Genomic DNA, 139,264 nt, shown 5'->3' with positions numbered 1-139,264 from the left:
TGTAAAGAATTTGGGAACCTCCGGTCCAACAGGAACATCACCCTCTCCCAGGAGTTAGTTAGGAGTTTATTCAGCAGCATCACTGTGGTTAGATGGAAGTAGATCCACACATTGTTCTCTATCATGCAGAATTGTCCGCTCATTATAACTCATAAAGCTCATTGTAAAATACAGATGTGGGTGATTTCTGTCCCAGGGTACTGCACTGTGTACACGTGTTCTTTCCTGCCCCGGGGGTTGGTGATAGAGGGGAGGTACGTGCCGTGACGTTGGCTCCCTCTGCTGGGAGAACCCGGAATGGAGACGCTGATGGCAGCAATTAGGGGAGAGTACCAACCAGCCATGCAGGCCGCCTAAATGGAGCGCTGCGGGGGAGGAAAAGAGAGGAGGGCGAGAAGCTCCCGGGGAACGGAACCGAATACGAGGATGCGGCCCTGAAGAAGGATCGAGCCGACCCTAAGTTATGTTGTCATGTTTATTTTATGATGCCAAGTAAAGGTGTTTTCTGATAGGGAGGTTCTGTCTCTGAGCACACAAACACAACACGGTTTTACCACATAATGTATTAATTTAATACATATTCCTGTTTGATATGCATGCATATCATTAATTTGGACATGTTCTCCTTTATAATATGCCAGGGTTTGTTTCGTATCCAACACATTTATCTTACATTGTGATGAAGCAGTGTTGTAGGACTCCTGTTCCGTCTCCAGACCACATCATGAGTGTCTTGGTGTCGGATACATTTGCTTCCATCTGTCCAAGAGTGTTTCTCATCCATTCTCGTCTAATTCTACTCATTCGTGATGTTGTTTGAATATTTTGGGAGGTGATGATTGACAGTCGACTCCTGATACTTTGTATAAGTGAAAACTCTCTGAAGTGAACTAAATTTGTTTTTCTAGTCACAATTCAATAACATTCTCCTGATAACTGCATTTTCTAGTTTAGTGCAAGCCAGTGTTGTAGTACTCGGAGTTGTAACGGTCCTGACCTGTTTTATGTTGTTTTTTGTATGTGTTTAGGTCAGGGCATGTGTTTTGGGTGGGCAGTCTATGTTATCTGTTTCTATGTTGGTTTTGGTTGCCTGGTATGGCTCTTAATTAGAGGCAGGTGTTTTGCGTTCTCCTCTAATTAAGAGTCATATTTAGGTAGGGTGTTCTCACTGTTTGTTTGTGGGTGATTGTCTCCTGTGTCGTCGATGTATGTACCATACGGGACTGTTTGGCTGTTCGTTTATTTTGATGTCGTCTGTTTCCTGTCCGTGAGTTTACGTTTAGTGATGTAAGTTTATGTTCAGGTTTCGTCAACGTCGTTTTCTTGTTTTGTATATTTGAAAGTGTTTTTGTTTCGTGTTGCCGTCGTTAATAATAAAAAGATGGCTTATTTCCCGAATGCTGCATTTTGGTCTGATGATCCTTCTCTCCTCTCCTCGTCCGAGGATGAGGAGAGAGACAGCCCTTACAGGAGTCCAGTATCGAGCCCACAATTTGAGTGTCTCGGTCTTGACTCGACGTCGGACAGTGAGGACTCATAATTTTAAAACTCCTAATTATCATCTTCCATCTGTCAGCGCATAAAACCGCTTTGTCAAATATAGACACTCCTTTTTGAAACACATCTTAAGTCTGGATTGTGAAATTGTGACTTTTTGTGTGAGTTAAACGTATGAACTTTTAAAAAAGTTTTAATGTCTGACTGATGTTTCTGCAGCTTGAAGATATAAATGCCCAACGTGACATGGAGGTAGATTATAAAGGTGTAAGAGTCAACGTGACATGGAGGTAGATTATAAAGGTGTAAGAGTCAATGTGACATGGAGGTAGATTATAAAGGTGTAAGAGTCAACGTGACATGGAGGTAGATTATAAAGGTGTAAGAGTCAACGTGGCATGGAGGTAGATTATAAAGGTGTAAGAGTCAACGTGACATGGAGGTAGATTATAAAGGTGTAAGAGTCAACGTGACATGGAGGTAGATTATAAAGGTGTAAGAGTCAACGTGACATGGAGGTAGATTATAAAGGTGTAAGAGTCGACCACCAGGCAGCGGATGCAGACTACAATAAAACAACATGGATATGGACAGAGGTCACCTTTTCCCATGTTAGTACATGATGATGATACCAAGAGGTCCACGTTCACCCTGACAAACGCCGTTCCCCACAGGAAAGATCCTTCAACCGAGGCAGATGGTGTAAAATGGAGAATCAGAGAAGCTCTTGTGAAGAACTGTAAGGATGCTAACGACCAGACAACAGTCTATGGTGACTGGAGCAGTTCTCAACAACATCAACAACGATCTGAACAACAGAGTCCCAGATCTCCTGTGGACAGCCTGAATAACATGCTGAACCATCATTATGGTGGGGGTGTCCAGTCCACCCCTAACCCTACCACGAACCCCTAACCCTACCACTAACCCCTAACCCTACCATTACCCCCTACCACTACCCCCTAACCCTACCACTAACCCCTACTCCCTACCACTAACCCTACCACTAACCCCTAACCCTACCACTACCCCCTACTCCCTACCACTACCCCCTAACCCTACCACTAACCCCTACTCCCTACCACTAACCCCTAACCCTACCACTAACCCCTAACCCTACCACTAACCCCTAACCCTACCACTACCCCCTAACCCTACCACTACCCCCTAACCCTACCACTAACCCCTAACTCTACCACTACCCCCTAACCCTACCACTAACCCCTAACCCTACCACTACCCCCTAACCCTACCACTAACCCCTAACCCTACTCCCTACCCCTACCCCCTAACCCTACCACTAACCCCTAACCCTACCCCTACTCCCTACCCCTACCCCCTAACCCTACCCCTACTCCCTACCCCTACCCCCTAACCCTACCCCTACCCCTACCCCCTAACCCTACCACTAGCCCATAACCCCCCAGATCAGTGTCTAAAAGGGGATATTCCGAGAGCGCTTCTCCTCAAGGATCGGGATGTACGTGATCATTGTGTCTATGATGATGACTGTGTCTCTGTTGGGGTCAAAGGTTATTACCTACCTGTTGTATTTGTTTCTGTGCTGGTGATGATGATGTAGTGACATAACCACCAGGAACCTGTGACATCATCAGGTCAAGCAGGTAATAATGGACCTGGTTTAGTCTGACCTGAGTTTCACGCTGTGATCAACATTCACTATTAATGACAATACTTTCTGAACTATTAGCACAGTAGACTACTGACCTGACCTGCTTTAGTAGACTACTGACCTGACCTGCTTTAGTAGACTACTGTACTGACCTGCTTCAGTAGACTACTGACCTGACCTGCTTTAGTAGACTACTGACCTGCTTTAGTAGACTACTGGCCTGACCTGCTTTAGTAGACTACTGACCTGACCTGCTTTAGTAAACTACTGTACTGACCTGCTTCAGTAGACTACTGACCTGACCTGCTTTAGTAGACTACTGACCTGACCTGCTTTAGAAGACTACTGACCTGACCTGCTTTAGAAGACTACTGACCTGACCTGCTTTAGTAGACTACTGACCTGACCTGCTGTAGTAGACTACTGACCTGCTTTAGTAGACTACTGACCTGACCTGCTGTAGTAGACTTCAGACCTGCTTTAGTAGACTACTGACCTGACCTGCTGTAGTAGACTACTGACCTGACCTGCTGTAGTAGACAGCTGTATTAGTTGTAAACAAACATTGTATACCCTCAAAACATGGTTAAAACTATAATTTTGATATCATGGATTGTCAGTCATTGCATCAGAAGCTCTGTCTATGAATTTGAGAGTGTTTACATTTCTCCAGCCCTTATCCCTCAGATGTTATCTCAAACAGTGATGGGGTGAGACAATGTGTTATTGTTTGAGCTGCATATTGCCCCTGTATACTGTAGGTAGTCTAGAGGTTAGAACGTTGTGACAGTAACTGATAGGTTGCTTGTTCTAGTCCCTGAGAAGGCAAGGTGGAAACATCTGCCGTTCTGCCCTTGAGCAAGGCATTTAACCCCCAACAACAGTTACTGTTCCCTGGGTGCCTTGGATGTTGAGTAAGGCTGTCCCCCCCACCTCTCTGATTCAGAGGGCTTGGGTTTGATGTGGAAGACACATCTAGGTTTCCCTTGTTCCCCTTATCGGTATGTCAGGTTCTGTTTGTTTTATCACTGTAACCATAGAGATCCTACTTTATTTTCTAAATGTGATCAATCTTCTTCTTGGAAGGAATAAAATATCTGTAATGAAGCATTTGAAAGTCTGGTGTTTGGTACGTATGGCTTGTAAATGTAGCCAAGTGATTCCCATATGAGACAATTCAACATTGGAGAAATGTATTTGAGCTAAAAATAGTGATTATTGAAAGCCCTCTTTTAGTTGTCAGTTATTCCAAAGATGGTTTAGTAATGTTTTGTACGGTGTTTATTCTATATAAGAGCAAGGTAATGTTGATTAGTTAGTCTCTACTTCAGCATAACTCTGTAGTACGCATACAGCTCCATTCAGCGCGTAGTAAGTCATGCCTAACTTGGCTCACTAGTACTACACTGCTCAAAAAAATAAAGGGAACACTTAAACAACACAATGTAACTCCAAGTCAATCACACTTCTGTGAAATCAAACTGTCCACTTAGGAAGCAACACTGATTGACAATAAATTTCACATGCTGTTGTGCAAATGGAATAGACAAAAGGTGGAAATTATAGGCAATTAGCAAGACACCCCCAAAAAAGGAGTGATTCTGCAGGTGGTGACCACAGACCACTTCTCAGTTCCTATGCTTCCTGGCTGATGTTTTGGTCACTTTTGAATGCTGGCGGTGCTCTCACTTTAGTGGTAGCATGAGACGGAGTCTACAACCCACACAAGTGGCTCAGGTAGTGCAGTTCATCCAGGATGGCACATCAATGCGAGCTGTGGCAAAAAGGTTTGCTGTGTCTGTCAGCGTAGTGTCCAGAGCATGGAGGCGCTACCAGGAGACAGGCCAGTACATCAGGAGACTTGGAGGAGGCCGTAGGAGGGCAACAACCCAGCAGCAGGACCGCTACCTCCGCCTTTCTGCAAGGAGGTGCACTGCCAGCGCCCTGCAAAATGACCTCCAGCAGGCCACAAATGTGCATGTGTCTGCTCAAACGGTCAGAAACAGACTCCATGAGGGTGGTATGAGGGCCCGACGTCCACAAGTGGGGGTTGTGCTTACAGCCCAACACCGTGCAGGACGTTTGGCATTTATCAGAGAACACCAAGATTGGCAAATTCCCCACTGGCGCCCTGTGCTCTTCACAGATGAAAGCAGGTTCACACTGAGAACATGAGCACATGTGACAGACGTGACAGAGTCTGGAGACGCCGTGGAGAACGTTCTGCTGCCTGCAACATCCTCTAGCATGACCGGTTTGGCGATGGGTCAGTCATGGCGTGGGGTGGCATTTCTTTGCTTTTCCAATAGGTACCGAGATGAGATCCTCAGACCCCTTGTGAGACCATATGCTGACACATGCACATTTGTGGCCTGCTGGAGGTCATTTTGCAGGGCGCTGGCAGTGCACCTCCATGTGAAGGCTATCAAATCAAAGGCAAAGGCACAAATTAAATGTATTTACCTTCATTTAATTAAAATAATTAAAGAGCAGCAGTAAATAACAAGAGCAGCATAGAAGGGGGACAATGCAAATAGTCTGGGTAGCTATTTGATTAGATGTTCAGGAGTCTTATTGCTTGGGGGTAAGAAGCTGTTTAGACACCTCTTGGACCTAAACTTGGTGCTCCGGTTCCGCTTGCCATGTGGTAGCAGAACGAACAGTCTATGACTGGGGTGGCTGGAGTCTTTGACAATTTGTAGGGCCTTCCTCTGACACTGTCTGGCATAGAGGTCCTGGATGGCAGGAAACCTGGGCCGTACACACATCCCTCTGTTGTGCCTTGCGGTCGGAGGCCAAGTAGTTGCCATACCAGGCAGTGATGCAACCCGTCAGGATGCTCTCGATGATGCAGCTGTAGAACATTTTGAGGACCTGGGGACCCATGCCAAATATGTTCAGTCTCTTGAGAGGGAATAGGCTTTTTCTTGCCCTCTTCACGACTGTCTTGGTGTGTTTGGACCATGATAGTTTGTTGGTGATGTGAACATCCAGGAACTTGAAGCTCTCAACCTGCTCCACTACAGCCCTGTCGATGAGAATGGGGGCGTGCTCGGTGCTCCTTTTCCTGTAGTCCACAATCATCTCCTTTGTCTTGATCATGTTGGGGGAGAGGTTGTTATCCTGGCACCACCCGGCCAGGTCTCTGACCTCCTCCCTATAGGCTGTCTCGTCGTTGTCAGGTCTCTGACCTCCTCCCTATAGGCTGTCTCATCGTTGCCAGGTCTCTGACCTCCTCCCTATAGGCTGTCTCATCGTTGTCAGGTCTCTGACCTCCTCCCTATAGGCTGTCTCATCGTTGTCAGGTCTCTGACCTCCTCCCTATAGGCTGTCTCATCGTTGTCGGTGATCAGGCCTACCACTGTTGTGTCATCAGCAAACGTAATGATGGGGTTGGAGTCGTGCCTGGCCGTGCAGTCATGAGTGAACAGGAGGTGACTGAGCACACACCCCTGAGGCGCCCCGTGTTGAGGATCAGCGTGGCGGATGTGTTGTTACCTACCCTTACCACCAGGGGGCAGCCCGTCAGGAAGTCCAGGATCCAGTTGCGGTGGGAGGTGTTTAGTCCCAGGGTCCTAAGCTTATTGATGATCTTTGAGGGCCCTATGGAGTTGAACGCAGAGCTGTAGTCAACAAACAGCATTATCACACAGGTGTTCATTTTGTCCAGGTGGGAAATGGCATAAATAATACAATGGTCATAAACTGTACAACACAAGCAGAGAAGAAGTCTAAGAACATTGGAATCATTGTGAATGCAGCTGAACGTTTTGGGGGTCTTCCTGATTTCCTCGGTGCCAGAAATGCTGTCTGTGAATGTAGCCCCATCACAGGCCCCTGAGCCGGTGTAGGGATGTATTTTGGACTGGACTGTGATTGAAGGCTTATGATGTTTTTTTTAGTTGACGTGTTTTATTTTGTATGATATCGTTTTACCTCTTATCCGGAATATTTTGTTTACGTTTCTTTTTTAATACCTCGTCCAGCTGGTGGCGGTAATGCACCTAAACATTGGATGTCAACCGCCGTTAAACTCCATCGAAGAAGAAGACACTTTCCCTTCATCGGATCATTGTTTACATCAAACGGAGAGTTACAGAGGAAGTATCTTTTATAAGGTTGAATGAAATGGATTGTAATCTTATTGCTACATCTGTGAAGTTGTAAGAAGAACGGAAAAGCGAATTGAAAACATTATACAGTTCTATCTCTGCAGTCATCTACCTATGATACCCGTAGCATTGGTTTGGTATCGGTAACTACCGGTACAATCAGCGGCCACTTGTCTGCATGTTCAATAGTATTTTTACAATCGTAGTTATTTTAATGCATACTATCGCTTATATTCGTGCTTTGTTGTATGGTGTAAGACGTCTGTGAAATTGTGAAATAGTGTGTACGTGATGCAGACTACAGTTCAGTAACTTTAGCCAGCTACTGTACAGTAGTTTATTTTCGGTTCCAGTGTATAACAGTTTTATTCAACATGTATCAGTCATGGATTAGCTAATACATGTATTATGTTATCTACTTTAATGGTGTGGTAATCGGGATATTTGCCTTACATTTCAATCTACACATGAATATGGTTCTACAATGTATTGCAATGTTAGGTAGGCTATTCAATTCCCTTGGCATTCTGCAAGCATGAATACTTTACAATAATGGAAGATATGCATTGTGTTAATCTTACTATTTGTCCATGTATTGAATGATACACAACTTTCCATAAATGCAGTGTGGACTTTTTACAGATGAAACCCCTTCCATTATGACACTCCCTTCCTGTATCTGTCATAAAGGCCTATGCATTCTTTGTCCTTTAGTTACACAACTAAATCTAGTATCTGTCACTTACCTTTCATGCTGTAGATCTGCTGTCATGGTGCTGAGAATGCTTAGTACTGTATCTGTCACTTATGTATTCTCTGTATGTATTAGGTATGAACCCTTGGACATACAGGTACCTCCAGCTCTCCCTCCTGCCTCACGTTTGGCCGCTGTCCCTGGTGATCTACCCCAGGCCCCCTTGTATCCACCCCAGGCTTCTGAACTTGCCCCAGTGGGGTGAAGACCAGAAGAGGGTGATGTCCTTCCTGCCTCTCTCTCTCTCTCCCTTAAATGCAGCTGGTGATTCCAGAGAGCCGGCGGGCATCTCTCAACAAGAAGCAGCAGTGGATTGACCGGATGCTGTTTACCAGGAGCCTCCTACAGAGCTCACAGTTCATCACTGTCCTTTCCCTGGTGGGGTGAAGACCAGAAGAGGGTGATGTCCTTCCTGTCTCCAAGGCCTGCCTCAGAATGTGCTAGGGTGAGTTTTTACATAACAAATGAGCAGCTTAGAAATGGTCATTTAATATTTTCTTCTCTCATGATCTATCAATACCTCAGGATGCCACTGGGTAAACAGTATCTAACTGATTAACTTTTCTGTGATGATATGTGGAAGAAGATGTGTCTGAAGTAAACAGAGGAACTGGCCTAGAGTTAGTCCTGTCTGGTATAATTAGTGGTCAAGACTGGACAAGGAGGGTTGGATAAACTCCTCTCTATGAAGATGAGTCCTGTCTGGTATAATTAGTGGTCAAGACTGGACAAGGAGGGTTGGATAAACTCCTCTGTATGAAGATGAGTCCTGTCTGGTATAATTAGTGGTCAAGACTGGACAAGGAGGGTTGGATAAACTCCTCTGTATGTGGAACAGGTGTGACTATTTATCATGTGTAACAATCAAACCTCCCTATTGGCTGTGTGTTCCACATTCTAAAGTAGAACCATCATTCTACTTGCTGAAATATTGTCCAGAAATGACCTCATTGGACAGAAAGGGGAACTCCTCCCCACACGCATGTTGAACAAATATAATGTTTCCCTGAAACAAAGGATTCCTGTAGTTTCATGAAATAAGAAATGTATTCATAGTGTCCTTTGTCTGGGGTGATGTGAGTTTCCTTCAACAATCAGTCTTCCAGATAGATGACACAGGAACCTTAGTATAAAACTCTTTAGTAATAAAATGTCATTGCAGACAGAGATTCACATCCAGAATACCTCAGTAGTCTATAGTAAAGATCTGTGTGGTAAAACAGGAGACAACACTCTTTATACCAGGTGGTGTGGACAACCTATGTCAAATGCATACGTCAATCACTGTCAAGTTTTGACCTCTTTCTTGTGCAATTCCCCACTTGAAAAGGACAGTCGCTCCACATGAAGATTTTAACTGGATTTCACTCAATAAACAGCCATGGAATCAGTTGTTTGTCTTTTATTTACCATTCTTTGGTTGGCAGTAAACAGGTGAAAAACCTCAAAAAAGAGATGACAAATACAAGTTATTATTTGAGTTGACAGCCTAATTAAATACACAAAATGATCCACATTCACCTCAGATAAACGCATTTCTGCCATTATAAAATACAAGGTTTCCCAAAATAGAAACCCACCATTTTTAATCAAATGAGCAGAATCAGTATATTTTTATCTAAATTTGCATTTTAGCCAAATACATTCAAAATATTTTTTGTAGTAAAAAATTACATTTATTTTCTAATCAGTAGTGTTAAGCAGACAAATCTTACATTTTTTAGCCAAAGATTTTTTAGACTATACATTTGTTACTGAATTAAGAACTTGGTTTACTAAGATTTCTACAAAGTTTAAATTACTTTTAACCATTTCAAACAAGTTCTTTGTCAACAATGAATTTAGCTCTTCTTACTTTTCCTTTATACCCCACAAACAACATTTGAAGTTATAAATACCACTGCAAAAGTCCTATCAAAGTTAAGAGTTAAGAGTCTGTGTTTTCCAGAGTATCATTAGCAGTGCACTGCTTAAAACCTGTTTGGGCTGCAAGGGGCAGTATTGAGTAGCCAGATAAAAGGTGCCCATTTCAAACGGCCTCGTACTCAATTCTTGCTCGTACAATATGCATATTATTATTACTATTGGATAGAAAACACTCTCTAGTTTCTAAAACCGTTTGAATTATTTTTCTGAGTGAAACAGAAGTCATTCTGCAGCACACTTCCTGACCAGGAAGTGGAAAGTCTGAAACGGAGGCTATCTTCTACTTCCTGCCTATAAATGGGCATGAGATCTATTAGTATACATGCACGTCATACACCTTCCCCTGGATGTCAAGAGGCTGTGAGAGAAGAAATTAGGTGATTATCTTGGTCTGAGATGGAACACATCATCTTGGAATGACGTGTCCCCCATTTTCGGTACTCTGAAGAGCGCGACGTGGACAGTGGGATTGCCTTCTCTTTAGCTGCCGTAATAGGCGACTATTATCTCCGGCTTTGATTTTATTTGATACATGTCACCATATCATCGTAAAGTATGTTTTTTCAATATAGTTTCATAAGATTATTGAAACATTTTCGGGAGTTTTGCCGTGTTCCGTTCTCTTCCGTTTGTTGACATGGAGAGATTCGCGCCACTTGGCTAGTGTGCATGCTAATTGAAGAGGGAAAGTTGACGTTCTAAATCCAAACAACGACTGTTCTGGACAAAGGACACCTTGTCCAACATTCTGATGGAAGATCAGCAAAAGTAAGAAACATTTTATGATGCTATTTCATATATCTGTCGTGCATGTGAACTGGTCGTCGGCGCCCAAGTGTTTCTGGCTATTGTGGCTACGCTAATATAACGCTACATTTTGTTTTCGCTGTAAAAAAATTAATAAATCGGAAATATTGTCTGGAATCACAAGATGCCTGTCTTTCATTTGCTGTACACTATGCATTTTTCAGAAATGTTTTATGATGAGTAATTAGGTATTTGACGTTGGTGTCTGTAAATATTATGGCTGCTTTCGGTGCAATTTCTGATTGTAGCTGCAATGTAAACTATGATTTATACCTGAAATATGCACATTTTTCTAACAAAACATATGCTATACAATAAATATGTTATCAGACTGTCATCTGATGAAGTTGTTTCTTGGTTAGTGGCTGTTTATATCTTTATTTGGTCGAATTTGTGATAGCTACTGATGGAGTAAAAAACTGGTGGAGTAAAAAAAGTGGTCTTTTGCTAACGTGGTTAGCTAATAGATTTACATATTGTGTCTTCCCTGTAAAACATTTAAAAAATCGGACATGTTGGCTGGATTCACAAGATGTGTACCTTTCATATGCTGTATTGGACTTGTTAATGTGTGAAAGTTAAATATTTAAAAAAATATATATTTTGAATTTCGCGCCCTGCACTTTGAGCTGGCTGTTGTCATAAGTGTACCGACGTCGGGCTTGCAGCCAGAAGAAGTTTTTAAACATCTGGAAACTTTACTGGTTCTCTAAAGGTAGTGACTATTTAAATGTAATGGGACAGTTCAGCGAAATAATGTATTCAGATTTGTTTCCTAAACTTCTTTAACTTGTATCTTTTGTGAGGGTGGAGACTTTGCGAACCGGAACTCCCAGTTTCTGACACGTATGGAACCAGAACTTAATCACACAAGATTATAGTTCTGGGTGAATGAGATTAGACTGCTCTAAATAGTGACTGCATCCACACTTTGGTTCTGGTAGAAAAACGTTTTAGGATAAAACATGACTTTACTCAGCATAGAGTCTGTCATAAGTTACACATCACACTATTACAACAGTGGGACTGTTCTGGAATTACGGTTGCTGAGATCACATTCATTAATATCCCACAAGGCTTAGCGTCTCTGAATCAGCAAATAAAACAAGTAACACTTGCATTTCCCTTGACCAGCAAGTCAAAATATTTAGTATGAGTTCTCAAAGAATTAACATACATTACAGATATGTATACAACTGAATGAAACGGAGGAAGATGTGTCCAACTGAATGAAACGGAGGAAGATGTGTCCAACTGAATGAAACGGAGGAAGATGTGTCCAACTGAATGAAACGGAGGAAGATGTGTCCAACTGAATGAAACGGAGGAAGATGTGTCCAACTGAATGAAACGGAGGAAGATGTGTCCAACTGAATGAAACGGAGGAAGACGTGTCCAACTGAATGAAACGGAGGAAGACGTGTCCAACTGAATGAAACGGAGGAAGATGTGTCCAACTGAATGAAACGGAGGAAGACGTGTCCAACTGAATGAAACGGAGGAAGATGTGTCCAACTGAATGAAACGGAGGAAGATGTGTCCAACTGAATGAAACGGAGGAAGAGGTGTACAACTTGATGTATTCTGTGGTCTTAACACTGCTGAGTTTATTTCCAGTAACTGAAGTAGTTCACAGTAAGAGTTGACACAAGGCTGTGTATGTAGAGTTAGAAAATGTGGTTCCTAACAACACTGTGGTCAGAGCCGCACTGGACTGTTTAACACCTCAGACTCAGCAGCTGTAGATTCTTCAGTTGAGGCCTTTTCTCAGTAAGAGTAGAGGAGAATGGGGAACAGACTAACACTTTTAGACTTTAGTTTACTGTGAAAATATTATTTAAGTTAGATTAATAATAATATTTTTATGTAAATAACATAAAGTATCATGGCTACCATAACACACTAAGTATGTTCCTAGGACATACCTGTCAATTACAATTCAACCGAGTGGCAGGAATTAAATGTTACAATTGACCCAGTCGATGAATGTTCCACAGGTCAATAATTTAACAAAGGAGAGGTGGAGGGAATATTTACTTTAGGGTCTCAAAACCTTTTTTCTTCTTCAATAAAACTAAAAGTCATCAATGGATTTAAACAAAACCTCTTGGTCATGTAGAGACACTAACCAACCATTATCACATTGAATAAGAGCTTTCTACCTGGTTTCTAATTGGACTTATTTATCTGTTACAACTGACCCTGTGTTACTTTGTTCCCCAGTCTACCCTACCTTTATGTATAACATTTAAAATGACTGCTTTGCTTAAGTAAAACATTTTTAACTTCTTCAATTACCAGCTGAAGCAGGTCACATAATTATACTTCATGTAAAATTTGTGTTGGCTTTCTTTCTGCTTTACCAATTGAGGAGAGTTACAAACTTCACACACCAGTCAGAGATATACTTAAACTACATATTTAATAATCAGAGCTTTGCAATAGCCTTTTGACTTTCAATGATGCGCTATCTCTAATGAACCATTGAAAGTGACTACAGAAAATTACAAAGATCTTTTATAGCCAAGATACACCCCTCTCAACCTACATGACGAACCACAGATCTTAGGAACAGTTCACAAAGAAAGACTTTTACTTAACTTCTCTAGGGTAGGGGGCAGTATTTTCCGGATGAAAAGCGTGCCCATAGTAAACTGCCTGCTACTCAGGCCCAGATGCTAGGATATGCATATTATTAGTAGATGTATTAGGAGATTTTGATAGACAACACTCTAAAGTTTCTAAAACTGTTTGAATGACGTCTGTGAGTATAACATAACTCATTTGGCAGGCATAAACCTGAGACAAAATCCAACCAGGAAGTGGGAAATCTGAGGTTTGTAGTTTTTCAACTCTTTGCTTATCCAAGATACAGTGGAAATGGGGTCATATTGCACTTCCTAAGGCTTCCACTAGATGTCAACAGTCTTTAGAACCTTGTTTGAGCCTTCTACTGTGAAGTTGGGGTGAATGAGAGGTGATTGAGTCAGAGGTCTGCCAGAGAGCATCGAGCTGACCATGCACATTCACGTGATAGTTAGCTTGCTTTCCATTGCATTTCTGAAGACAAGGGAATTCTCCGGTTGGAACATTGTTGAAGATTTATGTTAAAAACATCCTGTGGCTGGATTTATAACAGGTGTATCTTTAAAATGGTGTAAAATACATGTATGTTTGAGGAATTTTAATTATGAGATTTCTGTTGTTTTGAATTTGGCGCCCTGCAGTTTCACTGGCTGTTGATGAGGTGAGACGTTACCGTCTCACATACCCTAGAGAGGTTAAGAGAGAGGAGTATCCCATAGCCAGATAGCATTCACTATAAACTATCATTCAGTTTGGTCCCTAAGACGAGGTTCTAATCTCATTCTTGGTACTTCATAGCACAGAACCATTACCTCATCCAATGGCATAACTCAATTGTCAACTCTAGATACTCCCATCTCAAGTAAACCCCCTCTTGACCCCACTCCTGGACAAGCTCACTGAGGGGAGTGACTTGCGCACAGACATTGTGAAGACAAGTAATTGGTTCCCCCTTAATCACCCCATCCCTTCACATGGTTTAACAGATACATTCACATATGAAGACAATGTTCCATCCTGTCCTCTTCTCTTTCTGATATTCTGCATAGCAACAGAGACATGTAAAAGACAAGCCTGACCTCTCCCCTCTCTGGGCCCCCAGGTGACTGAGCCCCAGCTGAGGGAAGAAATGCAACTGCCAACACCAGAGTCTATTAGAAATACATTCTAATAACAAGTATATCACATAAGAATATTATGCAGATATGACATCTTAATTACTTATGTTACCCAACTAATTCTGATTCATCCTCCACAAATTACCTTTGTAATTGTGATTTAAAAGGTGTGGACATTTATTTGTTAATTGTTTACATCAAATTCTCCTTGAATGTTGGCTTGTATGACCTATGCAGTGGTTCCCAAACTTTTTATTGTCCCGTACCCCTTCAAACATTCAACCTCCATCTGTGTACCCCCTCTAGCACCAGGGTCAGCTGTGTACCCCCTCTAGCACCAGGGTCAGCTGTGTACCCCCTCTAGCACCAGGGTCAGCTGTGTACCCCCTCTAGCACCAGGATCAGCTGTGTACCCCCTCTAGCACCAGGGTCAGCGCACTCTCAACGGTTGTTATTTGCCATCATTGTAAGCCTGCCACACACACACTATACGATACATTTATTAAATATAAGAATGAGTGTGAGTTTTTGTCACAACCCGGCTATTATGGCGGTTTAGGAGCAGTGGCTTCTTCCTTGCTGAGCGATATAGGTATAGGACTCGTTTAACTGTGGATATAGATACTTTTGTACCTGTCTCCTCCAGCATCTTCACAAGGTCCTTTGCTGTTGTTCTGGGATTGATTTGCACTTTTCGCACCAAAGTACGTTCATCTCTAGGAGACAGAACGCGTCTCCTTCCTGAGCGGTATGATGGCTGCAGCGTGTTCCCATGGTGTTTATACTTGCGTACTATTGTTTGTACAGATGAACGTGGTACCTTCAGGCGTTTGGAAATTGCTCCCAAGGATGAACTAGACTTGTGGAGGCCCACATTTTTTTTCTGGGGTCTTGGCTGATTTCTTTTGATTTTCCCATGATGTCAAGCAAAGAGGCACTGAGTTTGAAGGTAGGCCTTGAAATACATCCACAGGTACACCTCCAATTGACTCATTGATGTCAATTAGCCTATCAGAAGCTTCTAAAGCCATGACATAATTTTCTGGAATTCTCCAAGCTGTTTAAAGGCACAGTCAACCTAGTGTATGTAAACTTCTTACCCACTGGAAGTGTGATACAGAGAGTTATAAGTGAAATAATCTGTCTGTAAACAATTGTTGGATAAATGACTTGTGTCATGCACAAAGTAGATGTCCTAACAGACTTGCCAAAACTATAGTTTGTTAACAAGACATTTGTGGAGTGGTTGAAAAACGAGTTTTAATGACAACAACCTAAGTGTATGTAAACTTCTGACTTCAACTGTTTACCAGGAGCTGTGCCAGACCAGCCACGTCTGTTGACTCATCCAGCTGTCACGCATATCATTCACTGGCTTGTATGCAAAGCAGCCATTGTTTCAGAACATCTCCTGACATGTCACTGATGCATCGTGTTGTTTGATGAAGGCATTGTCTGTGTATTATTTTTTGACTTTTCCCCCAGCATTGTCCCAGCCATATCCACGGCAGCAGGAAGAATGAAGTCCTCCACAATAGCATGGGGCTTGCCTGTCCTAGCCACTCGGTAGCTCGCCATATAAGACGCTTCTAGCCCCTTCTTATGAATGATATCTGTTGCATTCATAAATGTCTTGCTACTTGAAAGTTGTTCGTAATTCTCACTCAAAATACTCCTGTGGCTTATTTTAAAAGTGGCATGTTTTGTTTCTAAATGTTTTGTCAGGTTGTGAGATGGTACTTTTGCACATATAATACACTGTGGCTGAGGAAAGGTTGCTAGATCGAATCCCTGAGCTGACAAGGTAAAACTCTGTCGTTCTGCCCCTGAACAAGGCAGTTAACCCACTGTTCCCCGGTAGGCCGTCATTGAAAATAAGAATTTGTTCTGAACTGACGTGCCCAGTTAAATAAATAAAATAATATTAATTGGACATTGTGTTTTTATTTTGCTGAACACTAGATGGTTTCATTTTATTTTTGGCAGTGAAACCAGGCTACTCAGGCGAGGAAAAAAACTCACCCAAATGTATATCCCTGTTCCTGCTGTAGGCTATACAATTCATTACATTTACATTTAAGTCATTTAGCAGACGCTCTTATCCAGAGCGACTTACAAATTGGTGCATTCACCTTATGACATCCAGTGGAACAGCCACTTTACAACAGTGCATCTAAATCTTTTAAGGGGGGGGGGGGTCAGAAGGATTACTTTATCCTATCCTAGGTATTCCTTAAAGAGGTGGGGTTTCAGGTGTCTCCGGAAGGTGGTGATTGACTCCGCTGTCCTGGCGTCGTGAGGGAGTTTGTTCCACCATTGGGGGGCCAGAGCAGCGAACAGTTTTGACTGGGCTGAGCGGGAACTGTACTTCCTCAGTGGTAGGGAGGCGAGCAGGCCAGAGGTGGATGAACGCAGTGCCCTTGTTTGGGTGTAGGGCCTGATCAGAGCCTGGAGGTACTGAGGTGCCGTTCCCCTCACAGCTCCGTAGGCAAGCACCATGGTCTTGTAGCGGATGCGAGCTTCAACTGGAAGCCAGTGGAGAGAGCGGAGGAGCGGGGTGACGTGAGAGAACTTGGGATGGTTGAACACCAGACGGGCTGCGGCGTTCTGGATGAGTTGTAGGGGTTTAATGGCACAGGCAGGGAGCCCAGCCAACAGCGAGTTGAAGTAATCCAGACGGGAGATGACAAGTGCCTGGATTAGGACCTGCGCCGCTTCCTGTGTGAGGCAGGATCGTACTCTGCGGATGTTGTAGAGCATGAACCTACAGGAACGGGCCACCGCCTTGATGTTAGTTGAGAACGACAGGGTGTTGTCCAGGATCACGCCAAGGTTCTTAGCGCTCTGGGAGGAGGACACAATGGAGTTGTCAACCGTGATGGCGAGATCATGGAACGGGCAGTCCTTCCCCGGGAGGAAGAGCAGCTCCGTCTTGCCGAGGTTCAGCTTGAGGTGGTGATCCGTCATCCACACTGATATGTCTGCCAGACATGCAGAGATGCGATTCGCCACCTGGTCATCAGAAGGGGGAAAGGAGAAGATTAATTGTGTGTCGTCTGCATAGCAATGATAGGAGAGACCATGTGAGGTTATGACAGAGCCAATTGACTTGGTGTATAGCGAGAATAGGAGAGGGCCTAGAACAGAGCCCTGGGGGACACCAGTGGTGAGAGCGCGTGGTGAGGAGACAGATTCTCGCCACGCCACCTGGTAGGAGCGACCTGTCAGGTAGGACGCAATCCAAGCGTGGGCCGCGCCGGAGATGCCCAACTCGGAGAGGGTGGAGAGGAGGATCTGATGGTTCACAGTGTCGAAGGCAGCCGATAGGTCTAGAAGGATGAGAGCAGAGGAGAGAGAGTTAGCTTTAGCAGTGCGGAGCGCCTCCGTGATACAGAGAAGAGCAGTCTCAGTTGAATGACTAGTCTTGAAATTCCTGCTGTAGGCTATCCAGTTCCTGCTGTAGGCTATCAAATTCCTGCTGTAGGCTATCCAAATCCTGCTGTAGGCTGTTCAATTCCTGCTGTAGGCTATCCAAATCCTGCTGTAGGCTATCCAGTTCCTGCTGTAGTGTATCCAATTCCTGCTGTATGCTATTCAATTCCTGCTGTAGGCTATTCAATTCCTGCTCTAGGCTATCAAATTCCTGCTGTAGGCTATCAAATTCCTGCTGTAGGCTATCAAATTCCTGCTGTAGGCTATCCAATTCCTGCTGTAGGCTATTCAATTCCTGCTGTAGGCTATCAAATTCCTGCTGTAGGCTATCCAATTCCTGCTGTAGGCTATTCAATTCCTGCTGTAGGCTATTCAATTCCTGCTGTAGGCTATCCAATTCCTGCTGTAGGCTATCCAATTCCTGCTGTAGGCTATCCAATTCCTGCTGTAGGCTATTCAATTCCTGCTGTAGGCTATTCAATTCCTGCTGTAGGCTATTCAATTCCTGCTGTAGGCTATCAAATCCTGCTGTAGGCTATCCAAATCCTGCTGTAGCCTATTCAATTCCTGCTGTAGGCTATCAAATCCTCCTGTAGGCTATTCAATTCCTGCTGTAGGTTATTCAATTCATGCTGTAGGCTATCCAATTCCTGCTGTAGGCTATACAAATCATGCTGTAGGTTATCCAATTCCTGCTGTAGGCTATCCAATTCCTGCTGTAGGCTATTCAATTCCTGCTGTAGGCTATCCAATTCCTGCTGTAGGCTATCCAATTCCTGCTGTAGGCTATTCAATTCCTGCTGTAGACTATTCAATTCCTGCTGTAGGCTATTCAATTCCTGCTGTAGGCTATCCAATTCCTGCTGTAGGCTATTCAATTCCTGCTGTAGGCTATTCAATTCCTGCTGTAGGCTATTCAATTCCTGCTGTAGGCTATTCAATTCCTGCTGTAGGCTATCCAATTCCTGCTGTAGGCTATTCAATTCCTGCTGTAGGCTATCCAATTCCTGCTGTAGGCTATTCAATTCCTGCTGTAGGCTATCCAATTCCTGCTGTAGGCTATTCAATTCCTGCTGTAGGTAATCCAATTCCTGCTGTAGGCTATTCAATTCCTGCTGTAGGCTATTCAATTCCTGCTGTAGGCTATCCAATTCCTGCTGTAGGCTATCCAATTCCTGCTGTAGGCTATTCAATTCCTGCTGTAGGCTATCCAATTCCTGCTGTAGGCTATTCAATTCATGTTGCTGCAGCATTCAAATGTAGGCTAACCAACTCTTACTTGAAGGCGATCCAATTGCTGCTAATATACTGGTCCAACAGTATGTTTCAGGTGATTATAGGTAAACCAATCCCTACTATAGGAGACACCACTGTGCTCCCATTGATTAATGTTAACCGGTTAGATTCATTGTTATCAGGAATAAATAGTTCTGCCAAACTGAACACCAATATTTTGTGGCTGAGGAGGACAAGAGGTCCTTCACCATTAAGGCTCGGCTGGACAACAGACAGTCCTTCACAGAGATGTTTTAATAAGGTCTCTTACCTTCTTTAAGATGTGGCCAGAGGGATGTCTGAGTCCATCTGGGTCACGGCACCAAATGTTGTAGAAGATTAGATCCAAAGATGAAGGCAGAGACTTTTTAATTGAATAGAAAGATCTTTAATCAAGCAGCTGCAGAAGAGATTATTGTGATTTCACAGGGAAGAACCCCCTGAGTAAATGGTTCCATGTCCCTTATATAGTGGGAGGTGATAATACCATCAGATTGTTACAGTTATTTATACCAGCAACAGTTCCAGAACACAATGGCCTTGTGTTTAAGGTCCAGACACACCAGGACTCTATGAAAGGCATGACATCACAGTCCAACACAGAACATGTCCCTTGAGAAGTTACAACAGTTCAACACAAATTCTGCCACCACACTAGTTTTCACTCACATGTGAGGGGCTGATGCTCATTGGCTAAGACTCAATTTGCTAGGGGGGGTGAAATGTAGGGAAACAGTAATTCTGCTCATAGATTCTATATGTATGAACAACACATTGATACATCAAGCACAAAGTGGGAGGTTTAAAATATACTTTCTTAGTCGCCAAAGTAACAGAGCTTGTCTTTAATGTTTATAACCCTTAAACTTGTTTAATTATAACCATTATAACCCTTATTATAACCATTATAACCCTTATTATAACCATTTTAACCATGGCTTATAACACTTATTACTAACCCCTTATAACCATTATAACTTAACCCTTATAACCATTAAACCCTTAAAACCCTTGTAACTTAGGGAATGTGTACTCAATAGTTGTGGGAATTACCACTGGACAAAACTCATCACTTTTCATCACAGTCACAATCACATCCATCCTCCTCATCACATTCCTTTAACTCATCCCTTGTTCTTCTCGCCATCTTCATGCTCCTCTCTCTGCTCCCTTTCCCGCTCCTCTTTTGCCCCGCCCCACCCTCTAATACTCTCTCTCTGTTCCTCCCTGTCTCATCCTGTTCTACACTTTGAATAGCTTTTCTTGGGCAATAATATGGGAATACCTTGAAGTCCTTGTAGAAACTCGTCAATTCTTTTTCGAGAACTCCCAAGGTATTTGAATTCACTGTTTCCCCCTTTACGTTCTTCCCCCAGTATGCTCCGGCCACCCACTGTCCCAGGTTGTTTTTACAGCAGTAGGCTGTCCACAGAAGATCCGGGATGTTCACTCGTTTGTTCAGTTTGTTGTTGCTGGGCACTGCTCCAGTCACCACATAGGCTTTAATCTGGTCTTCAGCTTCCTTACAGTTCTTCACAAGATATTCTCTGACTTTGCACTCAATTTTACTCCATCTGCCTCGGTTGAAGCCTCTTTCCTGTGGAACGGCGTTTGTCAGGGTGAAAGTGGACCTCATGGTATCATCATCAGCATACGAACATGGGAATAGGTGACCTCTGTCCAGATGCATGCCCTTTATCTTTACCTTGTAGTCTGCGTTCGTAGCCTGGTGCTCGACTCTTAGACGTCTACCTGCCACCATCATGTCACGTGTGTAATGTTTATCTTCAAGCTGCAGAAACATCAGTCCGACATTAAAACTATTAGAAAAATTCATACATTTAAAAAAAAATCACTATTTCACAATCCAGACTTAAGCTGAAAGTGGTTGCAACAAAGATACATATATACATGACATATACCAGTAATCAAATACACATGTTGAATAGAGATTAGAACTACCTGGGGCTCTATCATCCAGGACTGACTAGGTAACATAACTGTCTGTGATATATACCAGTAAATAAATACACATGTTATGTTATATGACAAACATTAGTCCTACCTGGGGCTCTATCATCCAGGACTGACTAGGTAACATAACTGTCTGTGATATATACCAGTAAATAAATACACATGTTATGTTATATGACAAACATTAGTCCTACCTGGGGCTCCATCATCCAGGACTGACTAGGTAACACAACTGTCTGTGATATATACCAGTAAACAAATACACATGTTATGTTATATGACAAACATTAGTCCTACCTGGGGCTCGATCATCCAACGTTGATTTGGTCTGCGGTCTGTAGGAGGACCAGTGAAGGTGTAGGCTGAGAACACAGGGATCCTGTTGGTCGTGTCGTAGAGAGTTGCAAACCTGTAGATGTTTTTAACTTCCGTTTTCTTCTTGTATTTAAACAACTGGCAGATCGGCTTGTAGCGGTTCTGGTCCTGGACTTTCCCATCAACCAAAATACCTGGGAGATTTGGAGTTGTCCCCTTCAGGAAGAAACTCTTGCACTGTGGAACATCACTGAACTTCTTCACTACATGAGAGAGAGCAGGAGGAAGGAGAGAGAGAAGGAGGAGAGTAGAGAGATGATTCAATATCCCCATCATCACCTGAAGACTGTACACCACAGAGACCAGCTGGTAGACTGGAGAATGCTGATCTGAGTCAGGACAGACTGCTTTAAATAGTTATTTCAGAGACCAGTTGGTAGACTGGAGACTGTTGAGCTGAGTCAGGACAGACTGCTTTAAATAGTTATTTCAGAGACCAGTTGGTAGACTGGAGACTGTTGATCTGAGTCAGGACAGACTGATTTAAATAGGTTTTCAGAGACTCCTCCTTCAGATGTCAAGACAGAAAGGGTTGATTTGCATAAACTCCTCTGTTTCCATGGACACTGCTGTAACAAATAACATGTGTCTCACCTACTGTAGTTTCTAACACGTATGGACCCAGAACTTAATCACACAAGTCTATAGTTCTGGGAACACTTTGGTTCTGGTAGAAAAAAGTTTTAGGATAAAAACATGACTTTACTCAGCATAGAGTCTGTCAGAAGTTACACATCACACTATTACAACAGTGGGACTGTTCTGGAATTACGGTTGCTGAGTTCACATTCATTAATATCTCACAAGGCTTAGCGCCTCTGAATCAGCAACTCAAAGAAGTAAACTTGCATTTCCCTTGACCAGCAAGTCAACATATTTAGTATGAGGTCTTAAAGGCCTCACATACATTACAGATATGATTACAACTGAATGAAACGGAGGAAGATGTGTCCAACTGAATGAAACGGAGGAAGATGTGTCCAACTGAATGAAACGGAGGAAGATGTGTCCAACTGAATGAAACGGAGGAAGCTATCAAATGTCAATCACATTTCCACCTCTGATTTGGCCTCTAACACATTTAATGGAAACCAGAAGATGGCAATAATGGATGTTTCATTTATTGGTGTTTATGTTGGTGTAGGTTTGGTTTCTGAGCTGTAATTATTAGGAATCATTAGGTATAATGGAGGCATGAGGGGAGCCATAATGAAGCTTGGGAGGGGCTGAATGCAGGGAAACATGGTCACATGAGGCAGTACTGATAAGGGGAGGAACCGTTTAAGGCTCATATCACTCAGATCCCTGCCTAGAAATAATGATGTAATGTTTAGTGATGAGGAGGAGACTCCACCCAGAATGGGGTATACAGTCGTGGCCAAAGGTTTTGAGAATGACACAAATATTAATTGTCACAAAGTCTGCTGCCTCAGCTTGTATGATGGCAATTTGCATATACTCCAGAATGTTATGAAGAGTGATCAGATGAATTGCAATTATTTGCAAAGTCCCTCTTTGCCATTCAAACGAACTGATTCCTCCAAAAACATTTACACTGCATTTCAGCCCTGTCACAAAAGGACCAGCTGACATCATGTCAGTGATTCTCTCATTAACATAGGTGTGAGTGTTGACGAGGACAAGGCTGGAGATCACTCTGTCATGCTGATTGAGTTCGAATAACAGACGAAGATTCAAAAGGAGGGTGGTGCTTGGAATCATTGTTCTTCCTCTGTCAACCATGGTTACCTGCAAGGAAACACGTGCCGTCATCATTGCTTTGCACAAAAAGGGCTTCACAGGCAAGGATATTGTCACGCCCTGACCATAGTTTGCTTTGTATGTTTCTATGTTTTGTTTGGTCATGGTGTGATCTGAGTGGGCATTCTATGTTGTATGTCTAGTTTGTCTGTTTCTGTGTTTGGCCTGATATGGTTCTCAATCAGAGGCAGGTGTTAGTCGTTGTCTCTGATTGGGAACCATATTTAGGTAGCCTGTTTTGTATTGTGGGTTGTGGGTGATTGTTCCTGTTTCTGTGTCTTTGTGTATGTCACCATACGGGACTGTTGCGTTTTCGTTCGTTTGTCCGTTTATTGTTTTGTATGGTTATTCAGTGTTATTCGTTAATAAAAGTAACGATGTATTCATATCACGCTGCGCATTGGTCCTCCGATCCTTCTTACTACTCATCCTCAGATGAGGAGGACGACGAACGTGACAGATATTGCTGCCAGTAAGATTGCACCTAAATCAACCATTTATCGGATCATCAAGAACTTCAAGGAGAGCGGTTCAATTTTTGTGAAATAGGCTTCAGGGCGCCCAAGAAAGTCCAGCAAGCGCCAGGACCATCTTCTAAAGTTGATTCAGCTGCGGGATCGGGGCACCACCAGTACAGAGCTTGCTCAGGAATGGCAGCAGGCAGGTGTGAGTGCATCTGCACGCGCAGTGAAGTGAAGACTTTTGGAGGATGGCCTGGTGTCAAGAAGGGCAGCAAAGAAGCCACTTCTCTCCTGGAAAAACATCGGGGACAGACTGATATTCTGCAAAAGGTACAGGGATTGGACTGCTGAGGACTGGGGTAAAGTAATTTTCTCTGATGAATCCCCTTTCCGATTGTTTGGGGAATCCGGACAAAAGCTTGTCTGGAGAAGACAAGGTGAGCGCTACCATCAGTCCTGTGTCATGCCAACAGTAAAGCATCCTGAGACCATTCATGTGTGGGGTTGCTTCTCAGCCAAGGGAGAGGACTCACTCACAATTTTGCCTAAGAACACAGCCATGAATAAAGAATGGTACCAACACATCCTCCGATAGCAACTTCTCCCAACCATCCAGGAACAGTTTGGTGATGAACAATGCCTTTTCCAGCATGATGGAGCACCTTGCCATAAGGCAAAAGTGATAACTGAGTGGCTCGGGGAACAAAACATCGATATTTTGGGTCCATGGCCAGGAAACTCCCCAGACCTTAATCCCACTAAGAATTTGTGGTCAATCCTCAAGAGGCGGGTGGACAAACAAAAACCCACAAATTCTGACAAACTCCAAGCATTGATTATGCAATAATGGGATGCCATCAGTCAGGATGTGGCCCAGAAGTTAACTGACAGCATGCCAGGGCAGATTGCAGAGGTCTTGAAAAAAAGGGTCAAATATTGCAAATATTGACTCTTTGCATCAACTTCATGTAATTGTCAATAAAAGCCTTTGACACTTATGAAATGCTTGTAATTATTCTTCAGTATTCCATAGTAACATCTGACAAAAATATCTAAAGAGACTGAAGCAGCAAACCTTGTGGAAATTAATATTTGTGTCATTCCCAAAACATTTGGCCAAGACTGTATACTACCACAGGAGAAACCATGTCTGTGTCTAATGCAGCTGGTTTGACACTCTGGGAAGAATAAACTTGGTTTGGTTCAAGTTCTCACTCTAGTAATAGAACCTAACAACATATTCTGTGGTCTGACCACTGCTGAGTTTATTTCCAGTAACTGAAGTAGGTCACAGTAAGAGTTGACACAAGGCTGTGTATGTAGAGTTAGAAAATGTGGTTCCTAACAACACTGTGGTCAGAGCAGTACTGGACTGTTTAACACCTCAGACTCAGCAGCTGTAGATTCTTCAGTTGAGGCCTTTTCTCAGTAAGAGTAGAGGAGACTGGGGAACAAACTAACACTTTTAGACTTTAGTTTATTAGGAAAATATTATTTAAGTTAGATTAATAATATTTGTATACAAACAACATATCTCAGCTACCATTACACACTAAGTATGTTCTTGGAAGTACCAGTCATTTACAATTCAACCAAGTGGTGGGAATTAAATGTTACAATTGACCCAGTCAGTGAATGTTCGACAGGTCAATAATTTAACAAAAAGAGAAGCAGCAAGTATATTTACTTTAGGGTCTCAAAACCCTTTTTCTTCTTCAATAAAACTAAAAGTCATCAATGGATTTAAACAAAACCTCTTGGTCATGTAGAGACACTAACCAACCATTATCACATTGAATAAGAGCTTTCTACCTGGTTTCTAATTGGACTTATTTATCTGTTACAACTGACCCTGTGTTACTTTGTTCCCCAGTCTACCCTACCTTCATGGATAATATTTAAAATGACTGCTTCACTTCTTGTCAATATGGGGGCGCTGTTTTCACTTAGTAAAAATTCGTTCCCAAATTAAACTGCCTCGTACTCAATTCTTGCTCGTAAAATATGCATATTATTATTACTATTGGATAGAAAACACTCTCTAGTTTCTAAAACCGTTTGAATTATATCTGTGAGTGAAACAGAACTCAAGTTGCAGCAAACTTCCTGTCAGGAAGTGAGAAATCTGAAATCGGGCACTCTGTTCCAGGGTCAGTTTATTAATTTGCATGTAATCTATGAGTCGACATGCACTGCATACGATTTCCCCTAGATGTCAGTAAGCAGTGAGAATTGGAATGGGGTTGCTAGGTAGATCTGAGGCCGTATAAAGGCTCTTGGAACGGGGGGTGCACTCTTTTCAACGTTCGTCATGACGCGAGACAGACCTCAGGATGGCATTCTGAAAAGCTCTCGTTATAGGCCTTAGATTTATCCGGCTCTGATTTTATTCGATATAGGTGTTAAAAACATCATAATGTAGTTATTTTAAACCGAGTTATATCAGTTTATATCAGTATATTGCGATTTTCGGGAATTTTCTTTGTGCTGCGTTATGAAGAGTTGGACACGTCTGGGCCACATAGGAATTAGCAGCAAACATTAGCTAAGTTGAAGACGACAATCTACAACCGAGCAACGATGATTCTGGACAAAGGACAACTTGCACAAGATTCTGATGGAAGCTCATCAAATAGTAAGAACTATTTATGCTGTTAATTCGTATTTCTGTTGAAAAATGTTAAACTATAATTCCGCCATTAATTTCGGCACGGTCTCGCTGTAACGCACGCTGTATGTCGTAGTAACGTTAATTTTAAAAATCTAACACAGCGGTTGCATTAAGAACTAATGTATCTTTCATTTGCTGTCCAACCTGTATTTTTTTAGTCAAGTTTATGACTAGTTACTGATTAGATTAGGTGCCTCTCCCAAGATTTCTCCCGACATTTTGTTTGAAGTTTGGCTACTATTCACATTGTATAACCACGATTTGTGCCGCTAAATATGCACATTTTCGAACAAACTCTATATGTATTGTGTAATATGATGTTATAGGACTGTCATCTGAAGAAGTTTGAGAAGGTTAGTGAAAAAATGAATATCTTTTGCTGGTTTATTTGCTATCGCTAACGTTATGTTGAATGAATGGGGCTGTGTGGTAGGCTATTGTAGTAAGCTAATATAATGCTATATTGTGTTTTCGCTGTAAAACACTTAAAAAATCTGAAATATTGGCTGGATTCACAAGATATTTGTCTTTAATTTGCTGTACACCGTGTATTTTTCATAAATGTTTTATGATGAGTATTTAGGTATTTCATGTTGGTTTCTGTAGTTATTCTAGCTGCTTTGGTGAGAGTTGTGATGGTGGCTGCAATGTAAAACTATGATTTATACCTGAAATATGCACATTTTTCTAACAAAACATGCTATACAATAAATCTGTTATAGGACTGTCATCTGATGAAGTTGTTTCTTGGTTAGTGACTATTTATATCTTTATTTGGTCGAATTTGTGATAGCTACCTATGCAGGAAAAAAATGGTGGGAAAAAAAAGTTGTGTCTTTTGCTATGGTGGTTAGCTAATAGAAATACATATTGTGTCTTCCCTGTAAAACATTTTAAAAATCAGAAATGATGGCTGGATTCACAAGATGTGTATCTTTCATTTGGTGTCTTGGACTTGTGATTTCATGAACATTTTATTATATAATATCCCTGTCGCTTTAGGCTAGGCTATGCTAGTCTGCTTTTTTGATGGGGGGATCCCGGATCCAGGTTTGTGACTCGTTAGAGGTTAAGTAAAACATTTTTAACTTCTTCAATCACCATAAAAATGTTAAACAGCTGAAGCAGGTCACACAATTTTACTTAATTACTATTTACTTCATGTAAAATGACCTTTGTAGTTGTGATTTAAAGGTGTGGACGTTTATTTGCTAATTGTTTACATGTAGTGTTGCCTTGAATGTTGGCTTGTATGATGTATGATATTCTATGAATCAGTTTCATATTTCATGAAACTACAGGAATACTTTGTTTCAGGGAAACATTATATTTGTTCAACATGCGTGTGGGGAGGAGTTCCCCTTTCTGTCCAATGAGGTCATTTCTGGACAATATTTCAGCAAGTAAAATGATGGTTCTACTTTAGAATGTGGAACACACAGCCAATAGGGAGGTTTGATTGTTACACATGATAAATAGTTACACCTGTTCCACATACAGAGGAGTTTATCCAACCCTCCTTGTCCAGTCTTGACCACTAATTATACCAGACAGGACTCATCTTCATAGAGAGGAGTTTATCCAACCCTCCTTGTCCAGTCTTGACAACTGAATGAAACGGAGGAAGCAATCAAATTTCAATCAAGTTTCCACCTCTGATTTGGCCTCTAACACATTTAATGGAAACCAGAATATATCAATAATGGTTTAATTTATTGGTGTTTATGTTGGTGTATTCTGTGGTCTGACCACTGCTGAGTTTATTTCCAGTAACTGAAGTAGTTCACAGTAAGAGTTGACACAAGGCTGTGTATGTAGAGTTAGAAAATGTGGTTCCTAACAACACTGTGGTCAGAGCAGCACTGGACTGGTTACCACCTCAGACTCAGCAGCTGTAGATTCTTCAGTTGAGGCCTTTTCTCAGTAAGAGTAGAGGAGACTGGGGAACAGACTAACACTTTAGACTTTAGTTTATTATGAAAATATTATTTAAGTTAGATTAATAATATTTTTTTACAAACATCATATCTCAGCTACCATTACACACTAAGTATGTTCCTAGGACGTACCAGTCATTTACAATTCAACCAAAGGTGGAGGGAATTAAATGTTACAATTGACCCCGTAGGTGAATGTTCCACAGGTCAATAATTTAACAAAAAGAGAAGCAGCAAGTATATTTACTTCAGGGACTCAAAACCCTTTTTCTTCCTCAATAAAACTAAAAGTTTTCAAGGGATTTAAACAAAACCTCTTGGTCATGTTGAGAAACTAAACAAGCAATAGCAGTGTTGCTATTGAACGTTGGCTTGTATGATGTATGATATACTATGAATCAATTTCTTATTTCATGAAACTACAGGAATCCTTTGTTTCAGAGAAACATTATATTTGTTCAACATGCGTGTGGGTAGGAGTGCCCCTTTCTGTCCAATGAGGTCATTTCTGGACAATATTTCAGCCAGTAAAATGATGGTTCTACTTTAGAATGTGGAACACACAGCCAATAGGGAGGTTTGATTGTTACACATGATAAATAGTTACACCTGTTCCACATAGAAAGGAGTTTATCCAACCCTCCTTGTCCAGTCTTGACCACTAATTATACCAGACAGGACTCATCTTCATACAGAGGAGTTAATCCAACCCTCCTTGTCCAGTCTTGACCACTAATTATACCAGACAGGACTCATCTTCATACAGAGGAGTTTATCCAACCCTCCTTGTCCAGTCTTGACCACTAATTATACCAGACAGGACTCATCTTCATACAGAGGAGTTTATCCAACCCTCCTTGTCCAGTCTTGACCACTAATTATACCAGACAGGACTCATCTTCATACAGAGGAGTTTATCCAACCCTCCTTGTCCAGTCTTGACCACTAATTATACCAGACAGGACTCATCTTCATAGAGAGGAGTTTATCCAACCCTCCTTGTCCAGTCTTGACCACTAATTATACCAGACAGGACTCATCTTCATACAGAGGAGTTTATCCAACCCTCCTTGTCCAGTCTTGACCACTAATTATACCAGACAGGACACATCTTCATACAGAGGAGTTTATCCAACCCTCCTTGTCCAGTCTTGACCACTAATTATACCAGACAGGACTCATCTTCATACAGAGGAGTTTATCCAACCCTCCTGGTCCAGTCTTGACCACTAATTATACCAGACAGGACTCATCTTCACACAGAGGAGTTTATCCAACCCTCCTTGTCCAGTCTTGACCACTAATTATACCAGACAGGACTCATCTTCACACAGAGGAGTTTATCCAACCCTCCTGGTCCAGTCTTGACCACTAATTATACCAGACAGGACTCATCTTCACACAGAGGAGTTTATCCAACCCTCCTTGTCCAGTCTTGACCACTAATTATACCAGACAGGACTCATCTTCATAGAGAGGAGTTTATCCAACCCTCCTTGTCCAGTCTTGACCACTAATTATACCAGACAGGACTCATCTTCATAGAGAGGAGTTTATCCAACCCTCCTTGTCCAGTCTTGACCACTAATTATACCAGACAGGACTAACTCTAGACCAGTTCCTCTGTTTACTTCAGACACATCTTCTTCCACATATCATCACAGAAAAGTTAATCAGTTAGATAATGTTTACTCAGTGGCATCCTGAGACATTGATAGATCATGAGAGAAGAAAATATTAAATTACCCTTTCTAAGCTGCTCATTTATTATGGAAAAACTCACCCCAGCACATTCTGAGACAGGAAGGACATCACCCTCTTCTGGTCTTCACCCCACTGGGGAAAGGACAGTGATGAACTGTGAGCTCTGTAGGAGGCTCCTGGTAAACAGCGTCCGGTCAATCCACTGCTGCTTCTTGTTGAGAGATGCCCGCCGGCTCTCTGGAATCACCAGCTGCATTTAAGGGAGAGAGAGAGAGAGGCAGGAAGGACATCACCCTCTCCTGGTCTTCACCCCACTGGGGCAAGTTCAGAAGACTGGGATGGATACAAGAGGGTCTGGGGTAGATCACCAGGGACAGGGGCCGAACGTGAGGCAGGAGGGAACGCTGGAGGTACCTGTATGTCCAAGGGTTCATACCTAATACATACAGAGAATACATAAGTGACAGATACAGTACTAAGCATTCTCAGCACCATGAGAGCAGATCTACAGCATGAAAGGTAAGTGACAGATACTAGATTTAGTTGTGTAACTAAAGGACAAAGAATGCATAGGCCTTTATGACAGATACAGGAAGGGAGTGTCATAATGGAAGGGGTTTCATCTGTAAAAAGTCCACACTGCATTTATGGAAAGCTGTGTATCATTCAATACATGGACAAATAGTAAGATTAACACAATGCATATCTTCCATTATTGTAAAGTATTCATGCTTGCAGAATGCCAAGGGAATTCAATAGCCTACCTAACATTGCAATACATTGCAGAACCATATTCATGTGTAGATTGAAATGCAAGGCAAATGTTACATTCCACAGTTTCTGTGTTGTTGTGGGTTTGTGTGTATTTCAGGAAATGGCGTCCTGTGTTGGCTGTTGGTCTGTAAAAGTTGTTGAAAGTATTGTGTAGCCTCTCCTGCAGAGGTATGTGTATGCCATAGGACTGAGTGTTTTGGGGTTATTGAAATTGTTCACTAAGTTTGAATTATTCTGTTTCATTTGTTCCCAGAGGGGAAGGGCAAGGCACCTTGGGAGTGTTTAGGCAAGAGGCCTGCGGGCATACATAACCCGTAGTATTGAATCCGTCTATGCACACTAGGTAAGACCTGGGCGGATCACCTCCTGTATTTTGGTTAGCCGCCAGTAGGTGCTAAAGGTTAGGTAAGCTGTGGGAAGGCAGGTAAGGTAGGAGAGGGGACTTTTACTTTCTTTGCTTTGGTTCGGCCCAGCCCAGTTAACCCAACTTAACGTGTTTAAGGAAGAATTAGATTCCCTGTAAACGGTATTTTTCCCTGCCGTCCTTCTCCGCACCTACGATCACATACCTTTTTCACTCCACGGGGAGTTGAGTTGTAGCAGGGTGTTGCGTTCCCTCCTCCAAGAGACGTACGTAACAGAAGAATCACGACTTCTACGCCATTAAACTAGATAACATTATACATGTATAAACTAATCCATGACTGATACATGTTGAATAAAACTGTTATACACTGGAACCGAAAATAAACTACTGTACAGTAACATGCTAAAGTTACTGAACTGTAGCCTGCATCACGTAAACACTATTTCACAACTTCACAGACGTCTTACAACATACAACAAAGCACGAATATAAGCGATAGTATGCATTAAAATAGCTACGATTGTAAAAATACTATTGAAAATGCAGACAAGTGGCCGCTGATTGTACCGGTAGTTACCGATACCAAACCAATGCTACGGGTATCATAGGTAGATGACGGCAGAGATAGAACTGTATAATGTTTTCAATTCACTTTTCCGTTCTTCTTACAACTTCACAGATGTAGCAATAATATTACAATCCATTTCATCCAACCTTATTAAAGATACTTCCTCCGTAACTCTCCGTTTGATGTAAACAATGATCCGATGAGGGGAAAGTGTCTTCTTCTTCTGTGGGTTTTATGGCGGACAACACACAAAAAGGTGCTTTGCCGCCACCAACTGGACGGTTTGAAACAAAAAAAAATACAATAAAAAATAAATAACTCCAAACATAATAGTGATACTAACTTAATCCATCCACCCTAATAAAATAGTACATCGCCAAAACAAACAAAACTACCACTTCTTCCTTCTTTTAGTTCTCTACATGTCCCTTCTCGGACTCTAGGATCTGAGAGGGTGGTACGGCTCTAGGACTTGAGAGGGTGATACGGCTCTAGGACTTGAGAGGATGGTACGGCTGTAGGACTTGAGAGGGTGATACGGCTGTAGGACTTGAGAGGGTGATACGGCTCTAGGACTTGAGAGGGTGATACGGCTCTAGGACTTGAGAGGATGGTACGGCTCTTGGACCTGAGAGGTTGGTACGGCTCTAGGACCTGAGAGGGTGGTACGGCTCTAGGACCTGAGAGGGTGGTACGGCTCTAGGACCTGAGAGGGTGGTACGGCTCTAGGACCTGAGAGGTTGGTACGGCTCTAGGACCTGAGAGGTTGGTACGGCTCTAGGACCTGAGAGGGTGGTGAGGCTCTAGGATCTGAGAGGGTAGTGAGGCTCTAGGATCTGAGAGGGTGGTACGGCTCTAGGACCTGAGTGGGTGGTACGGCTCTAGGACCTGAGAGGGTGGTACGGCTCTAGGACCTGAGAGGGTGGTACGGCTCTAGGACCTGAGAAAGTGGTACGGCTCTAGGACCTGAGAGGGTGGTACGGCTCTAGGACCTGAGAGGGTGGTGAGGCTCTAGGACCTGAGAGGGTGGTACGGCTCTAGGACCTGAGAGGGTGGTACGGCTCTAGGACCTGAGAGGGTGGTACGGCTCTAGGACCTGAGAGGTTGGTACGGCTCTAGGATCTGAGAGGGTGGTACGGCTCTAGGACCTGAGAGGGTGGTACGGCTCTAGGACCTGAGAGGGTGGTACGGCTCTAGGACCTGAGAGGTTGGTACGGCTCTAGGACCTGAGAGGGTGGTACGGCTCTAGGACCTGAGAGGGTGGTACGGCTCTAGGGCCTGAGAGGGTGGTACGGCTCTAGGACCTGAGAGGGTGGTACGGCTCTAGGACCTGAGAGGTTGGTACGGCTCTAGGACCTGAGAGGGTGGTGAGGCTCTAGGACTTGAGAGGGTGGTACGGCTCTAGGACCTGAGAGGGTGGTACGGCTCTAGGACCTGAGAGGGTGGTACGGCTCTAGGACCTGAGAGGGTGGTACGGCTCTAGGACCTGAGAGGGTGGTACTGCTCTAGGACCTGAGAGGGTGGTACGGCTCTAGGACCTGAGAGGTTGGTACGGCTCTAGGACCTGAGAGGGTGGTACGGCTCTAGGACTTGAGAGGGTGATACGGCTCTAGGACTTGAGAGGGTGATACGGCTCTAGGACTTGAGAGGATGGTACGGCTGTAGGACTTGAGAGGGTGATACGGCTCTAGGACCTGAGAGGGTGATACGGCTCTAGGACTTGAGAGGTTGGTACGGCTCTAGGACCTGAGAGGGTGGTACGGCTCTAGGACCTGAGAGGGTGGTACGGCTCTAGGACCTGAGAGGGTGGTACGGCTCTAGGACCTGAGAGGGTGGTACGGCTCTAGGACCTGAGAGGGTGGTACGGCGCACACCACATCTGAGTACACCACATCTGTCATTGGCTTCATCAATAAGTGCATCAATGACATCGTCCCCACAGTGACCGTACGTACATACCCCAACCAGAAACCATGAATTACAGGCAACATCCGCACTGAGCTAAAGGCTAGAGCTGTCACTTTCAATGAGCGGGACTCTAACCCGGAAGCTTATAAGAAATCCGGCTATGCCCTCCAACGAACGTTTAATTACTTGTTACTTTTTTTTCTTCTTCTTATCTGTATTTATTTCTTAAACTGCATTGTTGGTTCGGGGCTCGTAAGTTTTTCACTACAGCTGTTGTATTCAGGGCATGTGACTAATAAAATTTGATTTGTTTTGAATTCATATTTTAGCAATGACGTTTACTTTTGATACTTAAGTATATTTAAAACCAAATACTTTTATACTTTTACTCAAGTAGTATTTGACTGGGTGACTTTTACATGAGTCATTTTCTATTAACCTATCTTAACTTTTACTCCAGTTTGACAGTTGGGTCATTTTTCAACCACTGATCAAGACATTTAGCACCCAAGACCCAACATTCACTTGGTGGCTTGAAGTAGGAGTGTTGAACTGGGATCAGTTTAGCATTTCTGAGTAGAATGAATAACATTACTTTGACGGGGAGGTTAACTGATTCCAGTTCAGCATTCTTACCCTGAGACATTTCATAAATGCGTACAGAGGTGTACTGTTCTAGGATCAGCTTTGCCTAGATCATACTGAATCAGTTGTATCTGGAATGAGATTATGTGGACAGGGGTGGATTTGATCGTAGATCAGCACTCCTACTCAACACCAGTTTCTATAACTTTTATAATCTAATTTCTCTTGCTGTCTAACGTCCCTCCGGAACCCACCTCAACATTGTTCTGTCAAGGCAACAAAAGCAAGTTGGTCTTGGAAGGATTTGAACTCACAACCTCTCCTTTGGGAATTCACCACCATAACTACTACTCTTTCTAAACTATCTTAACAGGTGGGTTTCTTCACGGGGACCAGGATTACGAACACCTCTGAGTGGTCTACAAGGTAAAAGTAGGCTTTTGTAGAGAAGGTTTGTATCTACAACATAATATGTTATCACAACTCTATTAAAAGGACATTCGAAACAAGGTGTCACTTCATTCGTGCTATTTGATGGGAACTCGCCCATGTCCTCTTACACGCCTCAAGATGGCTCTTTCAGGCCCCTAAAGGCAACAAGAAAAATGTTACAAATAATTATTCCTCTGGGATTTGAACTCACAAACCTTCAGGGACCAACCACTATAACCACTACCCTACTGGTCAGACAGAGCGGAGCATTTGGAAGTATTGAGACTTCTTCCTTTTTCCACGTGTTATTACTTTACAGCCTTATTCTATAATAGATGACATTTTAATTTTCCCTCAATCTACACACAATACGCCATAATTACAAAGCGAAAAATCACGCTGAATGTCACGCCCTGGCCTTAGTTATTTTTGTTTTCTTTATTATTTTAGTTAGGTCAGGGTGTGACATGGGGGATGTTTGTGTGTTTTTGTCTAGTCGAGGGTGTTTGTATTGTCTAGGGTGTTTTGGTAGAGTTTATGGGGTTGTGTTCAGTGTAGGTGTCTAGGCATGTCTATGGTTGCCTGAGTGGTTCTCAATCAGAGACAGCTGTCTATCGTTGTCTCTGATTGGGAGCCATATTTAAGGCAGCCATAGGCATTAGGCAGGTTGTGGGTAATTGTCTATGTCTAAATGTTAGTAGCTTGTGTCGGCACTTTCGTTTTGTAGCTTCACGGTTGTTTTTTGTTAGTTTGTAAAAGTGTTTTGTTTCGTGTTCATCTTCTCTCAATTAAAAGGAAGATGTATTCGTATCACGCTGCGCCTTGGTCCTCTCTTCCACATAAAGACGATCGTGACACTGAAGCTATGTTGCGCTTGGTGACCTCTGACTGTTTCATCCTAACATCGTTGGTGCCGACGTGGCACAAATGCATTGTTGGTTAAGAAAATATTTACTAAATAAACTAAAGTTTAAAAAATTAAATAAATCCATAAGTAACAAGAAAATTATTTAACAACAATGAGGCTATATACCGTTGAAGTCGGAGGTTTACGTACACTTAGGTTGGAGTCATTAAACTCGTTTTTTAAACACTCCACAAATTTCTTGTTAAAACCTCTTTGAGAACACCTCGACAACATCCGGTGAAATTGCAGAGCGCAAAATAAAGAATCGTAATATTAAACATTAATAAAAATATAAGTGTCATACATAATTTAAAAGCTTAACTTCTTGTTAAGCCAGCCGCTTTGTCAGATTTCAAAAAAGCTTTACGGCGAAAGCATACCATGCAATTATCTGAGGACAGCACCCCGCGTACAAAACAATTAAAAACATTTTCCAAACCAGCAGAGGCGTCACAAAAGTCAGAAATAGCGATAAAATAAAACACTTACCTTTGAATCCCAAGGGTCCCAGCTAACAAATGGTCATTTTGTTCAATAAAGTCAGTTTAGTTGGCGCGCTTGATTCAGTAATCCACCTGTTCCCCTCGTTCAAAATGCAGACAAAGGAATCCCAAAAGTAATAACAATAAACTTTGTCTCAACAAGTCAATCAACGTTTCCAATCAATCCTCAGGTACCCTAACATGTAAATAAACAATACAATTTAAGACGGAGAATAATATGTTCATTACTGGAGAAAAATAACGAAGTGAGCGCCCTATGTTTATCTGTTGTTGTGACTAAGATGAAGATCAGATCAAATTTTATCACCAATTTATGCAGAAATCCAGGTCATTCCAAAGGGTTCATATACTTTTTCTTGCCACTGTAGGTTTTTCTATTGTCCAGGTGGGAAAGGGCAGTGTGGAGTGCAATAGAGACTGAATCATCTGTGGATCTGTTGGGGCGGTATGCAAATTGGAGTGGGTCTAGGGTTTCTGGGATAATGGTATCAATGTGAACCATGACCAGCCTGTCAAAGCACTTCATGGCTACAGACGTGAGTGCTACAGGTCGGTAGTCATTTAGGCAGGTTACCTTATTAATGTTCTTGGGCACACGCACTATGGTGGTCTGCTTAAAACATGTTGTTATTACAGACTCGGACAGGGAGAGGTTGAAAATGTCAGTGAAGCCAGTTGGTCAGCGCATGCTCGCAGTACACGTCCTGGTAATCCATCCGGCTCTGCGGCCTTGTGAATGTTGACCTGTTTAAAGGTCTTACTCACTTCGGTCGGCCGCGGAGAGCGTGATCACACAGTCTTCCGGAACAGCTGATGCTCCCATGCATGTTTCAGTGCCATTTGCCTCGAAGTGAGCATAGACGTAGTTTAGTTCGTCTGGAAGGCTCGTGTCACTGGGCAGCTCTCGGCTGTGCTTCCCTTTGAGTCGTACTACCCCGGCTCTGACACTTGTCGGATGTGGCAGGGCCTGCAAACCATTACAGACTACAATCTTAGTCCTGTATTGACGCTTTGCCTGTTTGATGGTTCGTTGGAGGGACTGGAGGAATATCTTATAAGCTTCCGGGTTCGAGTCCCACTCCTTGAAAGCGGCATCTCTAGCCTTTAGCTCAGTGCGGATGTTGCCTGTAATCCATGGTTTCTGGTTGGGGTATGTACGTACGGTCACTTTGGGGACAATGTCATCGATGCACTTATTGATGAAGCCAATAACAGATGTGGTGTTCTCCTCAATGCCATCGGAAGAATCCTGGAACATATTCCAGTCTGTGATGGCAAAACAGTCCTGTAGTTTAGCATTTGCTTCATCTGACCACTTTTTTATTGATCTAGTCACTGGTGCTTCCTGATTTCATTTTTGCTTGTAAGCAGGAATCAGGAGGATAGAATTATGGTCGGATTTGTCAAATGGAGGGTGAGGGAGAGCTTTGTATGCGTCTCTGTGTGTGGAGTAAAGGTGGTCCAGAGTTATTTTCCCTCTGGTTGCACATTTAACATGTTGATGTAAATGAGGTCAAGCGGATTTAAGTTTCCCTGTAGGAGCGCCGCCTCTGGGTGAGCCTGTTCTTGTTTGCTTATGGCGGAATACAGCTCATTCAACCCTATCTTGGTTCCAGCCTCTGACTGTGGTGGTAGGTAAACAGCTGCAAAGAATATAGATAAAATCTCTCTCAGTAGGTAATGGGGTCTACAGCTTATCATGAGAAACTCTACCTCAGTCGAGCAATGACTCGAGACTTCCTTAGATATCGTGCACCAGCTGTTGTTTTCTCTCCCCTAATCAAACCAAATGTTATGTGTCACATGCGCCGAATACAACAGGTGTAGACTTTACAGTGAAAGGGGAGGGGAGAGATTAGGGGAGAGAAAACATTGGATATTTATATATGGGCCACAGTCAGCATGATTCTGTCAACTGTGCTCTCGTGATATGTATCTATTCAGTAGTGGGGTTTGTAGTTGGACACGCACTTTGCTGTACGAAAGACAGTATGAGTTAAGACGGGTCTCTCGCTCTCTGTCCCTCTCTCCTCCCATAGGCGGCTTGTGAGTTTGATGAAGCTCATTTTCACAGTAAAAATGCACCTTTATAATAAATGCATCATCATCGTATTTTCAGACTTATTTAAATAAGATAGCACATACTTATTTAAATAAGATAGCACAATATTCCTAAAGTGATGTAGATAAGTAGTAGATTATCCAGTAGTAGATTACCATAATTTAGAATAATAACAACTCAAACACTGTCGGCAAAACAGATTGCAGTTTTCAAAGCATGGTTGAGCATATAGTGGTATAGAGTAGGTCTAGGCTAAAGGCTATATCAGATACGTTTCTTAGAGCAGGTCTAGGCTATTGCCTATATCAGATACGTTTCTTAGAGTAGGTCTAGGCTAAAGGCTATATCAGATACGTTTCTTAGAGTAGGTCTAGGCTATAGTCTATATCAGATACGTTTCTTAGAGCAGGTCTAGGCTATAGGCTATATCAGATACGTTTCTTAGAGTAGGTCTAGGCTAAAGGCTATATCAGATACGTTTCTTAGAGTAGGTCTAGGCTATAGTCTATATCAGATACGTTTCTTAGAGTAGGTCTAGGCTAAAGGCTATATCAGATACGTTTCTTAGAGTAGGTCAAGGCTATAGTCTATATCAGATACGTTTCTTAGAGCAGGTCTAGGCTATAGGCTATATCAGATACGTTTCTTAGAGTAGGTCTAGGCTAAAGGCTATATCAGATACGTTTCTTAGAGTAGGTCTAGGCTATAGTCTATATCAGATACGTTTCTTAGAGTAGGTCTAGACTAAAGTCTATATCAGATACGTTTCTTAGGGGAGGTCTAGGCTAAAGGCTATATCAGATACATTTCTTAGAGGAGGCCAAGGCTATAGTCTATATCAGATACGTTTCTTAGAGTAGGTCTAGGCTATAGTCTATATCAGATACGTTTCTTAGAGGAGGTCTAGGCTATAGTCTATATCAGATACGTTTCTTAGAGAAGGTCTAGGCTATAGTCTATATCAGATACGTTTCTTTTTTCTTTTTGTGTTATTTTTTAAATTATTATTATTTTTTATTTCACCTTTATTTAACCAGGTAAGCTAGTTGAGAACAAGTTGTCATTTACAACTGCGACCTGGCCAAGATAAAGCATAGCAGTTTGACACATACAACAGAGTTACACATGGAATTAATAAAACATACAGTCAATAATACAGTAGATTAAAGAAAACAAAAAGTCTATGTACAGTGAGTGCAAATGAGGTAAGATAAGGGAGGTAAGGCAATAAATAGGCCATGGTGGCGAAGTAATTGCAATATAGCAATTAAACACTGGAATGGTAGATGTGCAGAAGATGAATATGCAAGTAGAGATACTGGGGTGAAAAACAGCAAGATAAATAAATAAATACAGTATGGGGATGAGGTAGTTGGATGGGCTGTTTACAGATGGGCTATGTACAGGTGCAGTGATCTGTGAGCTGCTCTGACAGCTGGTGCTTAAAGCTAGTGAGGGAGATATGAGTCTCCAGCTTCAGAGATTTTTGCAGTTCGTTCCAGTCATTGGCAGCAGAGAACTGGAAGGAAAGGCGGCCAAAGGAGGAATTGGCTTTGGGGGTGACCAGAGAGATATACCTGCTGGAGCACGTGCTACGAGTGGGTGCTGCTATGGTGACCAGTGAGCTGAGATAGGGTGGGGCTTTACCGAGCAGAGACTTGTAGATGACCTGGAGCCAGTTGGTAAGGCGACGAGTATGAATCGAGGGCCAGCCAACAAGAGCGTACAGGTCACAGTGGTGGGTAGTGTATGGGGCTTTGGTGACAAAACGGATGGCACTGTGATAGACTGCATCCAATTTGTTGAGTAGTGTTGGAGGCTATTTTATAAATAACATCGCCAAAGTCAAGGATCAGTAGGATAGTCAGTTTTACGAGGGTATGTTTGGCAGCATGAGTGAAGGATGCTTTGTTGCGAAATTGGAAGCCAATTCTAGATTTAATTTGGATTGGAGATGCTTAATGTGAGTCTGGAAGGAGAGTTTAGTCTAACCAGACACCTAGGTATTTGTAGTTGTCCACCTATTCAAAGTCAGAACCGTCCAGAGTAGTGATGCTGGATGGGCGGGCAGTGATCGGTTGAAGAGCATGCATTTAGTTTTACTTGCATTTAAGAGCAGTTGGAGGCCACGGAAGGAGAGTTATGGCATTGAAACTCGTCTGGAGGTTAGTTAACAGTGTCCAAAGAAGGGCCAGAAGTATACAGAATAGTGTCGTCTGCGTAGAGGTGGATCAGAGATTTACCAGCAGCAAGAGCAACATCATTGATGCATACAGAGAAGAGAGCCGGCCCGAGAATTGAACCCTGTGGCACCCCCATAGAGTCTGCCAGAGGTCCGGACAACATGCCCTCCGATTTGACACACTGAACTCTATCAGAGAAGTAGTTGATGAACCAGGCGAGGCAATCATTTGAGAAACCAAGACTGTTGAGTCTGCCAATAAGAATGTGGTGATTGAGAGTCGAAAGCCTTGGCCAGGTCGATGAATACGGCTGCACAGTAATGTCTCTTATCGATGGCGGTTATGATATCGTTTAGGACCTTGAGCGTGGCTGAGGTGCACCCATGACCAGCTCAGAAGCCAGATTGCATAGCGGAGAAGGTACGGTGGGATTCTAAATGGTCGGTGATCTGTTTATTAACTTGGCTTTCGAAGACCTTAGAAAGGCAGGGTAGGATAGATATAGGTCTGTAGCAGTTTGGGTCTAGAGTTTCTGCCCCTTTGAAAAGGGGGATGATCGCGGCAGCTTTCCAATCTTTGGGAATCTCAGACAATACGAAAGAGGTTGAACAGGCTAGTGATGGGGGTTGCAACAATTTCGGCAGATAATTTTAGAAAGAGGGGGTCCAGATTGTCTAGCCCGGCTGATTTGTAGGGGTCCAGATTTTGCAGCTCTTTCAGAACCTCAGCTATCTGGATTTGGGTGAAGGAGAAATGGGGGAGGCCAGGGCGAGTTGCTGTGGGGAGTGCAGGGCTGTTGACCGGGGTAGGGGTAGACAGGTGGAAAGCATGGCCAGCCGTAGAAAAATGCTTATTGAAATTCTATATTATAGTGGATTTATCGGTGGTGAAAGTGTTTCCTAGCCTCAGCTCTTTTTCTCCATGGACTTTGAGTTTGAAAAAAGCTTGCCTTAGCTTTCCTAACTGACTGTGTATATTGGTCCCTAACTTCCCTGAAAAGTTGCATATCACAAGCACTATTTGATGCTAATGCAGAATGCCACAGGATGTTTTTATGCTGGTCAAGGGCAGTCTGGAGAGAACCAAGGGCTGTATCTGTTCCTTGTTAAAAAAAAATGAATGGGGCATGCTTATTTAAGATGGTGAGGAAGGCACTTTTAAAGAATGACCAGGCATCTTCTACTGACGGGATGAGGTCAATATCCTTCCAGGATACCCGGGCCAGGTCGATTAGAAAGGCCTGCTCGCTGAAGTGTTTTAGGGAGCGTTTGATAGTGATGAGGGGTGGTCGTTTGACTGCAGACCTGTTACGGATGCAGGCAATGAGGCAGTGATCGCTGAGATCTTGATTGAAAACAGCAGAGGTGTATATGGAGGGCAAGTTGGTTAGGATGATATCTGAGGGTGCCCATGTTTACAGATTTGGGGGGGTACCTGGTAGGTTCATTGATAATTTGTTAGAGATTGAGGGCATCAAGCTTAGATTGTAGGACGGCCAGGGTGTTAAGCATGTCCCAGTTTAGGTCACCTAGCAGAACGAGCTCTGAAGATAGATGGGGAGCAATCAATTAACATATGGTGTCCAGGGCACAGCTGGGGGCAGAGGGTGGTCTATAGCAAGCGGCAACGGTGAGAGACTTGTTTCTGGAAAGGTGGATTTTTAAGGTGATTTTCTACAACACTTTATGTCTCCAGACATTAGCAGAGTCTTTTTTATTACAACAAAAATCACAGGGTAGTATAGACCTATAGTCTACTGCTGACACAGGGTAGTATAGACCTATAGACTACTGCTGATACAGGGTAGTATAGACCTATAGACTACTGCTGACACAGGGTAGTATAGACTACTGCTGACACAGGGTAGTATAGACCTATAGACTACTGCTGACACAGGGTAGTATAGACCTATAGACTACTGCTGACACAGGGTAGTATAGACCTATAGACTACTGTTGACACAGGGTAGTATAGACCTATAGACTACTGCTGACACAGGGTAGTATAGACCTATAGGCTACTGCTGACACAGGGTAATATAGACCTATAGTCTACTGCTGACACAGGGTAGTATAGACCTATAGTCTACTGCTGACACAGGGTAGTATAGACCTATAGTCTACTGCTGACACAGGGTAGTATAGACCTATAGACTACTGCTGATACAGGGTAGTATAGACCTATAGGCTACTGCTGACACAGGGTAGTATAGACCTATAGACTACTGCTGACACAGGGTAGTATAGACCTATAGACTACTGCTGACACAGGGTAGTATAGACCTATAGACTACTGCTGACACAGGGTAGTATAGACCTATAGACTACTGTTGACACAGGGTAGTATAGACCTATAGACTACTGCTGACACAGGGTAGTATAGACCTATAGGCTACTGCTGACACAGGGTAATATAGACCTATAGTCTACTGCTGACACAGGGTAGTATAGACCTATAGTCTACTGCTGACACAGGGTAGTATAGACCTATAGTCTACTGCTGACACAGGGTAGTATAGACCTATAGACTACTGCTGATACAGGGTAGTATAGACCTATAGGCTACTGCTGACACAGGGTAGTATAGACCTATAGACTACTGCTGACACAGGGTAGTATAGACCTATAGACTACTGCTGACACAGGGTAGTATAGACCTATAGACTACTGCTGATACAGGGTAGTATAGACCTATAGACTACTGCTGATACAGGGTAGTATAGACCTATAGACTACTGCTGACACAGGGTAGTATAGACCTATAGGCTACTGCTGACACAGGGTAATATAGACCTATAGTCTACTGCTGACACAGGGTAGTATAGACCTATAGTCTACTGCTGACACAGGGTAGTATAGACCTATAGGCTTGTGAGAGATTTGCGTCAATTCAAATCTGGTATCAGGACAAAATGTGATTCAGAGTCACCGAATATACTTTAAGTATTTTAATTAAACTCATGCGATAAATGGTAAATGCAATTTTCGTATATACGGGTTCACTGTAACAGGGTAGAACAGAGAACTCTGGAATGTGCGCAAACAACAGTTCTTATACTATGACAGCCATAGTTCCAACCCGTCCGTTGGCCTATCACAGTAGAGGCTGAGCGTGGTTTAAACTTTGCTCAGCCTATCGCTGGCACTCAGACTGGTCCCAGTCTCTTGGTGCTCTCAGGTGTCCGCATCTGGTCTTTGGGTAGATTAGATCTGTCTTGTTCCGCTCCCCAGATGCTACACTCAAACAGTTCCTTTTATGGTTTTGTCCAGTGTTCTACCCTCCCTGGTTGGCCTAGAGATATGCACCCCTCCCCTCTCCAGATTGACCACAGCTTTTATAGCATGTCACTCTATGTTGCTCAGTCTTTACACACATACACACACACACAAACAATGCATTTGTAACAAAACAATATTCATCTTCAGTCTCTTTACACCAACAGCCAGTTGCTTTCCAAACTGTGTTTACCCGTGATTGTATCGTGAAATATTGTGACATTTCTGGGTCTGTCTCAGCTGGTTTCTACTGACAGTCGCTACTCAACAATCATCTATGTTATGTATTTGCTGCACAAACTGAGGACCTTCTAACTGTAGGCTGTGATTTAAAACATTCCACGTCTTATGTTTTATAAATAAGCGAATGATCATCTGTGGCCAAACAATGCTTGCTGGTGTGTTAACCTATTGTCAATGATTTTATTGATTTATGTATCAATACATTTAGTCAATTTAATAAAATTAACTTTGAATTAAATTGCCAGTTGGATGCGGCGCCCTGCCTCTCCTCTACCCCCTCTACCCCCCCTCCCTCTACCCCCTCTACCCCCTCTACCCCCCCTCCCTCTACCCCCTCTACCCCCTCTACCCCCCCTCCCTCTACCCCCTCTACCCCCCCTCCCTCTACCCCCTCTACCCCCCCTACCCCCCCTCCCTCTACCCCCTCTACCCCCCCTCCCTCTACCCCCTCTACCCCCTCTATCCCCTCTACCCCCCCCTCCCTCTACCCCCTCTACCCCCTCTACCCCCCCTCCCTCTACCCTCTCTACCCCCTCTACCCCCCCTCCCTCTACCCCTCTACCCCCTCTACCCCCCCCTCCCTCTACCCTCTCTACCCCCTCTACCCCCCCTCCCTCTACCCCTCTACCCCCTCTACCCCCCCCTCCCTCTACCCTCTCTACCCCCTCTACCCCCCTCCCTCTACCCCTCTACCCCCTCTACCCCTCTACCCCCTCTACCCCCCCTCCCTCTACCCTCTCTACCCCCTCTACCCCCTCTACCCCCCCCCCCCTGCCTCTACCCTCTCTACCCCCTCTACCCCCTCTACCCCCCCCTCCCTCTACCCCCTCTACCCTCTCTACCATCTCTACCCCCTCTACCCTCTCTACCCCCCCCTCTACCCCCTCTACCCCCCCCTCTACCCCCTCTACCCCCTCTACCCTCTCTACCCCCTCTACCCCCCCTCCCTCTACCCCCTCTACCCTCTCTACCCCCTCTACCCCCCCCCCCTCCCTCTACCCCCTCTACCCTCTCTACACTCTCTACCCCCTCTACCCCCTCCCTCTCTCTTCTCCACCTATTCTCTTCTCCACCTATTCTCTTCTCCACCTATTCTCTTCTCCGCCTATTCTCTTCTCCACCTATTCTCTTCTCCACCTATTCTCCTCTCGACCTATTCTCTTCTCCACCTATTCTCTTCTCCACCTATTCTCCTCTCGACCTATTCTCTTCTCCACCTATTCTCTTCTCCACCTATTCTCTTCTCCACCTATTCTCTTCTCCACCTATTCTCTTCTCCGCCTATTCTCTTCTCCGCCTATTCTCTTCTCTGCCTATTCTCTTCTCCGCCTATTCTCTTCTCCGCCTATTCTCTTCTCCGCCTATTCTCTTCTCCGCCTATTTTCTTCTCCGCCTATTCTCTTCTCCACCTATTCTCTTCTCCGCCTATTCTCTTCTCCGCCTATTCTCTTCTCCGCCTATTCTCTTCTCCGCCTATTCTCTTCTCCGCCTATTCTCTTCTCCGCCTATTCTCTTCTCCACCTATTCTCTTCTCCGCCTATTCTCTTCTCCGCCTATTCTCTTCTCCGCCTATTCTCTTCTCGACCTATTCTCCTCTCGACCTATTGTGGTGAATATCAAGTGCTCCAGATGTTGAACTGGCAAATCCGCTTGTAGCGGTTCTGATCCTGGACTGTCCCACTAACCAAAATAATAGATTTGGATTTGTCCCCTCCATGAAGAACTTCACAATCTTCAAAATCACTGAACTTCTCCACTACATGAGAGAGAGCAGGAGGAAGGAGAGAGAGCAGGAGAAGAGTAGAGAGATGATTCAATACATCATCACCTGATGACTGTACACCACAGAGACAAAGGTGAAGTTACAGAGACCAGTTGGTAGACTGGAGACTGTTGATCTGAGTCAGGACAGACTGATTTAAATAGTTATTACAGAGACCAGTTGGTAGACTGGAGACTATTGATCTGAGTCAGGACAGACTGCTTTAAAAAGTTATTTCAGAGACTCCTCCTTCAGATGTCAAAACAGAGGGTTGATTTGCATAAACTCCTCTGTATGTTTCCATGGAAACTGCTGTAACTAATAAAATGTGACTCACCACCTGTAGGTCTATTCCATGGGACTGACTCACCTCCTGTAGGTCTATTCCATGGGACTGACTCACCTCCTGTAGGTCTATTCCATGGGACTGACTCACCTCCTGTAGGTCTATTCCATGGGACTGACTCACCTCCTGTAGGTCTATTCCATGGGAATTATACATTTTCATGGGCCCTAAATCTGCCATTGAGAATGTCATGTCTTGACTTTTCCTAGATAAGTGTCTTAAAGAAATGGGGAGACTTGGGTATTTGTTTTTGGATCGAAGCTGTAGAGATCAGTCAGGAATTGAACTTCTAATTCATCCATTAAATGACCGGGTATGATGGTGCATTGATCAGCTGTACAGTTTCAAGCTGTTATTTATGCGTTTTTCCCTAAAGTCAACCTTAAACACATTGACATTGTTTGACCATGATTTCATAAACTAAATCTTAGCAGGACAAATCATTTAAATGTTTTTAACCCTCTGAACCTTAAACACATTCCCATTGTGTCGTGGAAAATCATCTCAGAAATATAACGCTTTATCAGAACTTGTGAAATCAAAACATGCTTTTATTACAATTGTATAGCCAACTGGAATGTCCCGCGGAACACACATCTTCCCAGAGCACTGGTTCGCTCTTTATACACATCCACACACATGAGATCATTACATACATTAATTAAATTACTTCTCCTATGGTCATCTGCCACCATTATACTTCATTTCAGGCTTCCTGCTTGTCTACGCCCAATAACGCCTGTATCCGCTCTTGATTAGATTATAATGGGGGCAGGACCCCCTTGTCCCCTAAAATTAATATATGTCTATCTTGCCCTAAGCACTTATGGCCTTTACCCTAAGCACTTATGGCCATTCCTGTCAATTTTATCTTCATAATGGTGTCCTGCTTTTTCCATACATGCACTTTAAAGCACGTATGACTTTGGCCATCTGCTAATCTTTGGTTTCCTGTATTTACCAGAATGGCAAATGCACTCACGTCTGCCTTCTTCTCCTATTTTCTAGTGTACACCTGTCTATTGTTTAATAGTGTGATATCTACCTACATATGTATCAATTACTCCTACATAATCCCTCCTCTTTTTTTTTTTTTTTTTTTTTTTTTTACCTTTTATTTAACTAGGCAAGTCAGTTAAGAACAAATTCTTATTTTCAATGACGGCCTAGGAACAGTGGGTTAACTGCCTGTTCAGGGGCAGAACGACAGATTTGTACCTTGAGGGTAATTAGCCTCAAAAACTATACTAAAATGACATATAGAGAGTAGATATCAATACCAACAATTGACTAAAACATTATCAAAATAAAGCTTACAAATCACTTGGACCAAACATCTCCAATACATAAACACAGACAGGAAGAAAAGATACAATTGAAACATAATACAAAACCCAACTAGACCAAACATCTCCAATTAATAACATAAAATAGGAATGAAAGATCTAGTTAAAATAAAAACACTTATAATCAACCATTATATTTTGATGAAGCAATGAGCATGTAGTATGAAGCCTTGCCTGAGGTTACAAAGAACACAAAGCATTAGGCAAAATAGATATGCTAAAACCCCTTTACATAAGAGCACAGTCCTCATCTTTACATATAAGACAATCTCCTCTTTGACACTTTGACAGAAAAAAGGTTCTAGGTGATGATAATGACCATCCTCATGAATTTTTGTACACCACTTGCAATTGTGACGCAAATGACACTTTTTGTGGACATGTATGAGTAAACATTCATCTGAACTGGGTAATTGAACATATACAGGGAAACCATCCTTACGAAAATCGTGACACGCATGACCACCCCCCCCCCAATCACTTCATAGAGACAGTTAGGGTTACCAAAGGGCAGTCAAGAGATCCTCCAACCGCATTACAAGGCTTTCCATACTTATTGGTATAATTGCCTGGGCTTCCCGGTACAGGATCAATCACCACAGGAGAGTCATCTCTCCTTACAGACATCTGTTTAACTGTTGTCTGAACCACAATTGACTTTACCAGGGGTAAAACACAACAAAATACAATACCCAAAGCCAACAACCCTCCTGCCAACATGATGGCCATCCTAGCAAACATGGCTCCCCACTTTCCTAATGCTAGGTCCAACCAATCCCAAACATGAGAGTCTAAACCAGAATTAGCCTTTACTTCTGCTCATAATCCTTTGAGTTTGGCCATAGCAATATTGGGAATAAAGGTGCAACAGTCATCCCCAAACATGACACAAACTCCACCCTTCTCCGCTAAGAGCCAATTAAGTATAGTTAATGAATCCCTGCTGGTTATAGCATATATAATTAATCCACTCTAAGTTCTTATTTGGTGTTATCCACAAAAATATATATTCAAATCCTGATTTAACCTCATCTCTGGCCTTGAAATCCCTGAGGTACACCTCTAGGCTGTCCAATTGCATCAAGGTATACCTCAGGATCCTTCTCATAAGCCCTTTTAACTCTAGGTTTAACATAGTCATCATGGGGTGATTTAATAATAGTATCCTATTTAATTGCTCTAACTAAGGCACAAAGACCAATCCATCCATCAGGCAATACATTCAACAGTTAGTTTTTTCCACACATCCAGAAACTATCAGCAATACCTCTGTCTTGATTTTTCAACATAGTAAGAGATGGCGCAACCTGAGTTATGTGAACACACAACCCTTTTCTATTCATAATCAACCCTTTATCATTACTTTTACGAACTCCCACATTCTCTAACACCCAAATAGTATCACATTCTACAGTGGTGTTTCCTACGTCAATTCCTTCGGTGCGGTGTCTGTAAAAACATTCATATTTTCCTTTAACCATAGTACCTCTGTCTAATTGAGGTCCATTTAATTCAGTTCTAATGTTATAGGCAGCACAATCATTGTCTCCTAGCATGGTCTCATTCAACATATTTTTACCCCTAGTGCTTACCCAGAGCAATCCTACATTCTATGTCACACAAGGGAATAGAATACTTTCTATTGGTACAATGATCATTTTTCCAACTTACACAGTTTTTAAATGATGCCGCTTCAGAGACTATTAAAAGATCAGACAAAGGTGATTTTCTACACAAAATACAATTGTCCGTTCTGTGTTTGTTTGCCATATACTTAGTCCATTCGTACCACTCGTTCTTTACTACTTCTTCTCGTGTGCTGTCCTTGAGTGGTTCTGATTCTGATACATCTAGTTCTGTCGCTTTTACAATGTTCTTATCTTGAGGTAGATCAGTAGAGTTTATCAGAAAGTTCCAAATGTCAGTAAAAAACTCTCCTGACTCTGATGTCTCAGGTTGCTTTATGGGTACGGTGGTCTACTTGGTAAGGGCAGTCGATGTCATCTTAGTGGTAGCTACTGTGGTCGTCACAGCAGCCGCCACCCTTGTTGTTGTCACAGGTTCTTCCTGTTCAGGTGCAGGGGTAGGTCTTCACCTTCCACTGGTTCAATCTTGTTCATGATGAGCACCTACTCGTCTTTTTCTTTGATTAATGTCAGGTCACATCCTTTCGGGTCCCAAACGACTTCTCCCTTTGTTTGGTGATGTGTCCATCCACAGAGTGCAATCTCCGGTAAGGGTTTGATCCTTATTATTGAGATAGACTTCAGTTCTCCTGCTTCTGTTATGAGTTGAGGTGAAACAGAGATTCTCACCTTATCAGTCTTTTTGGATTGTTCAACTGGTTCCTCTCTTCTCTTCCTGTTTCCACCATATATCTTGATTGTGCATGAGTCTGTTGTTTCTATACTAGCATTCACTGTTACTTCTGTTATGTCAATGTCATTATTCTTTTGTTGTTCTAACTTCAATTGTCTGTAAAGGAGACCATTCAAGAGTTGAAAAGTCTATTGTGGGGAAATCCCCATTTTCTTCAGCTTGCGGGACTTTTCCTCCTCTTTCTTCCCCTGAGGCTCCCTCCTCAGGCCGGACTGGGCTTCCATCTGGAAAGGTGTCAATTTTAGGGAAGAAATGTTCTCATTCTGTAGGTGGTACTTCGGGGTCCCTTTGTGTAGGGCTTCCTTCAAGGAGGTCTCGATCGTTTCCGCTGCTCCTGCTCCCTCCGGGTTCCCTCCTGCTCCCTCCTGTTCCCTCCTGCTCCCTCCTGCTCCCTCCTGCTCCCTCCGGGCTCCCTCCTGCTCCCTCCGGGCTCCCTCCGGGTTCCCTCCTGCTCCCTCCGGGTTCCCTCCGGGTTCCCTCCTGCTCCCTCCGGGTTCCCTCCTGCTCCCTCCGGGCTCCATCCTGCTCCCCTCCCTCCGGGTTCCCTCCTGCTCCCTCCGGGCTCCCTCCTGCTCCCTCCGGGCTCCCTCCTGCTCCCTCCGGGTTCCCTCCTGCTCCCTCCGGGCTCCCTCCTGCTCCCTCCGGGTTCCCTCCTGCTCCCTCCGGGCTCCCTCCTGCTCCCTCCGGGCTCCCTCCTGCTCCCTCCGGGTTCCCTCCTGCTCCCTCCGGGCTCCCTCCTGCTCCCTCCGGGTTCCCTCCTGCTCCCTCCAGGCTCCCTCCTGCTCCCTCCGGGCTCCCTCCTGGTGAATCAGCATCCGCTGTGTCCTCATCTCTATATGGTTGTGTCCTTCTCTCTGTTGGGACTCGGTTGATCCCACTTCCTCCGGAACACTCGAACATAGACTAGATCTCCTGGTATCACTGGGAGAGGTCCTTCTGGTCCCCTTGGATCATCAGACGCGGAACCGCTCGTCCTGGTTCAGGTTTCTGCCTTCTTTCTGTGAGGCATTCATACTTAGAGACTTATGGCCTCTGTTCTATGATTGCACCATACATCCTCTTACTTCCATCACTCATCACACAACAAACTGACATTCCAGCTGAAGCTGGCGAACCCCTCTCCTTCTGGTTTCCTAAACATAAGACTTGGAAAACAACAGACAAAACATAACAGTATTGACAATGTTATGTGTTATGCATAAATATATTCATGAAAACTGAAATCTGAGACCATGACAATTCCCACTCTCTCTTCACCTGACTCTATGCCTCCAGGATACTTTTCTGCTGGACTCCACAAAAATAAAAACCCTAAAAAGCTTCCTCATGCTTCCACCCAGTCTTCCCCTTTCGGCCCCAGGTTCTGAGAGGTGTTCCCAAATCATGTCATTTTTTACTTAGTTTCCCATCTGCTCCATTTCAACTGATAATCATGTGCGTACGACATCCGGTTTGGAGCGAGCGGTCGCATTTGCATTCGCTCTGCAGGTAGTATAACTTTTCATTACATTTCATTACATTTCATTATAGTACAACGGTTTAATTTGTCCAACCTTAGCAATTTCTTCTTAGCTAGCTACATAGCCGTCTGTGTATCAAAGATAATTGCGTAATTATCGTATTTCGTCGTCTATCGTAGTCCACACTGCTATCTGCCCAGCAGCTAGCCAGCTAGCAAACGTCCACCGTCTACCCAATAGTAGTATAACTTTTCATTACATTTCATTATAGTACAACGGTCTGATTTTCATTTTCATTACAGTACAACGGTTTGATTTGTTTGATCTTAGCTAGCTACATAGCCGTCTTTGTATCAAACATAATTGTGTAGTTATTGAGGTTCGCTAGCCAGCTATTTTCGTCCTAACGTAACGCAACGTAGCCAACACTGCTAGCTAGCCAGCTTGCCACCGAATAGCAGCATTGTAGAAACGAGTGCATTACAACGGAACGACTTGATTAGTGTAGTGTTGGCTGGCTACACAGTTGTCTTTGCTATCTTTGATTTGTTTGATCTTAGCTAGCTACTTAGCTGGCTACGTAGCCGTCTTTGTATCAAGGATAATTGTGTAGTTATCGAGGTTCGCTGAGGTTCGCTAGCCAGGTATTCTCGTCCTAACGTAACGTAACGTAGTCAACCCTGCTAGCTAGCCAGCTAGCCACCGATTAGCAGCACTGTAGAAACGATTACATTACAACGGAACGACTTGATTTGTGTAGTGTTAGCTAGCTACATAGTTTTCTTTGCTATCTTTGTATCTAAGATAATTGTGTAGCTTTGAGTAATTATCGGTTAGCTAGCCAGCTATTTTCGCCTGCCGCGCTGCCGTCCTCCTACCTAGCCAACACTGCTAGCTAACACTGCTAGCTAGCCAACTTCTACCGAATAGCAGCACTGTAGAAACTTACATTACAACGGAACGACTTGATTAGCGTAGTGTTAGCTAGTTGTCTTTGCTGTCCTTGTATCCATGATAATTGTGTAGTTTAGAGAAATTTAGAGAAATTGTCGAGGTCACCTAGCCAGCTTCACTTTCAACAACGCAGCCACTGCTAGCCAGGCTACTTCACCAGCCAGCAGTACTATATCATTTTAGTCAATTAGATCTTTTATTTTATTTATTTTTTTGCAACGTAAGCTTAACTTTCTGAACATTCGAGACGTGTAGCCCACTTGTCATTCTAATCTCCTTTGCTTTAGCGTAGCCTCTTCTGTAGCCTGTCAACTATGTGTCTGTCTATCCCTGTTCTCTCCTCTCTGCACAGACCATACAAACGCTTCACACCGCGTGGCCGCGCCCACCCTAACCTGGTGGTCCCAGCCCGCACGACCCACGTGGAGTTCCAGGTCTCCGGTAGCCTCTGGAACTGCCGATCCGCGGCCAACAAGGCAGAGCTCATCTCAGCCTATGCGTCCCTCCAGTCCCTCGACTTCTTGGCACTGACGGAAACATGGCTCACCACAGATAACACTGCTACTCCTACTGCTCTCTCTTCGTCTGCCCACGTGTTCTCGCACACCCCGAGAGCTTCTGGTCAGCGGGGTGGTGGCACCGGGATCCTCATCTCTCCCAAGTGGTCATTCTCTCTTTCTCCCCTTACCCATCTGTCTATCGCCTCCTTTGAATTCCATGCTGTCACAGTTACCAGCCCTTTCAAGCTTAACATCCTTATCATTTATCGCCCTCCAGGTTCCCTTGGAGAGTTCATCAATGAGCTTGATGCCTTGATAAGCTCCTTTCCTGAGGACGGCTCACCTCTCACAGTTCTGGGTGACTTTAACCTCCCCATGTCTACCTTTGACTCATTCCTCTCTGCCTCCTTCTTTCCACTCCTCTCCTCTTTTGACCTCACCCTCTCACCTTCCCCCCCTACTCACAAGGCAGGCAATACGCTTGACCTCATCTTTACTAGATGCTGTTCTTCCACTAACCTCATTGCAACTCCCCTCCAAGTCTCCGACCACTACCTTGTATCCTTTTCCCTCTCGCTCTCATCCAACACTTCCCACACTGCCCCTACTCGGATGGTATCGCGCCGTCCCAACCTTCGCTCTCTCTCCCCCGCTACTCTCTCCTCTTCCATCCTATCATCTCTTCCCTCTGCCCAAACCTTCTCCAACCTATCTCCTGATTCTGCCTCCTCAACCCTCCTCTCCTCCCTTTCTGCATCCTTTGACTCTCTATGTCCCCTATCCTCCAGGCCGGCTCGGTCCTCCCCTCCCGCTCCGTGGCTCGACGACTCATTGCGAGCTCACAGAACAGGGCTCCGGGCAGCCGAGCGGAAATGGAGGAAAACTCGCCTCCCTGCGGACCTGGCATCCTTTCACTCCCTCCTCTCTACATTTTCCTCTTCTGTCTCTGCTGCTAAAGCCACTTTCTACCACTCTAAATTCCAAGCATCTGCCTCTAACCCTAGGAAGCTCTTTGCCACCTTCTCCTCCCTCCTGAATCCTCCTCCCCCTCCCCCACCCTCCTCCCTCTCTGCAGACGACTTCGTCAACCATTTTGAAAAGAAGGTCGACGACATCCGATCCTCGTTTGCTAAGTCAAACGACACCGCTGGTTCTGCTCACACTGCCCTACCCTGTGCTTTGACCTCTTTCTCCCCTCTCTCTCCAGATGAAATCTCGCGTCTTGTGACGGCCGGCCGCCCAACAACCTGCCCGCTTGACCCTATCCCCTCCTCTCTTCTCCAGACCATTTCCGGAGACCTTCTCCCTTACCTCACCTCGCTCATCAACTCATCCTTGACCGCTGGCTACGTCCCTTCCGTCTTCAAGAGAGCGAGAGTTGCACCCCTTCTGAAAAAACCTACACTCGATCCCTCCGATGTCAACAACTACAGACCAGTATCCCTTCTTTCTTTTCTCTCCAAAACTCTTGAACGTGCCGTCCTTGGCCAGCTCTCCTGCTATCTCTCTCAGAATGACCTTCTTGATCCAAATCAGTCAGGTTTCAAGACTAGTCACTCAACTGAGACTGCTCTTCTCTGTATCACGGAGGCGCTCCGCACTGCTAAAGCTAACTCTCTCTCCTCTGCTCTCATCCTTCTAGACCTATCGGCTGCCTTCGATACTGTGAACCATCAGATCCTCCTCTCCACCCTCTCCGAGTTGGGCATCTCCGGCGCGGCCCACGCTTGGATTGCGTCCTACCTGACAGGTCGCTCCTACCAGGTGGCGTGGCGAGAATCTGTCTCCTCACCACGCGCTCTCACCACTGGTGTCCCCCAGGGCTCTGTTCTAGGCCCTCTCCTATTCTCGCTATACACCAAGTCACTTGGCTCTGTCATAACCTCACATGGTCTCTCCTATCACTGCTATGCAGACGACACACAATTAATCTTCTCCTTTCCCCCTTCTGATGACCAGGTGGCGAATCGCATCTCTGCATGTCTGGCAGACATATCAGTGTGGATGACGGATCACCACCTCAAGCTGAACCTCGGCAAGACGGAGCTGCTCTTCCTCCCGGGGAAGGACTGCCCGTTCCATGATCTCGCCATCACGGTTGACAACTCCATTGTGTCCTCCTCCCAGAGCGCTAAGAACCTTGGCGTGATCCTGGACAACACCCTGTCGTTCTCAACTAACATCAAGGCGGTGGCCCGTTCCTGTAGGTTCATGCTCTACAACATCCGCAGAGTACGACCCTGCCTCACACAGGAAGCGGCGCAGGTCCTAATCCAGGCACTTGTCATCTCCCGTCTGGATTACTGCAACTCGCTGTTGGCTGGGCTCCCTGCCTGTGCCATCAAACCCCTACAACTCATCCAGAACGCCGCAGCCCGTCTGGTGTTCAACCTTCCCAAGTTCTCTCACGTCACCCCGCTCCTCCGCTCTCTCCACTGGCTTCCAGTTGAAGCTCGCATCCGCTACAAGACCATGGTGCTTGCCTACGGAGCTGTGAGGGGAACGGCACCTCAGTACCTTCAGGCTCTGATCAGGCCCTACACCCAAACAAGGGCACTGCGTTCATCCACCTCTGGCCTGCTCGCCTCCCTACCACTGAGGAAGTACAGTTCCCGCTCAGCCCAGTCAAAACTGTTCGCTGCTCTGGCACCCCATTGGTGGAACAAACTCCCTCACGACGCCAGGACAGCGGAGTCAATCACCACCTTCCGGAGACACCTGAAACCCCACCTCTTCAAGGAATACCTAGGATAAAGCAATCCTTCTGCCCCCCCCCCCCCCCCCCTTAAAAGATTTAGATGCACTATTGTAAAGTGGCTGTTCCACTGGATGTCATTAGGTGAATGCACCAATTTGTAAGTCGCTCTGGATAAGAGCGTCTGCTAAATGACTTAAATGTAAATGTAAATGTATAACCTTAATCAACATTATCTCTTCTTGAAGTAATTCAGCACTGTATATGCTTTCACATCAATGCCTTCAACATGTTTGTTTAGAGTACAATTACCCTAACATCTATACTTTTTCACATGATGCATTAACCTTTTGTCAATACGGGGGCGCTGTTTCCAATTTGTAAAAAATTGTTCCCAAATTAGACTGCCTCGTACTCAATTCTTGCTCGTACAATATGCATATTATTATTACTATTGGATAGAAAACAGTCTCTAGTTTCTAAAACCGTTTGAATTATATCTGTGAGTAAAACAGAACTCATTTTGCAGCAAACTTCCTGTCAGGAAGTGAGAAATCTGACATCGAGGGCTCTGTTCCAGGGTCAGCCTATCAATTTGCATGGAATCGATGGGTCTACATGCACTGCATACGCCTTCCAGTAGATGTCAGTAGGCAGTGAGAGTTGGAATGGGGTGTACAGCTCTATCTGAGGCCGAACAAGACCTGTTGGAATAACGCGTCCATTCTTTCCTTCATTCTGCATGGCGCGAAGGGGACCCTGGATTGCGTTCTGAAAAACTTTCGTTATAGGCGTTAGATATATCCGGCTCTGATTTTATTTGATATATGTGTTAAAAACATCATCAACTAGTTATATTAAACCGAATTATATCAGTTTATATCAGTATATTGCGATTTTCGGTATTTTCTTTGTTATGCGTTGTGGTGAGTTGGACACTTCCGTGCCGCATGGCCAGCTTTGTTAGCTAATTCCACAGATGAAGACGACATTCTACAACCGAACAACGATTATTCTGGACAAAGGACAACTTGTACAAGATTCTGATGGAAGCTCATCAAATAGTAGAAACAATTTATGATGTTAATTCGTATTTCTGTCGAAAATGTTTAGACTAATATTCCGCCATTATTTTCGGCGCTGTCTCGCTATAACGTAAGCTGTATGTCGTACTAACGTTATTTAAAAAAATCTAACACAGCGGTTGCATTAACAAATAAAACAAGTAGCCCCCAAACTCAACCCAGTATGTCTATAGTGGAATCTAGTCTCTCTCTCTCTCTCTCTCTCTCTGGTTCCACGTCCTCTGTCATGGTGTTTTCAAGCTCACCCATTATTCAGCTGGACCTCACTTCTCGTGAGACTTATGTACCCACCAAAGAGAGACATGAAAATCTTTACCACTGCAGTGCTGTAAGAAGTATACTCCCAGCCTGGTGTATCTTGATGTACACTCAGTCTCCAGAATTCAGTCCAAGCCCTTCCATTTCTGGCTGTTTTTTCCTGAGGACATACACACTAACACATGGGTTATCCCCTGACAACAGACTTTCTTCTTATAGCAAGATCACTAAATCTTAATTTTTAATAACAGCCCTATGTAAACATTCTGCCTCAAATACCTGGCCTCCTGCCACAGAAATATTCATAATGATAGTCAAATGATGGTCCCTACAGCAACTGCTGTAAAATAACATGTAATCATTCAAGCGTCTTCCAGTTGGATTAATATCCAATCCTAACAAAACTAAGTCATAAGTTTCTTAAACTTTTGCTCTAGTGTTCAAAATGCCACCACTTATTACTTTTACCATAATCTAGGTATGTGAATTGTTCTATTTACTATAGAATTGTCCCTATATTTTACACAGCCAGCTGTCTTTCCTTTTCTGTGAGTTATCTCCTCTAATTTTATACATAGTTTCTAGAAATAACTCCCCTTCACTACCATAACCTTCATTTATGAGCCCCCTCATATCCCCAATGTAGTCCCAGTTTTTCTAACCCATAACACATGAGTCATTACTCCTAATTTCCTTCCATGGTTTGATACATACTTAAACATTCTCAATTCAATTTTAATCAATTTATATCATTCCCTCCTCAGGAACAATATATGTTCCTTAAAACAAATAAATTGACCAAACATGAAAAAGAGAAAAATAAAATATAATAACTGCACCTTTGCAATAAATTACCACTATTTGTAATGTAATTAAACCTGGGGAAAACGTCCATCTGTTTCATTCTATGACAATGTTATTGTTGGTCTCTTTCTTCTTCATCCTTGGGTGTCATCGCACAACAGACTATACCTTTAATTCAATTACTTATAATATTACAATTTATCATTACAATTCCAATGACATTATAAAACAAAAAGAAACAAAAAACCTTTAATCTAATATTCTGTACGTTTTGTCAACCTCCCTGGTTCATGATTAGTTTCCAGAGCTTCCCTAGACCAAGTAAATTTAAACAGTTTTATATCCAAAGGATGATAACTTCTTTTTTTAAATACATTTTCCAACCCAATATTCAGGATAACAGTCCTTAGTGTTTACTTTAACTCAAATTTGACCTTATCTATTCAATACACATCATCCCTTTAATAATTAACATTTATATTAAACTTTTATTACCAGTAATATCTATTTTCCAATTAGCCCTTTTGTCTCAGTTTTTCTCTAATGAGTGGCCTGGTAATAAAAGGTCAGTACCCCAATCCCTTTTAGTCTTTCTCCTCCCAGCACATATCATTCCAGCATGTCTATTTTTAGATACAGTTCACAGGTCATCAGACACAGTTGTCCCTCACTATTCAGTCGGTTAGGGTGGGTTTGAGCTCCACACACACTTGTTGTGGTGATAATGTCTCCCATGCATTAAAGCATTCTGACGTCATCTTCCATGATAACTCCCTTATTCTACTGATGATCTCTCAGACGAGTTACAGATTATGTAGTTATCAACATAACCCTCGCAGAGACCCACACTCCAATAAACCCTTTGGAGTAACTTTCCTCACTTTTATATGCAGAATGAACAAAGCACATTTGTGTATTTACCCAAAGACCATAACCCCAGGGAACTAATAATTTTAGCTATGAACCCATTTTAAATTTTAAAAAATAAACCTATTTGAATAACTTAGTCTATTTAAGATTACAACTCTTCATAACTTTCCCAGGGAAATAATAGATTTTCAAAGTAATTATACACTTTGAATAGAGACTGGTGTTTCTTAATCATTTTATAATTAAATCCACCTGTTCCAACAATTTCTAGTGAAGGTGATCAGTCTTTCACAGGAAATTCTTAGGATTCAGGACATTTTGACACCATTAAAATGTTTCCACTCCCCTTTCTTTAGAAACAACTTAAATACATTTTTCAAAAACATTTCCATCCTTCTGCATACCCAATTTGAAACTGAATTGGAAAAAACCCTTCCAAAATAAATCCACTAACGCATATTAATTCCTGGTAACTTGGTGTACTTACTAGTGAACCATAGGCCAAGAACACAAAGGGACTGGACTCACTTATCCAGAACTCCATTTTTAGCCTTATCCAGATATTTTTATTTTTAAAGCGGCTGACTTTAACTAACTGCTTTCCTCAGCATCGCAGTCGCCAATGACATTTTGACCAGAGAAGATTAAACCCCTTTTTTCTGGAAAAGAAAGTGTACATATCATTAATATTCACAATGTTACCTTTTAATCAGCAAACCAATAGTGTTACTTATACATAGTTTTTATTCTATAAGCGTCTTAACAGTTTCAGAGAATGACGGTATAGAATGTCTAACAATTAAAATCCCATCGGTACTCTAGTAGAAGTCAAGTCAAACATGATCTAATACTTCTTTCATCACATATAAACTGTAATCTCTATGAACCACTCATTGATCGATCAGAGACTATACACCGCCAAGTGAAAATTCCATTCTTACTAACCTCAAAACGATTAGTTGTTTGTTCTTTTGACAAGGATGCAAACTCTTGTATAGCGGCATTTCCTGCTACCGCACTAGGTTCTAGTGTCACCATACACTAATTTTTCCCATACCCGATATCCCCATATCCAAAACAGGGAGCTATTTATGCTTTTAGATATTATCCATAGCTCTGCTAACCACCTGCACGTCTGCGAGGACGAGCAGAACCATATTTGTCTTTCATCGTAATGTATTTTCTGATGATAGAATGTTGACATCAGAACGCCTGCAAATCGAGCTTCACATTATGGTCCCATGCGACTGTTCCAACTCCCAATTGCCTCCCTGAATTGTTTATTTTATTTATCCTGTTTACCGGGTAATGGCGTCCTCCATTATCCAGTTTTTTCATATTCAATCCGAATTCGGTAGAATTAATGTGCGCTTCTTTCAGTGACTCCATGGCTTTATTAAATCCCTCATCTCTCTATGCTAGGGAGAAACAGTCCTTTTGTTTTCATGCCACTATTTATTTATTTATTTTTCCTAAATACTCCCATGGTATTATACATCTTTTATTTACTATTTTCCAACGTAGAGCTACCCACTTTCCTAGATAATACTTCATTAGACACATCACTTAATTTCTCCTATCAAAGCCTACTTTATAATGTCTGTACTATATTTCTGAATACTACAGATGACTTAATGTCTTATTCTAGTACAGTACCTCAAATATCGCTGTGTTTTTCCCTTTACAGATATCATTACTATTCATTTTATTAGTTTGCTTATTTTATCACTTTAACTTTATTCAGTGTATTAAATCCAATTTAATACATTTTTCCTTCTAATTGTCACGCCCTGGCCTTAGTATTATTTGTTTTATTTATTATTTTAGTTAGGTCAGGGTGTGACATGGGGTATGTGTGTATTTTGGGGTATTATATGGTAGAGGGGGTGTTTGGTGTAGTTTATGGTTTGGTGTTGAGTGTATGTGTCTAGCTGTGTCTATGTTGGGTGTAGTTCTAGGAAAGTCTATGGTGGCCGGAATGGGTTCTCAATTAGAGACAGCTGATTTCGGTTGTCTCTAATTGGGAGCCATATTTAAGGCTGCCATAGGCTTTAGCTGTTTGTGGGTCATTGTTTGTGTATATGTATAGTTCAACGTAAGTAGTTTGTGTGTGCACTTACGTTTGAAGTTTTCACGATCGTTTGTTGTTTTTCGTTAGTGTTGTAATAGTGTGTCGTGTTCATCTTCGTCGTTATTAAAAAGAAGATGTATCCAAATCATGTTGCGCCTTGGTCCTCTCGTTCATGTCAACACGATCGTGACAGAATGACCCACCTATATACGACCAAGCAACATGACCAGTGGCAACAGGAGCAATGCAAGGATTCATGGACATGGGAGGAAATTTTAGACCGGGAGGTACCAGGAGGATATAACCGCCCCAAAGCTGAGCTGGAGGCAGCGAAAGCAGAGAGTCGGCGATATGAGGAGCTTGCTAGGAGGCAGGAAAAGGAACCTACAAAGGATCTGGGCTACACTACGTGGAAGGAGATCGACAGGTGGGCGATCAACCCAGGGAGAGTGCCGGAGCCCGCCTGGGATTCTCTGGCGCAGTGCGAGGAGGGATACCGGCGAATGGAGGCAGCACGACGAAGCGGTAGGAAGCCTGTGGGAAAACCCCAAAAATTTCTTGGGAAGGGGCTTAAAGGGAGAGTGGCGAAGTCAGGTAGGAAACCTGCGCCTACTCCCTGTAATTACCGTGGAGAGCGAGAGTACGGGCAGACACCGTGTTACGCAGTAGAGCGCACGGTGTCTCCTGTACGTGTGCATAGCCCGGTGCGGGTTATTCCACCTCCCCGCACTGGCAGGGCTAGATTAAGTATTGAGCCGGATGTCATGAAGCCGGCCCTACATATCTGGCCACCAGTGCGTCTCCTCGGGCCGGTTTACATGGCACCAGCCTTACGCATGGTGTCCCCGGTTCGCCTACATAGCCCGGTGCGGGTTATTCCACCTCCCTGCACTGGTCGGGCAACGGGGAGCATTCAACCAGGTAAGGTTGGTCAGGCTCAATGCTCAAGGGAGCCAATACGCCTGCACGGTCCGGTATTTCCGGCGCCACCTCCCCGCCCCAGTTCAGTTCCACCAGTGCCTACACCACGTAACAGGCTTCCAGTGTGTCTCCAGAGCCCTGTTCCTCCTCCACGCACTCGTCCTATGGTGCGTGTCTCCAGCCCGGTACCACCAATTCCGGCACCACGCACTAAGCCTCTTGTGCGTTTCCAGAGTCCTGTGCATCCTGTTGCTGCTCCCTGCATTAGCCCTGAGATGCGTGTCCCCAGTCCGGTACCACCAGTTCCGGCCCCACGCACTAGGCCTAATGTGCGTCCCCAGGGTCCAGTATGCCCTGTTCCTTCTCCCCGCACTAGCCTGAAAGTGCGTGCCTTTAGCCCGGTGCCACCAGTCCCGGCACCACGCACCAGGCCTACAGTGCGCCTCAGCCGGCAGGAGTCTGCCGTCTGCACAGCGATGCCTGAACTGCTCGTCTGCCAAGCGTCATCTGAGCCATCCGTCTCCCCAGCGCCATCTGAGCCATCCGTCTCCCCAGCGCCATCTGAGCCATCCGTCTCCCCAGCGCCATCTGAGCCATCCGTCTGCAATGAGCCTGCAAAGCCGCCCGTCTGCCATGAGCCTGCAAAGCCGCCCGTCTGCCATGAGCCTACTGAGCCGTCCGCCAGACAGGAGCCGCTAGAGCCGCCAGCCAGACAGGAGCCGCTAGAGCCGTACGTCAGACAGGATCTGCCAGAGCCGCCAACCAGACAGGATCTGCCAGAGCCGCCAACCAGACAGGATCTGCCAGAGCCGCCAACCAGACAGGATCTGCCAGAGCCGCCAACTAGACAGGATCTGCCAGATCAGTCAGCCAGCCATGAGCAGCCAGATCAGTCAGCTAGCCATGAGCAGCCAGATCCGTCAGCTAGCCATGAGCAGCCAGATCCGTCAGCTAGCCTTGAGCAGCCAGATCCGTCAGCTAGCCATGAGCAGCCAGATCCGTCAGCTAGCCATGAGCAGCCAGATCCGTCAGCCAGCCATGAGCAGCCAGATCCGTCAGCTAGCCATGAGCAGCCAGATCCGTCAGCCAGCCATGAGCAGCCAGATCCGTCAGCCAGCCATGAGCAGCCAGGCCCGTCAGCCAGCCATGAGCAGCCAGGCCCGTCAGCCAGCCATGAGCAGCCAGATCCGTCAGCCAGCCATGAGCAGCCAGATCTGTCAGCCAGCCATGAGCCGTCCAGCCAGGATCTGCCCATTATCCTGGTGTTGCCCCTTATCCTGGTGCTGCCCCTTATCCTGGTGCTGCCCCTTATCCTGGTGCTGCCCCTTATCCTGGTGCTGCCCCTTATCCTGGTGCTGCCCCTTATCCCGGTGCTGGTCCTTATCCCGGTGCTGGCCCTTATCCCGGTGCTGCCCTTTATCCCGGTGCTGCCCCTTATGACTATGGTGGGGTGGGGACCACGACCAGTGCCGGAGCCGCCGCCGTGGAAGGAAGCCCACCCAGACCCTCCCCTAGACTATGTGTTGGTGCGTCCGGAGTTCGCGCCTTAAGGGGGGGGTTATGTCACGCCCTGGCCTTAGTATTATTTGTTTTATTTATTATTTTAGTTAGGTCAGGGTGTGACATGGGGTATGTGTGTATTTTGGGGTATTATATGGTAGAGGGGGTGTTTGGTGTAGTTTATGGTTTGGTGTTGAGTGTATGTGTCTAGCTGTGTCTATGTTGGGTGTAGTTCTAGGAAAGTCTATGGTGGCCGGAATGGGTTCTCAATTAGAGACAGCTGATTTCGGTTGTCTCTAATTGGGAGCCATATTTAAGGCTGCCATAGGCTTTAGCTGTTTGTGGGTCATTGTTTGTGTATATGTATAGTTCAACGTAAGTAGTTTGTGTGTGCACTTACGTTTGAAGTTTTCACGATCGTTTGTTGTTTTTCGTTAGTGTTGTAATAGTGTGTCGTGTTCATCTTCGTCGTTATTAAAAAGAAGATGTATCCAAATCATGTTGCGCCTTGGTCCTCTCGTTCATGTCAACACGATCGTGACACTAATTTAGCTATTTATATGGCTACACTTTCTTATATCTTTATTTATCCGCTTGCTATATTGTCTTTTAGCCTATTTTACTGTTTAATTCCTGATTCACGGTTTTAGTGAACCAAGCCTCTCCTATCCTGCTCTCAGTATCTTTTACACCTCTTTCTGTCCTTCAGGCTATTTTTAGACTGCAGTCTGTTGGTACAGAGCGGCTGGTCGCTTGCTGTTTCCTTTTAATTCGTTACACTGCTCGTGATATCTTAAATATGTGTTCTAGACTTCTGTTATGGTGTTTCTTGTGTATTTTTGTCACTTTTATTCTAGACAGCCTAGATTTATTTTAACCTCATAGTATAATATGTATTTTAACCTCATAGTATAATTTCAGTTTATTTTTAACTTTCTTTCCGTTTATATACTATTTGTGCCTCGTTTAATACCTCCTTAATTATTATTTAGTTTAAAGAAGGTAAGAGACCTTTTATAAAAAATCTCTGTGAAGGTCTGTTTTCCAGCCAAGCCTTAATTGTGAGAGTTCTCTGTGAGAGACTGTCTGTTTTCCAGCCAAGCCTTAATTGTGAGAGTTCTCTGTGAGAGATGTCGTGGAAAATTGCAAGATTATGTTATAATGCTTGTATTGCATTATAATGGTTGTCTTATTCGACAGAATAGAGTGTTCTGTTACCTACTGTGTCTGTGTTCCACTGAGGATGGGCCTCTATGAGATAGCACTGGCAGAGGAGATTTATGATGTCTTTGGGTGATAAAACCTAAAGAGCATTCCAGATAACATCAGGTAATGGTTCTGTACTATGAAGTACCAGGAACGAGATTAGAACCTCGTCTTAGGGACCAAACTGAACGATAGTTTATAGCTAATGCTATCTGGCTATGGGATAATCCTCTCTCAAGTAAAAATCTTTCTTTGTGAACTGTTCCTAAGATCTGTGGTTCGTTATGTAAGTTGAGAGGGGTGTATCTTGGCTGTAAAAGATCTTTGTACTTTTCTGTTGACACTTTCAATGGTTCATTAGAGATAGCGCATCATTGAAAGTCAAAGGCTATTGCAAAGCTCTTATTATTAAAGATGTAGTTGAAGTATAACTCTGACTGGTGTGTGAAGTTTGTAACTCTCCTCATTTGGTAAAGCAGAAATATGCCACCACAGGGACTGTTTGTTTTTCAGCCAAGCCTTAATTGTGAGAGTTCTCTGTGAGGGACTGTCTGTTTTCCAGCCAAGCCTTAATTGTGAGAGTTCTCTGTGAGGGATGTAGGAGTTATTGTTACATATAGAGGCAGATATCACACTATTAAGCAATAGACAGGTGTACATTAGAATATAGGAGGAGAAGGCAGACATGAGTGAATGGATACAGGCTGGTAAAAACAGGAAACCAAAGATCAAACAGATAGTAAAATGGCCGAAGCCATACGTGCTTTAAAGTGCATTTATGGAAAGAGCAGGACACCATTATGAATATTAAATAGAGAGGAAAGGCCATAAGTGCTTAGAGTAAAGGCCATAAGTGCTTAGGGTAAGATAGATATATATTAGTTTTAGGACACGAGAGGGTCCTGCCACCATTATAAACTAATCAAGAGCGGATACAGGCGTTATTGGGCGTAAACAACCAGGAAGCCTGAAATGAAGGATAATAGTGGCAGATGACCTAGGAGAAGTAATTTAATTAACGTATGTGATGAACTCATGTGCTGTGTGTGTATAAAGACAGAGCCGGTGCTCTGAGAAGGGGTGTGATCCGCGGACCATCCCGGCTTGTGATATTTTATATTAAAAGCCTATATTGAATTCAGAAGTTCTTGTAAGTGTTATATTTTGAACCGATTATCCATGACATATTTGGCGAGCTTTGCCAGGAGAGACAGGGACTACAGAGTGACGTTCCGGGCTGGTGATAGTTTCTTTGGACAATTTTGCAAACAATGTGGCCACACAACTATAAAAAGGTAAGCTTGTTCTTACGTAGTTGAAATGTTTGTATGGATTGCTTCAGAGATCCTGTCTCAGCGGGAAGGGCGTCAAGTAGGTCTCTCTTTTAAATTTCCTAAAAACCCAGTAAATACTAAAGAACTTTTGAATTCAATGAATTTGCATGTATGTGTGATTTTGGGAATTGTATTTAATATAAATGTATGCGCATGTGTAGAGACTAAGTGAGGCGGTGTGAACTTTGCTTGTGTCGGGTATTTAGCGGAGGGGGCATGCACTCGTTCTGATCAGACCGTTCAAATGTGTGGCCTGACTGGTGAGGTTGTTTGCGCCATCTGGCTGAGATGCCTGGCCATAATGTGGGACAGCCCATACGGTCAAAACAGATAGAGTAGGTAGAAAATACTGTAAAACCTCTTCGATAAAATTTGTAGAAGGAAAGCTTGGACAGGTTACTTATGAATACGGCTCTAAAAAGAATAGAGAACTGCATAAATAAGTAGTTAGAAAGCCACGATACCGCCCTTTAAAAAAGAAAATTAGAAAGGGGTCTGCTTGGGTGGGATATTCACGGCTACCGCTCCTAAAGAAGGGGACTGAACATTTATAGGACGCGGAAGAACACTAGCCTGATTATGCGGCGTTCAACTGCAAAGGAAATCCTGCGGATAAAAACGCTCCGTCTAGCTAAACGGGGGTCTGTAAATCGGTAGGTCACACCACGATATTGCTCTAATATAGAATAGAGATCAGTATTAGGTGGGTGAATAGGGTATGAAGACAGGCTGGCCCGATTAGGTAATAGTCTCGTCATATCGTAAAAAATCCCATAAGTATAATTCCGGTTTATGTTGAGGAAGTGGATTAAATTAGTAGGAACAACTATGGGTCGTTTTAGGTAAAACGAAGGGTATGCGTGAACAAATGAATGACAATTCTTTGTGATGAATGAGCAGAATAGAAAAAATAGGAAAATAGTGTGTGTGTGTGTCTGTGACCAGCTGCTGGTAGGAAGAGGAAAGCCTCTCTGACAGTTAACTGAGTGTAATTTGAGAAGGAGAGTGCATTCAACTCTCACAGGGAAGAGGAACAAAATCGATAAAGATTGGGCAAAATAAGTTATAAATAAGGGTAAAACATTGACGTGATAACGTGTTAAACGACCATTGTAAGAATACAATAGGTGTTAAGATGTGGCCAGAGGGATGTCTGAGTCCATCTGGGTCACGGCACCAAATTATGTAGGAAATTAGATCCAAAGATGAAGGCAGAGACGTTTCAATTGTATAGAAAGATCTTTAATCAAGCAGCTGCAGAGGAGATTATTGTGATTTCACAGGGAAGAACCCCCTGAGTAAATGGTTCCATGTCCCTTATATAGTGGGAGGTGATAATACAATCAGATTGTTACACAACAGTTATTTATACCAGCAACAGTTCCAGAAGCCTTATTATTTATCAGTTATAACCCTTATTACTTAACTATTATAACCCTTATTACTTAACCCTTATAACCCTTATAACTTAATCCTTATAACCCTTATTACTTAACACTTATAACCCTTGTAACTTTGGGAATGTGTACTCAATCGTTGTGGTAATTACCACTGGACAAAACTCATTACTTTTCATCACAGTCACAATCACATCCATCCTCCTCATCACATTCCTTTAACTCCCCTGATGTTCTCGCCATCTTATTGCTCCCTTCTCCGCTCCCCTCTCCGCTCCCTTCCCTGCCCCTCTTTTCCCCCGGCTCAACCTCTTCTACAGTCTCTAAGTTCCTCCCTGTCTCGTCCTCTAATACATTAACGTTTCTTGGACATTTATCGTGAAACACCTTGACATCAACCTTGTAGCTTTTCTTCAACTTGACTTCGAGTGCTCCCAAGGTTTCCAGGGTCAATATTTTCCCATTGTCCTTTATGTTCTCCCCCCAGTATGCTCCGACCATCCACTTCTTGTTCTTCTGGTCCTTGTTGTTGTAACAGCAGTAGGCTGTCCACATGAGATACGGGATGTTCACTCGGTTGTTCAATTTGTTGTTGCTGGGCACTGCTCCAGTCACCACATAGGCTTCTATCTTGTTGTTGTTATTCTTACAGTTCTCCACAAGATATTTTCTGACTTTGCACTCTATTGAACGCCATCTGCCTCGGTTGAAGCCTCTTTCCTGGGGAACGGCGTTTGTCAGGGTGAAAGTGGACCTCATGGTAGCATCATCAGGTGCGTGTTTACATGGGAACAGGTGACCTCTGTCCAGATCCATGCTACTTATTGTTGCACTGTAGTCTGCGTCCACAGCCTGATGGTCGACTCTTATACCTTTATTATTATTAAGCATCTTCACCTCTTGTTGGGTTTTCATCTCTTTTATATTTTTATCTTCAAGCTGCAGAAACATCAGTCAGACATTAAAACTCTTTAACTAGTTTAGACATTACAACTATTTAACTAGTTTAGACATTAAAACTCTTTAACTAGTTTAGACATTACAACTCTTTAACTAGTTTAGACAGTACAACTCTTTAACTAGTTTAGACATTACAACTCTTTAACTAGTTTAGACATTAAAATTCTTTAACTAGTTTAGACATTACAACTCTTTAACTAGTTTAGACATTAACTCGTAAAAAAGTCACAATTTAACAACGATTTAAGCTGGAAGTGTTTGCACCAAATGTGCCTTCATATCTCAAAGATAATGTATGTCTATAGCAGTAAATAAATACACATGTTGAATGAATAGAGATTAGAACTACCTGGGGCTCTATCATCCAGGACTGACTTGGTAACATAACTGTCTGTGATATATACCAGTAAACAAATACACATGTTATGTTATATGACAAAACATTAGTCCTACCTGGGGTTCGATCATCCAGGGTTGATTTGTTGGTCTCTTGCCCCCAGGACCAGTGAAGGTGTAGGCTGAGAACACAGGGATCTTGTTCAACATGTCATAGAGAGTTGCAAACCTGTAGGAGTTCTTGAACAACTGACAAATCGGCTTGTAGCGGTTCTGGATCTGGACTGTCCCACCAACCAAAATACCCGGGAGATTTGGAGTTGTCCCCTCCAGGAAGAACTTCTCACAGTCTGTAACATCACTGAACTTATCCACTACATGAGACAGAGCAGGATGAAGGAGAGAGAGAAGGAGGAGAGTAGAGAGATGATTCAATACCCCCATCATCACCTGAAGACTGTACACCACAGAGACAAAGATAAAGTTACAGAGACCAGTTGGTAGACTAGAGACTGTTGAGCTGAGTCAGGACAGACTGCTTTAAATAGTTATAACAGAGACCAGTTAGTAGACTGGAGACTGTTGAGCTGAATCAGGACAGACTGCTTTAAATAGGTTTTCAGAGACTCCTCCTTCATGTGTCAAAACAGAGGGTTGATTTGCATAAACTCCTCTGTACATTTCCATGGAAACTGCTGTAACTAATAAAATGTGACTCACCTCCTGTAGGCCTTTTCCATGGGACTGTATGGTGATCAGACCTCTGGGCCTTTTCACAAGAACCACCACAGACATTTTAATTAACTTCATCTGAATTAAACATTTGCCCTAAATCTGCCATTGGGAATGTCATGTCTTGACTTTTCCTAGAATACGTGTTTTAAAGAAATGGGGAGACTTGGGTATTTGTTTTTGGATCGAAGCTGTAGAGATCAGTCAGGAATTGAACTCCTAATATCTAATTCATCATTAAATGACCGGGTATGATGGTACATTGATCAGCTGTACAGTTTCAAGCTGTTATTTTTGCGTTTTTGCCCAAAGTCAACCTTTAACACATTGACTTTGTTTGAACATGATTTCATAAACTAAATCTTAGCAGGACAAATCATTTAAATGTTTTTAACCCTCTGCCCTTCCTTCTCCTGACGGTTGTCTGGCCAACCGATGATCAAATTCCCCAGATGAACCTTGACTTGTTAGTTTAATGCAGAATGAATGTACCCTCTCTGTTCTCCTAGATGCTGAACCTGGATGTAGTGACTGTGTACACAGAGTTTTTCTTCCTCTCTCATGATCTATCAATGCCTCAGGATGTCACTGAGTAAACATTATCTAACTGAATGAGGAACTCTTCTGTCATGATATCTGGGAGAAGGAGTGTCTGAAGTAAACAGAGCACCTGGCCTGCAAGCAGTCAACTTCCTTTTCAGTTTATTTATTACATTGACCAGATCAACATGTACTTGGTTGTTTAAATGAGTCCTGTCTGGCATAATTATCTGACTTGCAAGCAGTCATTTGCCGACTTAGTGGCCTTGTGGGTAGAGTGTCCACCCTGGTAGGGGATTGGGGTTTGATCCCTGGTTGAGTCATACCAAAGACTGTAAATAATGGGACCAGATGCGTCTCTGCTTCAACATTAAGGAGATGATGGGGTACAAGGCCTTCTAACAGACTAGCTTCCTGTCCAGTAGGCACTCAGCATTAAGGAGATGATGGGGTACAAGGCCTTCTAACAGACTAGCTTCCTGTCCAGTACTTGTACATCAAGCTGCTTCATGCTACAGAAACAAGAGGCTTTTGGCTTTTGTCCTTTGGGTCGTTCTGGTTTCAGACAAGACTTACTGAAGTAGTCAGTTGACAATTAAAACTAGTCTGTCTCCCGGGTGGCGCAGTGGTCTAGGGCACTGCATCGCAGTGCTAGCTGCGCCACCAGAGTCTCTGGGTTCGCGCCCAGGATGGGCTGGGTTCGCGCCCAGGCTCTGTCGCAGCCGGCCGCAACTGGGAGATCCATGGGGCGACGCACAATTGGCATAGCGTCGTCCGGGTTAGGGAGGGTTTGGCCGGTAGGGATATCCTTGTCTCAGTATGTAATAAAATGTATGCACTCTACTGTAAGTCGCTCTGGATAAGAGCGTCTGCTAAATGACTAAAAATGTAAATGTAAAACGTTATTTCACTCGTTTTGTTTCCAAAGAAACAGGTAAAGGTTGATCTTGTGAATTTGATGAATGAACTGAAATAAAATTGAAATAAAATAAGGTAAATGGTCCATTGAGGATTGTCTTTCAGAAGAAAGAAAAAACAGACACTAAATACAAAGACACAATTCAGGTGCTTCCACAGGGTTGAAAATGTTGTGAAATGTTGTCTGCACTTTCCATGTAATAGCAGCACCAAGGTTACGGTTGCTGAGTTCACATTCATTCATATTCCACGAGGCTTAACACCTCTGACACAAAAACTCAAAGAAGTCCAAATATTTAGTATGATGTCTCATAAAGGCCTCACCTACATTACAGATATATGTACAACTGACTGGAACGGAGGAAGATGTGTACAACTGACTGAAATGGAGGAAGATGTGTCCAACTGAATGAAACGGAGGAAGATGTGTCCAACTGAATGAAATGGAGGAAGATGTGTCCAACTGAATGAAACGGAGGAAGATGTGTCCAACTGAATGAAATGGAGGAAGATGTGTCCAACTGAATGAAATGGAGGAAGATGTGTCCAACTGAATGAAATGGAGGAAGATGTGTACAACTGAATGAAACGGAGGAAGATGTGTCCAACTGAATGAAATGGAGGAAGATGTGTCCAACTGAATGAAATGGAGGAAGATGTGTACAACTGAATGAAACGGAGGAAGATGTGTCCAACTGAATGAAACGGAGGAAGATGTGTACAACTGAATGAAACGGAGGAAGATGTGTCCAACTGAATGAAACGGAGGAAGATGTGTCCAACTGAATGAAACGGAGGAAGATGTGTCCAACTGAATGAAACGGAGGAAGATGTGTCCAACTGAATGAAACGGAGGAAGATGTGTCCAACTGAATGAAATGGAGGAAGATGTGTCCAACTGAATGAAATGGAGGAAGATGTGTCCAACTGAATGAAACGGAAGAAGATGTATACAACAAGTCCTTATTATGACAAGAACAGCTCAAATAAGCAAAGAGAAGCGACAGTTCATCATGATTTTAAGACATGAAGGTCAGTCAATGCGGAACATTTCAAGAACTAGTATAGTCTGACCACTGAGTTTATTTCCAGAAACTGAAGTAGTTCACAGTAAGAGCGGACACAAGGCTGTGTATGTAGAGTTAGAAAATGTGGTTCCTAACAACACTGTGGTCAGAGCAGCACTGGACTGTTTAACACCTCAGACTCAGCAGCTGTAGATTCTTCAGTTGAGGCTTTTTCTCAGTAAGAGTAGAGGAGACTGGAGAACAAATCAAATCAAATTTTATTTGTCACATACACATGGTTAGCAGATGTTGATGCGAGTGTAGCGAAATGCTTGTGCTTCTAGTTCTGACAATGCAGTAATAACCAACGAATAATCTAACCTGACAATTTCACAACAACTACCTTATACACACAAGTGTAAAGGGATAAAGAATATGTACATAAATATATATGAATGAGTGATGGTGCAGAACGGCATAGGCAAGATGCAGTAGATGGTATCGAGTACAGTATATACATATGAGATGAGTAATGTAGGGTATGTAAACATATAAAAATGGCATTGTTTAAAGTGGCTAATGATACATTTTTTACATCAATTATTCAATTATTAACACCTTTACTTAATACCCATCCCGGATCCGGGATCCTCTTCATCAAAGAAGCTGACTAGCATAGCCTAGCCTAACAGGACAGGGATATCATATAATATAATTTCATGAAATCACAAGTCCAATACAGCAAATGAAAGATAAACATCTTGTGAATCCAGCCATCATTTCCGATTTTTAAAATGTTTTACAGCGAAAACACAATATGTATTTATATTAGCTAACCACAATAGCCAAACACACAACGGCATATTTTCACCATGTTTCCACCGCATAGGTAGCCTTCACAAAACCCACAAATAGAGATAAAAGTAATCACTAACCTTGAACAACTTCATCAGATGACAGTCTCATAACATCATGTTATACAATACATTTATGTTTTGTTCGAAAATGTGCATATTTATAGCTACAAATCCTGGTTTTACATTGCAGCCACGATCGCAAATAGCACCAAAGCAGCCAGAATAATTACAGAGAGCAACGTGAAATACATAAATACTCATCATAAAACATTTATGAAAAATACATGGTGTACAGCAAATGAAAGATAAACATCTTGTGAATCCAGCCAATATTTCCGATTTTAAGTGTTTTACAGCGAAAACACAATATATATTTCTATTAGCTCACTACAGTAGCCAAACACACAACGCAATTTACTCCCCGCCAAAATAGCTTGCACAAAACCGACAAAATAGAGATAAAATGAATCACTAACCTTGAACAACTTCATCAGATGACAGTCTTATAACATCATGTTATACAATACATTTATGTTTTGTTCGAAAATGTGCATATTTAGAGCTGCAAATCGTGGTTATACATTGTGAATACGTAGCAACGATTCACCAGAATGTCCAGAGATATTTTGGACACTCACCTAATCTGATCAAAGAACTCATCATAAACTTTACATAAAAATACTTGTTGTATGGCAAATGAAAGATACACTGGTTCTTAATGCAACCACTGTGTTAGATTTTTTAAAATAACTTTACCACAACATACAGCATGCGTTATTGTGAGACAGCGCTCACCTATTCTCCGCGGTGTCAACACATTACACAGAAATACGAAATAACATCATAAATGTTGTCTTACTTTTGCTGTTCTTCCATCAGAATGTTGTGTAAGGAGTCCTAGGTCCAGAATAAATCGTTGTTTGGTTTTAGAATGTCCATTTCTTCTGTCGAATTAGCAACTTTGGCTAGCCATGTCGAGCTCACGTGTCCATCATCTCTTGACGCATGGAGCGAAAAATTCCAAAATTCCCAATAAACGTTGAATAAACTGTTCAAACTCGGTCGAAAAAATCCTACTTTATGATGTTTTTCTCATATGTATCAAATAAAATCAGAGCCGAAGCAATTCGCCGTGTATACCGAACGCTCTTCAGAAAACAATGTGGAGGTCCCCCGCGCGCCGCGCGCCGTTTAACAGTCTGATGGCCTTGAGATAGAAGCTGTTTTTCAGTCTCTCAGTCCCTGCTTTGATGCACCTGTACTGACCTCGCCTTCTGGATGATAGCGGGGTGAACAGGCAGTGGCTCGGGTGATTGTTGTTCTTGATGATCTTTATTGCCTTCCTGTGACATCGGGTGGTGTAGGTGTCCTGGAGGGCAGGTAGTTTGCCCCCGGTGATGCGTTGTGCAGACCTCACTACCCTCTGGAGAGCCTTACGGTTGTGGGTGGAGCAGTTGCCGTACCAGGCGGTGATACAGCCCGACAGGATGCTCTCGATTGTGCAGTTGTAAAAGTTTGTGAGTGCTTTTGGTGACAAGCCAAATTTCTTCAGCCTCCTGAGGTTGAAGAGGCGCTGCTGCGCCTTCTTCACCACGCTGTCTGTATGGGTGGACCAATTCAGTTTGTCCGTGATGTGTACGCCGAGGAACTTAAAACTTACTACCCTCTCCACTACTGTCCCGTCGATGTGGATGGGGGGGTGCTCCCTCTGCTGTTTCCTGAAGTCCACGATCATCTCCTTTGTTTTGTTGACATTGAGTGTGATGTTATTTTCCTGACACCACACTCCGAGGGCCCTCACCTCCTCCATGTAGGCCGTCTCGTCGTTGTTGGTAATCAAGCCTACCACTGTAGTGTTGTCTGCAAACTTGATGATTGAGTTGGAGGCGTGCATGGCCACGCAGTCGTGGGTGAACAGGGAGTACAGGAGAGGGCTCAGAACGCACCCTTGTGGGGCCCCAGTATTGAGGATCAGCGGGGTGGAGATGTTGTTACCTACCCTCACCACCTGGGGGCGGCCCGTCAGGAAGTCCAGTACCCAGTTGCACAGGGCGGGGTCGAGACCCAGGGAACAGCATTCTCACATAGGTATTCCTCTTGTCCAGATGGGTTAGGGCAATGTGCAATGTGGTTGCGATTGCGTCGTCTGTGGACCTATTGGGGCGGTAAGCAAATTGGAGTGGGTCTAGGGTGTCAGGTAGGGTGGAGGTGATTTGGTCCTTAACTAGTCTCTCAAAGCACTTCATGATGACGGAAGTGAGTGCTACGGGGCAGTAGTCGTTTAGGTCAGTTACCTTAGCTTTCTTGGGAACAGGAACAATGGTGGCCCTCTTGAAGCATGTGGGAACAGCAGACTGGGATAAGGATTGATTGAATATGTCCGTAAACACACCAGCCAGATGGTCTGCGCATGCTCTGAGGATGCGGATGAGGATGCCGTCTGGACCTTCAACCAAGCGACGGTTAACACGTTTAAATGTTTTACTCACGTCGGCTGTAGTGAAGGAGAGCCCGCAGGTTTTGGTAGCGGGCCGTGTCAGTGGCACTGTATTGTCCTCAAAGCGAGCAAAGAAGTTGTTTAGTCTGTCTGGGAGCAAGACATCCTGGTCCGCGACGGGGCTGGTTTTCTTTTTGTAATCCGTGATTGACTGTAGACCCTGCCACATACCTCTTGTGTCTGAGCCATTGAATTGCGACTCTACTTTGTCTCTGTGGTTTCCAGTTTACATAGAGTCAAATAAAGTTCGTTCAGGGCCATCGATGTGGCTGCTTGGGGGGGAATATATGCGGCTGTGATTATAATCGAAGTGAATTCTCTTGGTAGATAATGCGGTTGACATTTGATTGTGAAGAATTCTGTCAGGTGAACAGAAGGACTTGAGTTCCTGTATGTTATTATGATCACACCACGTCTCGTTAATCATAAGACATACCCCCCCGCCCCTCTTCTTACCAGAGAGATGTTTGTTTCTGTCGGCGCGATGCGTGAAGAAACCAGGTGGCTGTACCGACTCCGATAGCGTGTCTCGAGTGAGCCATGTTTCGGTGAAACAAAGAACGTTACAGTCTCTGATGTCTCTCTGGAATGCTACCCTTGCTCGGATTTCATCAACGTTGTTGTCAAGAGACTGGACATTGGCGAGTAGCTAGGGAGTGGAGCGTGATGTGCCCGTCTCCGGAGCCTGACCAGAAGACCGCTTCGTCTGCCCCTTTTACAGCGTCGTTGTTTTGGTTCGCCGGCTGGGATCTGATCCATTGGCAAAACAGAGGATCCGCTGCGGGAGAGTCGTATTCCTGGTTGTAACGATGGTGAGTTGACGTTGCTCTTATATCCAGTAGTTCCACCCGACTGTATGTAATGAAACCTAAGATTACCTGGGGTACCAATGTAAGAAATAACACGTAAAAAAACAAAATACTGCATAGTTTCTTAGGAACACTAAGCGAGGCGGCCATCTCTGGCGGCCATCTCTGTAGGCTTTTGCTGATTATGAAAATATGATTTAAGTTAGATTAATAATATTTGTATGCAAACATCATATCTCAGCTACCATTACACACTAAGAATGTTCCAAGGACATACCAGTAGGTAATTTGCAATTTAACCAATTCAATGTTGGCTTGTATGAATCAATTTCTTATTTCATGAAACTACAGAAATCCTTTGATAAACCTTCTGATATGTGTATTTATACTTCCACAGTACCCAACCCTCTGATATGTGTATTTATACAACCACAGTACCCTCTGATATGTGTATTTATACTACTACAGTACCCCCTGATATGTGTAGTTATACTACCACAGTACCCTCTGATATGTGTATTTATACTACCACAGTACCCTCTGATATGTGTATTTATACTACCACAGTACCCTCTGATATGTGTATTTATACTACCACAGGATCCTCTATGTATATTTATACTACCACAGTACCCTCTGATATGTGTAGTTATACTACCACAGTATCCTCTATGTATATTTATACTACCACAGTACCCAACCCTCTGATATGTGTATTTATACTACCACAGTACCCTCTATGTATATTTATACTACCACAGTACCCTCTGATATGTGTAGTTATACTACCACAGTATCCTCTATGTATATTTATACTACCACAGTACACAACCCTCTGATATGTATATTTATACTACCACAGTATCTTCTATGTGTATTTATACTACCACAGTATCCTCTGATATGTGTATTTATACAACCACAGTACCCTCTGATATGTGTATTTATACTACCACAGTACCCTCTGATATGTGTATTTATATTACCACAGTACCCTCTGATATGTGTATTTATACTACCCCAGTACCCTCTGATATGTGTATTTATACTACCACAGTACCCTCTGATATGTGTATTTATACTACCACAGTACCCTCTGATATGTGTATTTATACTACCACAGTACCCTCTGATATGTGTATTTATACTACCACAGTACCCACAGTAAAATAGTGTGACCTGCTTCAGCTCTTCTAACATTTTTATGGTAGTTGAAGAAGTATAAAATGTTTTACTTAAGTGAAGCAGTCACTTTAAATATTATACATGACGGTAGGGTAGACCGGGGAACAAAGTAACACAGGGTCAGTTGTAACAGATAAATAAGTCCAATTAGAAACCACGTAGAAAGCTCTTATTCAATGTGATAATGGTTGGTTAGTGTCTCTACATGACCAAGAGGTTTTGTTAAAATCCAATGATGACTTTTAGTTTTATTGAAGAAGAAAAAGGTTTTTGAGGCCCTAAAGTAAATATACTTGCCACCTCTTTTTGTTAAATTATTGACCTGTGGAACATTCACCAACTGGGTCAATTGTAACATGTAATTCCTGCCATTTTTGGTTGAATTGTAAACAACTGGTATGTCCTAGGAACATACATAGTGTGTAATGGTAGCCAAGATATGTTGTTTGTAAAAAAAAATCGAATTAATTTAATTTAAATAATATTTTCATAATATACTAAAGTCTAAAAGTGTTAGTCTGTTCCCCAGTCTCCTCTACTCTTACTGAGAAAAGGCCTCAACTGAAGAATCTACAGCTGCTGAGTCTGAGGTGTTAAACAGTCCAGTGCTGCTCTTACCACAGTGTTGTTAGGAACCACATTTTCTAACTCTACATACACAGCCTTGTGTCAACTCTTACTTTGAACTACTTCAGTTACTGGAAATTTGTCCCCCAACAACACCAGTAAATGAAACATCCATTATATGCCTTGGTTTAAAGTAAGTGTGTTAGAGGCTAAATCAGAATTCAGTTGGACACATCTTCCTCCGTTTCATTCAGTTGGACACATCTTCCTCCGTTTCATTCAGTTGGACACATCTTCCTCCGTTTCATTCAGTTGGACACATCTTCCTCTGTTTCATTCAGTTGGACACATCTTCCTCCGTTTCATTCAGTTGGACACATCTTCCTCCGTTTCATTCAGTTGGACACATCTTCCTCCGTTTCATTCAGTTGGACACGTCTTCCTCCGTTTCATTTAGTTGGACACATCTTCCTCCGTTTCATTCAGTTGGACACATCTTCCTCCGTTTCATTTAGTTGGACACATCTTCCTCCGTTTCATTTAGTTGGACACATCTTCCTCCGTTTCATTCAGTTGGACACATCTTCCTCCGTTTCATTCAGTTGGACACATCTTCCTCCGTTTCATTCAGTTGGACACATCTTCCTCCGTTTCATTCAGTTGGACACATCTTCCTCCGTTTCATTCAGTTGTAATCATATCTGTAATGTATGTGAGGCCTTTGAGACATCATAGTAAATACGTTGACTTGCTGGTCAAGGGAAATGCAAGTTTACTTAATTGAGTTGCTGAGTCAGAGACGCTAAGCCTTGTGGGATATTAATGAATGTGATCTCAGCAACCGTAATTCCAGAACAGTCCCACTGTTGTAATTGTGTGATGTGTATCTTCTGACAGACTCTATGCTGAGTAAAGTCATGTTTTTATCCTAAAACGTTTTTCTACCAGAACCAAAGTGTGGATGCAGTCACTATTTAGAGCAGTCTAATCTCTTTAACCCAGAACTATACTCTTGTGTGATTAAGTTCTGGGTCCATACGTGTTAGAAACTACAGGAGGTGAGTCACATGTTATTTTTTTACAGCAGTTTCCATGGAAACATACAGAGGAGTTTATGCAAATCAACCCTTTCTGTCTTGACATCTGAAGGAGGAGTCTCTGAAAACCTATTTAAAGCAGTCTGTCCTGACTCAGCTCAACAGTCTCCAGTCTACCAACTGGTCTCTGAAAACCTATTTAAAGCAGTCTGTCCTGACTCAGCTCAACAGTCTCCAGTCTACCAACTGGTCTCTGAAATAACTATTTAAAGCAGTCTGTCCTGACTCAGCTCAACAGTCTCCAGTCTACCAACTGGTCTCTGAAATAACTATTTAAAGCAGTCTGTCCTGACTCAGCTCAACAGTCTCCAGTATACCAACTGGTCTCTGTAACTTCATCTTTGTCTCTGTGGTGTACAGTCTTCAGGTGATGATGGGGATATTGAATCATCTCTCTACTCTCCTCCTTCTCTCTCTCCTTCCTCCTGCTCTCTCTCATGTAGTGAAGAAGTTCAGTGATGTTACAGACTGTGAGAAGTTCTTCCTGAATGGGTCAACTCCAAATCTCCCGGGTATTTTGGTTGATGGGATAGTCCAGAACCAGGGCCAGAACGAGGGCCGCTACAAGCCGATCTGCCAGAAGTACAAGAAAATCTACAGGTTTGCAACTCTCTACGACACGTTCAACAGGATCCCTGTGTTCTCAGCCTACACCTTCACTGGTAATTCAACGGAAGGCAGACCAAATCAACCATGGATGATCGAGCCTGAGGTAGGACTAATGTTTTGTCACATAACATTTTATTTGTTTACTGCTATATATCACAGACAGTTATTTTACAGAATATAGAACTATAAACTACCAAATAAAGTCCCACTCCATATATAAATTCCCAGTAATTTATTTGGTATTTACCAACGTTTTAGGCATCACTGTGTCTTCTTCAGGGTGATGTCATGAATACTTGAACCAGGTTATGTAGACAAACAGTGTAATTAGTGCAACCAATGACAGTATTGAGGGGTGTGTCATAATGATTATCTTAATTAGAATGAATTAGTGAAACTGTTAAACAATAGTTTATGGCATATTGAATATATTACGCTATTGTTATCATATGGAAGCATCACTGAATATTGTACATCATATTAACATCAACATACATTATTGTTTCAATCAATTTCACATATTTAATTGTTTCGTTTTTCATTTCATATTTGTTACATGTAATCTTTTGGTTCAACCTTAATGTATAATGAGCATCATCAACAGGGGGAACATATTAGGTGTAGGCTAATATGCTGTAGAAAGAATATATACATTCATAAGACTTGTTCATAAAATAAAGAATTATTTGTACATAAGAAGGGCCTGAGATCAAAGTCAATATTCAGACCACTAGGGGTCAATGTCTTTAGACAGAATATCCTGTCTCCCTTTGTAGTTGTAGGATCTCGATGTGACCTCCTCTCCTTGGTAGAGCAACATGCTCAATGCCTGTGTATTTGAGGGAGGAGATGGGATGGTTAGCTTCAACAAAGTTAGCTGCTACTGGGTAGTCAATGTTCTGTCACCTGATTGACCTGCTACTGGATAGTCAATGTTCTGACACCTGATTGAGCTGCTACTGGGTAGTCAATGTTCTGTCACCTGATTGACCTGCTACTGGATAGTCAGTGTTCTGTCACCTGATTGACCTGCTACTGGATAGTCAATGTTCTGACACCTGATTGAGCTGCTACTGGATAGTCAATGTTCTGACACCTGATTGAGCTGCTACTGGGTAGTCAATGTTCTGACACCTGATTGAGCTGCTATTGGATAGTCAGTGTTCTGACACCTGATTGAGCTGCTATTGGATAGTCAGTGTTCTGACACCTGATTGAGCTGCTACTGGATAGTCAATGTTCTGACACCTGATTGAGCTGCTACTGGTTAGTCAATGTTCTGTCACATGATTGAGTTGTGGTGTTCAGCTATGTGTTGTTTTAATTGTCTTTTCGTTTGTCCTACGTTGGCTTTCCCACATGAACAGGTGATGAGACAGATTTCTCCCTTGGTCTTGTATGAGATGATCCCCTAACAGGGATTGTTCTACCTGTATGTGGGTGTCTGAAGAAAGACGTTTTTATAGTGCTATTACACTGTGCGCATGAACCAAGTTTGTAGTTCCCATTTGGAATGGGTGTCAAGAGTGTCTGAGTGAGCTCAGGGGGCAGGTCAGATCTCACCAAGCTGTCTCCAATATTGCGACCACACTCATAGACCACCAGGGGGGTCCATTGAAGAAGTGTGCAACTGTTTTGTCTGATTGCAGAATATGCCAGTGCTTTTTCAGGATTGCTTTCATTTTCTCCGAACCCTTGGTGTACTTAGTACAAAACACAGTTGGGTTGTTTTTCTGCTTTGGTGGAGTTTTTAGTAATTCCTCTCTTGGTTTTGGAGATATTTTCATCATTGCCGCATCAAGAGTTTTGTCCTCATTTTGAATTTATCTGTCATTCTTTTAGCATTGCTGTCAAAATCTGTCTGGTGGCCACATTTTTGTTTAACCCTGCATAACTGGCTATATGGTCGACCATTCTTGGTGAATTTGAGGTATTCAGAGCTCTCGTTTAGTAGAGTTTGGAATTAATTGAGTTCCTGCTGACTTACTTCCCAGAGCACAAATAAATAATCTATGTATCTCTTCCATAGAAGTATTCAAGTATGTAAGCGATGTGTCTCTGTTTTGTAAAGGAATGCTTCTTCAAATTGTCCCACGTACAGGTTTGCATAGTTGGGTGGGCCCATGGCTACACCCTGACTTTGAAGGAAAACGTCTGACTCAAAGACAAAGTAGTTATTGGATAATAGTTCAGTAAGATTGAACCAAAAGATGAAATAACAAATATGAAATATGAAACAATTAAATAGGAGAAATTGAATTAAACAATAATGTATGTTGATATAATATGATGTACAATATTCAGTGATGCTTCCATATGATAACAATAACCTAATATATATTTAATATGCCATTTATGATTTTTTAATAGTTTCACTAATTCATTCTAATTAACATAATCATTATGACACACCCCTCAATACTGTCATTGGTTACACTAATTACACTGTTTGTCTACATAACCTGGTTCAAGTATTCATGACATCACCCTGAAGAAGACACAGAGATGCTGAAATGTTGGTAAATACCCAATAAATTACTGGGAGTTTATATATGTAGTGGGACTTTCTTTATTTGGTGGTTTATAGTTTATTCGCCGTTAGTCAAACTCCACACAAACTAATTTTACTGGGTGTGCGCCAGCTCATGTTTTTTAATCTACAGAATATAGAACTACCACTATGAAGGGTATAGAGACCTGATTGATTGTGAACCCCCCCCCCAGAAAAGGGTTTATTGTACAGAAAACTTGTGAATTAATATATGACTGTTGTTTCCTGCAGCTCAACATGGAAAACAACAACCATGAAATGCAGGTGGATCATCCATACCAGGCTGTGAACTACGACTATAGTAACTCAATAAAAGAAAAAGATGTCAACAGAGGTCACCTCTTCCCAAATTCACATGCTCATTATCTTGATACTCAGAAGTCCACCTTTACCCTGACCAACATCGTTCCCCAGGTGGTGTCCTTCAACAATGGCAGCTGGAGCAAAATGGAGGACTATGTCAGAACGAAGTTTAAGACGGACTGTAATAGTACCAACGGGAATATAGAAGCCTATTTGGTGACTGGAGCGGTTCCCAGTAAGAGAAACACACTGAAATACGAAGTGAACATCCCAGATCTCCTGTGGACAGCCTACTGCTGTTACAGCAGGGAGAAGAAAGAGTGGATGGCCGAAGCACACTGGGGGAGCAACAAGAAGGTAAAGGGGAAAACATTGAAACCAGAAACCTTGGGAGCACTCGAAAAGATGTTGAATAACAAGTTGAAGCAGCATTACCCAGGTGGTGGTGTCCAGGTTTTCCCAAAGCAGTGTCCAAGAGGTTCTTCTCAGAAAGAGAGAGAGAGGGAGGTAGGAAGTGGGTATGTTTGCAGGAAAAGGTAAATGGAATGTGATGAGGATTGTAAATGTGTCTCTTTGTAGGTGTATTTACACTGAGTGTACAAAACATTAAGAACACCTGCTCTTTCCATGACATAGACTGACCAGGTGAATCCAGGTGAAAGCTATGATCCCTTATTGATGTCACTTGTTACATCCACTTCAATCAGTGTAGATGAAGGGGAGGAGACGGGGTTAAAGAAGGATAAATAAGCCTTGAGACATGGATTGTGTATGTGTGCCATTCAGAGGGTGAATGGGCAAGACAAAATATTTAAGTGCCTTTGAACAGGTTATGGTATGGGGTATGGTAGTAAGTGCCAGACGCACCGGTTTGTGTCAAGAACTGCAATGCTGCTGGGATTTTCACGCTTAACAGTTTACCGTGTGTATCAACAAAGGACATCCAGTCAACTTGACACAACAGTGGGAAGCATTGGAGTCAACATGGACCAGCATCCCTGTAGAACACTTTGACACCTTGTAGAGTCCATGTCCCGACCAACTGAGGCTGTTCTGAGGGCAAAAGGGGTCTGCAATTCAATATTAGGAAGGTGTTCTTAATGTTTTGTACACTCAGTGTATATACTAATTGATTATTGAAAAATATAACTTATAAATGATTGTCTTAGTGGATTGTGTATCTCTGTAAAGGTCACACATCATATGTCAGAGTTTTCATCCATAACACAGACCACTATTGAGAATTCATTCCCCTACAGGAGACCAGAGTTCAATTCCCGATTCAAACCTTTCTAGTCTATATATATCTATAGTCTATACTCTTCTCTTCCCTCTGTCCATATCTTCTATGTCTGTGATATACAGTTGAAGTGTATATACACCTTAGCCAAATACATTTAAACTCTGTTTTTCACAATTCCTGACATTTAATCCAAGTAAAAATTATGTTTTAGGTCAGTTAAGATCACCACTATATTGTAAGAATGTGAAATGTCAGAATAATAGTAGAGAGAATGATTTATTTCAGCTTTTATTTCTTTCATCACATTCCCAGTGGGTCAGAAGTTTACATACACTCAATTAGTATTTGGTAGCATTGCCTTTAAATTGTTTAACTGGGGAAAACGTTTCAGGTAGCCTTCCACAAGCTTCCCACAATAAGTTGGGTGAATTTTGGCCCATTCCTCCTGACAGAGCTGGTGTAACTGAGTCAGGTTTGTAGGCCTCCTTGCTTGCACATGCTTTTTCAGTTCTGCCCACAAATTTTCTATAGGATTGAGGTCAGGGCTTTGTGATGGCCACTCCAATACCTTGACTTTGTTGTCCTTAAGCCATTTTCCCACAACTTTGGAAGTATTCTTGGGGTCAATGTCCATTTGGAAGACCCATTTGCGACCAAGCTTTAACTTCCTGACTGATGTCTTGAGATGTTGCTTCAATATATCCATATAATTTTCCAGCCTCATGATGGCATCTATTTTGGGAAGTGCACCAGTCCCTCCTGCAGAAAAGCACCCCCACAACATGATGCTGCCACCCCCGTGCTTCACGGTTGGGATGGTGTTCTTCGGCTTGCAAGCCTCCCCCTTTTTCCTCCAAACATAACGATGGTCATTATGGCCAAAGAGTTCTATTTTTGTTTCATCAGACCAGAGGACATTTCTCCAAAAAGTACGATCTTTGTCCCCATGTGCAGTTGCAAACCGTAGTCTGGCTTTTTTATGGCGGTTTTGAGGCAGTGGCTTCTTCCTTGCTGAGCGGCCTTTCAGGTTATGTCGATATAGGACTCGTTTTACTGTGGATATAGATACTGTTCTATCTGTGTCCTCCAGCATCTTCACAAGGTCCTTTGCTGCTGTTCTGGGATTGATTTGCATTTTTCGCACCAAAGTACGTTCATCTCTAGGAGACAGAACGCGTCTCCTTCCTGAGCGGTATGACGGCTGCGAGGTCCCATGGTGTTTGTACTTGCATACTATTGTTTGTACAGATGAACGTGGTACCTTCAGGCATTTGGAAATTGCTCCCAAGGATGAACCAGACTTGTGGAGGTCTACAATTAGTTTTCTGAGGTCTTGGCTGATTTCTTTTGATTTTCCCATGATGTCAAGCAAAGAGGCACTGAGTTTGAAGGTAGGCCTTGAAATACATCCAGAGGTACACAGGCTAATTGACTCAAATGATGTCAATTAGCCTATCAGAAGCTTCTAAAGCCATGACATAATTTTCTGGAATTTTCCAAGCTGTTTAAAGGCACAGTCAACTTAGTGTATGTTAACTTCTGACCCACTGGAATTGTGATACAGTGAATTATAAGTTAAATAATCTGTCTGTAAACAATTGTTGGAAAAATTACTTGTGTCATGCACAAAGTAGATGTCCTAACCGACTTGCCAAAACTATAGTTTGTTAACAAGAAATTTGTGGAGTGGTTGAAAAACGAGTTTTAATGACTCCAACCTAATTGTATGTAAACTTCCAACTTCAACTGTATCTATAGTCTATACTCTTCTCTGTCTATATCAAATATAAAAAGTACAAAAGGGAACACAATTCTATTCTAATAAATAAAATACAGTTTAATTCCTTGATGATGTGCTGCCATTACTCTTGTTAATGTTAATAATTATGCTTCCAGCAGGGTTGAGGTCAATTCCATTTCAATTCCAGTCAGTTCTAGAAGTACACTGGAAATCCATTTCTCTGCAATGCTTTTCAATGAGGAACATTTGGAATTGAAATGGAATTAACCCCAACCCTGGCCTACAGTTTGTCAGGTTGTGACTTCCTTATGACTGTTACCATGGAGATACTATTATATGTTCTGAATGTAATTCTATCACTGTTACCATAGAGATACTATTATATGTTCTGAATGTAATTCTATCACTGTTACCATAGAGATACTATTATATGTTCTGAATGTAATTCTATCACTGTATGTATCCATCTTCTTCCCATCTGAAGGAATAAACATCTATAATGAATGAAGCCTGTGAGTCTGGTGTTTTGTTCTCATGCTGTTTAAATGTAACCAAGTGACTCCAAAATGTTCCAATTCAACATTAAACCACATTATTTGAGCTAAAAATATAAATTATTGAAAGTACTATTTTAGTTGTCAGTTATTCATTCAAACTTTGCCTTAACTATGTGTCCAACCAGCCATGGCCCAGCATACCAGCTAGCTACCATGTCTCTAAACATACCTGGAGCTGGTCAAGAAGCTACCATGTCTCAAAACATACCTGGAGCTGGTCAAGAAGCTACCATGTCTCAAAACATACCTGGAGCTGGTCAAGAAGCTACCATGTCTCTAAACATACCTGGAGCTGGTCAAGAAGCTACCATGTCTCAAAACATACCTGGAGCTGTTCAAGAAGCTACCATGTCTCAAAACACACCTGGAGCTGGTCAAGAAGCTACCATGTCTCAAAACATACCTGGAGCTGGTCAAGAAGCTACCATGTCTCTAAACATACCTGGAGCTGGTCAAGAAGCTACCATGTCTCAAAACATACCTGGAGCTGGTCAAGAAGCTACCATGTCTAAACATACCTGGAGCTGGTCAAGAAGCTACCATGTCTCAAAACATACCTGGAGCTGGTCAAGAAGCTACCATGTCTCTAAACATACCTGGAGCTGGTCAAGAAGCTACCATGTCTCAATACATACCTGGAGCTGGTCAAGAACCTACCATGTCTCTAAACATACCTGGAGCTGGTCAAGAACCTACCATGTCTCTAAACATACCTGGAGCTGGTCAAGAAGCTACCATGTCTCAAAACATACCTGGAGCTGATCAAGAACCTACCATGTCTCTAAACATACCTGGAGCTGGTCAAGAAGCTACCATGTCTCAAAACATACCTGGAGCTGGTCAAGAAGCTACCATGTCTCTAAACATACCTGGAGCTGGTCAAGAAGCTACCATGTCTCTAAACATACCTGGAGCTGGTCAAGAAGCTACCATGTCTCTAAACATACCTGGAGCTGGTCAAGAAGCTACCATGTCTCTAAACATACCTGGAGCTGGTCAAGAAGCTACCATGTCTCAAAACATACCTGGAGCTGGTCAAGAAGCTACCATGTCTCTAAACATACCTGGAGCTGGTCAAGAAGGATTTTCAAACAGTGTTCTAGAATGATCAAAATCCAGGCTGCATCACATCCTGCCGTGATTGGGAGTCCCACAGGGTGGCGCACAATTGACCCAGCATCGTCCAGGTTTGGCCGGGGTAGGCCGTCATTGTTAATAATATTTTGTTCTTTACTGACTTGCCTAGTTAAATAAAGGTTAAATAAAATGTTGAAAAATGATTTTCAAGCAGTGTTGTAGAATCATCTCACCAGCAGGTGGCAGCCTTGTTCCAGTTTTCAAACCTCCACTCCATGACCTCTGTGGACAGGACAGGTTTCAATTGATTGATTGGTTGATAAATATATTTCTAATTAGTCTCCATCATCTGTGTTTTAGATCTATTATCCATATCATTGATAATTAGCATATTTGCATTCAGTTATGCTAAACCAGCAGACTAAAAACAGATTGTCAGAATTTTCATCCCTCTTTTATCCACACTTGAACCAGGAAATGTTCCCCTTTTGTCCAAGTCCACAAACAATAAATACTATTATTTCTCATCAAAATGTCACTGGTTGAGCTGCTGTAAAAATAAATACCAAATGTTTCCCTGCATTCAGTGGAAGGCAACTGAAGGGGCGGCAGGTAGCCTAGTGGTTAGAGTGCTGGACTAGAAACCAAAAGCTGGCAAGATTGAATCTCTCAACTGACAGTGTAAAAATGTGTCATTCTGCTCCTGGACTAGGTGGTTAACCCACTGTTCCTAGGCCGTCATTGAAAATAAGAATTTGTTCTTAACTGACTTGCCTAGTTAAATAAAGGTTAAAATAAAAAGACACACCTGACGCTGAGGTAAGAGAGACAGGCTGACCTGACGCTGAGGTAAGAGAGACAGACTGACCTGACGCTGAGGTAAGAGAGACAGACTGACCTGACGCTGAGGTAAGAGAGAGAAACTGACCTGACGCTGAGGTAAGAGAGACAGACTGACCTGACGCTGAGGTAAGAGAGACAGACTGACCTGACGCTGAGGTAAGAGAGACAGACTGACCTGACGCTGAGGTAAGAGAGAGAAACTGACCTGACGCTGAGGTAAGAGAGACAGACTGACCTGACGCTGAGGTAAGAGAGAGAAACTGACGACGCTGAGAGAAGAGAGACAGACTGACCTGACGCTGAGGCAAGAGAGAGAGACTGACCTGACGCTGAGGTAAGAGAGAGAAACTGACCTGACGCTGAGAGAAGAGAGACAGACTGACCTGACGCTGAGGCAAGAGAGAGAGACTGACCTGACGCTGAGGCAAGAGAGAGAGACTGACCTGACGCTGAGGTAAGAGAGACAGACTGACCTGACGCTGAGGCAAGAGAGACAGACTGACCTGACGCTGAGGCAAGAGAGACAGACTGACCTGAGGCAAGAGAGACAGACTGACCTGACGCTGAGGTAAGAGAGACAGACTGACCTGACGCTGAGGCAAGAGAGACAGACTGACCTGACGCTGAGGCAAGAGAGAGAGACTGACCTGACGCTGAGGTAAGAGAGACAGACTGACCTGACGCTGAGGTAAGAGAGACAGACTGACCTGACGCTGAGGTAAGAGAGACAGACTGACCTGACGCTGAGGTAAGAGAGACAGACTGACCTGACGCTGAGGTAAGAGAGAAACTGACCTGACGCTGAGGTAAGAGAGAGAGACTGACCTGACGCTGAGAGAAGAGAGACAGGCTGACCAGACGCTGAGGTAAGAGAGACAGACTGACCTGACGCTGAGGTAAGAGAGACAGACTGACCTGACGCTGTAATGCAGCCCTAGGACAAGTGAACTAGAATGCAGCCCTAGGACAAGTGAACTGGAATACAGCCCTAGGACAAGTGAACTGTAATGCAGCCCTACGACAAGTAAACTGGAATGCACCCCTAGGACAAGTGACCTGGAATGGAGCCCTAGGACAAGTGACCTGGAATGCAGCCCTTGGACAAGTGACTATAAGACAGTGTGTTGCAGCAGGCAGGGAGAGGATACTATAAGACAGTGTGTTGCAGCAGGCAGGGAGAGGATACTATAAGACAGTGTGTTGCAGCAGGCAGGGAGAGGATACTATAAGACAGTGTGTTGCAGCAGGCAGGGAGAGGATACTATAAGACAGTGTGTTGCAGGGAGAGGATACTATAAGACAGTGTGTTACAGCAGGTAGGGAGAGGATACTATAAGACAGTGTGTTGCAGCAGGCAGGGAGAGGATACTATAAGACAGTGTGTTGCAGCAGGCAGGGAGAGGATACTATAAGACAGTGTGTTGCAGCAGGCAGGGAGAGGATACTATTAGACAGTGTGTTGCAGCAGGTAGGGAGAGGATACTATAAGACAGTGTGTTGCAGCAGGCAGGGAGAGGATACTATAAGACAGTGTGTTGCAGCAGGCAGGGAGAGGATACTATTAGACAGTGTGTTGCAGCAGGTAGGGAGAGGAAACTATAAGACAGTGTGTTGCAGCAGGCAGGGAGGGGATACTATAAGACAGTGTGTTGCAGCAGGCAGGGAGAGGATACTATAAGACAGTGTGTTGCAGCAGGCAGGGAGAGGATACTATAAGACAGTGTGTTGCAGCAGGCAGGGAGAGGATACTATTAGACAGTGTGTTGCAGCAGGCAGGGAGAGGATACTATAAGACAGTGTGTTGCAGCAGACAGGGAGGGGATACTAATAGACAGTGTGTTGCAGCAGGCAGGGAGAGGATACTATAAGACAGTGTGTTGCAGCAGGCAGGGAGAGGATACTATAAGACAGTGTGTTGCAGCAGGCAGGGAGAGGATACTATAAGACAGTGTGTTGCAGCAGGCAGGGAGAGGATACTATAAGACAGTGTGTTGCAGCAGGCAGGGAGAGGATACTATAAGACAGTGTGTTGCAGCAGGCAGGGAGAGGATACTATAAGACAGTGTGTTGCAGCAGGCAGGGAGAGGATACTATAAGACAGTGTGTTGCAGCAGGCAGGGAGAGGATACTATAAGACAGTGTGTTGCAGCAGGCAGGGAGAGGATACTATAAGACAGTGTGTTGCAGGGAGAGGATACTATAAGACAGTGTGTTGCAGGCAGGGAGAGGATACTAAAAAAAAGTAAAAGTCTGCATTAAACCCTTTGCAATACAGGAAAATAGCCTTACACTTGAGTAAATTACGAATAGCCCTGACATTAACTGAACAAAGAGATAGACACAAACTTCAAACAACGACCTTGTTATGCTAATATAACCTTTTCCTACGGATATGTAACTCTAAAGGATTTCCATCCCATTATTAACCTCTCCAACAATAAATAAATAAATATTGGTCATAACGTTACCAAAGTATTATTTCTCCCACAAGGGGGAGATATTGTGTAGACTTTACAATGAGCAGTTATTCACCTATCGTCCCCTCGCTCCACTTTCACTTTCAGATTCCCTCGAAGCATTTCAACCCCTGTTCTCACCTACGGTAGATAGCCACAGACGTCTTTTATCAACGTTTTTACTTCTGACACCAATGTAATGACCTGACTAGATCATAAAGGAAAAATTGTCCAGACAGAGGTTTGAGTTTACGAATGGACGGTTTATTAAACCAACTTTACACAGGCTACTGTTTGGCCGTAGCCCACGCCAAATAAATGACAGATAACCCACAAGCCAATCGTGACCTTCTCTTGTGAAGCCCAGACGTAAAGAGAGAGAACAAAGGCTGGACCTGGTCTTAACTTCCAATGCTCCACCCCCCTCCACTCCGCCAACCACCAGGATGCCCGGTATCAGAACATTCCAGGCATTCCCGTGATTGGCAGATAGCAGGTTGATTGACATGTCGGACCCCGCGAACACTGGGTACTGGTAGGTACAACACAACCATCTACTAGCCTAACACATAACACACAGCTGTCTGTGCGGGTCGCTACAATATTCAAAGTCTACATGAACAAATATAGCGATGTGCAGAATAAATTAGCAATTTCAATTGTCATTGATTGACATTTCCCCTCATCCCAAATCACATGTCATGTTTACATGAAGTTCGGCAGGATGTCATCCAGTATGTGGAAATGTGCTGAGTAGTGGTGAGGGGTGTGTGTTGAGAGAGCACTAGTTATTGGCTCCCTTCGTGCGAGAGAATTTGACCCTTTTTGAGGAAGGGAGGGGCTATACTCCGCGGTTTGACGTCACTGTATCGCGTCGCAGATAGATTGACATGATCCTGTAGTTCTACATGACTTCTGTCTTTAACGGGACAATATGGAGACTTATTCGGTCTGCGGGTTGTGGACACTTTTAATGTACATCATTAGTATATCATCAACATCAAGAGACACAGGCGGTAAGTACGTTTACTAGCTAGTGATAATGTGGATTTTGCAGTAACGTTACTTTCTAATACACAGGATCTGTAGAATGGAACCGGGTTGGGTCCCGGTTTCCCAAAATCATCAGATAGGATCCTATGGTTCTAACGATACACTGAGCCTTAATATGCTTCTTGTCGTGTACACAATCTGGGTGGGTATAATTTATAATGTAATGAAACAGCAGGGAGCAGGTCTCGAACCCTCGACCCCTTACGCTTCGAACACACCGACTGCGTTTTGCGTTTCGATACACCAGAAGTACATTCATTTCCAATGGAACGCTGCATTTGCCTTGCAGCATTGCGTTGCAGAGGCAGTTGCAGTGCGTTCTGTGTGGTGCATACGTTCGATAAATCGAACGTATGCATCAAATTGTATGAGTGGACTTGACAGAAAGTAGCTAAATATGAATGTAGATTTTTTTTTGCACACATATTCAGTAAAAATGTGGGATTACATAAAAACAGTTTGATTGCATAATTTCTTTACATTTTTTATTAATTTATTTGCCAAGTATATTATTTATTCGATGACATCCTCAAATTAATTGTGAGAGCCTATAATATAATTTCCCTCCAATGCAGTTTTGGAGCGAAATGCAATAATAAATAGTAAAGATAGGCAGAGTAGGCTCTTTCAACAATGAGACCAACGTTGAGGAAGGTGGTCTTGATCGCGCTGTTGGGCCGGGACCAGCCCCGCCGAAAGCGCAGGTCTGTGTGGGTCCAGAGATGGTTAAAGTCCCGAAAGCAGGCAGGGGAGTTCCACCGTCTAATTCAAGAGCTTCGACTGTTTTGAGAGGAATTCCGAAGTTACTTTCGTCTGGACCGAAGCCAGTTCGATCACCTGCTCCAGATGGTTGGAGCCAGGATCGCCCGGATGGATACCAACTACCGGGAGTCCATCAGTCCAGTTGAACGCCTGGCGATTTGTCTCCGGTAAGCTACATTCTAGTACATTTTTAAAGCCTTTGATACCATAATTGATTGATATTTGATACATTGTTTTTATGTGCAACCTAGCTAGCTAAAGGGCTCTAGTTAATAGTCCCTATTTGACATCAGATGTACTTTTACAGAATGTTCATTGGGACTATAACTTTTCCCAAAGTTGGTTTATAATCCTTTTTTAATTATGCAATGTTACCAAATGAAAAGAAAGGTGCCTTCTGCCCTGATGAAGGTAGGCTAGTCTTCTCCAGGACCCATTGTTGTTCAAAACAGTTACAGTCATTCATTACATTGTTATTGGACTCACATACACTCTTAGAGAAAAAGGTTCCAAAAGTGTCCCTTCTGCTTTCCCCATAGGATAACCATTTTTGGTTCCAGGTATAATATATGGAACCCAATAGGGTTCTACTTGGAACCAAAAGGGGTACTACCTGGAACCTGAAAGGGATCTCCTATGGGGACAGCCAGAGAACCCTTTTAAGTAGATAGTACCATTCTTTCTAAGAGTAGAGTTGGCCTGGACTACAGTTTATTGATATAGTCATAGACTGAATTGTACAGTTTCAAGGCATTGTTAATGATGGTTGATGAGTATTACAATATAATTAGTATAGCATAATAAACAGTAATGAGGTAGCTATATGAGTAGATATAATATGTGGGTGGAATTCAAGTTATACACAATATTTATCATTATATTTTAGATTCTTGGCGACAGGGGACTCCTACAGGACCATAGGATTCAGCTTCCGAGTTGGACGGTCCACGGTGGCAGGCATTGTCCCCGCTGTGGCACAAGCCATTTGGGACTGTCTGATTGGTGAATACATGCCTGTCCCCAAGGAGGAAGACTGGAGGGCCATCGCTGCCGAGTTCCTGGAGAGGTGGAATTTCCCCAACTGTCTTGGCTCCATTGACGGGAAACATGTAGTAATCCAGGCTCCACCGTGCTCAGGTTCGCAATTCTACAACTACAAGGGTACATATTCAGTTGTACTCTTGGCTGTAGTAGATGCCACCTACTGTTTCCGTGTTGTCGATGTTGGTGCTTACGGCAAGGGAAGTGATGGCGGGACCCTCCGGGACTCTGCCTTTGGCCAAGCACTTCAGGATGGCACCCTGGATATTCCACCACCTGCATCACTCCCTGGAGCTGAAGACCTGGGACCTGTTCCCCACATCTTCGTCGGCGATGAGGCCTTCCCTTTAAGACCCAACCTCATGAGGCCCTACGCTGGACGCCAGCTGCCATTGCCAAAGCCTGTAAGGATCTTTAACAAACGACTGTCCAGGGCAAGGTTAGTTGTTGAATGCGCCTTTGGGATTCTGGCAGCCCGATGGAGAATGTATCGGAGAGTGCTTGGTCTCAGCCCCTCAAATGTCGATGCCTGCGTGAAGACCACATGTGTTCTCTATAACTACCTGCGGAGGTCATTCCAGGAGCCGCTCCGGATGGAGATGGGCACACCAAATGGTCACCTTCCTGATGTCACCAGGGCAGGTGCCAACAACGCCCCCAGACAGGCACTCCAGGTGAGGGAGAAGCTGACCACCTACTTCTCATTGCCAGCAGGTGAAGTCCCATGGCAGTATGCCGTGGAGTGAAATGGCTCTTTTAAGAGCCCCATAACACAAAAGGTTATTTTAAGAACCATCCACCGTTGTCCATAAAATTGCATTTTTTCCCCAGATTACTTTATGTATCATTGTCTCTCTTCATTTGGAAGCTATATTTAAGTGACATTTGGGAGTAAAGACCACACCTTAATAACCCCTTCCCTCTCCCATTAACGTCAGTATTATACACACCTGGCATGGTACATCAGGTGAGCGGGAGCACTAATTAAGGTTATACGACATACAGTTAGTATGATAACAAAGGGAAAGGGTAACCTAGGGTCCATACAAATAGTACAGTTTACCACCATGCTCACTGGCCTGACAAAATACAGAATGTTTTTACTTTCATCTTGTCTTAGATCTGCAAAGGTGTAGGGAAGAAATAAACAGATTAAGTCTAAATTAGATATTAATAAACAACTGAAACAACTGACTATGAAAACATTATAATTTAATAAGTATTCAAGTACAGGAAAGAACATGACAGGTATGTGTGTTGTAAAAATGTTTTAAAAAATTGAACTATTGAAAGAGGTGTGTATGTGCGTGTAAAAAATAAATAAAATGAATGTATAGCCTGTAATCTGTATAAGAACAACAAGAGCATGTATTTTTGGCACAACTGCAGACCGATACAGGGACGACTCATAAAGCGTAGACGTAGTAGGGGAACTTCAGACATGGCCATAAAGAGAGAGAGGGCAGGGCACTGCAGATCTGAGGTATGAAGAGGTGTGTGTGTGTGTCTCTGTCTCTGAAAAAAAGGAAATAATATGTAGCCATAACACAGCTAAACAACCAAATGGCACCTGGACGTCATGGACCAGTCGATGGAACATAACTTCACAAAAAGTTTCAACACCCTGGTTTTCAAGTGGTTTTAAGGTGGTCCCAGATCCAGAGGTGCTTCCTCCATTTCATCATCTTCCATGGCTGCACCGGTGGTGGTCATACTTGTGGATGATGTTGTAGAGGGTCTCACTACACCGGTGGAGGTGATGGTCGCACTTGCAGGTGACGTTGAGGGTCTTGATGCACCGGTGGCGACAACACTTGTGGATGGCGTATGGGGTCTGGCTTTAAAATTGCCACTCGTTGCCCTAGGCACAATAAATGGATCCAGAAAAGAAAGAATGTGGCAGAAGCGCTAAGGCTGCTGGCCTGAAGCTGCTGACCCAGACCTCTTCTTCTCTTTCTCTGCCCTTCTCTCTCTCTGATACCTGTCCCTGAGTCCTCTCCACTTCCTCCTACAGTCTTCTTCTACATAGACATGAACATGATAAGCCAAACCATTACCTAGCATAACTATAGTTATTAGATAGCTATCATGGACATGTCACCTACTGTACACATAGACACACACGGTTATTTGACCAAATTATCAGGGGTACAGTAGTATCTACCATTTCCATGACTATTTATCTAGCGTTCACACTCTTTCAAACATGAAAATTTGGTAAAGTTATCAAGGGTAGTAACTAGCATAATTTATTTGACTATTTCTTTCACACACACCTCATTGGCTAGGTTAGCAAGCTAGGTTAGCTAGCTAGCTAACGCTAACTAGCCACATCTAGCACAAGCTCACTACTAAACTGACCTGGCAATCCTACTATCGTTGACACTTGTATCCAAGCAGCATTTTGTTGTGTTTATGTCCCTGTAGCTGTCAGCAGTTGTGTCAAAAAGACACGGTTTTGAAGATACTGCGAAAATGATTCTCTCCTCCATGTGTCCAACAGCATGCGACCATTTGCAAAAGGTACCTGTATCAGTATAGTTGTCTAGCTGCGCAAAATGTTATGCAGCAGTGATGCAATGACACAGTCGGTGTGTTCGAAGCGTTAGCCCTAGGTCCGGCGCGATAGCGATTGTGCCGCAAAAGCATGTTCGTGCGGCAGCGTCGATTTCCGGGCTTATAAACCCAGGGTCGTTACAATAATTTAAAAGAGAGAAAGAAAAAAAGAGTAGCCTTTGTTATTGTTTAACAGCTGATTTCCGCTTTAAAGAAATGTCTGCAGGTAACTGTTCAGGAGAACTATTAAAGGCCCAGTTCAGTCAAAAATGTGTTTTTACCCCCTGTGTTCTCTTTTCCACACTGAGGTTGGAATAATGCTGTGAAATTGTGATAATGATGATTATGTCATTGTAGTGTTGGAGCGGTTTGAAAAGACCACATGACATTTCAGCCTGTTTTGGTGGGGTGGAGTTTTGTCTTTCCATGGTGACATCACCATGAGGTAAATTACTTAATAGACCAATAAGAAAGAGTTCCAAACCTCTCTGCCAATAACAGCTCGTTTTCAGTTTCCCCTCCCCACTCAGACCACTCCCAGACAGTCCAAGATAAATTATTGCTTGAGAAAAGTCTCTTTGCTAAGATTCTATTTGTGTTTCTTTTGGACCATTTTAATTGAAAACAATCACAATAACGTACTTAATAGTTACCCAGAAGTGATTTGATATTGAGATAAAAACGTCTGCATTGGACCTTTTAAAAGTGTCTCCTGAGGTAGCCTAGCATCATGTGAAAGCTCTCACTAAAGCAGTCCTTCTCAAATAGTGGGCCGCGTCCCCAGAGGGGGCTCGGAGCGATGCCAGGGAGTAGGAGTTTTTGCCGCAGGGAGTAGTTTTTTTTTGCACCAAACAAGAGCACACAGCACAGAGCAGGAGATATGAAGTGCAGATAACAAACCCTTAAGAGACACCATGGAAAAATATTTAACAGGGATGAAAAGAAAGGTGGAGAGAGACGGAGATAATGAGACAAAGTCTCCCGAAAGCTAAGACGAGGAAATATGACGACGTGTATGTAGCGCTTGGCTTCACTGTGACTACGGTGGGAGACGAGGAAAGACCGGTATGTTTACTGTGTCTAAACATGTTGGCAGCGGACAGCATGAAGCCAAATAAATGAAGGCGTCACTTAAAGACATTACACCCCAGTCACGCTGATAAGCCGCTTGAGTTTTTTCAGCGAAAACGTGCCGAATATTGCCAACAATCGTCCCGCTTTGTGAATGCTACTTCAGTAAACCAGCGAGCACTGCTGGCATCACATAAGGTGGCGTACCAAGTTGCTCAGTGCAACAAAAAAAACACTCCATAGCAGAGGAGCTGATACTGCCTGCAGCATTAGACATGACCCCACTACATAACAGAGGAGATGATACTACCTGCAGCATTAGACATGACCCCACTACATAACAGAGGAGATGATACTGCAGCATTAGACATGACCCCACTCCATAACAGAGGAGATGATACTACCTGCAGCATTAGACATGACCCCACTACATAACAGAGGAGCTGATACTACCTGCAGCATTAGACATGACCCCACTACATAACAGAGGAGCTGATACTACCTGCAGCATTAGACATGACCCCACTCCATAACAGAGGAGATGATACTACCTGCAGCATTAGACATGACCCCACTCCATAACAGAGGAGCTGATACTACCTGCAGCATTAGACATGACCCCACTACATAACAGAGGAGCTGATACTGCAGCATTAGACATGACCCCACTACATAACAGAGGAGCTGATACTACCTGCAGCATTAGACATGACCCCACTCCATAACAGAGGAGCTGATACTACCTGCAGCATTAGACATGACCCCACTACATAACAGAGGAGCTGATACTGCAGCATTAGACATGACCCCACTACATAACAGAGGAGATGATACTGCAGCATTAGACATGACCCCACTACATAACAGAGGAGCTGATACTGCAGCATTAGACATGACCCCACTACATAACAGAGGAGCTGATACTGCAGCATTAGACATGACCCCACTACATAACAGAGGAGATGATACTGCAGCATTAGACATGACCCCACTACATAACAGAGGAGCTGATACTACCTGCAGCATTAGACATGACCCCACTACATAACAGAGGAGCTGATACTACCTGCAGCATTAGACATGACCCCACTACATAACAGAGGAGCTGATACTACCTGCAGCATTAGACATGACCCCACTACATAACAGAGGAGCTGATACTACCTGCAGCATTAGACATGACCCCACTCCATAACAGAGGAGATGATACTACCTGCAGCATTAGACATGACCCCACTCCATAACAGAGGAGCTGATACTACCTGCAGCATTAGACATGACCCCACTACATAACAGAGGAGCTGATACTGCAGCATTAGACATGACCCCACTACATAACAGAGGAGATGATACTGCAGCATTAGACATGACCCCACTACATAACAGAGGAGCTGATACTACCTGCAGCATTAGACATGACCCCACTACATAACAGAGGAGCTGATACTGCCTGCAGCATTAGACATGACCCCACTCCATAACAGAGGAGCTGATACTGCCTGCAGCATTAGACATGACCCCACTCCATAGCAGAGGAGCTGATACTGCCTGCAGCATTAGACATGACCCCACTCCATAGCAGAGGAGCTGATACTGCAGCATTAGACATGACCCCACTCCATAGCAGAGGAGCTGATACTACCTGCAGCATTAGACATGGCCTCACTCCATAGCAGAGGAGCTGATACTACCTGCAGCATTAGACATGACCCCACTCCATAACAGAGGAGATGATACTACCTGCAGCATTAGACATGACCCCACTACATAACAGAGGAGCTGATACTGCAGCATTAGACATGACCCCACTACATAACAGAGGAGCTGATACTGCCTGCAGCATTAGACATGACCCCACTACATAACAGAGGAGCTGATACTGCCTGCAGCATTAGACATGACCCCACTACATAACAGAGGAGCTGATACTGCCTGCAGCATTAGACATGACCCCACTACATAACAGAGGAGCTGATACTGCCTGCAGCATTAGACATGACCCCACTACATAACAGAGGAGCTGATACTACCTGCAGCATTAGACATGACCCCACTACATAACAGAGGAGCTGATACTGCCTGCAGCATTAGACATGGTCTCTGTCATGCTGGATGACGCTGCAAAAATAAAAACTATGACTTCCTCATTTAGATTTTTAAAAATCAGCACATTGTTTTATTCATTTTTGTTTTATAGGTCAAAGTGTTTCATATATTGTGCTCCTGAGTTAATGTTGCTGATCAATTTGAATGTATTATTATTTATTGATTATATTTAATTATATCTTTCAGTATCAAATGGTCAAAAAATGTTTACAGTTTAAATAAGGTTTGAATTTTATTTTAAATTTCAGGCAAATTGATGCACTTTAAGTCTTTTCTGTTACAGACTAAAAAACAATGTTAATAAAGTTATTCTTTGTTGTAAGTTGATCTATATTTTTTGTTTTTTTTGTTTTCTTTAATGTTAATAAGGATACAATGTTATGCAGAGGTGTACTTATAACAATTTTATAGACAAATTATACTATTTACAGTCGCGGCGGAGAGTTGGGGGGCGCGAAATGTGCCCATCTATGGTGTAACATAGTGGAGCATATAGCCCATCTATAGTGTATTATTGTACCATAGTGGAGCATATAGCCCATCTATAGTGTATTATTGTAACATAGTGGACCATATAGCCCATCTATAGTGTATTATTGTAACATAGTGGACCATATAGCCCATCTATAGTGTAACATAGTGGACCATATAGCCCATCTATAGTGTAACATAGTGGACCATATAGCCCATCTATAGTGTAACATAGTGGACCATATAGTCCATCTATAGTGTATTATTGTAACATAGTGGACCATATAGCCCATCTATAGTGTATTATTGTAACATAGTGGACCATATAGCCCATCTATAGTGTATTATTGTAACATAGTGGACCATATAGCCCATCTATAGTGTATTATTGTAACATAGTGGACCATATAGCCCATCTATAGTGTATTATTGTAACATAGTGGACCATATAGCCCATCTATAGTGTATTATTGTAACATAGTGGACCATATAGCCCATCTATAGTGTATTATTGTAACATAGTGGACCATATAGCCCATCTATAGTGTATTATTGTACCATAGTGGAGCATATAGCCCATCTATGGTGTAACATAGTGGACCATATAGCCCATCTATAGTGTATTATTGTAACATAGTGGAGCATATAGCCCATCTATAGTGTATTATTGTAACATAGTGGACCATATAGCCCATCTATAGTGTATAATTGTAACATAGTGGACCATATAGCCCATCTATACTGTATTATTGTAACATAGTGGACCATATAGCCCATCTATAGTGTATTATTGTAACATAGTGGAGCATATAGCCCATCTATAGTGTATTATTGTAACATAGTGGACCATATAGCCCATTTATAGTGTATTATTGTAACATAGTGGACCATATAGCCCATCTATAGTGTATTATTGTAACATAGTGGACCATATAGCCCATCTATAGTGTATTATTGTAACATAGTGGACCATATAGCCCATCTATAGTGTATTATTGTAACATAGTGGACCATGTAGCCTATCTATGGTGTAACATAGTGGACCATATAGCCCATCTATAGTGTATTATTGTAACATAGTGGACCATATAGCCCATCTATGGTGTAACATAGTGGACCATATAGCCCATCTATAGTGTATTATTGTAACATAGTGGACCATATAGCCCATCTATAGTGTATTATTGTAACAGTGGACCATATAGCCCATCTATGGTGTAACATAGTGGACCATATAGCCCATCTATGGTGTAACATAGTGGACCATATAGCCCATTTATAGTGTATTATTGTAACATAGTGGACCATATAGCCCATCTATAGTGTATTATTGTAACATAGTGGACCATATAGCCCATCTATACTGTATTATTGTAACATAGTGGACCATATAGCCCATCTATAGTGTATTATTGTAACATAGTGGACCATATAGCCCATCTATAGTGTATTATTGTAACATAGTGGACCATATAGCCCATCTATAGTGTATTATTGTAACATAGTGGACCATATAGCCCATCTATACTGTATTATTGTAACATAGTGGACCATATAGCCCATCTATAGTGTATTATTGTAACATAGTGGACCATATAACCCATCTATAGTGTATTATTGTAACATAGTGGACCATATAGCCCATCTATAGTGTATTATTGTAACATAGTGGACCATATAGCCCATCTATAGTGTATTATTGTAACATAGTGGACCATATAGCCCATCTATAGTGTATTATTGTAACATAGTGTCCCATATAGCCCATCTATACTGTATTATTGTAACATAGTGGACCATATAGCCCATATATACTGTATTATTGTAACATAGTGGACCATATAGCCCATCTATAGTGTATTATTGTAACATAGTGGACCATATAGCCCATCTATAGTGTATTATTGTAACATAGTGGACCATATAGCCCATCTATAGTGTATTATTGTAACATAGTGGACCATATAGCCCATATATGGTGTAACATAGTGGACCATATAGTCCATCTATAGTGTATTATTGTAACATAGTGGACCATATAGCCCATATATGGTGTAACATAGTGGACCATATAGCCCATCTATAGTGTATTATTGTAACATAGTGGACCATATAGCCCATCTATAGTGTATTATTGTAACATAGTGGACCATATAGCCCATATATGGTGTAACATAGTGGACCATATAGCCCATCTATAGTGTATTATTGTAACATAGTGGACCATATAGCCCATCTATAGTGTATTATTGTAACATAGTGGACCATATAGCCCATCTATAGTGTATTATTGTAACATAGTGGACCATATAGCCCATCTATAGTGTATTATTGTAACATAGTGGACCATATAGCCCATATATGGTGTAACATAGTGGACCATATAGCCCATCTATAGTGTATTATTGTAACATAGTGGACCATATAGCCCATATATGGTGTAACATAGTGGACCATATAGCCCATCTATGGTGTATTATTGTAACATAGTGGACCATATAGCCCATCTATAGTGTATTATTGTAACATAGTGGACCATATAGACCATCTATAGTGTATTATTGTAACATAGTGGACCATATAGCCCATCTATAGTGTATTATTGTAACATAGTGGATCATATAGCCCATCTATAGTGTATTATTGTAACATAGTGGAGCATATAGCCCATCTATAGTGTATTATTGTACCATAGTGGACCATATAGCCCATCTATAGTGTATTATTGTAACATAGTGGACCATATAGCCCATCCATAGTGTATTATTGTAACATAGTGGATCATATAGCCCATCTATAGTGTATTATTGTAACATAGTGGACCATATAGCCCATCTATAGTGTATTTTTGTATCATAGTGGACCATATAGCCCATCTATAGTGTATTATTGTAACATAGTGGATCATATAGCCCATCTATAGTGTATTATTGTAACATAGTGGAGCATATAGCCCATCTATAGTGTATTATTGTACCATAGTGGACCATATAGCCCATCTATAGTGTAACATAGTGGACCATATAGCCCATCTATAGTGTATTATTGTACCATAGTGGACCATATAGTCCATCTATAGTGTATTATTGTAACATAGTGGACCATATAGCCCATCTATAGTGTATTATTGTACCATAGTGGACCATATAGTCCATCTATAGTGTATTATTGTAACATAGTGGACCATATAGCCCATCTATAGTGTATTATTGTAACATAGTGGACCATATAGCCCATTTATAGTGTATTATTGTAACATAGTGGAGCATATAGCCCATCTATAGTGTATTATTGTACCATAGTGGACCATATAGTCCATCTATAGTGTATTATTGTAACATAGTGGACCAAATTAGCCCATCTATAGTGTATTATTGTACCATAGTGGACCATATAGTCCATCTATAGTGTATTATTGTAACATAGTGGACCATATAGCCCATCTATAGTGTATTATTGTACCATAGTGGAGCATATAGCCCATCTATAGTGTATTATTGTAACATAGTGGACCATATAGCCCATCTATAGTGTATTATTGTAACATAGTGGACCATATAGCCCATTTATAGTGTATTATTGTAACATAGTGGAGCATATAGCCCATCTATAGTGTATTATTGTAACATAGTGGAGCATATAGCCCATCTATAGTGTATTATTGTAACATAGTGGACCATATAGCCCATCTATAGTGTATTATTGTAACATAGTGGACCATATAGCCCATCTATAGTGTATTATTGTAACATAGTGGACCATATAGCCCATCTATAGTGTATTATTGTAACATAGTGGAGCATATAGCCCATCTATAGTGTATTATTGTAACATAGTGGACCATATAGCCCATCTATAGTGTATTATTGTAACATAGTGGACCATATAGCCCATCTATGGTGTAACATAGTGGAGCATATAGCCCATCTATGGTGTAACATAGTGGAGCATATAGCCCATCTATAGTGTATTATTGTAACATAGTGGACCATATAGCCCATCTATAGTGTATTATTGTAACATAGTGGACCATATAGCCCATCTATAGGGTATTATTGTAACATAGTGGACCATATAGCCCATCTATAGTGTATTATTGTAACATAGTGGACCATATAGCCCATCTATAGTGTATTATTGTAACATAGTGGACCATATAGCCCATCTATACTGTATTATTGTAACATAGTGGACCATATAGCCCATCTATAGTGTATTATTGTAACATAGTGGACCATATAGCCCATCTATGGTGTATTATTGTAACATAGTGGACCATATAGCCCATCTATAGTGTATTATTGTAACACAGTGGACCATATAGCCCATCTATAGTGTATTATTGTAACACAGTGGACCATATAGCCCATCTATAGTGTATTATTGTAACATAGTGGAGCATATAGCCTATCTATGGTGTATTATTGTAACATAGTGGACCATATAGCCCATCTATAGTGTATTATTGTAACATAGTGGACCATATAGCCTATCTATGGTGTATTATTGTAACATAGTGGACCATATAGCCCATCTATAGTGTATTATTGTACCATAGTGGACCATATAGCCCATCTATAGTTATTGTTAATAGAACAGATGCAGCATAGAGGAAACACAGAGTAACAGTAGAGTCACATAGAGGCTAGAAAAGGTCCAGAAGCCTGGGGTTGGTCCATCTGCATTTACCCCATTGGACACTTCCTGATTGGTATCATTAATACATTATTATAAATAATGACTACTTATTATTCACTCTAAAATTTGACTTTTTTCATTTATATTATAAAATATGGTCATTTCCCGTTCTCTCTATTGTGTAGTGATGGTCATTCAGTCTTCTCTGAGCCGGATCATTTGTCTCCGTTCACCTAAAAGAGACGTTCATTCGGCTCCCAAACAGCTGTTCGTTCAGTATGGATTAGAAATGGAAAAACCATGACAAAATAGTGCATACAAACTCTACAATGGCTACCTACCATCATGTCAGATGGTGAAATATAAGTTTAAATAGATTTTTTACCTGACCAAATTATTAGATGGCCTGCAACAAAAAACATGGACTGAAATAGCTGGTCCTTTCACTATAGGATGTGCATTGCAACATAAACATTTACACACGGAAAGAAAATGCGTGGACCAGAATACCATCAGAAAATTTAAAATAAATAAATCACACAAATCATTGAACCAAATGAACCTTTCAATCACATTTTATTTCACCTTTATTTTGAGTCATGCTGAGGTCTCTTTTCCAGGTGAGCCCTGTATACAATAAACACATGAAACCTTCAAATAGACATAATTATACACTACAATACATGAAAAGCTAAATACAATCATATGAAACAGACAGGCGTCATTAAAAAACGCTCCAGAATGGCTCAGTGGTCTAAGACACTGCATCTCAGTACAAGAGGTGCCAATGCAGTACCTGGTTTGAATCCATAGCCCATCTATAGTGTATTATTGTAACATAGTGGACCATATAGCCCATCTATGGTGTATTATTTTAACATAGTGGACCATATAGCCCATCTATAGTGTATTATTGTAACATAGTGGACCATATAGCCCATCTATAGGGTATTATTGTAACATAGTGGACCATATAGCCCATCTATGGTGTAACATAGTGGAGCATATAGCCCATCTATGGTGTAACATAGTGGAGCATATAGCCCATCTATAGTGTATTATTGTAACATAGTGGACCATATAGCCCATCTATAGTGTATTATTGTAACATAGTGGACCATATAGCCCATCTATAGGGTATTATTGTAACATAGTGGACCATATAGCCCATCTATAGTGTATTATTGTAACATAGTGGACCATATAGCCCATCTATAGTGTATTATTGTAACATAGTGGACCATATAGCCCATCTATACTGTATTATTGTAACATAGTGGACCATATAGCCCATCTATAGTGTATTATTGTAACATAGTGGACCATATAGCCCATCTATGGTGTATTATTGTAACATAGTGGACCATATAGCCCATCTATAGTGTATTATTGTAACACAGTGGACCATATAGCCCATCTATAGTGTATTATTGTAACACAGTGGACCATATAGCCCATCTATAGTGTATTATTGTAACATAGTGGAGCATATAGCCTATCTATGGTGTATTATTGTAACATAGTGGACCATATAGCCCATCTATAGTGTATTATTGTAACATAGTGGACCATATAGCCTATCTATGGTGTATTATTGTAACATAGTGGACCATATAGCCCATCTATAGTGTATTATTGTACCATAGTGGACCATATAGCCCATCTATAGTTATTGTTAATAGAACAGATGCAGCATAGAGGAAACACAGAGTAACAGTAGAGTCACATAGAGGCTAGAAAAGGTCCAGAAGCCTGGGGTTGGTCCATCTGCATTTACCCCATTGGACACTTCCTGATTGGTATCATTAATACATTATTATAAATAATGACTACTTATTATTCACTCTAAAATTTGACTTTTTTCATTTATATTATAAAATATGGTCATTTCCCGTTCTCTCTATTGTGTAGTGATGGTCATTCAGTCTTCTCTGAGCCGGATCATTTGTCTCCGTTCACCTAAAAGAGACGTTCATTCGGCTCCCAAACAGCTGTTCGTTCAGTATGGATTAGAAATGGAAAAACCATGACAAAATAGTGCATACAAACTCTACAATGGCTACCTACCATCATGTCAGATGGTGAAATATAAGTTTAAATAGATTTTTTACCTGACCAAATTATTAGATGGCCTGCAACAAAAAACATGGACTGAAATAGCTGGTCCTTTCACTATAGGATGTGCATTGCAACATAAACATTTACACACGGAAAGAAAATGCGTGGACCAGAATACCATCAGAAAATTTAAAATAAATAAATCACACAAATCATTGAACCAAATGAACCTTTCAATCACATTTTATTTCACCTTTATTTTGAGTCATGCTGAGGTCTCTTTTCCAGGTGAGCCCTGTATACAATAAACACATGAAACCTTCAAATAGACATAATTATACACTACAATACATGAAAAGCTAAATACAATCATATGAAACAGACAGGCGTCATTAAAAAACGCTCCAGAATGGCTCAGTGGTCTAAGACACTGCATCTCAGTACAAGAGGTGCCAATGCAGTACCTGGTTTGAATCCATAGCCCATCTATAGTGTATTATTGTAACATAGTGGACCATATAGCCCATCTATGGTGTATTATTTTAACATAGTGGACCATATAGCCCATCTATGGTCTATTATTGTAACATAGTGGACCATATAGCTCATCTATGGTGTAACATAGTGGACCATATAGCTCATCTATGGTGTATTACTGTAACATAGTGGACCATATAGCCCATCTATGGTGTATTATTGTAACATAGTGGACCATATAGCCCATCTATGGTGTATTATTGTAACATAGTGGACCATATAGCCCATCTATGGTCTATTATTGTAACATAGTGGACCATATAGCTCATCTATGGTGTAACATAGTGGACCATATAGCTCATCTATGGTGTATTACTGTAACATAGTGGACCATATAGCCCATCTATGGTGTATTATTGTAACATAGTGGACCATATAGCCCATCTATGGTCTATTATTGTAACATAGTGGACCATATAGCTCATCTATGGTGTAACATAGTGGACCATATAGCTCATCTATGGTGTATTACTGTAACATAGTGGACCATATAGCCCATCTATGGTGTATTATTGTAACATAGTGGACCATATAGCCCATCTATAGTGTATTATTGTAACATAATGGACCATATAGCCCATCTATGGTGTAACATAGTGGACCATATAGCCCATCTATAGTGTATTATTGTAACATAATGGACCATATAGCCCATCTATAGTGTATTATTGTAACATAGTGGAGCATATAGCCCATCTATAGTGTATTATTGTAACATAGTGGACCATATAGCCCATCTATGGTGTATTACTGTAACACAGTGGACCATATAGCCCATCTACAGTTATTGTTAATAGAACCTCTGATTGACTATAGACGGGCTTTATGATTCACTATCAGATGTTCTATGAACAATAACCATTATAATCTGTAACTGATGCAGCATAGTGGCTAGAAAAGGTCCAGAAGCCTGGGGTTGGTCCATCTGCATTTACCCCATTGGACACTTCCTGATTGGTATTATTAATACATGATAAATAATGACTACATCCTGCCGTGCTTGGGAGTCCCATAGGGCGGCGCACAATTGGCCCACCATCGTCCACGTTTGGCCGGGGTAGGCCGTCATTGTAAATAAGAATTTGTTCTTAGCGGTCTTGCCTAGTTAAATAAAGGTTAAAATTTAAAAAACAATCAAATGACCTCGAGGCACCAATTCCTCAAATCTTAAAGTGGATTGTTGAACATTCCAAACGTAAAGAAACCAAAGGCTGATTTACCTAAACCTCTAGACCCCAAAGGAAATATATAAAACAGTGTCATACTTGAGTAAAAGTAAAGATACCTCCATAGAAAATTACTCAACTAAAAGTCACCCAGTAAAATACTACTTGAGTAAAAGTATTTGGTTTTAAATATACTTTAAGTATCAAAGGTAAAATTAAGAATGTAACGAGAATGTGACTTTTGGGTGTCAGGGAAAATGTACGGAGTAAAAAGTACATTATTTTCTTTAGGAATGTAGTGGAGTAAAAGTTGTCAAATATAAATAGTAATATAAACATAAACAGTACAGAAACCCCCCAAAACTTACTACTGAATGCTAATACATCAGAATGTAGTGGAGTAAAAGTTGTCAAATATAAATAGTACAGAAACCCCAAAAAGCTAGGCGCCCGTATGCTAATACATCCAGTGTTTATATGCCAGTAATTCATGTATGGGTACTATCCATACTGCATATCCTGTTTATCCCCTTGGCATAGTTCTGGGTACAGTACAGTTTTCAGGCCTTCCATTGTTGGTTGTGTCTAAGATGGCTACCAGGTGATAAATCTTACACAACCAGTATGGCCGATCGGTGATGTCATTACACCCGGTCACTTCCTCATACGAACCTCTACCAAGATGTCTGTCTGTTTACATATTAGCATTGTTAGCCACACAGCATGCTAACTCGCTACAACTAATGGTGCTGGTTTTATTATTGCTATATATTCAGCCTGCTAGCCTAGCGTGCTAAGCTATTACCTTTGCTAGCTGTATATATTGTGTGCTATGTTTATCATATAAGCCCATTGCGAACACCTTACTACATTGAGCCATGATTACATGGACCTCTATTCCATATCAGGTAACTCACGCAAGCAGTGAAATGTGATTGAAAAAACGGATAAAAATACACCTTATGGAACAGCGGGCCATGTGAAGAGAGACATACACACACACGCTAGCACTCTACACACGTACATTGTAATATTTTGTATGGTGGTATTGTACAGTGCATTCTTTGGTACCCTTTACCTGGCTCTGTAAATAAGTTATTTCAGGTTTTATTTTTAATCAATTTGCTAAAGATTCTAAAAACCTGTTTTCGCTTTGTTATCATGGGGTATTGTGATGTCATTATGGGGTATTGTGATGTCATTATGGGGTATTGTGTCTAGATTGATGAGGATTTTATTTAATCCATTTTAGAATACGTCTGTAAAGTAACAAAATGTGGATAAAGGGAAGGGGTGTGAATACTTTCCGAAGGCACTGTATACCTAAACCAGCACCTCTATCAGAGTCCCCCACCAGTTGATTTTCAAAACGACATCTCCGGAAATCCGTTGCAGTGACAAGGAAATCTCTAGGGAGTGTTTTCACCATCTTTTCATGGGGACTCAAACGCTACAGACCCGCCGCCCTCACGTCTCCTGTGATGGTCCCCGCCGAGAGGTTAAAAATCATTACTCTCTAACCCAGTCAGTGGAGGCTGGTGGGAGGAGATATAGGAGGACAGGCTCATTGTAATGGCTGGAACAGAATCACTGGGACGGAGTGAAACATGTGGTTTCCATATGGGTGATGCGTTTGATACCATTCCATTGTTTCCCAAAACAAAACGATGTACCCCTTTGGGTCCCCAGGACCAAGATTGAGAAACCCTGTAACCCTCACCAACTCAGCCTCCAGATTACTGGCCCAGTTAGAGGATAGAGCACCTATTTGGCACAGTGAGAGGTCATTATGACCACAGAGACAAATCTTAGTACCTGAGAAGAGCCTGATAAGTCTGTCCCTACAGCAACTCCCTACGTGTGACCTGTGTCGCGACCCCGGCAATACAGAAGTCTCTCACCAACTCAGCCAGGCATTGATTGCTTCTGTATGCAATAGCTGGTCCTTTCACTATATGATGTGCATTGTCCCTGTCAAATAAATCAGCACAGACTACGTAAACTACACCAAAGATAACTGATAGAAAAAACTAATGCTGATGACATAGTGCTATATATGGAGCGGCGGGTAGACTAGTGGTTAAGAGCGTTGGGCCAGTAACCAATGTCGCTTGTTCAAATCCCTGAACCAACAAGATGTAAAATCTGCCGATGTGCCCTTGAGCAAGGCACTTCACCCTAATTGTTCCTGTAAGTTGCTCTGGATAAGAGCGTCTGCTAAATGATTAAAATGTAAATATAGCCATGCATATTCCTATATAGTCAAAGTTAAGGTCCTTGTAAGTTCAGGATAGTGGGTTTGATTCCTGGGACCATCCAAACATGTCTGTTAAATGGCAGATAATACTATTATTATAGATCATTTCACATTTAAACCGATGACAGACCGGGTTCACTGGCCTCATCTTCCTCATTCTTCGTCGTCTCCTTGTTCTTCTTCATTCCTTCTTCGTTCCTGTTTAAACGGGATGAGAGACAGGATTAGAACAGAACTGTCTAATAGCACCTCACATGAACACAGTCAACTAATAAACATTTAAAAACTAAACACTAACTAGTTTCATCTAGGAGTATAATATGGTTGACATCACTGGACTGGTGGAAGCTACTATGTAGTCAAGTCCTCTGTGTCACCTATTGACCGTGTAGACCAGTGGTCCCCTATTGACCGTGTAGACCAGTGGTCCCCTATTGACCGTGTAGACCAGTGGTCCCCTATTGACCCGTGGTCCCCTATTGACCGTGTAAACCAGTGGTCCCCTATTGACCAGCGGTCCCCTATTGACCGTGTAGACCAGTGGTCCCCTATTGACCAGTGGTCCCCTATTGACCGTGTAGACCAGTGGTCCCCTATTGACCGTGTAGACCAGTGGTCCCCTATTGACCGTGTAGACCAGTGGTCCCCTATTGACCGTGTAGACCAGTGGTCCCCTATTGACCGTGTAGACCAGTGGTCCCCTATTGACCCGTGGTCCCCTATTGACCGTGTAAACCAGTGGTCCCCTATTGACCAGCGGTCCCCTATTGACCGTGTAGACCAGTGGTCCCCTATTGACCAGTGGTCCCCTATTGACCGTGTAGACCAGTGGTCCCCTATTGACCAGTGGTCCCCTATTGATCGTGTAGACCAGCGGTCCCCTATTGACCGTGTAGACCAGTGGTCCCCTATTGACCGTGTAGACCAGTGGTCCCCTATTGACCGTGTAGACCAGTGGTCCCCTATTGACCGTGTAGACCAGTGGTCCCCTATTGACCGTGTAGACCAGTGGTCCCCTATTGACCGTGTAGACCAGTGGTCCCCTATTGACCGTGTAGACCAGTGGTCCCCTATTGACCAGTGGTCCCCTATTGACCGTGTAGACCAGTGGTCCCCTATTGACCGTGTAGACCAGTGGTCCCCTATTGACCGTGTAGACCAGTGGTCCCCTATTGACCGTGTAGACCAGTGGTCCCCTATTGACCGTGTAGACCAGTGGTCCCCTATTGACCGTGTAGACCAGTGGTCCCCTATTGACCGTGTAGACCAGTGGTCCCCTATTGACCGTGTAGACCAGTGGTCCTCTATTGACCGTGTAGACCCGCGGTCCCCTATTGACCGTGTAGACCAGTGGTCCCCTATTGACCGTGTAGACCAGTGGTCCCCTATTGACCAGGTAGACCAGTGGTCCCCTATTGACCGTGTAGACCAGCGGTCCCCTATTGACCGTGTAGACCAGCGGTCCCCTATTGACCGTGTAGACCAGCAGTCCCCTATTGACCGTGTAGACCAGTGGTCCCCTATTGACCGTGTAGACCAGTGGTCCCCTATTGACCAGTGGTCCCCTATTGACCGTGTAGACCAGTGGTCCCCTATTGACCAGCGGTCCCCTATTGACCGTGTAGACCAGTGGTCCCCTATTGACCGTGTAGACCAGTGGTCCCCTATTGACCAGTGTAGACCAGTGGTCCCCTATTGACCAGCGGTCCCCTATTGACCGTGTAGACCAGTGGTCCCCTATTGACCAGTGGTCCCCTATTGATCGTGTAGACCAGCGGTCCCCTATTGACCGTGTAGACCAGTGGTCCCCTATTGACCGTGTAGACCAGTGGTCCCCTATTGACCGTGTAGACCAGTGGTCCCCTATTGACCGTGTAGACCAGTGGTCCCCTATTGACCGTGTAGACCAGCGGTCCCCTATTGACCGTGTAGACCAGTGGTCCCCTATTGACCGTGTAGACCAGTGGTCCCCTATTGACCGTGTAGACCGGCGGTCCCCTATTGACCGTGTAGACCAGCGGTCCCCTATTGACCGTGTAGACCAGCGGTCCCCTATTGACCGTGTAGACCAGTGGTCCCCTATTGACCGTGTAGACCAGCGGTCCCCTATTGACCGTGTAGACCAGCGGTCCCCTATTGACCAGTGTAGACCAGTGGTCCCCTATTGACCAGTGGTCCCCTATTGACCGTGTAGACCAGTGGTCCCCTATTGACCGTGTAGACCAGTGGTCCCCTATTGACCGTGTAGACCAGTGGTCCCCTATTGACCAGTGGTCCCCTATTGACCGTGTAGACCAGTGGTCCCCTATTGACCGTGTAGACCAGTGGTCCCCTATTGACCGTGTAGACCAGTGGTCCCCTATTGACCGTGTAGACCAGTGGTCCCCTATTGACCGTGTAGACCAGTGGTCCCCTATTGACCGTGTAGACCAGTGGTCCCCTATTGACCGTGTAGACCAGTGGTCCCCTATTGACCGTGTAGACCAGTGGTCCTCTATTGACCGTGTAGACCAGTGGTCCCCTATTGACCGTGTAGACCAGCGGTCCCCTATTGGCCGTGTAGACCAGCGGTCCCCTATTGACCAGTGGTCCCCTATTGACCGTGTAGACCAGTGGTCCCCTATTGACCGTGTAGACCAGTGGTCCCCTATTGACCAGTGGTCCCCTATTGACCGTGTAGACCAGTGGTCCCCTATTGACCAGTGGTCCCCTATTGACCGTGTAGACCAGACCAGCGGTCCCCTATTGACCGTGTAGACCAGTGGTCCCCTATTGACCGTGTAGACCAGTGGTCCCCTATTGACCGTGTAGACCAGCGGTCCCCTATTGACCGTGTAGACCAGCGGTCCCCTATTGACCGTGTAGACCAGCGGTCCCCTATTGACCGTGTAGACCCGCGGTCCCCTATTGACCGTGTAGACCAGCGGTCCCCTATTGGCCGTGTAGACCAGCGGTCCCCTATTGACCGTGTAGACCAGTGGTCCCCTATTGACCAGTGGTCCCCTATTGACCGTGTAGACCCGCGGTCCCCTATTGACCGTGTAGACCAGTGGTCACCTATTGACCGTGTAGACCAGTGGTCCCCTATTGACCGTGTAGACCAGTGGTCCCCTATTGACCGTGTAGACCAGTAGTCACCAACCTTCTGTCAACATCACTACCACTCAGATTCTCTTTTAAACAGGACTTCAAAAACAGAAGCCTACTCAACATTAACCTAATAAAAACAGTTCTGTAGCGATGATGTTTGTGCAGTAGGATATAGACCCAAAACAGTATCACTGCATATTGGATAAGCTTGAATTTCCCTGCCAATGTTGTTCTTCTCAGACCACTTAAATTATATTTTAAAATATTAGGTATATGATCACAGTGGTAATATATAGTGTGTATTACTTGAGGCACAGCTGAGTGAGCATAATAATTAGCTTACTTTTATTTTACTGGTGTCCTGCATCTGATGGTCAGTCTGAAGGGAGAGAGACCAGATGTGAGGCTGCCTGTCACCCGATTCACCGTCCCTCCGGTCTCTCTCCCTCCGCTGAGAAAAGGAGACAGTCTTCCAGCTGATGGAGAAACTCGAGTCACACTGCATTATTTCTGCCTGATGCACCAGTTCATGTTGTTTCTCCTGTCCCCAGAGAAAGTCAAATCTTCCTCCATATTAAAAAGACAAGCCGCTAATAATAACAAACGTAAGTTTATGGAAACACTTTGCTGTACTCATTCATTACAGCTGCAGTGCCGGTTGTATTCATTCATTACAGCTGCAGTGCCGGTTGTACTCATTCATTACTGCTGCAGTGCCAGTTGTACTCATTCATTACAGCTGCAGTGCCAGTTGTACTCATTCATTACAGCTGCAGTGCTGGTTGTATTCATTCATTACAGCTGCAGTGCCAGTTGTACTCATTCATTACAGCTGCAGTGCTGGTTGTACTCATTCATTACAGCTGCACTGCTGGTTGTATTCATTCATTACAGCTGCAGTGCCAGTTGTACTCATTCATTACAGCTGCAGTGCTGGTTGTATTCATTCATTACAGCTGCAGTGCCAGTTGTACTCATTCATTACAGCTGCAGTGCTGGTTGTACTCATTCATTACAGCTGCAGTGCCAGTTGTACTCATTCATTACAGCTGCAGTGCCAGTTGTACTCATTCATTACAGCTACAGTGCCGGTTGTACTCATTCATTACAGCTGCAGTGCCGGTTGTACTCATTCATTACAGCTGCAGTGCTGGTTGTATTCATTCATTACAGCTGCAGTGCCAGTTGTACTCATTCATTACAGTTGCAGTGCTGGTTGTACTCATTCATTACAGCTGCAGTGCCAGTTGTACTCATTCATTACAGCTACAGTGCCGGTTGTAGTCATTCATTACAGTTGCAGTGCTGGTTGTACTCATTCATTACAGCTACACTGCTGGTTGTACTCATTCATTACAGCTGCAGTGCTGGTTGTATTCATTCATTACAGCTGCAGTGCCAGTTGTACTCATTCATTACAGCTGCAGTGCTGGTTGTATTCATTCATTACAGCTGCAGTGCCAGTTGTACTCATTCATTACAGCTGCAGTGCTGGTTGTATTCATTCATTACAGCTGCAGTGCCAGTTGTACTCATTCATTACAGCTGCAGTGCTGGTTGTACTCATTCATTACAGCTGCAGTGCCAGTTGTACTCATTCATTACAGCTGCAGTGCCAGTTGTACTCATTCATTACAGCTGCAGTGCTGGTTGTATTCATTCATTACAGCTGCAGTGCCGGTTGTACTCATTCATTACAGCTGCAGTGCTGGTTGTACTCATTCATTACAGCTACAGTGCCAGTTGTACTCATTCATTACAGCTACACTGCTGGTTGTACTCATTCATTACAGCTGCAGTGCCAGTTGTACTCATTCATTACAGCTGCAGTGCCAGTTGTACTCATTCATTACAGCTGCAGTGCTGGTTGTATTCATTCATTACAGCTGCAGTGCCAGTTGTACTCATTCATTACAGCTGCAGTGCTGGTTGTACTCATTCATTACAGCTGCAGTGCCAGTTGTACTCATTCATTACAGCTGCAGTGCCAGTTGTACTCATTCATTACAGCTGCAGTGCTGGTTGTAGTCATTCATTACAGCTGCAGTGCTGGTTGTACTCATTCATTACAGCTACAGTGCCAGTTGTACTCATTCATTACAGCTGCAGTGCCAGTTGTACTCATTCATTACAGCTGCAGTGCTGGTTGTACTCATTCATTACAGCTGCAGTGCCAGTTGTACTCATTCATTACAGCTGCAGTGCTGGTTGTACTCATTCATTACAGCTACACTGCTGGTTGTACTCATTCATTACAGCTGCAGTGCCAGTTGTACTCATTCATTACAGCTGCAGTGCCAGTTGTACTCATTCATTACAGCTACACTGCTGGTTGTACTCATTCATTACAGCTGCAGTGCTGGTTGTACTCATTCATTACAGCTGCAGTGCCAGTTGTACTCATTCATTACAGTTGCAGTGCTGGTTGTACTCATTCATTACAGCTGCAGTGCCGGTTGTAGTCATTCATTACAGTTGCAGTGCTGGTTGTACTCATTCATTACAGCTGCAGTGCCAGTTGTACTCATTCATTACAGCTGCAGTGCCGGTTGTAGTCATTCATTACAGTTGCAGTGCCGGTTGTACTCATTCATTACAGCTGCAGTGCCAGTTGTACTCATTCATTACAGCTGCAGTGCTGGTTGTAGTCATTCATTACAGTTGCAGTGCCAGTTGTACTCATTCATTACAGCTGCAGTGCCAGTTGTACTCATTCATTACAGCTGCAGTGCCAGTTGTACTCATTCATTACAGCTACACTGCTGGTTGTACTCATTCATTACAGCTGCAGTGCTGGTTGTACTCATTCATTACAGCTGCAGTGCCAGTTGTACTCATTCATTACAGTTGCAGTGCTGGTTGTACTCATTCATTACAGCTGCAGTGCCGGTTGTAGTCATTCATTACAGTTGCAGTGCTGGTTGTACTCATTCATTACAGCTGCAGTGCCAGTTGTACTCATTCATTACAGCTGCAGTGCCGGTTGTAGTCATTCATTACAGTTGCAGTGCCGGTTGTACTCATTCATTACAGCTGCAGTGCCAGTTGTACTCATTCATTACAGCTGCAGTGCTGGTTGTAGTCATTCATTACAGTTGCAGTGCCAGTTGTACTCATTCATTACAGCTGCAGTGCCAGTTGTACTCATTCATTACAGCTGCAGTGCTGGTTGTAGTCATTCATTACAGCTGCAGTGCTGGTTGTACTCATTCATTACAGCTGCAGTGCCAGTTGTACTCATTCATTACAGTTGCAGTGCTGGTTGTACTCATTCATTACAGCTGCAGTGCTGGTTGTACTCATTCATTACAGCTACACTGCTGGTTGTACTCATTCATTACAGCTGCAGTGCTGGTTGTACTCATTCATTACAGCTGCAGTGCTGGTTGTACTCATTCATTACAGCTGCAGTGCTGGTTGTACTCATTCATTACAGCTGCAGTGCTGGTTGTACTCATTCATTACAGCTGCAGTGCCGGTTGTACTCATTCATTACAGCTGCAGTGCCGGTTGTAGTCATTCATTACAGCTGCAGTGCTGGTTGTAGTCATTCATTACAGTTGCAGTGCTGGTTGTAGTCATTCATTACAGCTACACTGCTGGTTGTACTCATTCATTACAGCTGCAGTGTTGGTTGTACTCATTCATTACAGCTGCAGTGCTGGTTGTACTCATTCATTACAGCTGCAGTGCTGGTTGTAGTCATTCATTACAGTTGCAGTGCCAGTTGTACTCATTCATTACAGCTGCAGTGCCAGTTGTACTCATTCATTACAGCTACAGTGCTGGTTGTACTCATTCATTACAGCTGCAGTGCCAGTTGTACTCATTCATTACAGTTGCAGTGCTGGTTGTACTCATTCATTACAACTGCAGTGCTGGTTGTACTCATTCATTACAGCTGCAGTGCTGGTTGTACTCATTCATTACAGCTGCAGTGCCAGTTGTACTCATTCATTACAGTTGCAGTGCTGGTTGTACTCATTCATTACAACTGCAGTGCTGGTTGTAGTCATTCATTACAGTTGCAGTGCTGGTTGTACTCATTCATTACAGCTACACTGCTGGTTGTACTCATTCATTACAGCTGCAGTGCTGGTTGTACTCATTCATTACAGCTGCAGTGCTGGTTGTACTCATTCATTACAGCTGCAGTGCTGGTTGTAGTCATTCATTACAGTTGCAGTGCTGGTTGTACTCATTCATTACAGCTGCAGTGCTGGTTGTAGTCATTCATTACAGTTGCAGTGCTGGTTGTACTCATTCATTACAGCTGCAGTGCCAGTTGTACTCATTCATTACAGCTGCAGTGCCAGTTGTACTCATTCATTACAGCTACACTGCTGGTTGTACTCATTCATTACAGCTGCAGTGCCAGTTGTACTCATTCATTACAGCTGCAGTGCCAGTTGTACTCATTCATTACAGCTACACTGCTGGTTGTACTCATTCATTACAGCTGCAGTGCTGGTTGTACTCATTCATTACAGCTGCAGTGCCAGTTGTACTCATTCATTACAGCTGCAGTGCTGGTTGTAGTCATTCATTACAGCTGCAGTGCTGGTTGTAGTCATTCATTACAGCTGCACTGCTGGTTGTACTCATTCATTACAGCTGCAGTGCTGGTTGTACTCATTCATTACAGCTGCAGTGCTGGTTGTAGTCATTCATTACAGCTGCACTGCTGGTTGTACTCATTCATTACAGCTGCAGTGCTGGTTGTACTCATTCATTACAGCTGCAGTGCCGGTTGTACTCATTCATTACAGCTGCAGTGCCGGTTGTACTCATTCATTACAGCTGCAGTGCTGGTTGTATTCATTCATTACAGCTGCAGTGCCGGTTGTACTCATTCATTACAGCTGCAGTGCCGGTTGTATTCATTCATTACAGCTGCAGTGCCGGTTGTACTCATTCATTACAGCTGCAGTGCTGGTTGTACTCATTCATTACAGCTGCAGTGCCGGTTGTACTCATTCATTACAGCTGCAGTGCTGGTTGTACTCATTCATTACAGCTGCAGTGCTGGTTGTACTCATTCATTACAGCTGCAGTGCTGGTTGTAGTCATTCATTACAGCTGCAGTGCCAGTTGTCCTCATTCATTACAGCTGCAGTGCCAGTTGTACTCATTCATTACAGCTGCAGTGCTGGTTGTAGTCATTCATTACAGCTGCAGTGCTGGTTGTAGTCATTCATTACAGCTGCAGTGTTGGTTGTACTCATTCATTACAGCTGCAGTGTTGGTTGTACTCATTCATTACAGCTGCAGTGCTGGTTGTAGTCATTCATTACAGCTGCAGTGCTGGTTGTACTCATTCATTACAGCTGCACTGCTGGTTGTACTCATTCATTACAGCTGCAGTGCCAGTTGTACTCATTCATTACAGCTGCAGTGCTGGTTGTATTCATTCATTACAGCTGCAGTGCCGGTTGTACTCATTCATTACAGCTGCAGTGCCAGTTGTACTCATTCATTACAGCTGCAGTGCCGGTTGTACTCATTCATTACAGCTGCAGTGCCAGTTGTACTCATTCATTACAGCTGCACTGCTGGTTGTATTCATTCATTACAGCTGCAGTGCCAGTTGTACTCATTCATTACAGCTGCAGTGCTGGTTGTACTCATTCATTACAGCTGCAGTGCCGGTTGTACTCATTCATTACAGCTGCAGTGCCGGTTGTACTCATTCATTACAGCTGCAGTGCCAGTTGTACTCATTCATTACAGCTGCAGAGCCGGTTGTACTCATTCATTACAGCTGCAGTGCCGGTTGTAGTCATTCATTACAGTTGCAGTGCTGGTTGTAGTCATTCATTACAGCTGCAGTGCCAGTTGTACTCATTCATTACAGCTGCAGTGCTGGTTGTAGTCATTCATTACAGCTGCAGTGCCAGTTGTACTCATTCATTACAGCTGCAGTGTTGGTTGTACTCATTCATTACAGCTGCAGTGCCGGTTGTACTCATTCATTACAGCTGCAGTGTTGGTTGTAGTCATTCATTACAGCTGCACTGCTGGTTGTACTCATTCATTACAGCTGCAGTGCTGGTTGTAGTCATTCATTACAGCTGCAGTGTTGGTTGTAGTCATTCATTACAGCTGCACTGCTGGTTGTACTCATTCATTACAGCTGCAGTGCCAGTTGTACTCATTCATTACAGCTGCAGTGCTGGTTGTACTCATTCATTACAGCTGCAGTGCTGGTTGTACTCATTCATTACAGCTGCAGTGCTGGTTGTACTCATTCATTACAGCTGCAGTGCTGGTTGTACTCATTCATTACAGCTGCAGTGCTGGTTGTACTCATTCATTACAGCTGCAGTGCCAGTTGTACTCATTCATTACAGCTACACTGCTGGTTGTACTCATTCATTACAGCTGCAGTGCCAGTTGTACTCATTCATTACAGCTACACTGCTGGTTGTACTCATTCATTACAGCTGCAGTGCCGGTTGTACTCATTCATTACAGCTACACTGCTGGTTGTACTCATTCATTACAGCTGCAGTGCTGGTTGTACTCATTCATTACAGCTGCAGTGCCAGTTGTACTCATTCATTACAGCTGCAGTGCCGGTTGTAGCGTGAGTGGAAGTAGGGAGAACATACATTTTATGTCTCATAAAAGTGTTGAACTAAGAGTTGACAGTGCTGAATAACAACCATTAGTTTACATACACTCAATTAGTATTTGGTAGCATTGCCTTTAAATTGTTTATCTTGGGTCAAACGTTTCGGGTAGCCTTCCACAATAAGTTGGGTGAATTTTGGCCCATTCCTCCTGACGGAGCTGGTGTAACTGAGTCAGGTTTGTAGGCCTCCTTGCTTGCACACGCTTTTTCAGTTCTGCCCACAAATTTTCTATAGGATTGAGGTCAGGGCTTTGTGATGGCCACTCCAAAACCTTGACTTTGTTGTCCTTAAGCCATTTTGCCACAACTTTGGAAGTATGCTTGGGGTCATTGTCCATTTGGAAGACCCATTTGCGACCAAGCTTTAACTTCCTGACTGATGTCTTGAGATGTTGCTTCAATATATCCACATCATTTTCCTTTCTCATGATGCCATTTATTCTTTGGCTTGCAAGCCTCCCCCTTTTTCCTCCAAACATAACGATGGTCATTATGGCCAAACGGTTCTATTTTTGTTTCATCAGACCAGAAGACATTTCTCCAAAAAGTACGATCTTTGTCCCCATGTGCAGTTACAAACCGTAGTCTGGCTTTTTTATGGCAGTTTTGGAGCAGTGGCTTCTTCCTTGCTGAGCGGCTTTTCAGGTTATGTCGTTATAGGACTCGTTTTACTGTGGAAATAGATACTTTTGTACCTGTTTCCTCCAGCATCTTCCCAAGGTCGTTTGCTGTTGTTCTGGGATTGATTTGCACTTTTCGCACCAAAGTCCGTTCATCTCTAGGAGACAGAACGCGTCTCCTTCCTGAGCGGGATGACGGCGGCGTGGTCCCATGGTGTTTATACTTGCATACTGTTGTTTGTACAGATGAACGTGGTACCTTCAGGCATTTGGAAATTGCTCCCAAGGATGAGCCAGACTTGGCTGATTTCTTTTGATTTTTCCCATGATGTCAAGCAAAGAGGCACATGAAGGCCTTGAAATACATCCACAGGTACACCTCCAATTGACTCACATGATGTCAATTAGCCTATCAGAAGCTTCTAAAGCCATGACATTTTCTGGAATTTTCCAAGCTGTTTAAAGGCACAGTCAACTTAGTGTATGTAAATTTCTGACCCACTGGAATTGTGATAGATTATTTCACTTATAATTCACTGTCTGTAAACAATTGTTGGAAAGATGACTTGTCATGCACAAAGTAAATGTCCTAACCGACTTGCCAAAACTATAGTTTGTTAACAAGACATTTGTGGAGTGGTTGAAAAAGTAGTTTTAATGACTCCAACCTAAGTGGCTGTAAACTTCCGACTTCAACTGTATGAAATGGTTCAAAATAGGAACACTTTTCCTTCCTGGTACCAGAGCTGCTGAATCAAATGCACCTACTGCAAACAGCACTAAACAAATTTAAAAAATAGGAATGCAAGGCTTCATCATTGGATGTTTTACAGAAATGTTTCGATCGACCGGTTGGTGACCACTGATGTAGACAGACATGACTTTCCTCTCTTTAGGTTGTTTAATATATTATAACTCCACCACATAACACTACCACACCAGGAAGTGTGACTAACCTTTCTGATGGTCAATATCCCTTTTTTTATCAACAGGTAGAGACCTCCAGTTACAGCTACAGCTTCAACAAGAACTGCAACAAGAACTGTCAGCCAGCAGGAATGACACGTCTTAGGAAACATTTGATCTGAAACACAGGATGTAGAATTATTACAATACCTAATGCTTATTACACATGAAATGACTTTTAAAACAGGACATTTTTTCCAGATCGTGCCTCCATTCAAATATCCAAAACAGACTCTCACCTGGAACGTGAACCTGTCTCTCCTTCATGTGTCTGATCTCCAACTGTTGAACCCGACAGGTGAAGGTGTTGTTGTCAGAGTTGGGGACGTTAACATGGCTTGTCACAGTGTAGCAGCCTTCACGGTCTCTGGATGTCTCTGTAGGTCCAGCAGCAGGGAGGACATGTCCATGAGCGTCCCACCACTCCATGACAGGCTCTGGGTAGCAGCCTTCAGCCTCACACCGCAGGACCACCTCATCGCCTTTGATTCCCTCAATGATGATAACTGGCCTAGAAGCAGCACCTATACAGATACACAGATATACCACGGCTTTCAGCCAATCAGCATTCAGGGCTGAAACCACCTAGTTTATAATGTTTATGATATCAGACCGTATACCACAGCTTTCAGCCAATCAGCATTCAGGGCTCAAACCACCTAGTTTATAATGTTTGGTATATCAGACTGTATACCACGGCTTTCAGCCAATCAGCATTCAGGGCTCAAACCACCTAGTTTATAATGTTTGGTATATCAGACTGTATACCACGGCTTTCAGCCAATCAGCATTCAGGGCTCAAACCACCTAGTTTATAATGTTTATGATATCAGACCGTATACCACGGCTTTCAGCCAATCAGCATTCAGGGCTGAAACCACCTAGTTTATAATGTTTGGTATATCAGACTGTATACCACGGGTATGACAAAACAATACTTTTTACTGTTCTGTTACCTTGGTAACCAGTTTACAATAGCAATAAGGCAACTCAGGGTTAGTGGTATATGGCCAATATACCACGGCTAATGGCTGTATCCAGGTTGTGTCGTGCATAAGAACAGCCCATAGCCGTGAAATATTGGCCATATACCACACCCCCCTCGGGCCTTATTGATTAAATATAACAAGGGTTTGTTGATATTCTTGGACCTTTAAATTAAAAGAGGAACTAACAATAGATCACAGCATTGTACAGGGACTTAGCTGGGGTCAAGGTCAGTATGTAGTCTAACCAATGTACAGTATGTAACTAATACTCATCATGCTATGGACTTGACATTGAACTCACCCTTGATTTGATGAGATCTGTCTCCTAAGGGGATTTGGGTGGTCAGCAGGTGTGTTGACTCACCAACAATGAGTTGAATGATGCTTTTCTGGTGGTCCAGCAGTGGAATGTAACAGGTGTAGTTTCCAGCATCAGACAGTTTCACTCTGGTCAACTTTAAACTAGCGTTGCCGTTCTCTAGTTCTTCTTTAAACAGTGACGTCCTTCCCCTGAAGACTGGATTCTGGAGCACCAGATCCTCCTTCTCATCTCTGTAAAGATGGACCTCTTTTGGTTTTAGGTCCGGTCTCTGCCACTCTACTGTCTGATGCACAGCACTGACGGTGCTTCTCAGGGTGCAAGGCAGGATGACATCATCACCAACTAAGGCCACAATGTGCTGAACTGTACCTGAAAGAAACAGATTACAGATTCATATACTTTGAGATAAAGCAAGATATACTTAGCAAAAAAAGAAACGTCCCTTTTTCAGGACGCTGTCTTTTAAAGATACATCGTAAATATCCAAATAACATCGCAGATCTTCATTGTAAAGGGTTTAAACACTGTTTCCCATGCTTGTTCAACGAACCATAAACAATTAATGAAACCTGTGGAACGGTCGTTAAGACACTAACAGCTTACAGACGGTAGGCAATTAGGGTCACAGTTATGAAAACTTGAGTAAGTTATGGGGCGTAGGTTTAACTACTTTTAATGAACATATACTTCAGCTAGAACACTCCATGTTTAGCCATGCAAGGTATTCTTTAACCATCACCAGCCTGCTGGGTAACGTAGTCTAAATGTTATTTACACATAACACACTCATTACAATGGGATGTTCTGGTGCTGCTCAGGCAGCTTAGGGTGCTGATTTAAGGACCTAGTAACTGAGGAATGTAACAGTTTTTCTGTTGTGTTTTGTATTGATTCATGTTTTATCTTACATTGTAATTGGTGTTGTATTGTTGTGATAGCTAGCAAACGTACTTACCTTCTGTGTCACTTGATGTTGATGATATACTAATGATGTACATTAAAAGTGAACACAACCCGCAGACCGAATAAGTCTTCATATTGTCCCGTTAAAGACAGAAGTCATGTAGAACTATAGGATCATGTCAATCTATCTGCGACACGATACAGTGACCTGAAACCTCTGATCTGTCTGCTGCAAACACACCCTCCAAATATCCCCCTCCTTGCTGAATAAAGTCGCATTGCGTCAAACTCGCCACCGTGTGTTTGCAGCAGTGACTGATCACCATCCAGCGGTCAGTACTGACTGGGAAGCGGTGTTTCACCGCGTGTTAGTAGTGTACACGAAGGGAGCCAATATTTGTACTGCTCTCTCACACACACACACACACACACACACACACACACACACACACCACCAGCCTGTCAAATCCAATCAACTTGTATTGGTCACATACACATGGTTAGCCTGTCAGGGTGGGTATAATGTGTGGAACGTTCCTATAGGAATCTGTTCCAAAAACGCTGTAAATAACAAGGTTGTATTGCGGCGCAATAAGATACCGGGCAGGAAGTGGCTTATGTATTTCCGTTTTTTTACTCACCACGTTTATTCCGAAACAAGTCTGTCTTCATTCTGGTATCCTCCACCGTCTCTCGTTCGTTGTTTTAGTTATTTTTTCCAGTGTGTCGGCATTCGGCAGGTGAACTCTACTGCGCCTCTATTAGGCTCTCTCTATGGTTAACATGTAACTTAACTAATGACTACTAGCTCCAATATTTTATTAACTAGGTGGCTTGTACACAACTGTTACCGATGACACGGTATATATCAGCCTACTCGTAATCCAGAAGCATACATTGTATTTTGCCAAGTTCTCTCTGTGTGAATTATGTTTCCCAAATATAGCAGGTAACTTGTGTCGATGTTGTTGAGTTCATCTTGCCCAGTAAAATAAATATTAAATAAATGAAACATTTTAAAATATGCTTTGGCCTAGTCTCTCCAGTCTACCAACTGGTCTCTGTAATAACTATTTAAAGCAGTCTGTCCTGACTCAGCTCAACAGTCTCCAGTCTACCAACTGGTCTCTGAAAACCTATTTAAAGCAGTCTGTCCTGACTCAGCTCAGCAGTCTCCAGTCTACCAACTGGTCTCTGAAAACCTACTGGTCTCTGTAACTTCATCTTTGTCTCTGTGGTGTACAGTCTTCAGGTGATGATGGGGGTATTGAATCATCTCTCTACTCTTCTCCTTCTCTCTCTCCTTCCTCCTGCTCTCTCTCATGTAGTGGAGAAGGTTCAGTGATGTTACAGACTGTGAGAAGTTCTTCCTGGGGGGGACCAATCCAATTCTCCCAGGTATTTTGGTTGGTGGGACAGTCCAGAACCAGGGCCAGAACCAGAACCGCTACAAGCCGATCTGCCAGAAGTTCAAAAACATCTACAGGTTTGCAACTCTCTACGACACGACCAACAGGATCCCTGTGTTCTCAGCCTACACCTTCACTGGTCCTCCTACGGGCAAGAGACCAAAACAAGCCTGGATGATCGAGCCTGGGGTAGGACTCATTTTTATTCATAACATGTGTACATCTACACCTTCACTCGGGTCGGATCGAGCGGTAAAAGAGCGGTCAACCCTACTCCACCCCCTGACCCCTGGAGGAATTATCTTGAAATAATTCCTTCCGTAGTGAGGAATCTTTACAAATCATTGATAAATAGTTTTGGAAGGTTCTTTGGATGATCTGGGTACAGATGCTCTCACCATATCAACAAACTATCATTACTGTTAGACTAATGATTATCAGGGTTATAATGGTAATGAGGGTTGTAATGGTAATGAGGGTTATAATGGTAATGAGGGTTGTAATGGTAATGAGGGTTGTAATGGTAATGAGGGTTATAATGGTAATGAGGGTTGTAATGGTAATGAGGGTTGTAATGGTATTGAGGGTTGTAATGGTATTGAGGGTTGTAATGGTATTGAGGGTTGTAATGGTAATGAGGGTTGTAATGGTAATGAGGGTTGTAATGGTAGTGAGGGTTGTAATGGTAATGAGGGTTGTAATGGTAGTGAGGGTTGTAATGGTAATGAGGGTTGTAATGGTTACATGTCAACATATATACTATATACTCTATTATTATATGTTCTGAATGTAATTATATCCCTGTTACCATAGAGATACTATTATATGTTCTGAATGTAATTCTATCACTGTTACCATAGAGATACTATTATATGTTCTGAATGTAATTCTATCACTGTTACCATAGAGATACTATTATATGTTCTGAATGTAATTCTATCACTGTTACCATGGAGATACTATTATATGTTCTGAATGTAATTCTATCACTGTTACCATAGAGATACTATTATATGTTCTGAATGTAATTCTATCACTGTTACCATAGAGATACTATTATATGTTCTGAATGTAATTCTATCACTGTTACCATAGAGATACTATTATATGTTCTGAATGTAATTCTATCACTGTTACCATAGAGATACTATTATATGTTCTGAATGTAATTCTATCACTGTTACCATAGAGATAATATTATATGTTCTGAATGTAATTCTATCACTGTTACCATAGAGATACTATTATATGTTCTGAATGTAATTCTATCACTGTTACCATAGAGATACTATTATATGTTCTGAATGTAATTCTATCACTGTTACCATAGAGATACTATTATATGTTCTGAATGTAATTCTATCACTGTTACCATAGAGATACTATTATATGTTCTGAATGTAATTCTATCACTGTTACCATAGAGATACTATTATATGTTCTGAATGTAATTCTATCACTGTATGTATCCATCTTCTTCCCATCTGAAGGAATAAACATCTATAATGAATGAAGCCTGTGAGAGTCTGGTGTTTTGTTTTCATGGTGTTTAAATGTAACCAAGTGACTCCAAAATGTTCCAATTCAACATTAAACCACATTATTTGAGCTAAAAATATAAATTATTGAACGTACTATTTTAGTTTTCAGTTGTTCATTCAAACTTTGCCGAAACTATGTGTCCAACCAGTCCAGCATACCAGCTAGCTACCATGTCTCTAAACATACCTGGAGCTGGTCAAGAAGCTACCATGTCTCTAAACATACCTGGAGCTGGTCAAGAAGCTACCATGTCTCAAAACATACCTGGAGCTGGTCAAGAAGCTACCATGTCTCTAAACATACCTGGAGCTGGTCAAGAAGCTACCATGTCTCTCATGTCTAAAAATATGCCTCTCACTCCATCACTCCCTCTCTCCCTACTCTCATCTCTCTCCCTCCTCTCATCTCTCTCTCTCCCTCCTCTCATCTCTCTCTCATCTCTCTCCCTCCTCTCATCTCTCCCTCATCTCTCTCCCTCCTCTCTCATCACTCCCTCATCTCTCCCTCCTCTCTCCCTCCTCTCATCTCTCTCTCATCTCTCTCTCATCTCTCTCTCATCTCTCTCTCATCTCTCCCTCCTCTCTCATCTCTCTCCCTCTTCTCATCTCTCCCTCCTCTCTCCCTCCTCTCATCTCTCTCATCTCTCTCTCATCTCTCCCTCCTCTCTCATCTCTCCCTCCTCTCATCTCTCTCGCTCCTCTCATCTCTCTCTCATCTCTCTCCCTCCTCTCACCTCTCTCGCTCCTCTCATCTCTCTCTCATCTCTCTCCCTCCTCTCATCTCTCTCGCTCCTCTCATCTCTCTCTCATCTCTCTCCCTCCTCTCATCTCTCTCTCATCTCTCTCTCTCCTCTCATCTCTCTCTCCCTCCTCTCATCTCTCTCTCCCTCCTCTCATCTCTCTCGCTCCTCTCATCTCTCTCTCATCTCTCTCCCTCCTCTCATCTCTCTCTCATCTCTCTCCCTCCTCTCATCTCTCTCTCCCTCCTCTCATCTCTCTCTCCCTCCTCTCATCTCTCTCCCTCCTCTCATCTCTCTCCCTCCTCTCATCTCTCTCTCCCTCCTCTCATCTTTCCCTCCCCTCATCTCTCCCTCCTCTCATCTCTCTCCCTCCTCTCATCTCTCTCCCTCCTCTCATCTCTCTCCCTCCCCTCATCTCTCTCTCATCTCTCCCTCCTCTCTCCCTCCTCTCATCTCCCTCTCATCTCTCTTTCATCTCTCCCTCCTCTCTCCCTCCTCTCCTCTCTCTCATCTCTCTCTCATCTCTCCCTCCTCTCTCATCTCTCTCATCTCTCTCCCTCTTCTCATCTCTCCCTCCTCTCTCCCTCCTCTCATCTCTCTCATCTCTCCCTCCTCTCTCATCTCTCCCTCCTCTCTCCCTCCTCTCTCATCTCTCCCTCCTCTCTCATCTCTCCCTCCTCTCTCATCTCTCCCTCCTCTCATCTCTCTCGCTCCTCTCATCTCTCTCTTATCTCTCTCCCTCCTCTCATCTCTCTCCCTCCTCTCATCTCTCTCTCCCTCCTCTCATCTCTCTCCCTCCTCTCATCTCTCTCTCATCTCTCATCTATCCCTCCTCTCTCATCTCTCTCCCTCATCTCTCTCTCATCTCTCTCCCTCCTCTCTCATCTCTCCCTCCTCTCATCTCTCTCCCTCCTCTCTCCCTCATTTCTCCCTCCTCTCTCATCTCTCCCTCCTCTCTCATCTCTCTCTCCTCTCTCATCTCTCCCTCCTCTCTCATCTCTCCCTCCTCTCTCATCTCTCTCTCCTCTCTCATCTCTCCCTCCTCTCTCATCTCTCCCTCCTCTCTCATCTCTCTCTCATCTCTCTCCCTCCTCTCTCATCTCTCTCTCTCTCCCTCCTCTCTCATCTCTCCCTCCTCTCATCTCTCTCCCTCCTCTCTCATCTCTCTCTCATCTCTCATCTCTCTCTCATCTCTCATCTCTCCCTCCTCTCATCTCTCTCCCTCCTCTCTCATCTCTCTCCCTCCTCTCTCATCTCTCTCCCTCCTCTCTCTCCTCTCTCCCTCCTCTCTCTCATCTCTCCCTCCTCTCTCATCTCGCCCTCCTCTCTCCTCTCTCCCTCCTCTCTCATCTCTCTCTCATCTCTCTCTCCTCTCTCATCTCTCTCCCTCCTCTCTCATCTCTCCCTCCTCTCATCTCTCCCTCCTCTCTCATCTCTCCCTCCTCTCTCCCTCATCTCTCTCCCTCCTCTCACCTCTCTCTCATCTCTCTCTCATCTCTCTCCCTCCTCTCTCATCTCTCCCTCCTCTCTCATCTCTCTCTCATCTCTCTCCCTCCTCTCTCCCTCATCTCTCCCTCCTCTCTCATCTCTCTCCCTCCTCTCATCTCTCTCTCATCTCTCTCTCATCTCTCTCCCTCCTCTCTCATCTCTCTCCCTCCTCTCTCATCTCTCCCTCCTCTCTCATCTCTCTCCCTCCTCTCATCTCTCTCTCATCTCTCTCCCTCCTCTCTCCCTCATCTCTCCCTCCTCTCTCATCTTTCTCCCTCCTCTCATCTCTCTCTCATCTCTCTCCCTCCTCTCTCATCTCTCCCTCCTCTCTCATCTCTCTCCCTCCTCTCTCATTTCTCCCTCCTCTCCCATCTCTCTCCCTCCTCTCATCTCTCTCTCATCTCTCTCCCTCCTCTCACCTCTCTCTCATCTCTCTCTCATCTCTCCCTCATCTCTCCCTCCTCTCTCATCTCTCCCTCCTCTCTCACCTCTCCCTCCTCTCTCATCTCTCTCTCTCCTCTCTCCCTCCTCTCTCATCTCTCCCTCCTCCCTCCTCTCTCATCTCTCCATCCTCCCTCCTCTCTCATTTCTCCCTCCTCTCCCATCTCTCTCCCTCCTCTCATCTCTCTCTCATCTCTCTCCCTCCTCTCATCTCTCTCTCATCTCTCCCTCATCTCTCCCTCCTCTCTCATCTCTCCCTCCTCTCTCATCTCTCCCTCCTCTCATCTCTCTCATCTCTCCCTCCTCTCTCATCTCTCCCTCCTCTCTCCCTCCTCTCTCATCTCTCCCTCCTCTCTCATCTCTCCCTCCTCTCTCATCTCTCCCTCCTCTCATCTCTCTCGCTCCTCTCATCTCTCTCTTATCTCTCTCCCTCCTCTCATCTCTCTCCCTCCTCTCATCTCTCTCTCCCTCCTCTCATCTCTCTCCCTCCTCTCATCTCTCTCTCATCTCTCATCTATCCCTCCTCTCTCATCTCTCTCCCTCATCTCTCTCTCATCTCTCTCCCTCCTCTCTCATCTCTCCCTCCTCTCATCTCTCTCCCTCCTCTCTCCCTCATCTCTCCCTCCTCTCTCATCTCTCCCTCCTCTCTCATCTCTCTCTCCTCTCTCATCTCTCCCTCCTCTCTCATCTCTCCCTCCTCTCTCATCTCTCTCTCCTCTCTCATCTCTCCCTCCTCTCTCATCTCTCCCTCCTCTCTCATCTCTCTCTCATCTCTCTCCCTCCTCTCTCATCTCTCTCTCTCTCCCTCCTCTCTCATCTCTCCCTCCTCTCATCTCTCTCTCTCCTCTCTCATCTCTCTCTCATCTCTCATCTCTCTCTCATCTCTCATCTCTCCCTCCTCTCATCTCTCTCCCTCCTCTCTCATCTCTCTCCCTCCTCTCTCATCTCTCTCCCTCCTCTCTCTCCTCTCTCCCTCCTCTCTCTCATCTCTCCCTCCTCTCTCATCTCGCCCTCCTCTCTCCTCTCTCCCTCCTCTCTCATCTCTCTCTCATCTCTCTCCCCTCTCTCATCTCTCTCCCTCCTCTCTCATCTCTCCCTCCTCTCATCTCTCCCTCCTCTCTCATCTCTCCCTCCTCTCTCCCTCATCTCTCTCCCTCCTCTCACCTCTCTCTCATCTCTCTCTCATCTCTCTCCCTCCTCTCTCATCTCTCCCTCCTCTCTCATCTCTCTCTCATCTCTCTCCCTCCTCTCTCCCTCATCTCTCCCTCCTCTCTCATCTCTCTCCCTCCTCTCATCTCTCTCTCATCTCTCTCTCATCTCTCTCCCTCCTCTCTCATCTCTCTCCCTCCTCTCTCATCTCTCCCTCCTCTCTCATCTCTCTCCCTCCTCTCATCTCTCTCTCATCTCTCTCCCTCCTCTCTCCCTCATCTCTCCCTCCTCTCTCATCTTTCTCCCTCCTCTCATCTCTCTCTCATCTCTCTCCCTCCTCTCTCATCTCTCCCTCCTCTCTCATCTCTCTCCCTCCTCTCTCATTTCTCCCTCCTCTCCCATCTCTCTCCCTCCTCTCATCTCTCTCTCATCTCTCTCCCTCCTCTCACCTCTCTCTCTCATCTCTCTCTCATCTCTCCCTCATCTCTCCCTCCTCTCTCATCTCTCCCTCCTCTCTCACCTCTCCCTCCTCTCTCATCTCTCTCTCTCCTCTCTCCCTCCTCTCTCATCTCTCCCTCCTCCCTCCTCTCTCATCTCTCCATCCTCCCTCCTCTCTCATTTCTCCCTCCTCTCCCATCTCTCTCCCTCCTCTCATCTCTCTCTCATCTCTCTCCCTCCTCTCATCTCTCTCTCATATCTCCCTCATCTCTCCCTCCTCTCTCATCTCTCCCTCCTCTCTCATCTCTCCCTCCTCTCATCTCTCCCTCCTCTCTCATCTCTCTCCCTCCTCTCATCTCTCTCTCATCTCTCTCTCATCTCTCTCCCTCCTCTCTCATCTCTCTCCCTCCTCTCTCATCTCTCCCTCCTCTCTCATCTCTCTCCCTCCTCTCATCTCTCTCTCATCTCTCTCCCTCCTCTCTCCCTCATCTCTCCCTCCTCTCTCATCTTTCTCCCTCCTCTCATCTCTCTCTCATCTCTCTCCCTCCTCTCTCATCTCTCCCTCCTCTCTCATCTCTCTCCCTCCTCTCTCATTTCTCCCTCCTCTCCCATCTCTCTCCCTCCTCTCATCTCTCTCTCATCTCTCTCCCTCCTCTCACCTCTCTCTCATCTCTCTCTCATCTCTCCCTCATCTCTCCCTCCTCTCTCATCTCTCCCTCCTCTCTCACCTCTCCCTCCTCTCTCATCTCTCTCTCTCCTCTCTCCCTCCTCTCTCATCTCTCCCTCCTCCCTCCTCTCTCATCTCTCCCTCCTCCCTCCTCTCTCATTTCTCCCTCCTCTCCCATCTCTCTCCCTCCCCTCATCTCTCTCTCATCTCTCTCCCTCCTCTCATCTCTCTCTCATCTCTCCCTCATCTCTCCCTCCTCTCTCATCTCTCCCTCCTCTCTCATCTCTCCCTCCTCTCATCTCTCCCTCCTCTCTCATCTCTCTCCCTCCTCTCATCTCTCTCTCATCTCTCTCTCATCTCTCCCTCCTCCCTCATCTCTCCCTCCTCTCTCATCTCTCCCTCCTCTCTCATCTCTCCCTCCTCTCTCATCTCTCCCTCCTCTCTCATCTCTCCCTCCTCTCTCATCTCTCCCCCCTCTCATCTCTCTCTCCCTCCTCTCTCATCTCTCCCTCCTCTCTCATCTCTCCCTCCTCTCTCATCTCTCCCTCCTCTCTCATCTCTCCCTCCTCTCTCATCTCTCTCTGTGTTAAAGTAGTGTTCAACACTCATCTCACCAGCAGGTGGCAGCCTTGTTTCAGTTTTCAAACTTCCACTCCATGAGCTCTGTGAACATAGGATGGGTTTCGATTGATTGATTGATTGATTGATTGGTTGATTGTCTGATTGATTGGTTGATTGATTGGTTGTCTGATTGATTGTCTGATTGATTGGTTGATTGATTGGTTGATTGATTGATTGGTTTATTGATTGATATAATTTCCATTTAGTGATCATCATCTGCGTTTTAAATCTATTCACCAGTGGAGGCTGTTGAGGGGAGGGACGTCTCATAATAATGTCTGGAACGGAGTGAATGGAATGGAACACCTGGAAACCATGGAAACCATGTATTTGATACCATTCCACCTATCCGCTCCAGCCATTACCACGAGCCCGTCCTCCCCAATTATGGTCCCACCAAACCTCCTGTGATTCGGCCATATAACTAACAATAAGAAGTTATTTGCATTCAGTTATGCGAAACAAGCCAACTAAAAAACATATTAGATATGGTCCTTATGACGATTAGGATGGTGATGGTGATGATCCAGAGATAGTTAGGTGCATAGATCATCTCCCTCGACAACACAGTTCCACCCTAAAGCATAGCAACCAACTAGCCACAGCATGCTAGCTGATCCTTTATTTATTTATTTTTATTTATTTTATATATATATATATTTTTTAAATAATAATGTAGAATAGTCTGTATATATACAAGAAGTACATAAATAGACAATGGTAACATATGCTAGGTGTAACGGCTGTCGCTTTCCTCATCCTCAGATGAGGTGAGGAGAGAAGGATCTTCAGACCAAAACGCAGGCTCAGGGAAATAAGCCATCTTTATTATAAATACGACGTAGACTAAACAAAACAAAACACTTTCAAAACTTACAAAATAACAAAACGACGTTGACGCAACCTGAACATAAACTTACATAGACAAACGTAAACTCACGAACAGGAACGTACATCGAAACATACGAACAGCCAAACAGCTCCGAAAGTGAATACATCGAACACAACGACGAAAGACATCACAGGAGACAATCACCCACAAACAAACAGTGAGAATGCCCTACCTAAATATGACTCTTGATTAGAGGAAAACGCAAACCACCTGCCTCTAATCAAGAGCCATACCAGGTAACCCAAAACCAACATAGAAACAGATAACATAGACTGCCCACCCAAAACACATGCCCTGACCATAAACACATAAAAAACAACATAAAACAGGTCAGGACTGTTACAGTACCCCCCCCTCAAGATGCGCACGCCGGGCGCACAAGCACAAAGTCCAGGGGAGGGTCCGGGTGGGCAGTTGACCACGGTGGTGGTTCCGGCTCAGGACGCTGTCCCCATACCACCATAGTCACTCCCCTCTTCTGTCTACCCCTTCTACTGACCACCCTAACACTACCTTCCCCTAAATAAACAGCTAGCACCGGGACAAGGGGCAGCACCGGGACAAGGGGTAGCACCGGGACAAGGGGCAGCACCAGAACAAGGGGCAGCACCAGGATAAGGACCAGCACCGGAATAAGGGGCAACACCGGGACAAGGGGCAGATCCCGGCTGAAGGACTCTGGCAGGTCCTGTTTGGACGGCTCTGGCAGGTCCATGCAGGCTGACGGCTCTCGACGCTCATGGCAGACTGACGGCTCTCTACGCTCATGGCAGGCTGACGGCTCTCGACGCTCATGGCAGGCTGACGGCTCTCGACGCTCATGGCAGGCTGACGGCTCTCGACGCTCATGGCGCTCTGACGGCTCTGGCTGCTCATGGCTCTCTAACGGCTCTGGCTGCTCATGGCTCACTGACGGCTCTGGCTGCTCATGGCTCACTGACGGCTCTGGCTGCTCATGGCTCACTGACGGCTCTGGCTGCTCATGGCTCTCTGACGGCTCTGGCTGCTCATGGCTCGCTGGCGGCTCTGGCAGATCCTGTCTGATTGGCGGCTCTGGCAGATCCTGTCTGGTTGGCGGCTCTGGCAGATCCTGTCTGGTTGGCGGCTCTGGCAGATCCTGTCTGGCGGGCGGCTCTAGCGGCTCCTGTCTGGCTGACGGCTCTAGCGGCTCCTGTCTGGCGGATGGCTCTGTAGGCTCATGGCAGACGGGCGGCTTTGCAGGCTCATGGCAGACGGGCGGCTTTGCAGGCTCCTGGCAGACGGATGGCTCAGATGGCGCTGGGGAGACGGATGGCTCAGATGGCGCTGGGGAGACGGATGGCTCAGATGGCGCTGGGGAGACGGATGGCTCAGATGGCGCTGGGGAGACGGATGGCTCTGGCCGGATACGGCGCACTGTAGACCTGGTGCGTGGTGCCGGAACTGGAGGCACCGGGCTAATGATAAGCACCTTCCTACTAGTGCGTGGAGCAGGGACAGGGCACACTGAACTCTCAAAGCGTACTCTATACCTGGTGCGTGGTACCGGCACTGGTGGCACCTGGCTGAGGGCACGCACCTCAGGACTAGTACGGGGAGAAGTGACAGTGTGTACAGGACTTAGGAGACGCACAGGTGGCTTAGTGCGTGGGGCCGGAACTGGAGGCACTGAACTGGATACACGCACTATAGGGAGAGTGCGTGGAGGAGGAACAGGGCTCTGGAAATGCACTGGTAGCCTAGTGCGTAATGTAGGCACTGTAGGTACTAGGCTGGGGCGGGGAGGTGGCGCCGGAAATACCGGACCGTGCAGGCGTACTGGCTCTCTTGAGCATTGAGCCTGCCCAACCTTACCTGGTTGAATGCTCCCGGTCGCCCGCCCAGTACGGGGAGGTGGAATAACCCGCACCGGGCTGTGTAGGCGAACCGGGGAAACCATGCGTAAGGCAGGTGCCATGTATGCCGGCCCGAGGAGACGCACTGGAGACCAGACGCGTTGAGCCGGCCTCATGACACCTGGCTCAATGCCCAATCTAGCCCTACCAGTGCGAGGAGGTGGAATAACCCGCACTGGGCTATGCACACGTACAGGAGACACCGTGCGCTCTACTGCGTAACACGGTGTCTGCCCGTACTCCCGCTCTCCACGGTTAGCCTGGGAAGTGGGCGCAGGTCTCCTACCTGCCCTTGGCCCACTACCCTTTAGCCCCCCCCCAAGAAATTTTTGGGAGTTACTCACGGGCTTTTCGGGCTTCCGTGCAAGACGTGTCCCCTCATAATTCCGGTTTCGAGCTTGAATCTCCGGCTTCCATCCACGTCTCCTAGCTGCCTCCTTAAACCACCGCTCCTGGGCTGTGGCTGCCTCACTCTTCTCACGAGAGCAGCGATATTCTCCAGTTTGCGCCCAGGGTCCTCTACCAGACAGGATCTCCTCCCAAGTCCAGAAATCCTTGTTGCTCCGTCGAGCATTCCCATACCGCTTGGTCACATTTTGTTGGTGGGTGATTCTGTAACGGCTGTCGCTTTCCTCATCCTCAGATGAGGTGAGGAGAGAAGGATCTTCAGACCAAAACGCAGCTTCAGGGAAATAAGCCATCTTTATTACAAATACGACGTAGACTAAACAAAACAAAACACTTTCAAAACTTACAAAATAACAAAACGACGTTGACGCAACCTGAACATAAACTTACATAGACAAACGTAAACTCACGAACAGGAACGTACATCGAAACATACGAACAGCCAAACAGCTCCGAAAGTGAATACATCGAACACAACGACGAAAGACATCACAGGAGACAATCACCCACAAACAAACAGTGAGAATGCCCTACCTAAATATGACTCTTGATTAGAGGAAAACGCAAACCACCTGCCTCTAATCAAGAGCCATACCAGGTAACCCAAAACCAACATAGAAACAGATAACATAGACTGCCCACCCAAAACACATGCCCTGACCATAAACACATAAAAAACAACATAAAACAGGTCAGGACTGTTACACTAGGGGGGTACAACAAATTACAGATTTTACAAAGACCTTAAAAGAATCACACATATTGATTGTTTTAACAGCTTTCGAATTAAAATAATGCTGAATGGTCTTAATTTACTGCTCGAATTCGTTATAGAAAACACAGAAGTGTTTTTTATTAGTGAATTTACATTTTTGAATATGACATTTTGCCATTAGCACAATTTAATTTATGAGGTGAAATAGTTTTTTTCTTTATTATGGTTAAGGAAACCGAGCAGCACATTCTCCCTTAACAAACAAAAGACAACAAGAATATTAACAATTATAAAACTGTGAATATCTTTCCATAATTGTTTTACAAGTAGACAAAGCCAAAATAAATGCCAAACTGTTTCTGGATGCTCAACACAAAAAGTACAGTCAATGTTAATGTCTTTTTTGAGTTTCTTCAGGTAATGATTCGCAGGGTAATACTTATGGATCATTCTGAAAGAGACCTCTGACCTTGTTAACAAGCAGGTATTTGTGTGGTAATAACCAGACTTTTTCCCCCAACAGATATTAGTGACCAATCTATTCCAGTAAGTTGTGACATAAGGAATGGACACAATATCCCTTTGAAATAAAGCACATATAGATCTGTTGCTCTGAGAGAGAAACACATGTTTCTTTTTGGAGAGTCAACTGGATTAAGCGAGGGTAGGTCAAGAAGGTTACACCTCTAAATAACATGAGAGTTCCAGATGGAATAGCGTCAAAGACTTTTATAGCGAACTCTCTAGGTGTAACAGGGATACTGTAACAAGATAAAGCCTCCTCGTAATTGAGTATCAATCTTTCTACATTATAAAGTTGACTCACCAGCAGGATATGATTATTGAACCAGTTCTTAGAAAATGAAGACTTGTTTCTATACAAAATATCCTTATTGTTCCAAATGAAATACCTACTCATGTTTATATGTTAACGTCCACGCTATGAATACTTGTCAATGAAAAGCAGATAATTTTGAAGGAATCTTATCAATGTTATAGTTACAAAGTAACATAAAATTGAGGCCACCAAAACGGGAGAAGATATAATGAGGGATGAGATTCCAAATTGAAGTTGGATTCTTAAAAAAATGTTTAGCCCGATTTATCTTGAAACTAGTATTCAAAGTAGGAAAATCAAAAAAAATTGAGCCCACCATATTCATATGAGTTCATAACGACAGATTTCGTAATATAATGTGTACTATTTTTCCAGATGAAGTTGAAAAGCACCTGGTCAACCGCTTGACCTATTTTGATGTCAAGATGGAGGGACTGGGCTGCATAAGTAAGTCTTTAGAAAGCAATACTCGACCTTTCAAGGATAAATCCCTCTGCAACCAATGGTTCAACTTATTTTTTATTTTTTTTCAATAATAGGTATAAAATTGAATGAGCATCATTCCTTTTGATCCTTAGATATGGTAATCCCAAGGTATGTTACTTTTTCCTTGACTGGAATATTGCATGTAGAGGGTATCACACAGTCTTTAACACCAAACAATTCACATTTATTAAGGTTTAGGTAAAGACCAGATGCTTTTGAAAATATATTTATCACATCGACTGCTCTAGGAATCTGGTCAGCATCTTTCAAAAAGAGGGTGGTGTCATCTATGAGCTGACTGATTATAATATCTCTGTCATCAATAGAGATCCATTTTAATACCTCTGTCATCAATAGAGATCCCTTTAATATCTCTGTCAGCAATAGAGATCCATTTTAATATCTCTGTCATCAATAGAGATCCATTTTAATATCTCTGTCAGCAATAGAGATCCATTTTAATACCTCTGTCATCAATAGAGATCCCTTTAATATCTCTGTCAGCAATAGAGATCCTTTTTATATCGCTGGATTTAACAGAACTTGTAAGAAGTTGGGTTGCAAGCAGGAAGAAGTGCCATGCTTTAATTTAATTGAACTATTCCAATTCATATAAATAATTTTAATCCTACCACAAAATAATTCCCCAAAACCAAAAACTAATGTTACACCGTATCGAAGGCTTTATAAAAGTCTAAGAAGACAATAAAACTATCTTAGAAGATTAGATGAGAATAGTCAATAAGATCAAACACCAGTCAGACATTATTAGATATATGTGTCACGATCGTCTTGACTTGGAAGAGAGGACCAAAACGCAGCGTGTGAAAAATACATTCTCTTTTATTAGAGAGACGAACAAAACAAAAAAACAAACTGACGACCGTGAAGCTATATAAACAAATGGTGCTGACACTGACCACTACACAATGACATAGACAATTACCCACAAACGCATAATGCCTATGGCTGCCTTAAATATGGCTCCCAATCAGAGACAAATGAAAGACTGCTGTCTCTGATTGAGAACCACTCAGGCAACCATAGACATACCTAGACACATTCACTAAACACAACCCCATACACTAAACCCAACACCCCCTTTACCATATAACCACCCAAGACTTAGACAAAAACACAAACATTCCCCATGTCACACCCTGACCTAACTAAAATAATAAAGAAAACAAAGAATACTAAGGCCAGGGCGTGACAATATGTCTATTCCTCATGAAGCCTGATTGGGTCTCTTCTATAATTGAGTCCAATAATGCCTTCAATCTTTTTGCAAATGTATAGGCTAATATTTTGTTGTCATTATTGAGCAGACAGATTGGACGCCAATTATCGAGGAGAAGCAAGTCTTTGGGTTTAGGGATTAATATAACCAGACCTGGAGTCAAACTGAGAGGGAGATCATTATTTACAATGTAATCAGACCTGGAGTCAAACTGGGAGGGAGATCATTATTTACAATGTAACCAGACCTGGAGTCAAACTGGGAGGGAGATCATTATTTACAATATAACCAGACCTGGAGTCAAACTGGGAGGGAGATCATTATTTACAATATAACCAGACCTGGAGTCAAACTGGGAGGGAGATCATTATTTACAATATAACCAGACCTGGAGTCAAACTGAGAGGGAGATCATTATTTACAATGTAATCAGACCTGGAGTCAAACTGGGAGGGAGATCATTATTTACAATGTAACCAGACCTGGAGTCAAACTGAGAGGGAGATCATTATTTACAATGTAATCAGACCTGGAGTCAAACTGGGAGGGAGATCATTATTTACAATGTAATCAGACCGTGAGTCAAACTGGGAGGGAGATCATTATTTACAATGTAACCAGACCTGGAGTCAAACTGGGAGGGAGATCATTATTTACAATGTAATCAGACCTGGAGTCAAACTGGGAGGGAGATCATTATTTACAATGTAATCAGACCTGGAGTCAAACTGGGAGGGAGATCATTATTTACAATGTAGTCAGACCTGGAGACAAACTGAGAGGGAGATCATTATTTACAATGTAACCAGACCTGGAGTCAAACTGGGAGGGAGATCATTATTTACAATGTAATCAGACCTGGAGTCAAACTGGGAGGGAGATCATTATTTACAATGTAATCAGACCTGGAGTCAAACTGGGAGGGAGATCATTATTTACAATGTAATCAGACCTGGAGACAAACTGAGAGGGAGATCATTATTTACAATGTAATCAGACCTGGAGACAAACTGGGAGGGAGATCATTATTTACAATGCTTTCAGAAAAGACCTCCAACAGAAATGGGGCTAACTGTTGAGAAAAGGTTTTGTAAAACTCAGCAGATATCAGACCCAGGAGACTTCCTATTTTTAAGGTGTTCAATAGAATAAATGATCTCGTCAACTATAATAGGGTCCTCACGCTTTTCCCTCTTGGCCTCCCCAATTGATTTCACATCCCCCAGAGTAAAAAAAAAGAGTTGAGGACACCTCACAATACTTAAAGAACAATACTCAGAACTATATCAATTCCTGTAGAAGTTGCAACTAAAGATATATAATAATTTGGGATCATCTGTGATGAGACCATTAATATTTAGTTGTTGAATTGTATTATTTTTAGAGTGGTATTTTTCTAACATGAAAAAAGAAGATTAATTTTGTTCACCCTCCTCTAGCCACTTCTTCCTAGATCTGACAAAGGCTCCATCTC

The 139,264-nt window shown here is 43.3% G+C and overlaps 4 protein-coding genes and 1 long non-coding RNA gene across 9 annotated transcripts; 2 read left to right on the top strand and 3 right to left on the bottom strand.

The window, feature by feature from the left end:
• Window positions 1-19,527: 19,527 nt before the first annotated feature.
• On the bottom strand, window positions 19,528-31,939 carry LOC139561515 (endonuclease domain-containing 1 protein-like). 2 transcript variants are annotated; one of them, XM_071378696.1, is made up of 4 exons: window positions 30,103-31,939; window positions 21,412-21,692; window positions 20,846-20,932; window positions 19,528-20,737 (listed from the first exon to the last, which is right to left on the bottom strand). In XM_071378696.1, the coding sequence occupies exons 1-4, from the start codon at window positions 30,110-30,112 to the stop codon at window positions 20,210-20,212; spliced, it is 906 nt and encodes a 301-aa protein (XP_071234797.1). In that variant the 5' UTR covers window positions 30,113-31,939; the 3' UTR covers window positions 19,528-20,209. The 2 variants fall into 2 exon arrangements, with proteins under 2 accessions (XP_071234797.1, XP_071234796.1); XM_071378695.1 differs by having other exon boundaries at window positions 19,528-20,932; window positions 30,103-30,459; window positions 31,367-31,939.
• A 34,621-nt stretch (window positions 31,940-66,560) lies between these two features.
• On the bottom strand, window positions 66,561-68,590 carry LOC139561371 (endonuclease domain-containing 1 protein-like). The gene is made up of 2 exons (XM_071378407.1): window positions 68,132-68,590; window positions 66,561-67,657 (listed from the first exon to the last, which is right to left on the bottom strand). The coding sequence occupies exons 1-2, from the start codon at window positions 68,459-68,461 to the stop codon at window positions 66,887-66,889; spliced, it is 1,101 nt and encodes a 366-aa protein (XP_071234508.1). The 5' UTR covers window positions 68,462-68,590; the 3' UTR covers window positions 66,561-66,886.
• Window positions 68,591-78,556: 9,966 nt separating this feature from the next.
• LOC139561734 (endonuclease domain-containing 1 protein-like) lies at window positions 78,557-85,178 on the top strand. Its single transcript, XM_071379001.1, has 2 exons — window positions 78,557-78,935; window positions 81,615-85,178. The coding sequence occupies exons 1-2, from the start codon at window positions 78,594-78,596 to the stop codon at window positions 82,224-82,226; spliced, it is 954 nt and encodes a 317-aa protein (XP_071235102.1). The 5' UTR covers window positions 78,557-78,593; the 3' UTR covers window positions 82,227-85,178.
• A 5,277-nt stretch (window positions 85,179-90,455) lies between these two features.
• Window positions 90,456-122,959, top strand: LOC139561207 (uncharacterized). The gene is made up of 2 exons (XR_011672086.1): window positions 90,456-90,619; window positions 120,656-122,959. It is a non-coding gene; the product is annotated as an uncharacterized lncRNA (long non-coding RNA).
• On the bottom strand, window positions 105,587-123,911 carry LOC139561206 (butyrophilin subfamily 1 member A1-like). Of its 4 annotated transcripts, none has more exons than XM_071378162.1 (5): window positions 123,485-123,911; window positions 121,920-122,309; window positions 120,869-121,153; window positions 120,620-120,747; window positions 105,587-109,517 (listed from the first exon to the last, which is right to left on the bottom strand). In XM_071378162.1, the coding sequence occupies exons 1-5, from the start codon at window positions 123,513-123,515 to the stop codon at window positions 109,473-109,475; spliced, it is 879 nt and encodes a 292-aa protein (XP_071234263.1). In that variant the 5' UTR covers window positions 123,516-123,911; the 3' UTR covers window positions 105,587-109,472. The 4 variants fall into 4 exon arrangements, with proteins under 4 accessions (XP_071234263.1, XP_071234262.1, XP_071234264.1 ...); XM_071378161.1 differs by lacking the exon at window positions 123,485-123,911 and adding an exon at window positions 122,896-123,010; XM_071378163.1 differs by lacking the exon at window positions 123,485-123,911 and adding an exon at window positions 122,896-123,010 and having other exon boundaries at window positions 121,983-122,309.
• Between the last annotated feature and the right edge of the window lie 15,353 nt (window positions 123,912-139,264).

Source organism: Salvelinus alpinus, chromosome 31, assembly GCF_045679555.1.
Source record: "Salvelinus alpinus chromosome 31, SLU_Salpinus.1, whole genome shotgun sequence".
Taxonomy (NCBI): domain Eukaryota; kingdom Metazoa; phylum Chordata; class Actinopteri; order Salmoniformes; family Salmonidae; genus Salvelinus; species Salvelinus alpinus.
This window is presented reverse-complemented; position numbering and strand designations above follow the sequence as displayed.

Coding starts and splice junctions, on each gene's coding strand:
- LOC139561206 (XM_071378161.1), bottom strand. CDS start 122,977: ATGAAGACTTATTCGGTCTGCGGGTTGTGTTCACTTTTAATGTACATC. Junction 121,154..121,919: donor CAGATCTCATCAAATCAAGG/GTGAGTTCAATG, acceptor GTATCTGTATAG/GTGCTGCTTCTAGGCCAGTT. Junction 109,518..120,619: donor GGATATTGACCATCAGAAAG/GTTAGTCACACT, acceptor CCGTTTAAACAG/GAACGAAGAAGGAATGAAGA.
- LOC139561734 (XM_071379001.1), top strand. CDS start 78,594: ATGATGGGGATATTGAATCATCTCTCTACTCTCCTCCTTCTCTCTCTC. Junction 78,936..81,614: donor CATGGATGATCGAGCCTGAG/GTAGGACTAATG, acceptor TGTTTCCTGCAG/CTCAACATGGAAAACAACAA.
- LOC139561371 (XM_071378407.1), bottom strand. CDS start 68,461: ATGATGGGGGTATTGAATCATCTCTCTACTCTCCTCCTTCTCTCTCTC. Junction 67,658..68,131: donor CCTGGATGATCGAACCCCAG/GTAGGACTAATG, acceptor ATGTTTCTGCAG/CTTGAAGATAAAAATATAAA.
- LOC139561515 (XM_071378695.1), bottom strand. Junction 20,933..21,411: donor GTTGGATGATCGAGCCCCAG/GTAGGACTAATG, acceptor ATGTTTCTGCAG/CTTGAAGATAAACATTACAC.